General features: G+C 39.3%; 2 protein-coding genes and 1 long non-coding RNA gene across 6 annotated transcripts; 2 read left to right on the top strand and 1 right to left on the bottom strand.

Moving 5' to 3' along the window:
* Window positions 1–29,848: 29,848 nt before the first annotated feature.
* MIB1 (MIB E3 ubiquitin protein ligase 1) lies at window positions 29,849–107,830 on the bottom strand. 4 transcript variants are annotated; one of them, XM_059859127.1, is made up of 21 exons: window positions 107,324–107,830; window positions 97,730–97,901; window positions 94,926–95,055; window positions 93,023–93,127; window positions 85,746–85,812; window positions 84,750–84,954; window positions 83,130–83,313; window positions 82,640–82,784; window positions 81,373–81,506; window positions 80,277–80,384; window positions 76,337–76,534; window positions 73,735–73,886; window positions 55,523–55,655; window positions 55,057–55,143; window positions 52,402–52,563; window positions 47,497–47,678; window positions 46,087–46,279; window positions 43,812–43,890; window positions 42,079–42,192; window positions 40,861–40,961; window positions 29,849–36,222 (listed from the first exon to the last, which is right to left on the bottom strand). In XM_059859127.1, exons 1-21 carry the CDS (start codon window positions 107,550–107,552, stop codon window positions 36,082–36,084), a joined length of 3,021 nt encoding a protein of 1,006 aa, XP_059715110.1. In that variant the 5' UTR covers window positions 107,553–107,830; the 3' UTR covers window positions 29,849–36,081. The 4 variants fall into 4 exon arrangements, with proteins under 4 accessions (XP_059715110.1, XP_059715116.1, XP_059715123.1 ...); XM_059859133.1 differs by having other exon boundaries at window positions 42,106–42,192; XM_059859140.1 differs by having other exon boundaries at window positions 52,435–52,563.
* Window positions 63,120–69,370, top strand: LOC132333755 (uncharacterized). The gene is made up of 3 exons (XR_009488258.1): window positions 63,120–63,789; window positions 63,891–64,082; window positions 65,489–69,370. It is a non-coding gene; the product is annotated as an uncharacterized LOC132333755 (long non-coding RNA).
* Window positions 107,831–119,691: 11,861 nt separating the features above from the next.
* On the top strand, window positions 119,692–143,941 carry ABHD3 (abhydrolase domain containing 3, phospholipase). Its single transcript, XM_059859113.1, has 9 exons — window positions 119,692–119,963; window positions 121,510–121,673; window positions 124,310–124,492; window positions 126,182–126,227; window positions 129,040–129,152; window positions 132,574–132,747; window positions 133,392–133,440; window positions 133,525–133,690; window positions 141,861–143,941. The coding sequence occupies exons 1-9, from the start codon at window positions 119,817–119,819 to the stop codon at window positions 142,037–142,039; spliced, it is 1,221 nt and encodes a 406-aa protein (XP_059715096.1). The 5' UTR covers window positions 119,692–119,816; the 3' UTR covers window positions 142,040–143,941.
* Window positions 143,942–144,179: the final 238 nt, after the last annotated feature.

The raw sequence follows: 144,179 nt of genomic DNA, 5'->3' as shown, positions 1-144,179 counted from the left end.
GTGTAAATGAAGACCTTGCTACGAGAGCAGCATTAAGTTCACTTTGCATTGTCCATCTCTGTCTTGCATCGTGCCAGCGTGGGGGGTGAAGGGTGACACCTCCATGACAGTGTGTGTCCCCTGCCCCAGAAGTCAGCGTGGTGGTGCCAGCCAACGCAAAGTGAAGACATGACTCCTTGTGTGGCTCTCGTGAGCAGAAAAGAAGTGCAGGGGATGTGTTTTCATAAAGAGGTGATACAAGAGTAGGTGTGGACAGTCAGTCAGGAGAAGGATGAAGTGTGGGATGCAGGAGAGGGGAGTGCAGGCACTGGAAGGGTTGAGCACCAGCTTCCAGGGTGTGGGCAGCACAGAGCTGCGCAGAGAGGGAAGGACTGCTCTGGGAAAAGGGGCAATGCACAGCATGGTGCAAAACCAAAGGGTGTGGAGCCCAAAAGAGTTTTCCTGAAGCCAGGGCTCTCTTCCAGCCTACCTGCTGCAGGATCACCCCAGGGACCAAGCTGTGCAATTGCCAAATGCAAATTGCAGCAGGGAAATGTAGTTACATCTTTCGAAGAGAATAAAATCCTGCAGGGATGTCCCCTAGTCTCAAAACCTGCTAGACCAGTGCAGCTCACACACATGTGGCCCGTTAACATGCCTCTAAAAACAGACTTGTCACAATTAATGTGCTCGGTAGTCACAGCTGCTGCAAACACCTGAAACACTCAAACTGCAGAATCACAGAATTATTCGGGTTGGCCACACTCTTTCCAAAGCACCTCAGAATATCACTGGCCCTCCTGGGCACAAGCCACTGCCAGCTCATGGTCATCTTGTCATCCACTGAGATTCCCAGGTCCCTCTCTTCAGATCTGCTCTCCAGCAGGTCAGTTCCCAGCCTGTGTTGGTACTTGGGGTTATTCTTCCCCAGGTGCAGGATCCTGCCCTTGCCCTTGTTGAACCCCATCAAGTTTATTTCCACCCAACCCTCCAGCCTCTCAAAGTTCCTCTGAGTGGCAGCAGAACCTTAAGGTGTATCAGCCACTGCCCCCAGTTTTGTGTCATCAGCAACCTTGCTGAGGGTACAATCCAGTCCATAATTATTTTCTTTCATCCAGGTAAATAATTATAAACCAGTAATTAACAAGTTGAATAAGACTGAGTCTTGATCCCTGGGGAATGGCACTGACTACAGGCCTCCAGCTTCAGCTCCACTGATCACAGCCCTCTGGGCTCTGCCATTCACCCAGTTCTTGATCCACCTCACTGTGCACCCATCTAACCCGCATTTCCTGAGCTTACCTACAAGGATGTTCTGGGAGACATGTCAAAAGCCTTGCTGAAGTTGAGGTAGACAACATTTACTGCTCTCATCTTATTGTCCCACCCTGACACACCATCATAGTTGGGATGATGAATCCTCAGATTGATCAAGCATGATTTCCCCTTCATAATTCCATGCTGATTACTCCTGATTGACTTTACTTCTACATGCTTGGTGATGACCTCCAGAATGATCTGTTCTGTCACCTTTCCAGGGAAGGATGAGAAGCTGACTGTCCAGTAGTTTCATGCATCCTCCTTCTTGCCCTCTTTGAAGATGGGAGTAACACTGGCTTTTCTCTAATCACTGCGCACCTCCCATGATTTTTCAAGGATGATGGAGAGTGGCTTAGCAACCAAATCTCAGGGTGGCAGTAACTGGCATGGGCCAAGCTCATGCAGGTACTTGTGCTAACAATTCAGTGATACAGAACAGCTACATCCTGGCCTAATTTAATTTATTGACATAGGTGTGGCCCATGACATGGAATCCTCTTTCCCTTATGATTCTTTGTGTGTGGGCAGCAGCCCAGACTGGAGGTGCCCTGAGCTGCCCTGTACTGATGCTTTCTATGTCCAGAGTCACCAGCCAAAGCACACAGACCTTCACTCCCACTCACACAGGCTCTGCTGCCCTGATCCCTCATTGCAGCAGCCATAGGAGACAAGGTGCTGGAAAGATCAGCTTAGTCTGGCAAACTGCTTTGGAGCAAGGCAGAGGGTCAGAGTCCCTCCCATCATCTGGGCATTGGGACCATGCTGTGGGAGGAATTGGGCTCGGAGCAAGCAGAGGGGCAGCACACACCCTTGAAGAATGGCAACCCCCTGGTTACAGGGCTGGCGCTGACACTTGGCAGGAAGGTGTTACGAGGCAGCAGTATTTTACCTGGGCTCACATGAAGCCTCAGCAGGCTGTGCCCTGTGGCTAAGCTGTGCTGCTGGAACAAATGGCAGACCCCTGAGCACCCCAGGGGACTTATGAGGTGTCCCTGGGGACATCTGTTATCCCAGAATGGAGAATTTCTTCTCCCCACCCCACCTGGTGAGCAAACCTGCTCTGCATGGAGACTGGGGCTGCACAACAGCACCCATGAAGAGGAAGACAAAGATATCTCTGGCTCCCTTACACCAGTACTCTGATTGCTCACTGAAAGTCTGGCTTTGGTGTGGGTCTGCGGATGGCAGAGCAAAGAGTGTGGTGGGAGAAATTAATTAAACCAGGGGTTGAGGGTTTTGGTGGCTAGTCCTTACTTTGCATGAGGTCCAATTCACTTCTTGCCTCCACAAGAAGCCCAGCAGCTCCTGTTACTGCTGGTATGGAGCTACAAACGGTGGGATGGTACATTCCTCTCACAGCAAGCCCAGCTGATGTGCCCTCCAGCTGGGATGCACTGAAGACTTTCACTTTTAGACTGTATTTTCTTTACTGCATTCACACCAGCTTGGGAGAAGAGCACTAATACCATCAGCTACCACTGTCTGCCTCTAGTAATCAAATATCATGCTCCCTGTGAAACTCAGACACCAGGCACCCGACCCTGCTGCTCCCATGAGGCTGCAAAGCAGGAAGATCCCCCGTCTCCTGAGCAAATTCAAGTGAGAAAATAATCTGAATAACACGTCCTACTCACCTCAGTCTACAGCTGTGACTCCTCACACTCACAGATTACCCAGCCCTGGTAATCAGACCAGATCCCATTTAACACAAACGTTAATTTATCAGGTGTTTCATCTCTCTTAAATGTTCATTTCTCTGTTGTTGGATCAGACAACATCCACATCTTTCATTAGGTTCACTGTTTTCCCACCCTCTGGAATGTTCTCATTCCTCCCTTCCACTTTGTCAGCCACAGAGCTCTCCTAATCCAGGCACAGCCATTCTCTCTGAGTCATGTCTGTACCCCTCGTGGGGACAGATTTCTGTGCCCAAGGATGTTGCTGCACACAGGGCAGCAAGGGTGGTGGCAGAGGCTGGAAAAGGCCTTGGGAAAAGGATGTGGAAAACACACCCAAGGTGGAGCTGCACTTAGTGAGGTGTGTGATGCTAATGGCACAGTGAGTCAGACCTCGGAGACTTCTCTTACTCCTCTTACCTGTCCCCTGTGCCATGCCAGAGGCCAAGCTGGGGCATTCCCAAGGCCCTTCCATCAGCCAGAGGGATTCATTGAGTGCTCTGCTTGGAGGAAAGACCCTTTGATCCCCAGCTTGAAGGCAATTTTTTTGGTGTTAACACACCAGTAAAGCAATGCCCTTCCCCAAGCCACATTTGAACTGGAGTTCCAGCTCCACAAGAGCTCAGCAAGCTCCTCTGACCAGCCAGCTGTGCTGGCCTGCACACCAACCGCAGAAGGTACAAACCAACCCACAACAGGCAAAACATGGAGGACTGGGAATGTACGGGCTGGGACTGGAGCAGATCCACTGGCTGTGTGTGGTTTGGCTGGGCTGTGCCAGTACCTGGGAGCACAGCCTCGGATTCCATCCCTCTGGAAGGAGCGGAGTGTGGGTACAATGAGCTGGACCCAGGGTGACATGTCAATCAAGGCCAAGCACTCTATCCATCTCGCTGTGCAAGTCACTGCCCGCAAATTTTCTCGCTGTGAATATTCCACCCGGCTCCCTCAGCTCACCCGGATAATGGCATTTCTGTTCCAGTTGTTTAAACTAACAGCAGCACAATTCGCAGCCAGCGGCTTCAGCGCTTTGTGCTCATTTGCTCAATCAACATTCGCCCCCTGGTAAGTGACTTTCAGAGAAAAGTGTCACCGGCAGACAATGGGCTGGCAGTCAGCAGCAGCAGCTCTGTGTCTAAATGTTTGCAGACGCTCGGGTAAAATGTCTCAACCCAAATTTATGAGGACAGTCACCTCCCCGCGGTGCGTGGGGCGGGAGAGGCAGCGGGGAGACGAGGGTGGCTTTCCTTCATGCCTGCCTTGTGCTGGGAGGGCCGGGGAAGGCGTCTCCAGGCGGGGAAGCTCGGCGCTCCTGCTGATGCTCGGCCTCCCGCCTTCCCCGCGACCTGCGCCGACGGGGAGCTCTTTCTCCGAAGGACGTGGCTGCGCTCCGCAATTCTGCTCGACAGCCCCCTGCCACCAGCAGCTCCCTGGCAGCGCCCCCAAACCTCAGAACTTCGTGAGAAGAACTTGCCTCCCTTTCTGCGGCTCACGTAAAACATTTATTTCGACAATGAAAGCGATTTAATTCCACCCAGTGATTTATTTTTCCTAAAAGCCCATTGTTACCCCCTAAATGGGCATGATAACTTGCCATTTGAGATACCAGCAAATGGCTTATAGACTTGTCTACCAGGAAAAGCCATGTCAGTTTATAAACAGGCTGGTTAAGTGGCTCCCTTGTGGCAGTGTCCTTATTTTGCTTTGACAGTCGAGCTTGATAGGGTTTGAACTGCAGACAAACCATTACTTATGTAAATTGATATGATTTTCTGGTGCAACCGAGACACCCCCTGGTTTTGATAATGCCATAGAAATCCTATGTAGCAGCAGGTCATCTAGAAGCTACTGTTAGATGACAGGTTCCTTCCCATCCCTCTGACAAGGAAAAGGTCCTGAATTGTGAACTTCCCTGAAACTTAACAGAGTCTTTTAAACAAATATCACTCCTTTCTTGCCTTGGAAAAAAAGAAAAAAAAAGAAAAAGAAAAAAGGCATTTCTAGCTTTCCTGGCTGCACCGCAAACCTTGACAGACAGGTCTTCCAAAGATTCAAGCCAGAAAGAGAAAAATGAAGAGTGTCTTGGGTTTTTCTCTGTCTCTTCAGGCTTACAAGAGTCTCCAGCTCCTTAAGCCAGAGCTGATTGCTGCATGTGTGAGTCTCTGGCAGTGCAATCTGCCAGCCTGTCAGGTGATGAAGATCCAGGTTTTACACAGCTTGACAAAACAGTGTCTGGTTTTTACCACCAATGATTCCCACACAGCATATGTTCAAATGAAAGCCAAGAGGCTGTGCAATAAATCACCCCGTGCACCTTCTGCCTGCTCATAGAGACTTTTCCTACCCCAAGCCCCGTGGCCCTCCAGAGGCCCTCTCTCCATCACTCCACCAGGCCCCTGCTCATCCCGGGGATGTCCCCTCGCGGGAACAACTGGCAGATTGATCCCAGCTCCAGGGCCCGGTGCGGCAGCCTTCCAGCACACATGCATTTTGGGAAGGTAAATACACAACCAAAATATCCAAGCTGCAGGGCGGCGTGACCCTCGGGCGACCCTTAGCCTGACCTAACGCTGGTCACTCTCACCAGAAGATTTGTTTATCTTGGGACCTCGAACCTCCCAACCTGAAAGCACCGGGCTGACTCCCAGCTCCAAGGCCCGCCAGTGCTGGCTGCCAGCCCCCATTAGGATGGCCCGGTGAGAGGCAGATTTTATTTTTAGTCCCATCCCCCCAGCCTCAGGCCAGGCAAGTGGCCGCGATCGTGCTAGAAAAGCCCTGGTAAGTCAAACGGGAGTGTGAGCCCCTTCCCCGGCCTGTGGAGCAGCTGTGGGCATTCACTCAGGAAACAGCTCCAAGAGGGGCTCTTCCTTTCATCAAAACTTGGAGGAAATTTTGCCCAAGGGTTTCCTCTCTTTTGGCTAGAGAACTGCAGTGCGGACCGGGAAGCAGATAGGGCAGCAGATGCAAAGGCAGGGGGAGATTTTCTCTTCCCATAAGAGAGCAGAATGCAGGGGGCAGGGGCGGCAGCGGCACGCATCATTTCGGGAATGTCTGCTATCCCAGAACTGAGTGGAAACAACCCATCTGAAATATGCAGAGCCATTATCAGGCCGGGGCTTAAATAAACTTTACTGTCCATTCAGTGATCAACCTCCCTGGGAGCCACCGGCTCCATTCATCACTGTCACCTTTTCAAAGTGACTGCGATGACAGTTCATGATCATTAACTAGTAATGGTGTGCTTTGCATTAACAGGAGGGCACATCAAACGGGCAGGCTCGCAGCTCGAAAGTTAACTAAATTATATAATAAACATTCTCCAGCTAACCATGTGCAGATGGTGACAAAAGGTGGGACAAAGTGGCAGGCGGGAGAAAGCGGGGAGTGGGGGGATGCGTCGGGAGAAGGAGCGCTTTGGTACCTACCGAGTGACTCGCCCCTCGACTTGCTATTAATTAGAAAGAGCAAACGTGGCTCTCCAGCCAGAGGGACCAGAGCCACTTGCCGAAGTTGCAGAAGTTTTGCAGTCAGAAAACTTGCCTTAAGATTTCACAGATCTGCCATGGCCATGGGATTTTTTTTTTCTGCATTTTGTCTTTTTTTTTTTCCTTCTCAAGTGGTATTCATTGCGGACAAAGCTGAGGCACTCCAGGCACAATTCAGACGGGAAACTGGAAACTGAAAAGAAGAGGATGTGAGGAGGGAGATTTCAACTTGTCCATCATCTCAGAGGGCTGGGGTGGCTCAGTACCACTTCCTGCTGGCACAGAGCACCAGGCTCCTGCGCAGCCCTGGTGCATGCTCAGAGCCAGAAGTGCCCATGCTTGAGTGGGCCCATCAGCTCAGCCAGTTGAGGCAAAACAGCCTTGTTTAGAGAATAGCTTGGGAGCCAATAACTCCTAGCACAATTCCCAGTACAATCCCTACTGACTGAGAAACCTTAAAAAAAAAAAAAATCTGATTTTTTCCATCTATTCACTAGCAAAAAAAGGGGAAAAAAGCCATAAATCTATTTTATTACAATTTATTATATTATACTTGTAACCAGATCATTCACACAGAGAAAAATGGTGCCTAGAGTTGGGGTTTTAAGTCAATAATTCAGCACTTTAAGGAAATGGAAATATATTTTATATGGGACTTCAGCAGTAGCTGCTGGATGTTCAGAGCTTTTGCGAAAGTCCAGCAAAATTCCACTAAATGCACTGCAGCAAAGGGCTCTTCTGCCACAGAATCCAGAAACCTCTCTACTTAAATGCTTAAGTATGGATTTGAAGTGGTTTAGTTTCAGGCACCAATTTTTCAACCATTCATTTTAATGTTTTCAATTAGTGCAGTCACAATCAGGAAAACCTTTGTGTTCCCTGTGACTTAGAAATTACAAAAAATTCATCAGTCAGTGACAGTTTGTCTTCCTTCACATCCCCACACTTCAGCCCCTTCAGCAATCTCTCAGATGATGTACTTTTCAATCATTTACCCCTCTCTCATATCTGTGTCTTCACAGAAAAATGTCCCAGAAAAGGTAATGTGGACTCTGCTTTTATCCTAACCTAAACAGATGCTGGAGGGGAGGAGGGGGAAGGAAGATGGCCTGAGTTTTGTAGTTCCTCTCCCAACAGTTCTTCAATCTGCACTCAAAGAGCTGGCATCCCTTAATGAAATATTTTTTGACACGTATTTTCAAAAACAGTCAATTTTTCAATGCTTAAGTTATCGTGGATTGAAGGAATTGACTTTTCCTCTGCTCATGCAACCACCTGAGCAGGGTGACTGTCCCAACAGTTCACTGTAACTGTGGGGAGTGTTGTTAGAATTGAGATTTTTGAAAAGAGGCTTTCAAACCTGGGTCGTTCGCCATTTGGGAACATAATTTTGAAAGCGTGTGGCTTCAGCTGTCTGAGGTGCCCAGAGCTCCCACTTGTGTCAGGTCTGTGGGAATTCCACGGGCATTAGGTCACGAGTGCTCCCAAGGATCTAAGAGACCTGCAGACAGAAGGTCCCGTCCGAGTATCTGAGCAGATAAATTGCATTTCAGAGCACAATCATCTGTTGCTGCCACCTCCCCTGTCCCAGAGGTTGCTGGGTTCCTGCAGCAGGAGAGCAGCAGCAGAACAGGAGCTCTCCCAACCCAGAACATCGCCGATGGCTCCAGCTGCTGACAAAAGGAGGCTGCTCCGATACAAGCAGCTGTGAACTGCTTTGACTGAGATACAGCCCTGTCTCTGCCCCTGGATGAGATGGGTGGGGCAGACACCACGGGCCATCTCTGCCATCTCTGCTGCTTGCCAACAATTTAAATGGGCAGGGGCAGCTACGGCAACACATCCCTTCAAGGCTAAGGACGTGAGAGAGAACCTTAACTTCTCCTACAGCTGCTCTTTTCTCTTTTAAGCTGCAGGAAAAGAAGTGACAGTGTCCAAACTCTAGAAAGCCAGCTAGGACACCCACTGTTCTTCACCCCCCCTCTCATGCTCTGCCAGAATCCCAGCTGGGCTCCGCTGCCTGCCCAGCACAGCATTTCTCCTCGGGAATATGCTGGGACACCAAGCGTATAGTGCCCTACAAGGGAAGAAAGCCTTTCAGAAATCAGATAGAATGAAGAAGCTGCATTATTTTCTCAGGAGATTTATATTTCTTGTGGGACGTTGCTTAACAAATCTTTCTGTCTCTCTTCCTTGGTTCTAAAACAATGTTTCTGACAGAAAAGAAAAGCAGAGAACTACAACTGGTTTGTGATTTGTTCTTTTATGCATGCAGATGTTTCACAAACATCTGTAAAATAACAATCTGCCCTGGGAACATAGGGGGTGAGAGAGGCAACACAGCTGAGGACTTTTGGGTCCTGTTCCTGGTCTCATCTGTTGTCAGCTGTGTCATGTCACGCGAATCACCTCGGGATTGCTTCGTGCCTCTCTATGACTGTCTTGCAAATGAGATGCTTTGTATTTTAGCATTGATGTAGTCTTTCAAGCAGCGCTAGAGGTGATATTGAATGGGAGCTGATGGACTCAGATGTACTCAAAGCAAAAACCAACAAACAAACAAACAAGAGCTAAGCCATTCCCTAATGTTACCCATAAGCCCCATACAGGAATGCCAGAGGTTTTGCACTTACTCCCGAAGGTCTGTGCTGGGCTAAAGGTTACCATATGCCATAGGAATGCTCTGCAAACACCAACGAGTGGCCATCAAAGCTGAAAATGTGAAGTTACTGGACAGTCAGAGGTGGTTAATTGCAGCTTCTGCAGCCTGCTTGTATACAGAGCATTCAACTGCTGGGTTACCAGGGATGTCAGCTTTTCTGCTCACACATGACTGACCAATTTTCTACATACCATTCAAAAGAAAATGCAAATAAAAGTGGTTTTCAAACAGAACACGATTTCTTCTCCAGAGTGGCCTCTACAAACCTTTATGAGTTCTACAGTGACTGGTCAGGAAGGGAAGATCAAGAGCCATGGCCAAGTGGCTTAGGAAGGAAAGGGAATGGAGTTCTAAGCAGGAAAATCAAACTCTGATTTCCAATAACTAGTTTTTGCTTATGCTGGCAGGTCTCCACGTATTTTGCAAGCAGTTAACTCCTTTCACACATCTCATGCATCAAGCCTCTGATGTGGGTAAGGGCATACAATAAAGCACATTTTATTCTAAATAAAGAGCAAGAACACAGATGGACATCAAGGAACATGGATCCACAGGGGCTACATTTACAGTGACAAATGGTGACTGCCATTCTTCAGGGATTGTGAAGTTAGGGACTAGCAAAGTGGGGCAGGCAAGCACATCAGAAGCATGAATGAGATTGGGATCATCATAGCGTGGGATCCAGCTATGATCAATGGAAAGAAAATAGCTGTGTTGGTCTGCCAACATCACCTGAATGGGGCTGTGTTCAAACTGAGTGATGGGTGATGGGTGTCTATCTCGCAGGCATGGCTCAATCTGCAGAGGAAGATGTTCCTCTGCAATAATGTGTCTCCTCATACACAGAAACTAGATGAAAGAGCATGCTGAGATAAGGAATGACAAGCTAAGACACAACAGGAAAGTGTCCCTGAGGCACATATCAGTCTTCCTCTGTCACTGCAAGGTGCAAACTCACAAACACAAATTATAGAACCTATGTAGGTGCAAAAATCACCAGAAGTCAGTCTGAGATGGAGGTGAAGGCAGAGTGGGAATTAGGACTTCCAACAATATAATTCAGCCATTCTCCTACAGTCTTCATTCAAAAGTAGGTGGTGATTCAGGTTCTTAATTTCACCAGAGCCCATTGAAGCACCTCTGCCCCCACCATGTATGCACCTGAATAATCTGTTGCAAAATGCCTGCCCTGGTCACTCAGTCCACTCCACTGGCTTCTTTGGAAACATATGCCCACACACACAATTCCTTCTTTGAAAACAAAAAAAAATCCTAAAAAGCCAAGAAAACTAAAAGTGACAAAGCCATTCTCATCTGGCAGAAGATACGAGAGACATCACTAGTAAAGTGACTTGAGCATGAAAGCCTGTCAAAAGTAATTTTATTAATCCAGACAGATTAGCAAAGACAGGGTGCAGGATTCTGATGCTGAGCTTTGCTCTGAAGGTATGACAAGTATAGGCAGCAAATGAGCAAAAGGGAAAACTGAACAAACCTTATGTATTGAAGAGTGAAAAGAAAGTGTTTCCTGACCTGCTCCATTGCAAATTAGACCCATGCAGCTGGATTCCCACTTCCCACTTTCAGGAAAAACACTCCAAACAGAGAAAATGGCAAGCTCAGCTCTAACTAGGAAGCAGGTCTGGTTAAAATTATGAAAGGAACTGAATTTCCCTTCCCCCAGCCTCTTCAAGGGGCAGAGATTTGTGTGGAAAATAAGTTGAGTTTTTCCCCATGGTCAAAGACTGGTGTTTTATTTATTTGCGGTCAGGAATGCTGGACTTCTGTCATATTTTGCTGTGGTACTCCATTATTTAATAAAGTCCCAAAGAAATTGGCCAATGTTTTTGCTTGACAGGGACTGCTTTCTGACACTGCACCTGGCCAAGAAGGTCACTTTTTATTGAGAGAGAAGAGGAATTAAAAGTACAATAAGAAATTGGTTTATAGCCTGAAGGAAGGGGAACTGTCAACTCTACAGTGGTTTGTTATTTTTTTTAACACATTAGACCAGTACTGCTGCTTATGCCACAGAGCACTTGTGTGTTTAGATCGAGCTGCTTTTAAACCCTTCTAAGCACCACAGGCCTTGGCAATTTCCCCCGTGACCAAAATCTTAGTCTGCCCAGGCACTGCTTAAGAAAAGCCTTGGATTTTATCCATTCTGAAAGCCAGGAGTGAGACCCCTCAAACAGCTCCTTATTCCCATGTCCCAGGAAAGGCAGCCAGGCTCCTGCAGTCCCTTGTGCTGATAGCCACCCACCATAGCCAGATTTGAAAGCCTTTCCTCAAGGCAAGGAACATTACTACTGCTCACCACCAGCCCAGAGCCTTTGTTACTAGCCTGCAGATCTGAATCCTGAACATTATGAGGCTTTTGGGATGGAGGCTAAATGCAGCAGCACTGTAATACCAAGCCCTGCAACTGTAGGGACGAAGACAGTGTGAGAACAGGGACCTCTCTGCCTCCTTAGTGAGAACATTTCGAGACAGCAGCTACTAGGCCTGGGAAAATAAACCAGGGGAACTAGACAAGAGAAAATTATAAACTGTTGAAGTCCTGGAGTACTTCCAGGTATTCAAGCAGGTAATAGATTTGTTTAAATAAGTGGAAATAGTTTCAAAACGTCAACTTTGCCACATTGTCTAGCTTCTCCTTTCTGGTTCAGCTCCAGTCTGGGAGGTTTGCTCATGCATGAGCTCAGAGAAAAAGTACCTACTGCAGAAATATAGCAAAACCTACAGTGTTTCAGCAAGGGGATTTTCAGCTGGCACATGTCTAATGCTTTCATGGCTTCCTGTTGGACAGATAGCTCTGGGGAAACAGTTATATGACCTACTGCCCAAATAGCTCAAAAAAACTATGCAAAGAAATAAATAAGCAAGGTTAGATAAATGTGACGCCTGATCCTCTCTTCCCTGCCAGAGTTCTAAAGGCTGTTGGATTCTTGATAATCCAAACACCTATTTTGGCCAAAACTTTATAGCTAATATCAGTTAGGTAGGTGACACAATAGATCAGGGCCTAGTGACTTGCAAAGTCCATTAATATACAACCATATATATATATAAAATATACACTTACACACCATATATATACACACACGCACACGCACACACAATACCAATCAACAGGTTAATTAGAAAAAAAGAAGTATAATGATATTTCATTCAGGATGCAGCACAAAAGTCTATTTGCTTCTCACAGGAATGATGGCATTTCAAACCTATGAGGATAGCCCATTAATCTCCACAAGGGCTACTTTAAGACTTTTTACCTTTTCAATAGCCAGCATTAATTTGTGACAAACACCACTGTCTGTAACTTTCCAAAATTGTTCTTTTTCTCTGCAGCCCTGGTTTGGACAATAATAACATACTCATGAAGAATAAGTTCTGCCTGAAGGTATTTTATAATACAGCTTGCAGTTTCTGTAGATGCTCCCTTTGATTCAGAGTTATGGGAAAACAAGGCAGACAATGATTATTGAATACTCACAAGAACTGTTGCTGGTGAGAAGATGACACAGATGTCCCAATTTTCATCGGTGTTCACACACTTCAAGGCAATTCCCTTCATTTGTCTAAGTGATCACAAATTGGCCGTCAGATTTAAACCAGTTTGCATTTAGCTCAGCATCCTATGGAACCAAACCTTGGGCAAACCAAATTTCACAAACTGAACTTCAACAAAGCCTGAGAAAAATAGACAACTGCATAAAAGGGAAGAACAAGTGGGAGGGAAGGGGAGAGAGAGCGAGACCCAGAGAAAACAGCATGGTTCACAGCCGGAGCTCAGAGAATCTGCTCCAGTGAAAGCTGATGAAAATCTGATTCAGTTCACTCCCTTAATCAGGGAGAGACTTGTTCTTCCATATGCTCTGTAAAAAAAGCACTCCTCATGTCAGTAACATGTGGAGACAGCAAATATTTCTCAATTGTGAATGATTCATTGACTTAATAAGCATCTGGCCTAAACATCTGATATATATTTGAAATTCCATCTATTTCCTAAAAAATAGTCCTTTTTTGTTTTGAGTGATCAAAACCAAACGATGATAGTAAAAAAAGGCAATAGGGAGTCTTTTTTGGATGCCATTTGTGATCAGGGGAAAAGCTGTTTACCATTGGTGTGGACCAGATTGGGAGCAACTCCTTGCTAAAACCCTTCAGCTGCTCCTTTCTCAAGTGGAAGAGACTGAACATGAATCTGCACCTGAATCTGGGCAGTGAGGGACCAGTGATGCTACTGGGCTCTGCTTCGGCAGGGGAGGTGATGGTAACATTCCTGTGCAGAGGGCGGTTCCCAAAGGCAGTTGGTGACTCAGCCTGCCAGGTGCACACCCACTCCAGGAGGACACAGCTCCTGGCTCCAGCTCCAAGTCACACCCTTCACCACTGGTCCCTATCAGATGACTTTTGCCACGCACGGAAACTGACATCAATTACAGATCAATTTGTCACTTCGGAGCTGGATCAAGCACCAGCCCTCCAGGTCACTGTGGCTCCAGCCACACATGAATCAACATTTAATATGGCATTAAAATTCTCTTGTGATTGCTTTGAACTGTTGCGCAGCGTGTGCTTAGGGCCGCAGAGTGGGTGTTCTTCTGTGCAGCGTTTTGTAGGCTGGTTTGAGCTGCGTGTCCAGAGTGACATTGTCATGTTCTGGATCATCCAGAAGAGGAGGACTCTCCCCCTGCACCCATTTCCCCTCTCTCTTCTATCTAGTAACAAAGCAGCATGAGCAGAGGGATGCACAAAACATCCCTCTGTGGTCTGCAGTACAGCAGAAGGATCATGACACAAGGGCAACTTGTTACCATTCACTTCTCCAGCATTTTAATTTCTTTTCCTTCCCTGTTTCTGCTGGACTAAGTTTTTCTAACATAACTGGGTCGACTCTGGGTGTCTGGGCTAGATTTAAAGTTCAGCGAGGTTCTTTATTTTCCAGGGAAAATTCTTCCTTCCTCTCCTTCCGTGATTATTCCCACAGGTTTTAGTTTCTTGTTTTGGGGATTTTTTTTCTCCCTTTCTGGGTTTGACCTTTGTCCAGTTGCTTTTTAAACAAGAGTCTTTAGGGTCTCCCAGCAGGTTTCAACACAGTTGTGCTTCCAGTCTGAAAGGGGACCTAGCTGGGCAGATTGGAAGTCTCAGAGCTGGAAGCTCAGGCTCAAACACTGCTTGCTCACCTTACTCCACACAGAGATTTACACCTCCCAACAGACTGTTCAGGGGCTGCTGCTCTCATTAACTCCAAAAGCCCATTCCTGCCCCTACCTACCACAAGCAAGGATGGCTGCAAGAAATTTAAGGCAGCATACTGAAGCAGGAATACCTTCCTTCAAGGCTTTTCATGAAAACTACATATATATCTGTGCACATGTGTGTGTATAAAATAATACAGAAACAATATAGAAAGAAAATCCATTGTCCTCCTTCATCCCTTCCCACATCCACCAGAATGAGTCTCTGCTCCACTATCAGGTTAAGCAGTTATCATCTACCAAAATCAAATACATTTATTCTGAGATGCCTAATACCATTGTATTGGCAGAGAAGACAAGACCTAGGACAGTGTCATTTGATATAAAGCCTCTGCAACTTTTCTGTCTTTCCAGCACGGTGTGCTTGGCTGAGGTCTGTCCCTGCCCTTCTCTCCTACAGATCCTGCACACTAGGCCAGAATTATTATGAATGTTGCCCTCCCTGCTGCTGGCTTGATCATCTGTCTTTGCCAATCTAATAACGCACATACTGAACACTTACACACTCACCAGGTTTTCTTAACTGCTTATCTTGGAAGGCTTGTCCAGAATCTCATAGCTCAAACTGTGGGAATTGCTTCTTAAACATGCAGCCTATATTCTTAAATCTACATTTCACTGTTCTCTCTACTATTTTTCACTCATGTATATTCTTTATAGTCACTGTCCTTCAGTTCCAGTTCCTCTTCTTTGCACGTCTCCCATTCTGTAGCTTGTGAGTGAAGCTGGTTTGCCCTCCCACAAGACAAAGGTTTCCAGCCTCCTGGTTGTTCTGCTGGCCCAATACTTCTAGCATGGTCTGTTTATTTTTGCCAGTTCTTCCTACAAAGGCAGCTGCCCAAAGCCATAGACAGCATTTCACGTGAGGTCTCTCCTCAGCACCCAGCTCAGCAGTACAGCTACAATGCTCCCCTTTTCCCTGGAAAGACTTGCACTGACACTGCATCCAACTTACACTTCCTGTGACTCACTACAGCACCCTGGTTTTCACTTTCTCTGAACCCTCCAGCTCCAGTTCATTGCCAAAATATTTATTATTTTTCCCTAAATACTATGAGATCTTATCTCCTGCAGCATTAAATTTCACACTTCTTCTGCTATGTGATTATTCCGTTCTCCTTGTGGACATCTAAATCCCACTCTTTATGTAAAATGCTTCCCAACTCCAGGTCATCAGAATACTCCTACACTGACACTTGGTGAAAATATTATTGCAACTTAGTAGTCAAATTTAATTTTATGAAATTCTGCCAAGAAAACTCCCTCAAATCTATTATATCTTTTTAACAGGTAAATCACTTAAATTTGTTGTCTGTTAACCACACATTGAATTCTTAATGCCAACAGTTTGAGTCAGAGTTCAAATAAAAACATGACCAATAATTTAACAGGAGAATTTTTCTCTTTTCTTTGTGAGACCAAAGTGGAGATGAAAAAGTTTTTTCCTGTAACTCTTCCATTGGTGTTACTTGGGCTAGCTCTGCTTTTGTTAACCAAAGCAAAAAGAATGAGCACTCTTAATTTAAGCTAAGTGTGGTAAAAATTCATAGTAAAAAAATAATGAAAATTTTAGGTCTTTACGAGCTAGTGGGTTTCAAGTTCTAATTAGCCATTTCCCACAGTCTTTAATCTGCTGCAGCATCCCTTACTTGGCTAGATTCTCCTCAGAGCTGATGTTGCATTAACACTCCTCTCCTGGCAGTAGGAAGACTTCAGGCCAGCAAAGTCAAACCATGATTCTCCAAGTCTTCCACAGAACTTTTCTGGCATGTTTGGTCCATGACTGCTTCTGCCTCCCTCTTTAAAGAATCCCCTAAATACAAGTGACATGTATTGCTTTGCCAGATGTCTGATACGATTTCTCTCAGGAAAAATGCACGTTGATGTTAATCTCACATGACATTGGGAGATTATATTTCCTCCAGGGATAAAAAAATAGAAATCTTCCTGATTTTCCTCTTCTGTGCCTATATAAATCTAGGTACATGGAAGATAGAACACCATAGGTCTCATATACCAAAATACTTCATTCGATACTCATTCTGAATCAAATTGCCCTGAATTTGTGACTCTACAGCTATGAAATATCCATGTTTCCTTCATTCCCAAAAGGCTCATGGGTTTGTAGACACCTTAGTGAACAAATACAGCAAGAAAAATCTTATTTCCATCTCTTTGGATCAGATCTTATGCTGGAGACTAATATAGAATAAAAGGGAGAAAAAACCAAACAAAAACCCAAGTGGTAGGAGAGGACAAGAAGCTGCAGCAGCTGAGGACAAAAGTCCAAGGCAGGACTTACCCAACACGACCACAAGCAATTCTGTCAAACTTACAAAATCTGCATCAATGCCAGGCAAGGCAAAGACACACAAAACTTCTCAGTCAACTCATTGGCACCACTCCCCTTCCCTGGTAACCCACCACACCTGTTTCAAGCTCCCAGTCCCCTATCACAGCAATGTGAGGGACCAGGGTGTTCAGATCCTTCTCTCTTCCCACTGGTTTTCCATGATGGCCTCATCAGCCAGGAACAGGCCACTGAAGACAGGCACACGCACTCCCTGCTGCCAATATCCATTAACAAGGACTCAACATGCTTGAAAAGTGAGGAAAACTGGGGTCACTGAACGTCAGCAAGCTCAGCATCCTTTCTTGGGGGTGCCCAGTGCCTTTGAAGATCAGGCCCTCGGGTACTCGCTATGAGAAGACATGAATAAACCTTTCTCTCTGCCCTCACTGGAGACACTGGCAGCATTGTTAGAGCATAAGCACAACCAAGTCTAAACTGGCTGAAAATTTGGCTGGCCTTTTTGCTTCAGCGTGATCAAATGGCAGTATTGCTCACCAAGTGTGAAGGGCATGAAAGGATTAGCCGCCCTCCCCCAGCAAGCAGGTGAGCTGAAACCCTTTCCAATTCACTACATGTCAGTTTACAAGTAAAACATAAGGTATAAATGCAGCTATTGTTAAGGTGAAGCAGCCATCCTGGCTGGGGAGTTAGATTAGCAATTTACCCTTTGTAAAAGGATTAGTACAGCCCTATTGTTTCAGTGTTTATTTATCAATTTGCATTTTTAAAAGGGGGCACATATCTGATGAGGGCCCAAGTTCTCCATGTACCCCGGGCCACACCATTTCCTCCCAACTCCCCATTACAGAACTTACCAGAGCATTTTGTAGACCAGAAATCAAGAAGAAACCAAAACTTTGGCAGTGCTGCTGCTCACACAGCATTTTGTCGGGCCAGCAGGCATTCCTCCATCTTTCATCTGAGAGCAACTGCTGGGTGCTGCCAGCCATGCAGATCAAACACCAGAACTGGCTTCCCACTTTTCCTCAGAGACCTGAGCTGAATGCAAAGATATTTACAGCCCATTCACCGCATTTTCTAAGGACATGGAAACCTAGGCCAGGTTCTTCCCTCACAAGGATTGCAGGCACCAAAGCAATGAAGCACCTCTGTAGTTAGCACTGATTCCACACTTGAGGTCTTCAAAGCTCCTCCAATAATTCCTATAGCTTCCACTGGGCTCACAAAAGCCTGGTTTTCCACTGGCAAGGGCAGTGAAGAAATTACTCGGTCCATTAAGTACAGAGGTTAGCATCAAACATCATTTCTTGGCATCCCAACATCTCCAGTGGGCCCTCGACTTCAGCGGTCTGGGGCGCTTACAGAGTCTTTGGGAGCCTTTATTGCTGCAAGGGCTGCTTCAGTCTCCACGTGCCGCAGGGACTCCTCGCTGGAGTTCAAGCTGAGGGAAGAGGTTTCGCACAGAGCAGGAACGCTGCTCACTCAGCCAGCTCCGCCAGGAGCACGGGCTGGCCGTTCGGCAGGCAGCAGCTGCTCACTCGGATTAGATAAAAATTCCTTGGTCAGAGGGAACAGGGGTGCTCTGGAAGGTAAGCGAGAGAGCAGATTTTTTAATTAAAATGACACCAGCGCCTTTGTGCTCTGGTGCAGCCTCACACTCTGCTTTTCCATGAGATGGCGATTTAGGAAGCTGTTCTTTCAGACCATAAAAACAGTTTGGAAGAAGAACAAGCATCCAGCTGTGCTAAATTATTTTCCTGCTCCCGCAGGACCCCAGCAGCAAACTACAGCATGTATTTCACAGGCATATGATTTATTTATATGGACTAACACACAGGTATTGATTTTGACCCATAAACCCCTTCTGTGGCTGGGGGCCTACAGATCCCAAAGCCTTCTCCCAGCCCGGGCTCCACCACCACAGCTGTGCAGGAGCAGGATCTCCATCTGTGAGAGAGGGAGAAGAAACCACAGGGTGTTCTCTGGCTTTTTGTAACTCCTTCCTCACATCCATTTCTTTTTTTCCCAAACAATTCTAGTTCATTGATCAAGCATCTCACACAGGCAATTCATTTTTCCTGGTCATGGGTAAAGTGAGGAGGCTCCAGTGGGAGCTGTTAAGATCTTAAAATACGCTCTGTGCTGCTGGCTTATTGCAGATACTCTGATTCATGGTGGAAAAGAGAGGCCATGAGCGGACTCGATTAAAGACATGAATTTAGGAATCACCAAGGAGCACGTAAGGCAAGCAACACCTACTCTACCCAGAGGATCATGTGCAAACATAAAATAAAAGTAAATTAAATTAAATACATAGAAAAGGAAGGGAGAGAATGTAAGGGACCCTGTCCCACAGGGCTTACAATTTACATTTAGATTAGCACAAGAAGAAGCAACATTGCAGGGAAGGTGGGTGAGGGTTACAACAACAAAACTTTGTGGCTGGCCTGCATTATAATTTCACTAATTAGAAAAAAAATGAAGTTTCTAGTTAATAAATCAGTCCTATTGACTGATTTGAGGGAGATACACAAATACCTGTGGGATACACTCTTTGATTGGATTTAGCCATTCTACTCTCTAGAGAAATGGTTTTAAATCATTAGCCTTTGAGGTCTGCTTTGAAGATAAATGAAATGTACCTCAAGAAGAAACAAGCCTATTTCCTAAACTTACATCCACTCTATATCCCCAGGTAATGCTGGTGGGCACAACAGAGCAAATCAGGTGATATCGTAAGCAATTGCTCCAGGATGACACATGGAGAGGATTTCTTGCTCTTTTTACTCAACTGAGAAAATCAATTACCACATCCTCATGGACAGGGGCTGGCAATCTCCCAGTACATGGAACTACTGACCTCTCCATAGGAGCTGGATTAACCAGGCTGACTGCTTGTGAGCACTCAGGTGTCTGTAAACACTGACCGACACACAGATGCCTCACCTTGAGAGCAAGTCTTCTCAACAGACCTGCAGAGGCCTCAAGTCATCTCTTAGACTAGACTAGCGTGGCTGTTAGCAATAAATATCTAATCATACCTCAGCAGAGCACCAGCCCACAGACATTCATCACTCACCAGGTGCCATGGCTACGGCACAAGACACTGCAGCAAAGCCATGGCACCACTGGCACCATCGCCGCCCTTTATCGGCGCTGCACGCTCTGCCTCCCTTCACAAGGCAGCAGCGTGCTCTGGGAAAGGGTGGCACTGGCAAACACAATTATTCATGGCTCTTCCCATAGCAGGGCCCTCTCCTGCTCCTGATTTACCATGATTCCCCTCTCAATATGGAAGCAGATAATTCTCTGATATTTCTTGACACTACTCCAAAGGCTGATGATAGCAGCCTAAGATCTGTGAAGAAAACTGCTGATACCAAGAACTGTATTGAAGTGCAGTTTTTGTTCAGCTCAATGTCTAAGGTTGGAGAGCACAGGTGAGCTACCACGAGGCATGGCTGAAATGACCTCTGTGTGGATACAACTGAATATATGGCCTCATCCAAACAAGAATCAAAGGGAAAAGCCCATTACTCTGCACTGAGAGCACTTTCCCATTCGGCTGGCTAGAAACAGGCCAGGGATCTCTCGGTATTGTTAATATTTGAACCACTTCATTTTTCTGTACCAAATTATCCCCAGATTTTCAGCCTAATATTCAGTTGTCATGAGCTTTCTGGATTTAAATGAGGAAACAGAAATCAATATACATTTGAAGCCAGACAAGCTTTTTGATGGCAACTATGTTCTGGCAATGTAGCATGTTAGCACACATGTCTGGGGTGAGACTTCAGCTTCCAAAGGTACCTTTCATTGCCATGCTTCAGATTCCCCTTCCTCACCCTGCCAAAAGTGCTCACTGAGTGAAGGTGGTTTCCTGAACCTAGTGACTGGCTGCAAGCACAGCACTTTCTGTCTTAGCTCCAGGAACACCAGAAGGCAAATCAGTTATGATTTTAGACTGCCCACAGTCAACTGCTTGAAGTCTAACAAAGGTTTAACAACACATTCTAGTTTTAATGCAAGCTTCAAAAAATACGGTACTACTGGATGACCACAGAGTATTCCACGGTCAAGGCTAAATGGACACCACTGTACCAGGCAAATATTCTAGAGAATACTGTGACTACTGTTTAAAGGCAAACAGATAGAGTGAATTGATAAGGCAGAGGTCAACAAGTGGTTCTGATATAAAACATTTTTTAAAAAAGCAGACTCAGATCATGGTACAGTAACTTTTATTGCAGAGATCAGTAGGCCAGCACAGCTATTCATAAGTACTGTACATACACGAGTGCCTCATGCTTATGCCAGCCTGCACAGGGCTAAAATGGAAGCATATAACCAATTAGTGTTAATAGGCAAACAATCATTAGAAGTGTTAACAAGTGATGCTGGAGAGGCTGTTTTTCATTTTATTACTGATCTCTTGTAAGTGTTATTATCCTCATAGAATAACATTCTATTATGAAATGCACATGCACAGCATTAAAGCCTTTGATAGTCAATGCTTGCCAGCAGCAGCAAAACTGTAAACAAAGTGAAAGAATCATTTCTGAAATGCCAACAGCCATTAGTATTCACAAAGTTTGGTAGATGCAGAGAGCCAATATGCTAAAGTGTAAATAATAGGAATTTACTATGACCTGGGGATCTATGGAATAAATTGAGTATTCAGTTTCTTCCCATTTTTTAAAAGAGCCTGAACACACATGCTTCATCTCAATTGATTTGTGCCTGAACTAAGGTCTTGAGTCTGTTACATATTTTCAAATCTTTTTAGCCAATAGACTCCCCTAACATTTTTCTCTTTTATAACACAGCAAGCAGCTGCAACTAATCATATTTCATTATGGTTTTGTATATGTTTTGTTTTAAAACAAATTTTACTTCACCAACAAAAATGCAACTGAGCAACTTCTTACTGTAGAAATTTTTCTGAAGACTGGTAGAATTGGATATGACATCAGATACAATTAAGACAATGTATTTGTTTTAAATTTTAGCAAGGAGGACATGGGTTGAGGGAAAAAAAACCACCTTGAAATGAAGAAGCTTACAGGACAAGACAGACTTAATCTTTGCCTCCTTTCTATTACTGTTCACAGACAGATGACTTGAAAATTATGGATGAATTTTATCTGACTACCTATTTATCGCAACCATTTCTTCAGCTTAGACACACAACCAGAACAGTAAGTGAACAAGGCTTACATTTCTGTGTTGGAAATATGCAGTCTCCATCCACCAGGAAAAGTCTCAATGGGAACTCAACCTACAACATCCTGCATCATAACTGAGTAACACCAAGCCCCTCCCAAGCAACCTCCAGCACCAACACAACAGAGCAGGGAAGTGCACACAAGTCACTTTACTGCCCTACATAGGCTACATTTAGGAAACTTTACTGAACTATTAAATAAGCAATTATGACAATATAAGATATTAAATACAGATAGAGTAGTGTCAACCAAGTTACTAAATTTGGGCTTTGGTCTTTCCCACAGAAATATTAGGGGTATTCAAGTAAGCATTATGCCTTTCCTTCCAACACGCACCTCTATTCTGAAGACACCTAAAATTCAGTGAAGAGAGAAAAAAAGAAAAACATAACACAGCAAAGTCCTACTGGGGAATAGGGTTTTAATGAACACACAAAGCAACTAGGTGACATCTTTATCAGCCCTCATAAACCTTGATTGAATACACAGTGATAAGGCCTGTTTAAACTGTCATCCTCACGATAACACAGGCAGAGACAACGCGGGCCTTAGCAACGACCTGTGCTGGGGAGGCCCCTCCCCAAGGGCCCCTTCCCACTGCTGGGCAATGTCTGTGCTGTGAGCAGCCCCCAGCCTGCACGGCTGCCTGGCCTGTGCCACGCTGGGGGCAGAGGACTGGGGGCTGCCTGGCATGGTACAACCATGTCTTCTCCCAGCAGTGGCTTGGAAGAGCATCTGAGTCAGCTCGTCTGGCTCTGGGGATGGCCAGTTCTCCAAGGAAGATGGGGCTTTGAGTAGAGCGACCTTTAGCACTCCGATCTGCAAACAGCAAGAATTCCATAAAAGTGGCTTTAAAGAATTCAAGGAAAGGCTTTTGGGGGGTTCTTTGGTGTTTGTTTTTGGCTGTTTTGCTGTTGGGATTTTTTTAAACCACCATCATCTCTGTGGCGCACAGCATTCAGCACTAGGAAGCAAGTCTGCATTAGGGGCCAGAATGGCTATGGAAGTGGCTGGTGACATGACTTCTATCAGAAGATTGGCCTTGGCCATCTAGGATTCTTAATTTTTTTTCTTTTTTAATAAGTATTTCGAACCTTTAAGCATCTCCAAGAAACATCTATTCAAATTGCTAGGTTAGTAACTTAGGATTTAATTGTTCTTCTGCAATTATTTCTAACTAAAAAAAATACAGCATCCACTTGAACTTTTATTCTTTCTCCCCAAAAATCGTTCTTCCCTCACTGCAATGCTTGCAGTGACACCCACTGGCTGCGGGAGGTGGAGTTCCAGAGAGCACTTATTAAAATGCTTCAGTGCACTGACAAGATCTCAGAGACAGAACCTCAGAGAAATGCTGCCACCCAAAAGCTGGCATTTTGTCAGGTCACTTAGTTATAACTCAGTACCTGTACTGAATACAGCTCTTTCTCATTAACAGATTTAATAAGGAAATAATGATCAACAGTTACTTGTTAAGTATAATAAAATACACATTGGTATATAATTACTAGTTAATTAATAACTTCCACGGCTTGGGTGGTGGAAGGTATTAGTTCATTTTATGCCTATTTGCTCTGTGGCAAGATTGAAGTAGCACTAGTACCTGGTTTCAGTTCTTCATCAGGAAAACACCGAACTGAGCTGGTACAGCACAGTGTGACTGGCTGGAAGGGAAGGCATCTTATCTACTCAGGAACTCATTATGGCTGTTGCAGGACTCCCTGCATACACCAGCAGATTTCTTTTCATACCCCCAAGCAGTAATTTCTCATTTCACACTTAAGAAAGAGAGGAAACACAAAACTAAGTGACTCGTGTAAAGACTCACAGGAAAACCATGGAAACCAAACCTAACAAATCACAATCTAATGGCCTCAGTTAGAGGATAACTTGTTTCTTCAACTGTATTAGAGAAACTTCTCTATATTATATACACATAGGCTCTTAATGTTTAAACAAAATTATCCAAGTTTAAGCTGAAACACAAACAAATCACTCCTGTTACACAAGGTATTTACCAGAAGAAAAGGCTGAGTTTTAATTTAACTACAACATGATGGCTTAGAACGGATCAAGGGAAATTTCAGAAATACTTAGAATAAAAAATTAGAAAAAAAAGAGACCTACTTTTTGCCTGCTCCACGGCATAAGCCAAGAGCAAATGGCTCCTGGCTGTGAGCACACAAGGTATGTTTGCTGACTTACTCAGATTAAAAATATTTTAGTCACCCTAGTGTTATTTCCCACATACACGGCACTAATGCTCTCTCCAGAGAGTCAGAAGCAGAACTAATACATTCATGGAAAACACATCTATACAGGACTTCCCTCAGAGCTGAAAAAAAAAATAAAGTTATCCAATGCCTTCCCAGCCAAACTTCCTCCTGAAGTGAAAAATCCTTCCCTTTGATAAGAAAGCTGTATCCGACCACATTTCTGTCCCTGACAAAAGAACCGCGCTCCCTTGGCTTGCTCCAATTTTGGCAGCTGTGCTCAGCAGAACCAGGCTGCTCTTCCCAGCCAGTCACCACGCTTAGCAGAGACACCACTTTATCTTCCCTGAACAATAAAACAAAAATGAACTATGCACAAGCAAGCAGTAACTGTGGGTTACACTGCCCACAGCTCCCAGGCAGGCAGTTCTCTGGGTTAGAAATTCCATCAATAATGTAGCACATCATTAAAGACCTCTCTGTCCTCCCCCCTCTCCCTTTTTTTCCTTTGCCTGTTCACATTCAAAGCTATCTAAGGAGATGTTCAATGCTGCATATACACAGTTTGCAGCAAAACAAGCTAGGCTTGTTAGTTTCCTGCATTCTTTCCATACCAGGAGGAAGCAAATTAATAAAGCACAGGGAAGGACACTTTTCATGCAAACATGGAAAGCTGGTGCCTTATAGATTCTCTTGTTTCTAATTCACTGACAGCCAATCCACAGATACATGAGCAAACTTATTCTAGAGTTTTGGGCTACAACTACCAAGCACCACTCAATGCTCTATCTCCAGGTTCCCTAGGGTACCTAGTGACCTCATCTCAGGCTACCTACCCTTCCAGAAAAGCCAGATGTATCAACCCATGAAAAATACTATGTTATCATGGACACAGGGCACTACCCTTCAGACACTGCAGGTCACACAGCATTTAGCATTCAGCTGTAACAGGGAGGAGCTTAACCTAGGATGTGCTAAGCCCTTCCTTATCCTCCCTAGAAAAACCTGCCAGCTCCAGGCCATCTATATTAACATTTCTATGAGCAGTGCTAGTGTTAATGTTTAAATACCTGTACCTCATAAAACAACCAATCTTGGGCAAACAGGCCTAATTTTTGTAGGAAGGAACAGGCCAAACCCAAGAACTCCAGGCACAGCAATGATGCCCCCATTGACTTCCTCTCAAAATGCCACGTGAAAAAAAAAGGGCATCTCAACATTTGATAATTGAAGATAGTCAGAAAGAAAAAGATCAGACCAAATCAACATGAAATTATTTTCCCTGTCCTGGAAAGTCACAGAGGATAACACTAGCTCTCCTATAACCCCACAAGCACATACTCATACCCTTGGAAGGATGTTCTGGGGAGAGATAGTATGATGATCAGGAATAGCTGGAACAGACATATAGGATATATGTTTGATTTTGGCAAATCCAGATGTCAAGCAGCAGTTATGGCACCATTTTTGGCTAAATGAAAACTGGCAAGAGAAATGAAATACCAGGCACAGTTGCACAGTATATATCCAGTAGAGGGTGAGAACAAAAAAACCAAAACAAACCAAAAGCCAACCAACCAAAAAAACCCCAAAACTTTCTTCTGAAACACTCTTCCTAGCAAGTTGTTTTTTTTTCTTTCCTGAGGACTATTTGACTACGTCCTCAAAGTTGAGAAACTCCTACAAAAGGCCCATGACTAACCTTTCCTGGAGTGCTCAACAACTGCTTGCCAAATCTTGGTGTCACCTTTTGATTCAGCTCAGCAGATAAAGCCTAAAATTAAATGTCTGGTATCCCAATCTTGTTAATGAAGATATACTTTTCAAATCTATTTCATTTCCATGCCACTTACCAATAAAGTAATGTCAGCTCAGGATAAGTAGATGCCCAGAGGGCTTGGCCCACTCAACCCTACTTGGCTGCAGCACTTTAAAAGCTTAAGTGCTCCCAATTTCTGCTTACTGCAGGGCAAGCACCTCACACAGCTCATTACTGAGCAGTTGATTTGCAGCAGCTCCTTTATGCTGCTGCCTGGGTGCACAGAGCACAGAGAAAATCCAAGTCAAGATCACTTCTTTACATCCTCAGTGTGTGCCATGGGAAGAAAGTTGTGTTAAATAAAACAGCAAATCCACAACTTTTGCACCAGGGACTGGCTTGTAACTCTCATGCCTTCCTTCTCCATGGGTGGAATAGTTTCAGTATAATTGTAAGACATACTCCTCCAGGGAGATTTAGGGTGGAGGCACCTATCCAGGGTGGTGGGACATGCAGGACATGGCAGGGTTCCAGCAGGACTCAATGTATCCATGTTACAGGCTCTCCGGAGAGGGTACAGAGGAATTTAAAATCCAGTTTTAGCAGACCACTCTTCTCTCTGTCAAATTTGCCATCTGAGATTCTCACCTCATAAACACCAGAAGAACTAGGTCTATGACTGTATTTTAGCTTTAAGTTTCCCCATACCCTTACTCTAGCCCACTTTTCTATCTCAATGAAAAAGAATGGTGCTTTCAGACTCTATGTCCTCTGCATGAAATGGTGGGAGAATGCAGGTTCAGAGGACGACAACAATATCAAGACTTCCTCAGCCTTACACAGAATCAGTATCACCTGACCAAAACCCAGTATCAATACAAATTAAGTGCTTTAAGTGCCATGTGCTATAAATCAGAAAAACAGACAAAAAACTTAGATATGTTGTATGGCTGTACCACAAACAGCTTGAGTAGGGCTCTGTGTTAGGAAAAGCCACCTTATCTGGATAGACCTGAAGTAATCTTTATTTTACAGGTCTCATCACAGAACTAAAAAAGAGGAAGAATAATAGCATTGTATTTCAAAATCAACAATCTATAGCCATTGGGAAATGAATGCTATATAATTGCTATTTAGTTTATATAGCTTTCATACAGAACATCATGATACCCTACAACTGTAGAGTATATACATAGCAGGGGTTATAAAGACTTACTTTATTCAAAGAGATGGAATTCTTTCCCTAACTCTTTATGGAGGCAGCAAGAAGTCCAAAACCAGACCACTTCTCTTTGCAAGCAATCCTACTGAACTTCCTCCAGGCAACATAAGTGGACAAGACACTCTAGATGGAAACTTCTCTCTTCTAGTTGCTTGTGAGTTTCTCTGAAAGATAACAGGCTGCCACCAAAAACCAAATCCAGGATACAGTAAGAATGAAAATTACGGGGGGCCTATAGGACAAAAAGACATCACCCAAGCCAAACAACCTTGAAACATTTACTTGTTTCTGAATTTCCTCATATGGTTGAGATCAGAAGTGGCCCTATCCTTTCCTCAGGTGGTAGACAAAATCTTTTTCATATGCCAGCAATGGAGAGAAATAAGGGATGTCAATAAATTAATGCGAAATTATGCCAAGACCAAATTCAGGAATTTCTCCTGTCAGTGAATTCACAGAAATTCACAGTGGAGTTAGGGACACAAGGACAAGGCTCCACTATGCATATGCCAACCTCAAGTGTAAAAGAAAACAGTGTAAAATTCAGAAGGGACATACCAAGAAGGAAGGGACACGGTTCTGGTATCAAAAATACAGACAAAGAAAAAATTGAAATGGAGGATTTCGGTAGAGGGTACAGAAGCACTGAGGACATGAAATACAAGCCCCACAACAGATGTGACAGAGAGAATAACAAGAGTTGCAAACACAAAGGTAAGGAAGGCCCCTTGTTAAATTCAACGCATGCAAGAACCTGTGCCTGAATGACATTGAGCATCTCAAGATTCCTATTTGGGAAACATGACTTTGCTACAGGGGATGGAAATTTTTGGTGAAGGAACAGCTCTCTGGTCTGTTCAGCCTCTTGAGAGAAAGATTATGAGTTACTTCAACTTCAAACTTCTGGCCTTCAAGCAACTTGCATACTCAGAGAAGCCTTGAGAAGCTGGACATTCCTTCCACTGAGTAGCCTGATAGGGTTCAAAGCATATTTAACTGTAAGTTGTGTTACTATAGAGTGGAAAATATTAATCAGCTCTAGCCATCTAGGGAGACTGTGGTTATCATTAAGAATATGTGGGACACTCTTACAAGAATTCTTTTCCCCTGCCTGCTGGACAAGCTCTTTCATATAGTTTATCTGCTCCAACTGCATGCTTTTGAAAAAAAGCTTGACTAAATGAATACTTTCAACTAGAGCTAAAGGCAAACACTCCACTGGAACTTTGCCCTAATCAATAGTAGCAATGTTCATGTCACATGAGAGTCAGAGGATAGAATATGGTGCTTACTGAAGTCAGCAAATAACCTAATTATACTTAGCCTGCTTGAAGAAGGAGACAAGTTAGGTCTGGTCCACCCACGTATTAATGCAATCATCATTATCCTTATCCCTTGTTTGCTTTCTGCTTATATTGTAATAAAAAGTGTTGCCAAATGGAGGGTGCTACTGACCCCTTGTGGGAGAAATACACACTTTAGGATGCAGACACATCAATGGGGAAATCGGCTCAGAATTAAGTTTGTCTCCTTACCTCCCACAGATTTATTTCTAAGGAAAATTCAGTGAAACTGTGTTATTTTTGCAAGAGGTCACTATAGTCTCACAAGTGTATTTAAAAAAATTAGAAATTAGGTTTATTAGCTTCTCTAGGGCAGTCACATAAATGTCAATAAATCCTAATTGTAGTAGATACTGCAATGACTTTTCCATAACTTAAAGTCTTGCATTGTTGACTAAAATTCATACATTGCCAGTTAGCACAGTTCTCAGTTTCTAATAGAAGTTATTTTAACCCATCATAGCATCACTTCTAAAGACTGCAAAAAGCCCCTACCTTACTATCTCCTGGAAAGCAAGGACATACTACTGTGCTGAAAAGGGAACAAAACCATTTAAAACTCTGAAGTGTTTTTCAGCCAAAACCTTCTTTTAAGTATCAAGAAAAGTTGGTATGATTCATTCTTGAAAGCAAAAGTTTTCCAATGCATGTCACCATTATGAGCAGGGCTGCACAAAGCACAAGAACTTCAACAATTTTATGTCTAACAACTTGTATTTCCTTTCCTTATGGTGGAAAACCAAGTCTGAAAAGGAAGGCTAATGATTTTTTAATCCAATACTACCACTAATGATTTTTTAATCCAATACTATCACTAAATGAAACAGAGTACACCAATGAAGAAATCTGCATTTGATTCATGCCATATCCAAAGGAAATGTCCATGCACTTTCACCACTCCCATCAAAAACAGACGACTGTATATGGATGTAGCTGGAATGACTTAGAACAGCCAAATGCACTATACAGAAATTAACTCTATTACACAGTACTTATAATATAAAATTATTATAGTTATTTATATTGAACAATAGGAAACAGCCTTCTCAAAATCTAAACCCATCAATACCAAACACTAGCAAACCCTGCAGCTTACACTGCCATCAACAGCAGGGGCTGAAACCCTTGGGACCACAGAGATGAAGTCTTCAACCAATGCCAGCACTGCTCCCATCATGTTCAATGAACATGTAAGGAGAAATATGTGAACAGCTCGTAAAACCCAAAGCAAAGAACAAGAGGCTACTTCAAATGTATTTTAACAATCTGCATAAATTATTTTAAAATAAAGATTTTTCAAAAGTATTTGAAAACACTGTTTTCATACAAACCTGTCATATAAACCAAAGCTGAAGAAACTTGAAAAATGAAAAGAAACTGAGAAAGAGAGCAACAAACTTTTTATTCTGTCAGTTCCTTTTTTCACCTGTACACTAGGACAAATAAAAACACTAAGCCATATAAGTCTGGTTGGTTTTGTTGCCTTTGATTACATAGGCTTTTTTTTTTTTTTTTTTTTTTACAAATGCATCCATTAAATTGAATCCTAAAAGTACAAACCATGATGCAGCATCTGTTGTCTCAGAATATGGAAGTTACTGTATCTGGCAGGAGATGTTTAAACGACCACATTCACGCAGCCAGATCTGTAAAGGCCATTCAATTACAAGTAAACACAGAGTCTAACAAACACTTAACAGCAACTCGGGTCAGTAGAACAGTACTATGAACCGCATATTTACAGAAAAATTTGCACATAATCCAGAGATAATTTTAATTCAACCTTTCTGTTGTTACAATATAATCCACCCTTCGAACTTCTACTGTGCTGCTTTAACAATGTTTGAGTACCTTGGAGATTCAAAGGCACATAGCACTTCTGATGCTTCCACAAACTCATTCTTCAGGAACAGATTATAAAAGAACCAGTTTTTTTAAGAACTTTAGACTGCAAAATTTCTCAGTAAAGTCTGGTGCTCTTTTAAACATTGTATGCCAACAAGTAACCAAGTTTGCAAATACTTTCTCAGGTATCAAATTTTCAAATTCCATGGTGACATCTAACATCATTACAACTCAGAAGGAGGAAGACAAATGAGCCACCACCCTTTTTCCAATGTTGTGTGCAAAAAATCAGTATTAATTCAGTCCAACTATACTTTTAAATCAGAGCTCTTCAAAAAGTCAGTATACATCTTATATGACGAGTTTTACTAACCATACAGTTCATCAGCATTTCCTTTGAAAAGCTTAGACCTTGCTAAGCAGTTTTAAAGTAAGCAATTATATAATGCTATTTGCATACAGAAATACACTACATTCACACAGGCAACCTTAAATTTCTCCAATAAACAGTCATGTCAAAATCTACAGTTTACAGAAAATACGAATTAGTTTTAACAAAAGCAAAAATGTTTGTTGTGATTCAGTAAAACCTGTTTTCTAACATGAATAGTTTGCATTCATAAAGACACTAAAGCTGGGAAAAATAAAGTACTTCCTAGAAGCTCAAAATGACACAAAGTTTTCTAACTATGAAATGGCATGCAAACATACTGATTTGTTGTTGGTTATTTCTCTCTCACTTACAGAAGATTTACCAGATCAGAGTAAAGCAGGTACTTTTACATGTTATACAATGACCTCTTTCTCACACTAAAAATGTCACATACAGAAAATTTTCTAAGCTATCTTTGACGCAAAAGCTGCTTCATTAAATTTGAATATTATGCCCTTCAGATCCTCATGACCAGTGCAACAATTAAACAGCTTTCAGAAAGCTTAACAATATCTAAATTTGCCTATTTTCCTTCACAGAAAATATATACAAGTTTATAAATCCATGGCAAGGGCATTACAACTATATTAACATCAACTCACAAACTGGATTGAAAAGATACTTGCATTCTTGTGAAGACCCTATGGCTGCTGCCCATTCAATAGTTCTATCAAGGCACTGTACAGTCATTAAATCTCTGTATTCTCCAAGATGTGCTGAAGAATATTGTGAATGTGTTTAAGTTGTTAAAAAGCCCTGAGTCAGAACTTGCGTATTTACCACAGGCTTAGCTATAAAAATGGCACACACTAAAGCTTCTGCAGACAACAGTTTAGCTTTGTCAACACAAACAAAGTATGAAATGCACAGAAAGACAACAGTATGAATTCCAGCAACCTATGCACAGGTATACAATGTACTTTGTGGCAAATCACACGCCGCTATGGTACGCCATTTACACAGTAATTTTCTAAAGTGAAAAAACCTCTGCAATGTATTCAGACATCAAAACTGATGAAGCAAAAGAAAACTGATGTGTTCCCCACCCCTTCCCTAAGACAACGAACAGCTAGAGAAGAATTCAGCACTTTGACAGAAAGGAGGTAGCACTGCTAAAGGTTAGACTGTAGTGTTGTTGGGGTTTGGTTTTTTAAGTGAAAACTTGACCCATGCAGCACAAAGAACAGGATAGGCTCTTCGGTTCACCAGCTGCTACTGGAAGAGTAAAATTAAATTTCTGACAATTAGTTTTGTAGAGGAAGCTCAGATCACTAGCTGAAAGCAGCTTCTTCAAACAATTTAGTGTTTACACTAACCGCAATTAGTACTGCTAAAGATAATTACAGGTACATAAACCTTCATCTCTAGAAAATATCTACACAATAAGTACTTAATTATTTTTAAAAGACCATTTCACGTCTTTAAAAGAAGCTAAAATACCAATTATAAGATTATGCTAACAAGGCACAAGTACTTGTGCAAATCTGCTATATTCTCACCCAGTCCAAGTTAGGAACACCACCTTCTAATCAAACTTTCACATTTCCAAAGCAACTTGTTTGCTATCTCACCAGTCTAGTTTTTATAATCCACTTCAGGAAAAAGGGATTTCTCCAACCCCAATGTACAAATACACAGTAATCCAACAAATGGAGAGTAGGCAGTAGCAGCCCAGATTTTGAGAAGTGCCATATAAGCTTGGGCCACAATAAGTAATGATACAAGTTTTGAGGGGGAAAAAAGTCAAAGGTAGTTATACAAAAGTTAACAATCTATAACTATTAAGTTTATTCTCTTAACCTCTTAGGTTGTCTTTACACTTTAAATCACTGCATAGTGATATGACTGTTATGTCCCTTAATGAATGGAAAAGAAAGTATTTTACTTAAACATCTGAGCATACCTCACACTGAACAATACATATTTTTAGGTGTCTTGTTACTTGTTTCAAGAAACAAATGGAGATATTTCATTCCATTTAATTTCAAAATTGCTATTAAATGCTGGGGAATAGACATAACAAACCCTACAACCCTTACATTCTACAACTTTACAATAAATTAAGAGATAAATGCTAACTGATTTTTCTAATTTTCACTTTGCTCAGGTGAAATTTAGACTTTAATGTTTTGCTGAAGACAGATGCACAGTGATATTTCCTTAACCCTACCACTTGTTATGATCCCCTTTGGCTTTCAAGTGAACTTCTCATCCTTCAAATATGCGCTATCCAATTAAACATTCACACTCTGTGCACAGGTAACCACAAAATAAAGTGAATGAGCTTACTGGGATCCTCAACAACACTAGCTCACCCTCTGTACCTGAATGAAAAGAGAGGGTCTGAATATAAATATTTATTTCCATAAATGATACCGGATTTGCAAGCATTTTTCCTCATTAGGCTTTTTGAAAGGCAAACTGTATCACCATCTCCAGACAAGATACAGCTCTTCCTCCTGTCAATAAGAGACCTACGTAAATAATTAAAGCATCTTGGTTAGATTTCCTAGTTTTTCTAATTCTGTTGTTTTTCTTGGCACAAAAATAGTTGTTTTTCTGTGTCACCATCATGCTGACACAGCTCATTCTCCACTGGCACACAACACTGCTGAACGAGTCCAACCACAAACTCCTATGCAGTTGCATACATCTGCTGTGAGTGCAGTATAGAACACTAAAGCTGCTCCTACAGCAATACCTTCAGTCATTGTCTCCATTTCCATAGGACTGTGATGGTATTCAAGCACTGATGGTGTTAAACAGTAACTTACATCTCACATCCAGTTTCCTGCCCAGGAGGCTTCAGATCTGTTCTAACTCAGCTGAATTATTCAGCTGATGCTAAGCTGGAATACTTTCAAGTAATTCTGGCTTGTTCCAGCAACAAAGAATCAGGAAAATGTGAACTGCTATACTGAGGTTTCAGTTTTGAGTTGTGTTATCAAAAAGAGATCCACCCTGCATCTGCACAGCCAAGTTTGCAGGGGTTCCCTTAAAGAATTAAGAGGACAAAATATGTCTGCCAGAGACAGAGGAAATCAAGGTACAAATCTGATGCACGACAGGCTAAAACTCAGAATGGATCATGAAATGGCACATCCTACTATAGAAGTATTTCCAGGGGAAGCCTGACAAGAAACTGAAGCCTACTATACAAAGTTCAGCTGTAAAACATGCCACTAAAAAAAAAAAAAAAAAAACCAAACCCAAACCAAAAACCTTTGTAACATGCATATTGTCCAAATGAAAATTGCAATGAACACTCAGATGCACACATAGTTCAAGTGGAGATACCCAAAATGCTGAACTGAAAAAAGGCCTTACATCAAAAACTTTCCAAAACTCCTTGAAATTTTGGTATTTTTGAATAGGAATCAAGAAGCTAAAAAAGGGAAGCCTGCTTCATTTGGTCAAGAATGCAGATTATCTGAGAACAGATGAGTACTGGTATACAAAATAAATCAGACTACTACAGTGACTCCAGACTGTGATTGTGTCCAATGAAAGAACACTGAAAATAATTAGGAACACCTGGAATGCTGGATGAGGATTAAAGATGGCTGTTGTAAGGCTGTGTATTACACCACTTCATGGTGTTAAAAGCCCCTCTACATACACTTTTCCAATACATCACCGTACTTGTTTCCTGGAAAACTTGATTCAGTGTTTAAATCTTATTGCTTAAAGGTTTGTCTATCTTTACATTTTATTACTGACAGTCTTCTGAGACATTTGCCAACATTTGCACAGTTCAGGCATATCAACATGAGTTTCAGAAGACAGATTGATTTATCTGCAAAGACCACAATTACAACATTACCCTTACTTGGATCTTTCCCTGAACTATCCTTTTATCCATGTTTTAGACATATGAAATGAGAATTCAATGATAAATTCACCTTAGCTGCAAGTAAGGCACCTAAGTGACTCCAGCATGGATTTCTTTAATGTTCTGCAAGAGCACATACAAATGAAGTCTGCACAATGGCAATGGGCTACATGAACTATGCACTCAGAAAATGGTCAAATAACTTAGAAGCAAGCACAGATTCCTTTTAGCTACAAGAGATCCTTAAATCAGTGCATTTTCTACCACCAAAAAGGATACACTTGTTTTAAAAATGTTAATAGTATGCAGTCCCTAACAGTAGCATTTTGGGGGTCAGGAGGAACAGCTCTTTATCACATCAGGGACAACAAACTCCTTCAGCAAAATTCAGCTCAACTAGGCACAACTCACAAAATTCACTGTTCTGTCAGCAATATCTTCATTTGCAGTATTATTCAGTAATGCTCACAGATAAGTTCTGGTGTTAACACCCCACTTAGATGAATAATCAATATTAAATATTCACTTTTGCTGTTGACACTGTTTGCCTGGAGACAATAAAACTCACTTAAAAAGAAAGGAAATTTTGCAAAATCTCTTTTTTCCAAATTCACAGACCCACAATTTCATAACTGCTCTGCATGTATGTGTTTCTACACAACGGATCAAATTCATTAATCTAAAAGGGATAACTGACCCACTGCTCAAATGTTCTCCTTTCCACTCAAGCTAAAAGCAATTCAATACAAAGTCAAGTAATTAGCAGAATTATGAAGCTCACTATTTAAGTTACATAGCTTGAACCTGTTAGTTCAAAGTGTGGTTTTGGAAACATAATGCTTCTAAAACAGATTTTTCTTTTTATTGTTTCCTACACAACCCATCCTCAGGAACAAAGGGCATGATGAAGTCAGAATTACCCTACCATTGCATTCTGAGGCATGACCTCATGGGAATAGTATATCTATTATTACCGTGTATATATTTTGTATTGATTTTTCATGACTGTGTATTTCAAGACAGAAATTAATTGTGAATCAGAACTGTCACAGGAAATGTCGACACTCTCTAGAAAAGTGCAAAGCAAAAAGAAAAAATCCTAAATATTTATGTTTGGTAGTAACCGACAATATTAAAAAAAAACTCCCTTACATCACTTGACATGTGATACATACATGACACACATGAACAAAATCAAAATAAGATTGTCCCTTTAAACTTTAAGGGGAAGAAGAAGACAGAAACAAAATGGAAAAAAGACCGCTTTAAATTAGCATTAGGCTTAGATGTTTTTAAGAGTAAAGCTACAAGCTGACTTTTCAAATACTGTTGCTTTTATTTGGTGTGTTCACAGTCTTTAAACAATTACTATGTAACAAACCTGTGCTACAGTATTAGAAATGTTTTCACCAGAACCCTTTACTGCCTTTCAAACTAACAGAGGTTTAAAACCATCAACATGTCCTTACTCTTTTACAAGCTAGTAAAAAAGACCCTGGCCCCTGTTTAGTACAAAAGGATCCTCCGTTCAATGGCCTTGCGGCATATGGGGCACTCGCTCATTCGGTCTCCGCAGAGCTGGCACGTCCCGTGGCCACACAGAAAGATCATGTTCTTCAGGCGGTCCAAACACACAGGACACATCGTCTGCAAAAAGATTTGGACAGGTCACGTAGTCAGTGGTAGAAGTTATACAGTACTGAATGTGCAACATCTCAATTGCTGAAATTCAACAACAAATATGTCACCCTAAGCATAGCAGATAATTGCCATAGCCACTAAACTAAATTGTGGGGGTTTTTTTAAATCCCATTTTTATTCCATATGGACTTAAAATATTTGGGCTTTTTCTACTCTATCACGACACAAACAACTATGTAGATTTTTTTCTAAACATGATTTCTTTAATTAAGGCAAAAGTAGTAGGCTGAAATAATATTTTCAATATAATGTTGCAGTTTTGCAGCACTAAAACACTCTTCAGAAAGATTCTCCTTTATACCATGAAATCTTCCAGGGAACAAAACATAAACAGCTTGATGTATGCAATGCTTGGGTAATGATTCACAAATTTCTTCTCAAGCCAGCCAGCCATTCATAAACTTACCTGTAAACACCAAGCATTCAACACTCGCAGAAGGAATAAAAATGTTGCATAATCTATATGATATGTAAAATTTAGTATTTTATGAAAGTTATTTGGATTTTAAACCAAAAGAACACCTCAAGATTCAAATGAAGAACAGTTTAGTAAATCTGTAACCTTCACTCATAACAGCAGCACAGCAAACTTTTAAAAACAGTTTTAATTGCTGAACATGAAGTGATGGTCAATGCCCAAAGTTCTTCAACAGCAAAATTCATTTTGCACCAAGCCACTAAGGAACAATGTCCTTCACCTTGTGTCACGTGCAGAAGTGTTTTCATAAGGCATGTTCCTTCACCATAAATATATTGCAGCCATATTAGGATTTCATTTAAAACAGTTTATCAAATGTTAGTAAATGAATAGATGTTACAACAGATGAAAATTGTTAAGACCATTCTATAGAACAAATCAAATCTAAGATGTCCTCTTATCTTAGACATACTACAAATATCTAACAATCATAAATACTGATCTCATACATAACATGAAATACTAACAAGGCTCGTATTTCAAATACAAATTCATTTTATCACCATCTTGCACCTGTGACATGCTTCTGTATTCATCATTGGGGCTTCACTTCAATTTGTTCATTGCATGAGAGAGAATCCATACCAAGGTACCCTATTCAGAAAAACCCTAAAGAACATTTTCTATGAAATCGATAGGTATTACTTCCTAGGCTAGAAAGCTTAACTGAAGACCAAAAAAATTCACCAAAATTCTGCTTAAGAGTTTAAATTTGCATGGAATCTGGCCAAATCACTATTTAATCTTCAGGATACTAGTATAATGGGCTAGCAGGAAAATAAAACTTTCAGGTGAAACCTTAAGCTATTTTATACTTAAAAAAAGCACTGAAGGGGAATGCGCTCCAGCTTTGCCAGAATTTCTACGGTACTGTGACAAAACATTCTCAAACTAAAAATTTACAGAAGACTGTCTGTCAATCAGTCCTGCTCATTTTTCCATTCACAAAAAGTCATCACCTTTGCATCCTACAAATCAATGGGACCTTTAGAGCATTCCTCTTTCAGTAACTCAGACCTAAGGAAAGTGAAACAGCTTTTTATCAGTGAAACAGCTTTTTCCAATGCAATGAATACACAGCTGTGTGACAACCATCTGTAACTTGGCAGAGCTAGTGTGATGATCTTTCACAAAGGACTGACAAAGCAAACACTCATCTTATCTTTGGGAAAATCCCCAGTGTACAGCCTTTATTGTATGTTTTGGCTAATTATTTGCTTTTTTGTCTAAATATAATATCAGAATTACTGAAGTTACAAGGGTCTGTTTCTCTGCAAATGCTACACCTTCATTTAAAAATGAAAACATCCATTAAGGGACACAGAAATAATAAAAAAATCAGATCTGTTGAAATAACATTACTTTGAACTGTTTCATTCAGTAAAGAACAGAAATCCCAACATTTTCATTTTATAGATATGCAGTATTAGAAGATTGCCCTATTTCTCCTGCTTAGAACAGAAGCCCAGTATATAAAATATGTTTAATTTCTTAACATGATACTATCTTTACACTTAAGTTACTTCACAGAGTTAAGACTCAGCTAGCAGAATAATAAGCTTCCTGTTTGCTACACAATTCTCTTCTGACAGGCTTTTCTTAATTAGTTCAGCAGTTTCCCAGTGGGATATAAGCCCAGAAAACTGAGTCTTATTCGATTCTGAAGGAGAACTCCTTATTTAACCACCATCTTACACATACTTGTACAGTGAAAGTTCACTGCAAGCCTTATGCCCCTTTTGGGCAGCAAAAAAATAAGGAGTGAAAAATAAGTACCCGTAACTATTGTACTATTTGTTAGAACACCCTCTGCATTAAATCCCATTTTTTATCTGCCTGCAACATTTGACTCCCATCTTTTGAAGGAAAACAAATAGTATAAAAAGGCACAATGCCTGTTTTATATGAGAATTACTTCTTCAGGTAAGTACTCTGGGAAAGTGCCCAGTACACCTTAAGTATAACTGGGTTTGCAACTCAAATAATTTTTCTTTCACTAACAAGGTGTTTTAAACCGCTTGAAGTATAAATTCCTCACTACTAAAAACAGTTTTTACAACAATATACAGGTGCACAGTGACAAAATAAATTTATTTTTTAAGGAAGAAAAAAGTGATGTAAGTATGGTGAAGGAACATACATAAGATATTAGATGGATGATGATGATTATGTATGAAATGGAGTGAAGGTATTGAAATTACAGTCAAAAGGGTTCACATTCAGGGAATCCCTGAAGAATGGTGTGGTCATCAGATGTGGGAGATTCTGTTGACATCAGCATCACTTCTGCTCGGCACCAGAAATTGTTTTAAAAGCTTGCTGCACTAACATATTAGATTATCATTGAAGGTATGACTTGAAACAAAGGCTTATACCTGCTGAAAGAGAACAAATTAATTTTAAGTAGAAAAATATCAATTGAACACGAAGACTGAACTATTACAGCACAAATCAAAAGAATACACAATTACACTGGAATGCTGTGCATAACTTCAAGCACAAATTTTAAGATGAGATGATCCATTTCAATCAAATCCAACTCCCTACTCACAAGTATGACAAAACTTGCCCTTTCAAAAGTAAGCACAAAAGACACTGAAGAAAACACAAGAGTCTCAAGCCAAGAGACACAGAAGGAATAACCAGAACCATCTCCTTCTAGTCAGAGGCACTGAACAATTCTGGCTGCTGGCTAGCAAAATCCCAAAGGTTAGATAAAATCAGAGAATAAAATACCACCTAAGGAAAACTAACAAAAAAAACCCCTGAGATCACACCTAATCAAGAAGAAAAACTGTAACAAAGTAGTTTTCTTTTCACATGCCTATACATAAGAATATCAGCATACCCAAACAGAACTCTGATCTTCTACAACTCCTAAAGTACCCTGAAAAAATGTATCAGAAGAAAACACATTACTTGCATTTAAGCATGCATCTGGCATCTTGTGCATGTATTATTTCAAATGTCAAAAGAATAACCTTATTCTTTCCATTCAAAGCTAAGAAGTAAAGCAGAAGCTATATAGTGGATGCAAGCCATCAGAGATGACAGTAACATCTGGAGTTTCCAGGTAAGACAGACATGCATTTTCAAATTACAATTTTCAATCTTGAATGTTCTTTACAGATAAAAACTACTCTTTTGAACTTCTATTACTGGAGTGCTGGCCCAGTCACCATATGACAGGAAAAGCTCCTCAAAGACATTCAGTTGAGCATATCAGCTCTCAAATTTAAGGCATTTTGAAACACAGGCCCTAAAACTGGCAATCTAAATGTTCTAGCCCAGGCTTTCATGCACATGAACAGCTGACCAACAACTACCAGGACTAGATGTGATGCTGCCATCACTGAAGTATTACAGAATGCTGTAAGCCTACTATAGGAAAAGGCAAACTAGAACACCTCAGTTTCCTGTATCCATGGAAAGTTTCTTCCAATTGTGTTGTACACACGGAAACAAAAAGTCACATTATCAGGGTTCTAAGAGAGTAACCTCATTCAGTAGTCAGATGCTCCAGATCCCTTACTGCTGAAAGATCTGCAAACACTATACCTAATTACAAAGATAAACCTTAACATTTGAATTACATGTATAATATTTTCAAAGTTTCAACCTTGCAGCCACACAGTTTTTTGAAGAGTGTGTTCACTATACCCTTCATAAGACAGATAACTGTCAGCTATTGTTTCAAGGCAGTTATTGAACAGACAAGTCAAGAGTAAGGTAGATACGGAATGATGAACATGATCTATTCTTATCACTGTTCTGTGAAAACAGTTTCTGCTGTACCTACACATTCAGGTCAGCTTAACAGTCAGAGAACATACTGACTGGGAAGAGCATCCTTTTTCAGTCACATCAACACACATGCTCTAATAGATGGATTATCAAACATGGCCACTCAATTTTTTCTTTTAACCCCATACAAGGAGGACATACAAGTCACAGCCCACAAAAAATATTGGTCTTCCAACTACAGTTTAAGACCTGAGGCACTTCAATATGTCATTTTGCTTTAAATAATAAAGGATGCATTGCCTTTTTCAATCAAGTGGTTTTTGCACTTAATGGTTCTTACAACTTTTATCCAGCACTTTTACCTGTTCCTTGATGTCTTGCAACTGTTGCTGCAGCTTCTGTACATCTGCATTGACATTAGTGTTGTCTTTGTCCTTCTGCAAAACTGGAATGTTTCCACTTGCTGTAACATTAAAAGAAAATAAAGATACGTGATTACGCAGCAATCTAACGAACCAGGAATAATTATTTCCAGTGTCACATAATTTTTCAATTATCTGAAAAAAATGTTAGTAAACAATCTTTGATAATCTAATTAAATTCACTACACCCTCACTGCAGCTCAACAAAGAATTTCTTTGAGCTTAGCAGCAACACTCCTTTGACAAGTATTTCCATAATAATGATGCTTATAGTCCCTCAATGTTCTCAGATTTCTTATTTGTCAGCGAAGTTCCTGACATAAATATTTTTTGCATATGTTTAAGAAAAAAAAAGCCAAATTCCTTCACACTGAAATGACACTTTTATCTACAGAGATGATTCTATTTGGTGTTCAAAATTTCCCAAGTATCTTAGAAGCAGTTTGTTCAAAATTTGAATAAGCTCAGATTAATACTCTCCTATTTGACTGATCTGGGAGGCAATATTACTATATCAAAGAAAAATCGTCAAGTCTTGAATTTCCAGTGTGAGTATTGAAAACCTGATTTTAATGACTATTCTTATATTTATATATTTCAAAACATTATGACAAGAATGAACTAATATTCTAATTCTCATAAACTCAACTGAAATACTGTGTACCAAATATACACACACAGAGCAAATACAAATAACTCATAGAAATTACTCAAATAAGTCACAAGAAGTTTAAAAACTAGTCAAAGGAGGAGACGTAAAACTAGACATTCTCTCAGGAAAGTTGCTTGTACCTAGATACAAAATACTTACCATTACTTCAGAGCACCAGAGGTAAAAAAAAAATTATTTGCTCACTTGCACAATCACAGTAAATCTTCAGCTTTTACTTTTTAGGGCATTAGTAAGTGGCCAAGTCATCTCATGTTTTGGATTCTACTCTGAATGCCAGAAGCAACTCTCCAGTGTAATGACTGGTGTTGTTACCACACTTGCTGCTACCAATGCAGAAAGTAGTGCAAACAGCAAAGGGATACCTAGGTTAGCACTGTTTTCATTAAACTTTTCTTCAGAAAGGAGAGAAATATTTAGATCATTTAAGAGAATGAGAATAGGTTGATGGAGGAACTTGAAAGAGTATGGGCTCTGGAGTCACTCACAAATATCATCACTGGTATCTTCTGTACCTTTCCCTCCGCAGCACATTATGAAAGGCACTCTTCGCTCAACCACTGCCCGACACTGTACACATTTCTTCATCAAGCTTGCACAATCTGAGGGAACAGAGAAATAAATCAACTCTGAATCTTCCCACTTAGTTTTTCTTTTTTCCTATCCATGAGTTTGTTTATTCAGAGTACCTATACAGCAATGACTTAACAGATGTTATAATACAAAGAACTACTTGAGTCTATCTTCACATAATTTTCTGCAAATCACACCTAAATAATGTCCTGTTTGGTGCTCAAAGGGAATCTATTCTCTATCTCCTTTTAAGATATTTCAAGTGAACAGGTTCTTCTTTCTCCAGATGGATGTCTAGTCCACAAGAATTTCAGAAGTTAAAAGGTAAATCACACATTTGAGACCAGAACTTCCAAGAATGTCCTGGCTAGCTGGCTCTCTTTTTCTTTAGAACAAAGGATCTCACTAACTGTCCTAATGCTCCAGGGGCAAAGAGATGCAGCTCTTTCTCCTTGAGAGTAAAACCTACATCTTTTGATATAATCCTAGGAAGGGGGCTGTAATTTTTCTACTAAAGGCAAGTTATTGTCTCATAAATGCTAAGATGTTACTATGAATCAAGAAAGTGGGTCCTACAAAATACGCAAAATTGAAGACTCACTCATCCTGCTTGAACAAAATGGCCAGAAAAAAATCTGGAAAGAAATAATCTACAACTGTTAAACCTTCTGCTGTCCTTGTTACAGCTTAGACTTGATGACGTGTACTGTGCTGCTGAAATCCTTCACCACAGCAATCAATCTTTTTGTTGTCTTCTTTACTGGGAAGCGATTCAAAAAAACTTCTCTCATCATCTTTCAACTGCAGACAGTGAAAGAAGCCAGATCAGGCCAACTATAGTCAGTGGTGTGATGTCAGCTGCCTCAGCCAGAACAGAGGAAGAAACCAGACTTCTTTAGCAAGTCCAAGTAAGCAGTTACTCATGGGAACGATTACCTTCCCTCTTGTGTAGATCCTCATCAATAAGGACTGCTCTTCTCTAGGGAAATAACCCTTCAACAAAACCCTGAAATGTCTGGAGACAAGGTGATAGCTGCATTCTCATACACTTCTACTCAAAACCAAAAAATTTCTGGAGCATACCTACCTATTTAACCATTACACAAGATAAATCAAAATGAACCATAACTGGTGCTCTTTGCAAAGATAAATGATGTGACTTCTGGGGTAAAATACAGCCCTTGTGAAAATCTGTAGATTAGTAATGAAGCATACTAAGTATTAATTGACAATATTTTTTTAAAACACCTTTTGCATATCTGCATGCCTTCAAAAACTGCAAAAAACCAACAAAATTAATTCTAATTACTACCAAAGTGTTAATGATATACAGTAGCTTCTATAATGTGAGAAAGCCTACTCACAGTTAAATACTTCAGATGCAAGAACACACACTTTCTAAATATTTGAAAATCTCCCCTTTGTCCTCCAATTATTAACAGCATGACAAATAATGTCAAAATTCTGATGATCACACCAGACTACCAAGTAAATTGAACCTGAAATCAGATTACTAATTATCACTGTTGAGACAGACACACGACATACACACACAAACACTCACACACTTGCTAATGCTTTTAGCACTCTGATTAAAAATATTCTGTTTCACAATTACTTCCAAAAGAGGTTTTGTAAAGTTACTTACTCTCACAGGCACACATATGACCACAAGGCTGGAAGAGCACTGCTGCCTTTTTGTCTGAACATACTACGCATTCTTCAATCTGTAAAGAACAACACCCACACAGGTGAGCAAAGTGCACCTCCTGCTCTCTACATTAATTTGCAAGGCACATGGGCCTCAAGAATCTCCATCTAGTAGGGTTTTTAACTCATTCAGCATCTCAAAATGCAATTTAAATGAGTTATCACACTAACTTCTAAGAACAGGTATTTGCTGGCAATTTTTACACATTCAGTACAATGACAGGCACAGAGAAGGATTTAGAACACCATGTATTTCTTTTTCTTTTCTCCTTCTCTATTCCATCAAGGATACTTAAATCAGGGTTGATCAGGCTGGAGAAGAATGTGTCCAGGAAGATGTTATTACAGTCTTTCTGTACTCAAAGGGGGCTTATAAGAAAGATGGGAACAAACTTTTTTGCTGGGCCTGTTGCAGTAGTAGAGGGGGTAATAGTTTTATACTAAAAGAAAGCCAATTTGACATAAGAAAGAAATTTTTTATGACGAGGGTCATGAAACACTGGAACAGGCTACCCAGAGTGGTAGATGATCCACCCCTGGAAACATTCAAGGTCAAGCTGGACAGGGCTCTGAGCAACCTGATCTTGTTGAAGATGTCCCGACTCATTGCACAGTATCAGATGTCAGTCACATTACTGATTTTAAAGGACCATTGAAACATTCTATGATCCTATGAAATTTAACTTGAGAGGTACTTTTACAGAAATATTTTAATATTCTGGGTTAGGGTTTCTCAAGTCCTTTTATGTGAGAGCTGGATATGTCATGGAATCATCAAATGGTTTGGGTTGGAAAGGACCTTAGAGATCCTGCAGTTCCAACCCCTGCCGTGGGCAGGGACACCTTCCACTAGATGAGGTTACTCAGGGCCCCATCCAACCTGGCCTTGGACACTGCCAGGGATGGGGCATATACAGTATGGTCATAGACATCACATACAATTCCATTCATACTGGCCTGGACCATCTGTTCCAGTTGATAGAACTGTTGTCCTGATTCATTCATTTCCTAGCCTTACGGATACTACTGTAAGTTTTTATACAGAAAGTATAAGAGAAGTAATGACCAGATATTCCAATCTCTCAAACTAATTCAGCAAAAGAAATCAAAGGAAGGCTATCCATAAAGCTTAGCTTTCACCTGGGAAAGCTGATTTCCAGAGAGTACCTTCTTTAGATGGATGAGTAGGGGCAGAACCCTCACTTTGCTACTCCATATCACCCAGTGGCAGACCCTTTCACTGACTGCAAAATCTAGAGAAAAGGAACTCCCACTATCTTAACATTTGGCTTTTGAACATACACAATGCAGAAACAGCAAATAGTATAAGAAGAATAAGAGAGTGAGTAGTAAAAACAGTGCAACTTTGTATTTACAATTCTTATACTTACTCTGAGATGGAGGAAAAAAACATACTACAGAAGCAGACTAATCAAATATATTTGGAAAAAGTAAAAGAGAAAAACAAAAAAAACTAACAGTTGGGTTTCCAAAAAGAAACCAATCAAACAAAAAAGACCCTAAATCCAAGTGCAGAACATTATTTCTTTTTTTAACAACTAAAAAAAACCAGGACAACACTTGGTGATTACAAGGAATAAAATAATACTCAAACAGAAAAGCAATGAGGAGATACCCATAGAGTCAAAACTACTTGTGAGTAACCATTTGAGAAACCTTGGTCTCCAAAACAGGGCATGACTGGTTGATTCTCTGAAGGAAAAAGTGTAATGAAACTCATGCTTCCAAAGAAAAAGAAGGTGAAAGCTGAAAGTAATTATTAACTACAGAAACAAGCACATATTAACTCAGTTTACAGGCAAATCATCTTTCAAGCAGCCTAAGGAATAGAAGAACCCAATATTACTGAGGGAAATTATACTTCAGAAAAAGCAGCAATTTATCTTAACATGAAGAAAAGATAGCCTAACAGGGAGGAAATAGTCTATTTCAATAAAGCATTCTCAGGTGACTTTATTAGCACCTGAACAATGAAGACATTGCAAGGCAGGGAGAGGTAGGTATGACAGGCAAACAGAAAAGAGCAAGATATCATTTTGATGCAAAATTAATTCCATCCAGTGAGGCACGGTTAAGGCATAATACCACATAAAAGAAGATGTATATTTCTTTGACCTCTTTTTTACTTTTTTTTTTTTTTTTACTTTTCCATTATAAAAGAAAGAGAACCAGTAAATTTCAGAGGTTTTTACCTTTGTCCTAGACTGAACTTGTTCTTTACAGATGAGGCATTTTTTCACCCGCGGTGAGCACAAAGAACACGTGGCAATGTGGCCACACGGGCCAAACAGAGTGTCTCTCTTCATGTCTGAACACACCATGCATTCCTCTAAGGTTTCAGAATCATTGTTGATCATAGACGGACTTCGGGAACCAACCTGGCCACTACAAAGAAACCTTGCAGTCAAACTTTTAATAATTAAAAAACCCCCCTCAATTTAAAATGTACATCAACTGGCTGCTTATATAGGCCTATGCACTCAGGCATCAATGCACGACCATACAGTGATCTGAACTGCCTTTTCCAAGAAGTACAGCTGACACTGCAGTGCAAGGTTACACACTCGGATAAGTCATTGTACAGAAACAGGACACACAAGTGAGGATATCGTGTTGTGAACGTAAATGTCCCTTCCTCTCGTCCTAAGAGCTTGCTTTACTAACAGAGACGTGTCCTGTGGTGGGCAGACGCAGCCCCTGGGCCTCGCCCATCCATCCCCACGCCCGGCAGGGCCGCACTCGGGGCCGGAGCTCCGCGCCGCGCTGGCCCGCAGAGGGCGCGCGTGCCCAACTCCCGCCACGGGATGGGGCCGGGACGCACGGAAGGACACACACAGACTCCGAAAGGAAATAAGCGCCTTACTCTTTACCAGGGCAACATCAATAAAAACAACCTCTCTTTGACACATTTTAAGAGTACAGTTCTGATTTCCATACAGGAACTAAAGATAAGAATCATTTGCGGCAACGGGTGGAACGTAACTAGGACAAGGTGAATCCTCTGATACCGCATGGACCTGATAACCTGGTATTTCACTGAAACTGCGATTCCTAAAGACATCAGACCTACTGCCTCGTTCTCTTTTCACAGAATCATACAGTTGTTCAGATTAACAGGTACTCAGCAGGTGACCTTCTCAAAGCAGCAACAACAGTGAATTCGTATCAGTTTATACCAGGCTTTGCCCATTTCAGTCATTAAAAGTCGTATGGACAGAGATTTCACTTTCCAGGCTAATCTGTTTGCAATGCTTAGTTATTCTTCCAGGGAATTCCCCCCGACTGCCTTGTGAAGTTCTACCAATTCCCCTCCTGAAGATTGTCACCTTCCCATTCTCCCCTTTCCCATAGTAATATGCATGAAAGTCCTCTAAGACTCGGATAAGTTTCAAATAATGTATTTGTGAATAGCATTCAGTGTACCATAAAAACCTAAAGAAGTAAAAAAAAAAAAAAAAAAAAAAAAAAAAAAACCACACACAAAAACCCCCACCAAACCCCTAAATTTGTATGTTTTAATTAAAGGTTCAACATCTCAAAAAAGTCAGTGAATCTGTGGAAAGCAGACATTTGGAAACTGTGTATTTTATGAATATACAAACCTGACTTTTTCTTTGTGACATTTAGCCAGTGCTTTGCAGAGACTTGGATCAGGGCAGAGATCGAGAGGGGACTGACCCTTCTTGTTACGAATGCCGAGGTCAGCCCCGTTGGCTGCCAGGAAGCAGGCAATAGATGCAGCACTCTTCTTCTCCGCTCCTTGAGTGCCAAGTCCCATTATTAACTGAAAGAAAACAAATATGTAAGCAAGAAAGACTCTCTAAACAGTTAAGAATCGTCTGGCTAAAGGAAAGCAACTTGACATGCACACATGCACATATATACGTAAATGTGCAAGCCAAAGGAAACGGCTCTAGAACTAAAATCAAAACAATTGCTTCATTCTGAGTCAGCTATATTCAGCTTTCCTTTAAGGAACTAAAATTCAGCAAGAAATAGTTCTACTGAAGCACTCAATCTCCTGTACACCTATACTCACGTGTGAAGTGGCTGTCCTTCTATGTAAGCACTGTAAAGGGCAAAGTTCCAGTGGGTATACTCAGAACACACTTCAGTATATACTCAAATTGCTCAGTTCAGACAAAATGCTACCACTGCGCTTGGACTGAAATCACAGTTGAGCAGAGAAATGAATGCACATCTACTTTTAGACCAGTAAGAAAAGTATCTGCCCAAGAAAGTAATTGAATTTCAGTCTTTCTCAGCCTGGATGGATTAAAACCCACACACTCTCCCTATCTAATCACATAATGCTACTCTGCCCTTTTACAGCTGTTACTGTATCCTTGTGCAACTGCTTCACAGGATCAGCTAGAAACACTACGAAGGCTCACTACCACAGCCCAGCAAGGAGTGGATTCCCCAAATCATTCTGGGCTCCCAACATGTTTTTCTTTTAAAGCTCAATCAGATGAAATCCTTTAAGTATAACATAGACTACAGAACTGCTGGCATCACTAAGAATCCCTCAGCAAACTACACTACACTGTATTCAAAGGAAGAGCTTCGGCAAAGCCAGGGCAGCTCCAACTCAAGGAAACCCAGTGGTTTAGGGAAGCATTTTTTTTAAACCTCAGTCTGTATGGTTTTTTTTAATTAGAAGTTCTTATATCAATATATGTCACTGCGGCTACAAGACTCTTGAAGGTTGCTTTATGAATTCAGATACTCCTCCTGCATTCTTTCTCATGATTAGGTAAGAACAGTACAGCTCCAAAGGCTTTATACCAGGAAAATCAGTAAGTTAATGGAAACAAATTGTTTTGTGGTGTTCAGATAACAGAAAATTTTCATTTATCAATTGAGACCATTTTTCTGCACTTCAATTGCAGCACTAGCTGAAGCAAAGCAGAGATGTGATCCAGCTTCAGTGCTGGTACTTTGGACCATATTACTAATCCAGCCAAGGCAGCACAACACCCAGTGAAACTGATTTGCTCTAAGGTTGGCAGAGTCACTGTGGAACAGTCATCTACATTAGTCACAAAAATCCCAGGTCCTAAAATGCCTCTGCATGCTGTACAAGTTGAAAACACCAGAACAATGTTGCATGCTATGACATTTCTCAGGAAGCCTGCAATTTTTCAGACACAAAGAATGAGAACACCACAAAACAACCCATGCACAAAATACTCTCCATTGTTTCTCAGTGCCCAGAAAGGCTGCAGCATACCTCTGGAGGGGGCTAGCCCTGAAATGCATCAACACAGGCAAACCCAGCCATTCACCAGTGAGGGAAAAGTCTCAGTGCAATCCACAAAAACTGTATAAATATCATCTAAGTAACTGTAACTTTGAAGCAGTAAACACTTTGCATTAGTTCCATTCTTTTAAGTTAGGATTTAGGCAGTGGCACCACTTAAAAGCATTTTAAGAGTCAGAAATACACCTTAAAGACACTTGTATATTAAAATAAATTACACAAAATGACCCTGGGAATAATACAGTTATTTAGGATAAAACGTACTCTAGGCCAGAACAGTGCATTTGTAATTAAGCAATTCAAATGACTTTTTTGTGGTGGTGGAGACTATACTTGAGAAAATTTCTCCTCCTCCCAGCTGCACAGTCACAATATGCTGGATGGAAAACTTAAAAATTATTTAAAGAAATGGGGTTTACTGCTCATAGCACTTGAGCACAGAAATGTTTTTCAGAAGGGTACCTAAAATAAGTAGGGCTTTGTGTACTCTATCAAGACTGTTCACTACATGCATTTTAAACAGTCTATCAAAAAATCAGCTGAAGAAATCTGACAAAAATTGTTTTATGTATAACACGAAATATCCTGAGTTGGAAGGAATTCACAAGGATCATCAAGCTCCTGCCTCTGCACAGGACAGCCCCAAGATTTGCACCAGGCCCCTGAGATCATTGTGTCCAAAAGCTTCTTGAACTCTGGCAGGCTTGGTGCTGTGACCACTTCCCTGGGGAGCCTGCTCTAACAGGCATAATACTGGCATTCAGAAGGAACTACTGAAAAAAAAAAAAGTCAAAAAATTCATTCAATTTAGTTCCATTTACGAATTAAGTGAATGACAATCAGTAAAAAGATTGTTTCATATTTTAAACAGTGGTCAAAGTAAAAAGTAAGAAATCATGTAATTTCAATGAGTTGCTGTCTAACCAACTTGATCAAGTATGAAAAACCCTAAAATCCTGCAAGTGAGATTTTTCTTTTCAGTTTGTTCAACTGAAACAAAAATAGAAATAATTATTTCTATTATGCATGTATGTGCTACAAAGAAGCACCCTACAGGCCTCAGTAGGTTGGAATCTCCAAGACAGCAGTCCAAAATTAATTAAAATTTAGCCAAGCAAAAGTAAGCTCTAAAAACTAAAATTTGCAGAGATATGTTGCTATCACATAGCATAATGAAATCTGACACGTTTTCCAACCTTTAAAGGAATTAATGAAGAAGAATAAAAAATCTCTCAAAACAAACCCTCAATTTAAGTCATCACATTTCCAAAAAGAAAACCCTACTGATTCCCAGGCAAAATTATTAATCCTATTTATCATCTATTGTCCACCACCTGTATTTGCAATTTGCAACAAGACAAATTACCAATGTGTCCTTGGATAGCTTTAAAGGTCCAGATGCCTGCTTCACAGCTTCAATTCTGTCTTTGTTGATACTCATTTTTGGGCCAAGGGCAGCTTAGTATTTAAAACTGTTTAATGGTAAATCTAGTTAATATAATTTTTACCTTACTATCATTTAAATAAAGGTAGATAGGTACAGGTATTGTTCTCATTTCCTGTTTTTCACAAAACGTTTTCAGATAATTTGATTTGCTGATCATCTTAAAGCGTTTTCAGATATATTTACTTCATCTTTTACATTTCACAAAAAATAAAAACAAGCAAGTTTTCATCTCTTCTCTGCCAGAACTTATCTTATCTTCTCCACACCACTGAAACCTCTCAAATTTGTTAGTTTGGCAAAAATTTTCTCTGCAGCTAAACAAAGTGCAAAGAAATGACCAGTACTTTGATCACGCTAATAAAGGAGAGGAGGTATTGGTTGATCATGATTTTTTTAAAACTTTAAAACATTTTTAGGTGATCAGAGACACAATGATGAGGGATTTTTTTTGTTTCTCATATCTTTTGCCTGCTCTTTGTCTTATTACTTCAAAAGAAACGTAAAAAAATTACACTTTTGTTTTAAACCAAGAATAATATAACCCCCCCACCCCCAAGAGAAGTTTAAAAGGTGATGGAAAAAAACCCCACTTTGTTAAAATGCTCAGAAGTCAATGCACAGCTCCAGTTTAATTGTGGAAGTCATTAATAAGACTGGGCAGAGAAACCAATTTATGAAATGCCAAATCTGATAAAAAAAAAATCCCTTTCATTCATATCACAGTTAAACACATGAACACAAAGTATTCTAGACAGCTCTCATAGAGTCCATTGCAGATCACAGAAACAACTGAGCTGTCACCACTCTTCTTGTCTCATTTAAAAGGACACACACATTTTCTTACACGTTAGTCATATTTCAAATCTCTTTCAAGGCTTATTCCAGTGTATTTCAGTGAGATTCAGTAACCAAATTGAAAAAAAAATTTGTACAGTGGAATTATTGTTTTGAACAAAGACTTTTCATAAAGTTGGTGTGTCTGTTTTTTCTTAAAGAAATGCACAAGCAACAATAAAAAAATTTCTAATTTTAACCCTTAGTTAAAATCAGAAAAAACATTTTACTAATAACTAATGGTTCAGCAGCTCTGATACACCATTATGTTTTGCATCTTTAACATCTGAAGAAAAAAACTGTCTCTTTTTCTCAATCGGAATTGCTCCATAATTTTATTTCTCCTTTGTCTCTCAGGTAAACTACAAACTTCACCTCTATATATGGGGTTCACACAGCTTTTTGGGTGTGAGAGCTTATATTTTCAGTAAAACATTTTGACTTTTATTACCTGGAGGCTTCTTGACTATTGCCTTACTACAGCACAATTTCTGAAGTGAACTCTGTCAAAAATATACATCACAATAAACATACAAAATTAGGATTGCCTTGTTCTAACAGCACATACTTTCAGAAAGTTAGAGAAGCAACTAAGCAACTGAAGTTATAAAGACATGCAAGACACTGCATCACAGAAAACTATTTCAGTCTTATTCTGTACTGTAATACTGTTGAATTCTCTTTCCAAAAAAGTTACTTTGATTTTTTGGCAGCCATACATGTTCACTACAGAAGATAAATTTGTAGAAATATTTTTGAGCTACACAACCCTCTTTCTTCAAAAAAGGTAATGACTTCATGTGAAAAGCCACACAGAACAATATGATTTCTGCCTACACCGCAGTTTAATGCAGAATATCTCCATAAACTTACGCTGCCAAAACCCAGCCCAACAGTACAGAAGCAGACAAAGAGACAAATATACAGGGGGAAAAAAAGAATAAATAAATGTGGTTTATTTACTGTGTTCTTTGATGGCTCCCAAGCAGTATCTACCTTGCCCACATCTTGCATGTCTTGGAGTTGGCGGAGCTGTGACAGGGTGTGGTGTCTCAGGGCTTCATGCAGGGGAGTGTCCCCATCTTTATCCTGAATATCCAATTTAGCACCTGCACGGACTAAGAGCTGAAAAGAGAGAGAACCCAAATTATTGAATTAATTTAAATTTATTTTCCTTTCCTGGAGCTCAGCCCTCAACCAAAGCATTTATCTGTCTCAAATATCAAGCTTATTTCAGCAGATGGCTACTGCTTGCCTGTGCTCTGAATGCTACAAAAGACATAATCTAAGAGGATCCTTTCTACTTCCTTAGACTTTAAATCTTATAAGACAGCCAACAAACAATGTAATTTATTACAGCAATATGTACAATACTTGAGATAGGTATATATTCTTTACTATTAGGTTTCAATGACCTCAAAAATCATCACTTTCACACCATACTAAACTTTACAACTTATTTTACAGAGTCCTCACATTAGCAAAATAGTTAAGCATGTACTTTGGTTAACCCTAATTCAGGAGAAGACATAAAAACCAATGACACTATTAAAAACTCTCTCAGAACACTTTGGAAAGCAATGAACTGTAAGACTTGTCTCTAAGGCTAATTTTAGACACCCGTTCCTATTCACATGACACAAAACAAGCACAAGGCTGCACAGGCCCTCCTATTCCTATGGCCTTTGCATACAGCCCTTCCATAATTCAACCCAACAGAACTTTCTTAAATACACTGTTGAACAAAACAAAGCAACACATCCTGACATAAAAATACAGCTACCCCTAAAAATTAAACCCATCACTGTTGCCATTCAGAAGCCTGTAGGCAGCAGCTGAGGTTTTAACTTCAGTTTTTGAGCTTCTGCTACTCTGCAAAATTTGGATTAGCAGTAGAGACAAAAGGCATAATCCAGCAGGAATATACAAAGAGGGATCTCCCTCTTTGGAACCCACATGCTTGCAAGAAGTTTCAGTTTCTCAGTACCAAAGAACCTCAAACTTCTGAACAGGCTAAAAGGAATTCAAAGCCTAATTTTCAAGGAAGTATCTGCCTGCAATTATTTGTAGCTTATCATTTTCCCCAACCTTCTCTTCCACAAGCGAAACCAAGAAAACCAGCTAATACTTGACACAGTCTAGTCTCAACTTCTTACACTCTCTAAATGGATTTACTCTGGACCAATTTCTTTTCTCATATTCATATCTTGTGTCTGCCACTAGCTCTTTACTCCTTTGAGTTTCTCCTGGAATCCTTGACTACCACAGAATTTCAGAGTCTTTGCAGAAGTTTAAAAAAAATAATTTAAAAACCCAAAACCAAACCACTGCCCTTTGTCATGTCAGTAGGACTTTTAAAAGAACCATGCTACCTTTGACCACTATTCCACAAATGCCTAAGGGTACAAACCCAGCCCTGGAAAGTATCCAATAGGAATTAGTTTTGGAATATGGAGCCAACATGTTCTTTGCATGGCTACATGAGCTATTTTAGGACTTCTTAAAGTTAATCCAGTTCTGAAAAACGGATACTCTACAGGGTCATTCACTTAAACATTCTCAGATATAAGCATGTCAGTGAAACACACATGCTAGTTCTTCCACATGCCTACCTTCCTGCTCATCTGCTACATTAATATTGTATTCTCAGGTAACTCTGTGAATTCCAGAAGGGCACAAGAGTTCACCAAACACAGCTGCCAAATAGCTTGCAGGATGCAAGTGGCACTGACTCTAGGAAACCATTCTTCTGGTAGCAAGCAGTTCCAGATATAGGGCCATATCACATGTTTCACTGTAACGGGATCACACCCATCAGCCCTCAGAGAGGGAGAAACCTTATGGTTAAATAACACTTAACAGAATGCAGGTCTGCATAGGGGGAACAATTCTGTGAAGGCCTGAATAAGAGACAGTTTTCCGTACAAGATGACTCTATAAAGAAAAAAATTACGTCAAAGGCCAAGGCCGGGTTGATGCATTCACTCTGAGAGCAGTGAGTGCTCTCTCTGAGCCTCAAAAGCCCCCAGCAGCAAGGCAAACAGTCAGAAAGGTGCTGTATGACAGTTTGCACGCAGGCCAGAAAACCAGGATAGCATCCTTTCACCAGTGAGGTACTACTGTTCACTGCTTATAGGTCTCTCAAGCTAAGAGCAGGGAATGTCAAGAGACTGAAAAGGAGTTTTGGTCATAAAAGATGTTTTGTGTTACAATTTGCAAAAGCTATGAGCAAGAACAATTACTCATACAGCAGGAGGCATCAGAAATGCTATTTGAAGATCCCATTACAGCACCACAAGATTCAGACAAGTAACAGCCGAACACATTCTTCCTTACTAAACAGGAAGGGATGCTGGAATTAGCAACCACACAGACGAAACCATAATGCACATGTACAAAAATTTAGCATGCTTCAAGTGGCGTTCATATTGCTGACTGACCTTCTGTGCAAGTTGGCAGGCTTCTGAATGAAACAAAATCCAATCAAACAAACACGCAGTGACTATATGTTGTCAAATAATTTTTTGAATGTTCATGAAGTATTCATATTTTAACAGCTACCATCAGCTTTAGTCAAATGCCATTAACCATATGGCTTACTGCAAATAAGATACTTACCCTAACAATTTGTGTATGCTGTCGTTCAACAGCAAGATGAAGAGCAGTTTGCTGGTTAACATTCTGGATATCCAGGTTAGCATTGCCCTGCAAGATATTCAAAACATTAGAGCATTATCACCCCAGCAACTCATCTAGAGGCAAGGCAGTCCATTAGGACACTGACTATGACCCTGAATACAATTCCTAGTTAGGGAATTTGAGAACAGAAATGATTAAATACTCCAATTATTCTCTGTACAGATGTTGATCTGTTGAATGAAACTAGGTATCCAATTTTTCAGTCCCCCTGCACCATTAGGCTATTGTAACAACCTCAAAGGCAAATTTGACCTTTAGAGCTCAACACGTCCTTCCCTCCTCCACTGTTTCTGCATTGCGACTGCAGGCGTAAAGCAGCCAACTATTTTCACATCAGATGGTTAACCAAAGCATGACATTTAAATCCTCCTGAGAAAAGTCCTACCTGATGCACCAAAAGTTCAGCCACTTCCACATGGTTATTAAGAGCTGCCAGATGTAAGGCTGTGTAACCATCATCTTTTTTCTCATCAACAATCCACGGTCGTGGTAACTTGGACAACAACACGCGCATTGCGCTGAAAAAAATAAGTGGAGATGGCATAAACACCCCTACAACATATGCTGAATGACAACAGTAGAACAACATTAATTCTCAGAACTAAGTAGTAGTGGCTAAAATAATTTTAATCTTTTTTCAAACAGAGAGAGTGGGTGAAAAGCTATACCAACAGTTCCAAAACAGAATAATTTCATGTTTACTTCCTTCTCATTAAAGCACACAAACAAACCATACAATGCCTGGAACAGTGTGAGGATCAGGTTTGTTTTTCAGAAGAATGCTATCTAGCAGTAAAAATTACATTAAAGAAGCATTTAAACAAACTCTGAAATGTAGACAAAAGAATTTTCTCCCTCAAAATCTTTATACTGTCCTTTACTTAAGTATTTAATGACCAAGTTCCACTACATTAGATGTCTTTAAAATCGTCACTTTATAAACTGATGCAATGTAACAGTTAAAACTCAGTTTCTGAGAAAGAAAATGGAGGAAGATCTCTTAAGCACAGACAAAATAAATGCTGAAAGTGTTAAATGAGAACTAATGGGATATTTTCTTAACATATAATGGTTGACTATAACATACCATGGCAGTGTCTGGTAGTCAGGGAGTAGGGTGGGGAAAAGCAACTTGATTACTACAAGTATTAAAACACACTAAAATCCATGAAGTCCAAAGTTAACCTTCAGTTAACGGTATTAACAACACAACACTAGATAAACAAATTGCTCAATCTTGTATTCTCGGAGAAACATGGTTTTCTTAAGCTTACATGTCTTCACTTAGCTTTTGGAATACATAAGTTACCAAACTTAAACCACTTATTGTCTTATCTTTATAAACAGCATATGTAGCTCCCTTATGACAGTTCCTTAAAGACAACACAAAACCAGAAACTGCTACAATCCTGTGCCAAGAAACCTCTTCTGTCATCTGATGTTTCCCTACTGTTTAAGGAACATGATATCTACAGGAGAAACAGGGCTTCTACACAAAATTCAAACTTTTAAAATCCAAGTAATCCTTGCTAATGCAAATGGAACCACTCAGTCACACAGTGCCTTGCAAGGCAGACAATGTATCTAAATTAAAGAGTTCTTCAAGAGTTCTGGTATCAAAAATGTGGGATCCCAATAATCCACAGGAAAAAGCCTCATAAATTGAATCTCTCAGCTTTTACTTAAAAATATCCTCATAAGTTATGAATGACTGCCCTGTCAAGTAATAACTGAGCTCCCAGTTCATTCCAATCATAGGTTGCCTTGAACATCCACACTAAGGTGAAGTGGTATTCACTCCTAAGCTCTCTTTTAGAACAAACCAATGAGTTTCCTATTAAAAACCCTAAAAGTTATGTCTGGGCACAGCTCACCGTAATAAGCCCTCCTTGAAAGCAGAGAAGTCTGTGAGGTAGACTAGTGTACCAGTAAGGAAGTGCACTCCTTCCTACACTCTGCTCAGATGCTCCCATAAAAGACTCTGCTTAAAGAGCATCTCCATGCTCTCCTACTACTGAGTGCACAACACAAACCTCTGGTTTCACACTCATGCTGCAGCTGCCAGAATGGCGTATTAAGGGGCACTTTTTTGTCCCCAGAATCAGAGTGTCTAAACTAACCAACAGCATTTTCAAGCCTCAAGGTCATACAAACCCACAGGAAACCAACTGCTATGTGGAGCATCCATAGCCAGGCTGCTCTGGATGTTTGTCCTCCTCAGAGTGGACAGAAGCCATTCTCAGCCTCTTAGGATTTTTTATTTTCCTGGCAGATTGCTTCTCACTTCCTCACAGTCCAAATCGCTTATAACACAGCAATATAAGACAACAACACTTAACAGACTGTACATTGCTCATTGTGAACCATTGCTCAGTTTCTATTCATAACACCTTCTACAGCTCTCTCACATGCTAGGAAGACTAGAATACTTCAGAAAAAAACCAAACAATGGCAACATTAATTCCTTAAGAGATTCACTTATGCACGATTTTTCAAAATTAATGATATAATTTAGTAAAACTCAAGTTACCAAAGCTTTATGAAATGAGGCAAAATTAACCAGTATCAGTTGCCCTGATAAACACAGTCTATTTTGTAATGCAATGATGCTGTATCTTCAAATCTTGGCACCATCAGAACTGTGTTTAGCTGCTTTAGGGGAACACATCTGGAGCACTATGGTTTGCTTGTTATCTGGGCACACCACTATACCAGCTCTTCAGAATGCTGGGCTGATACAAAGCACACAGTAGCAACAGCACAACAAGCCTTCTATGGTGGCTTCCCACAGGGCATCATGTCATGTAAGCTCTTTATCTTCACCTGCCAGGCTCAGTGCTTCTAAAGACCCCATAAAGCTCTTATCTACTGTGGATAGTCTAAAAAACACAACAAAAAATTCCTGAAAGTTCCCTATGACTGACAGAAGCAATATGACTGTGAGCAATCAGGAAAAGGTGGGGCAACAATAACCTAACAAAACAAACAAACAAAAAAAACCAACAAGAAATTTTTCTTAAAACTGAAACTACAATTTGAGGAACACTGCGGAAGAGCATCAACACTAATGACAGCATGTCCCCAAAGTAGCTCTAGTCACTAAACAAGAAACTAACCAACTCAATGATATTTTATAACCTTTTCTTCAGTAAGGAATAAGAAAATGGCCAATTCTACAGATAAATAAAATGTAAAGCACATTGACACGCTTCAGCAGATTCCTCAGTACGCAAACATACTTCAGAAATACGACTGACATTTCTTTAATACACCTCATCTTTGAAACAAAAATAAGAAACCGACTCAGCATTTTGTATGCTGTGAGGAAAAATCACTCATCTTAATACTTGTGTGAGTGTTATCCTTACCAGAACCTCTTTCAAATCTTTAGTTTGCAGTCTTGCAGTCTTACAGCAGAAAATTTTTTATCTGAAGTTTGAATGAAAAATATTTGGAGGTATCCTGCTTTCAGAGAAATGAAATGCCTGCTACATTTCTGAATGTGTTTAAAATGCATTGGTCTTGCTGGAAAAACAGGAGGACCACCAAAACCAATAAATGGCATCTGTATGGAATAGATTTTTATCTTACTGTTCACAGTAAATCATCAAAGGCTCAGGAACCACTACTCAGTAGTTTGTTTTTATTCAGCAAAAGACTATATCTCTCTTTCAGACCATCCTATATTATGGGACAGCAGCTAGAAGGACTGTTTCATGGAATGACACCCTAAAATTCTGCAAGATATTATTATGCTACAATGGTAAATTCAGCTCAGTGGCTGCATCCTCCTCCTCATTAGATGAGAGGTAGTTTCTTTCAATTTTTACAGGATTTTCTAGAGCTACTGCCAAAATTTTGACAGCTAAGTGGCTACCATTCAGAGCAGCACTCACTGGAACAGGCATACATCATAAAAAGTCACATTAGAGAAATAATGTTGCCAATTACACAGTAATTCATGATTCACTCTTCCCCATGAAGTATTACAGAAGAAGCTGGGTTGTATTGCTCTGTTTTGAAGACCACAACATAGATGTGAAAACTTGTTTTTATCTTGTATATATTAAACAAACCACAGACTGCTTTCACTGTAGTTGTACTGCATAGATCAAGAAATCAGCAAATCTATTAGTGACCCTGATAACAAAAACACCTAAAGAAAACTTTTCAAACTATCATCTTCAGGGTATTCAGCTGTAACAGATTATTACATGGCTGTCTGAGGAGCTGCAAAGATTACCGATGAAATGCTTAAAACTCTTAATTGAAACACTGAACTTATGCCATCACTATGCTATTTGTACATTATTAGTAAAGCATCACCAATAAAAAATTTTGTAACAGGCAAGCTTTGGTATTTGTTGGTCTGCAGTATTTTCAGCTTAGCAGGAAGCTCATAAAAAGATTTTGGGCTTTTTTTACCCAGATGCCCATTTGCAACTTCTCAAAATTTCTAATGAAACAAGAAGATAAAAACTCCAGTGAGAATTGTTGAGGGAATTATCTGTAAAGCTTTAATAGGGATAAGTAAACTATTGCTTCTTTTTAAGGAGCTAAACAGGTGCTCAGTCAAAAAGGACTGAGAAAGCTCACGTGTGCATAGGGGGTTGAGATGGAGGTGTCTGCTGCTTCCCCAGACACAGCTGCTGGGGGTACATTGCCTTATACTGCCCAGCGTAACTCATCCCCATAAAATGACAGCCCAGACTGTAATAGTTACAAGTGATTTGGTCAAAGGAACATCCATTAATATGGTGCTACATTTAATTTGAGATGTAGAAGAGTAACAGCAAATGCTGCTGTTGCATGCATCTTTATTTGATCTTGCCACATAAGTAATACCTTCTTTTTTTTTCTTTTTAATTCAGGTTTTTAGAGAGTCTGAAACCACAGCTTAACACATACAGGACCACAGAATCATTTGGGTTAGAAGAGACCTTACAGATCATCTCATTCCAACCTTGCCATGGAAATTCAGCAGCATGAACTGTGTATTTGCAACATAAGATATGTCACAGATCTGAACAATACACTAATTTACTTTTAGCCACATAGAACACTTGTTTCAACACCAGTTGCCAACATTAGACATACAAAATAAAATTATTCTTACGATGAAAAGTTAGCATATGGTGTATTATTCATTACCAACCTACATATAAAATGTTGGGTTTTACGCAGTACTTTGCTCACAGAATTTTTACAGATGCTCATCAGTACTATCTGAGAATGCAACATACAATAACAGATTTATTTGAAAAATCTACAAGATAAAAGTACTTGTAAACAAGATGAAGCCAACACCTCATTGTATAAAAACAATTCCAGATTTAGCAGTCTTAACTGCAAAAACATTCCCTCACCCTGTTTTAAAAAAACATGAACAAAAACTAGAGAAGATTCTCTGCCACCAACTGCAATTTGACTGCAAAATGAGGTAAATGAAGAAGGTTCAGGGTCTGTGGGATAGTGGTGGGGTGGGTTTGTTTGTTTGGCCTTTCAGGGTTTGTTTGTTAAGGTTTTATAGAAACAAATACTTAGGCAGAAAAAATTAGAAAGGCTACTTCACAATCTGCATAAGCAGATTTAACTTAAATTGCTACTGAAAGACACAATTCCACTTTTTTCCCTTCACTTCAGTTCCTGCATTATGTTGGCTGTACAGACACATCATTTTCTAGCAAGTGAAACAACCTGCCAGACTCCTGATTTGGCAAGTTTGCTTCCAGAAAGATCAATGAGATAATCCAACCTACCCCGCAACTTCATGAACACTAGAAGCAATAGGAGTAAGGGAATGACAAAGCCAGAGCTGCAGGGAGGGCAGACCGCCCTTTCCAGAAGCAAAGTCTTAGATCAGCATAAACTTCTCAGCAATCCTATCACCAGAGGTTGTAATGATTCATTGCACTTTCTATTACAGGTTTTTCTACTTTCGTGCCATTCTCCTCCCTCAACTCAGGTTTCCACTGTCTCAGTGTGACATGGTTTCATAATGTATTTTACAGTAATCCTGGCTTGAAGTATTCTCCACACGCCACCTCCACCTCCTCATACTCCTCTCCAGACTCCTAACCCTGGCTCAGCTAAACCCATTCACCTGCCTCCTGTTAGAGCCTCAAATAGTTGAAGGAACAATTCAGATTTAAAGACAGCTTCCATGGCAAAGTTTTCTTTCAAGACTGCGTAGTCTGACATGCATTTTACAATGTAACAGAAGAAAAACCACATTTTACTAAATCCCTTTCTTGTCCCGTTGACTACCACCTCTTCTCAAAAAAAGCTCCCACAAAAAGTGGTCCCAACACAGCATCTGAAAGGTCATCCCCTTCTGCTGGATTATTTCTCATATGGAATAGTACTCCAAGCCGGCTCACTGTGAAGCCAAAGAAACATTTGTACCAACATAGTGCAAGAAGTAACACAGGAGCAGGACAGCGCTATTTTTGGCAACCATAAGATCGTAAGTGCACGTCAGCACACAACTTCAAGCCAAATCAGCTCCCTGATCTGATTCACAGCATACTCACTGTGCAGTACAGAGAGAACCACTGGAAGAATGAAGAAGGAAGTCTATCTCTCAGGAACAAGCAACAGGAAGAGATTATTACTTTAGACTGGTACTACTGAGCACACTGTACACTTGAATTTAGAGTTGCAGATAGAATTTGTATCTGACCAATGGTCTAGTCAGTAAAAGTTTAAGTAGGCAGTCTGTTTCCTTCTTTTTGCTTCTCAGATCTTCAACCATCTCTTGCTTTTGAAAAATAAATTTCATTATACATGTAACCAAAGAAACAATGAGGTACACACATTTACATGGAATTCACAAGAATGTATTGCACAACACTTTGTCTTCAGTGAATAATTATGAAAACAAAGAGAAAAGCAAAAATATGACTTCAGCCAGAAAGCAACAGAAGTTACAGGGTAAGCAGTTACCAAGCACAGGATAAAATCAACATAAAAGGAAGCAGCAAGGGAAGTATAAATCCAAAATACTGGTCTGCTCAGGACTTTACAATTCACTCTCTACCCTACCATACTGAACTTTGTAACTACTAATTACATCTATATAAATTGAATGGTATTTTGATTTAGCAAGTTTGTTTCATTTTAGATTGAGGTATTTTCACCTTTTTCATCCTTCTTGCTCCCAAGCAAAGATTTTGTCTGCAAAATACAGAGAAAGTCTTGAAGTATTTGGGCTCCTGACTGTTGTATTTAAATACTAAATTTCAGTTATTCTTTTTTAAAGAAAAAAAATTGCATATACTCCCCATGAATATGAAAATCCCTCTTCATATTTTGAATGTGCAGTTATTAGTCTTACCATGAGCCAATTTTGTAAACATGAAAGATTAATGCAATGAGCTGTTCCCTTGATTTCTTTTTTCTTTTCTTCTGAAACAATTCAGTTTTTTTAAAGAACAGTAGCACCTAATTACATGTGCATTTATTTTCTTTAGATGCAATTCTATGGATAAGCATTAGAAACAAAATACTATGGCATTATTAAACATAATGGTATGGAATTATATGAATTTACTAATTAAAGTTTTTTCAAAAAATTTCTAACTTGATTTGAATATGGAAATGCAGGGCTACAAACGGGCACTGACTTCTTATTTATGAAATAACTGTATGATTTGCAATTGAAAACTTCGACTGAGGCTGCTCAGACCTTGGGTTAATCGACATGCTAGTCACGGCATTTTTCAGTGATCAAGAAACCAGGTTACACAACCTGCCATGGCAGCGCAGGATATTTATTGTTCTATATCTGCGTGAAGTCCCTGCCTTGTTACTAGCAGGGCTGCCTTTTTTTTTCCCCTCTCCCACTCCTCCCCCCACCCCCACCCCCCCCCGCCCCAAAGGTTTCTAAGTATAGTGACAACCTCATCAGGGTTTACTAGTAGCAGCGCAAGCTCAGTGAAAACCTGGGAAATCTAACTGGAAACATGAGAGAGAGCTTTATTTGGCAGTGCTAAAAAAACCTGGGGACAAATGGCTAAGCGGCGGTGGAAGTGCAGGCTGCACAATCAATAGGCAGAGAGCTGGATAGAGGCTCCCTTCGCTGCCGGATCGACAATCGACAGCTGAGAGACTATTTTTTGCAATGGTTGACTAAATATGGTCAGGGAAGAGAGAGGCACAAGAGAGCCTGTTTGCCTGGGAGTGCATGTTTCAAATGCTTAGCTGCCTATAAAGCCGTAACAGTTTTGCTCGTGCCCTCTAAGTGGGAAATACGGTTGGTGACTTCTGTAGTGTGTGTGCGGGAGCCCTGACCTCGCAAGCAGACTTGACCTCTGAAGATGGAAAGTAGCTTCAACACAGACCTGCCTACAGTTAAGCCTGGAAACATAACCTCAAGCAAGAAAAGATGCAGTGCAATATCTAAGGAACTAGAAGAAACCAATATTTGCCGGGGGAGGGGGGAGACGATCGCTATTTTTTTGGTGCTTTTTTCTAATTTTTTTTTTTTGGAAGCAACTCCAACTTTTGGGGGCTTGGTTTTGGTCTTTTGTTGGGTTTTTATTTTCCTTTGTGCCTGTGATTATCTTCATCTGACAGTGGGCTAAGTTCACCTTCCCTTGGCTTCCTAGCATCTATCCTTGGAGTCTTAACTCTCAGTCCAGCAGACATAAGGTATAATTTCTATACAACATCATCCATATTTTAGCATTCAAAGGAAAGAAAGAAGGTGCCAATTAGGCACCCATCTTCATGTCTTTTTTTTTTCTTTTAAGTTTTATCTATTTAAGGTGGTGAGGTACTGTATGCACCGACATTCGCCCCCCCTTGCCTCCCCCTCCCATGTAACGAAGAGCTGATTCAGCGAATAGAGTGAGAGCACTCAGGATGAGATGGCTGCTGCTGATGTGTCTCTAGGTCATTACCTCTCTTCCAACTGCAAATGCTGCATGATACTAAGCTTACAGGTAACAGAACATCAGGAGACCTGCACGTTTAAAGGATGCCTATGACTTTCTGCATGTATATCTTATTTACTAGACTGTTTTTATAATTGTTGTATTAATCCCTCTACTCTGGGAACAGCTTAATTTTGAGTGTGCTAAAGTACCAAGCATTTGTAGTGTAAAGAGCAGGTTGAAAGAAAACAACTGTTAGTCCAAATTTCATAGCAAAAAAAAAGGGAAGAAAACAAAAAAAACCAAATCCCAACTTGCTTAGTAGGCAGAATTCTTTTTAAAGAAGATAAACTAGTAAATTGCAATGCCATTAACTGGTTGTTCATTTCAGTGAAATATATTCTTATCTTCCTATGCACAACTAAAAATGCACAAACTTGAAAAGGAAAATCTAATAAACGGTGTGGTAGTGTAATGCTGAGTTCTCAAATAGGTCTCAGCAAAATTTTCAAGGTGCTTTATATCAGACGTACATGAAAACAGCCTACTTAAAAACTAGAATGTGACTGCTGTGATTCTAATGCTGCATTGCTGATTCTCCTTGTACTACTGTGCTAGCTACTGCTACACTCTGATTTGCTCTCTATCAGCTGCACTAGGTTTTTGTCATGAGCTGCAGAAATTCTTACTTCCTCTGCTCTCAGCTTTCCTTACAACTATTACAGTTACTAATTGTTCAGCTTATTTCAAATTTACCTTTTAATGCTATACAGACAAAGCTTACTCTTTACTGTAACCCAAACCAACTCCTGAAATACATAATAAGCAACGATAAGCTATATCTGACAGTCCTTCAGAAGTCAAAGCTGTACTGCACATCAAATATTTAACCACTGTTCCAAACCAAGTCGCACAAAAATCTTACAAAACAGGGTTAAACTTGGGCTTTGATTCTATGAGGTTTTTTATTTGGTTTAGATTAATTTTTTTAGTTAATTATTTTAGCTGTCATAAATGTTTCAAGGGTGGACAAGACTTTGACTGAAGCAGGTGAGTGCCAGTTTTAAAAAACAAGAAAAGCTGCTTGCAGAAGTGTTGAATAGGTATTAGCTTTCACATGTGACCTTCGGCCTAACAATCCAAATCCTGTCACAGCAGTTAGAGGTTGTTTTCTTAATTCAATGTCATCATCTTTAGGATAAGCAGGATCACTGGTGACATGTGCTTTTGTGTTTGGGTTGGGCTTTTTTTGGTTTTTTTTGTTTGTTTTGCTTTATTTTTTGTTTTGTTTTTTAAATCACTTTGAAATACAGTGTAAATAAGTATAAACCTGCAAAGAGTTTGCAGAATAACGGATGGGATGCAAAAAGTGGGATTTGGGGTGAGAAAATAATGGATGGGATGCAAAAGTGGGATTTGGGGTGAGAAAATAAGTTTATAACTGCTATTTTATATCAGTCTATGCTTCCCTTCAGGACACTAGATGCAAACTGTACCCCAGCATGAAAATCTGCTAGAAGACCTGGGAGGAAGCTGAAGTTTTTACAGTGGACTACAACTACAAATTCTAAGAAAAGACATTACAAACCTACCAGCAATTCAACTCTCTACTTAAACATGGTCACTTAGAAGAGCAAGAGGCGGCAAAAATATGGAAAAGCACTTCTAACATCAGTGCCATCCCAAACCAATGAACTATGCCCAGCTTTAAGACACTGTGCAGGTAAATTGCATTGCAAAGTTTAGTTAGCATAGTAAGTTTATTTTCTACCATCAGTTTATCAGAACTGTTGACCTTCCAGAGAACTGTCAGCCAGTTTTACCTAATGACAGCAAGAAAAAGCAGCAAAATACTTTTTAGGTTCATCTGACAGGCAGTCAAGCAACTCTGTGTGTACCTGCTCAGAGCACATACTTCTTTATGTACCCATATGAACATACAATGCTATGGAATGTAAAGAAGTATGTATTTTTGGCAGGCAAGGAACGACCAGTAAGAGGAAACTAAACAGCTGCTGGAAGAAACAGGTTTCCCTCTTGTTTGAATGACATTCATGTGACAAATTGGCTTGCTAAGGGTCAGCTGGTATTGCCAAAATAACTCATACTTGTTAGCAGCAAATCAGAAAACATTAAATTAAGTGACTATAAAAGTGGCTAGGAAGAATTGTTAACAGCTGATAAGCAGAAAATTAGCTGCAAACAGAATTCAAAGCAAGGCTGGAAATGAAACCTTGAAATGCACCAATTAAGACTGCAGCATAGCTGCAAAATTCATCATTACCCCTACTCCTCACTTCACAGATCTTAAACTAAACTTAAAAGCCTAGTTATCAAAATGCATCTCATAAAAACAAGCCACTGTTCTAGTAATCACAGCAGCCTGTTCTGTGTAGTTCAGATGGTAGTACTTAAATCTGCATCTACCATAGAACATTTAATCCACAGGTTGCAACTGAGACGAGTATTAACAGCTAAGAAATTATAGTGTGATCTACAAAAAATGACAGCCAAAATAATTGAGTATAACTTCTGCAATTTAATAAGACTTAAGTTAGAGTTTTCTCCAAATCAGCACTTATTATGCTCACTGAGCTCTTCGATACAAAGTGCAGTGTCAGGTTTATGCACAGAAAGTAACAATACAGAGATTTCTAGGCCATAGTCGCTAGTCAGCGGATTAAAGCTATTGACAGATTCCTAAATGAAAACACAAATTACAACTACAGCCTAAAAGGTACATTATCTTAAATAGTATTTTCAAATTAGCTGAACTTATTTTAAATCCAAATTTAAGAAAATAGGCCATAAAAAAATTTTTTAAGAACTACATGAGAAATAGTCCCGCAATAGTTTCAAGTCCTAAAATTGATATTAATAAAAATACATTGATGCATACCATCCCTAAGTAAAGATATTCAACATCAAATCCAGGAACAAGGGAAAAACGTGAGGAAAGAACTCCCCACTCATCAATCCAGCCATTTCTATTCATGACAGCAGCCTTCTAAAAGCAGTTATTAAATAGGATATATCCACGATAAATAGGCACATTTGTCCTAGAATAAAGATTCTAACTGTAGCCCTTTGCTTACTAAAATGTCTGTGAGGAAAAAAATGCCAACCAAAACAAACAAGAAAAAAAAACAAAGGCAATATCCGATTTTTAGATGGAGAACTTATTTTTAAATACTCACATAATTCTCAAACAGCTAATAATATACACAGCCTGATATTTTTAACACCTGAGACTACATATTAATATATATATATATATACAAGCAGAAATATTACCTTACCTGCTTAAGAAAGCAAAGTTTCAATACTTTTGTTAAAGCTCTCTTACAAGCAGATATTTTGACACTAAGGCTACAGTATCTTAACATCTAAATTAAAACGTGGGAAACAAATCAAATTGCAGTAGCTTTTCTGAATAAAGCAAGGCTACTAAACTCAATCATGCTCTCAGAAGCAATTTGGCATAACTAGCAGTTTCACTGAGGGGTTAATTGCTAAGCATTTTCTTCTTTTCCTGATGAGTTCCTGTGCTCAGTACCAATTGATTTAGCTTCTTCTATAAAATGGGACAGATTTTTTTAACAGCTTTAATTTATCCGAGAGGTTTTTGGTAACAATTTATCATACTGCGTTCTCCCTTGTATAACATTGCAATATTTTTCTGACACAAAATGACAGTTCAGAGTGATACAAAAGTTAAAATTATATGTTGACATAGCTTCCTGCTAGTTCATGTTAGCATATCTCTAAGAATACATACCCAGTCACTCTAAAATGTCACATCCATCACTTAGATCAGCTGTTCAATTTTAACCGAGCACACGTTGAACTTTGGGCATCTGCTGACACAGTTGTAACTCAAACATTTCAACTGTGTGACTGACAGGGATAACAGATGCTGACATTATCAAATGCTACACGGCTTTTTTTCCACAGCCGTTTTTTGTCCCGATATGGCCAGTACATGAAACTGTATTGCCATCCAAAAGCGCACTTGAGCAGCTGTATCTGTAAAACAGTTCCTCTATAACTGGTAAAAATAGAAACTCATTTTATAGCCGTCTTGATGCTTAAGTCCAAGTGACACACCTGCTACGTTTCTATTAGGATACATAGTGTTGGGGAATATATTTACATAAATCTTCTCACCATCATCAGACTATGCAATAAACACACATCAACTATCCTTGACATACTCATTTCTAGAGAATAGTTTGAACTAAGGTTGTTCCCTAATTTCCACTGCAGTCAAAGCTCAGAAAGAATTCAGTATGACATAAAAAAAAGCTTTGTGAGCTTGCACAATTTTGTATTAAGGACTTTAGTTGAGAAGAAATCAGATGCAAGCCCAGATAAATCTTTAAAAGCTGTTTTTTTCTGGCATTAAATGTTTTTACATATGCTATCAAGGTAAAAAATTAAATTTATTCTGCTATATTATATAATCATTCCTAAAAAGTTACTACTAACAAGAGATATAGCAATGGAATTGAAAGCACTTGGCATTTATATTTGTGCTAACCAACTACAGCATAAAAGCAGCTGCAAAAGGGAACCTGCCAGAAAATGAATGAGGGGAAGGGGGGGAGGAGGGTGACAAGAAACTGAAATGTTCTTCCCCAGTAAAGTTTAACATAAAGGAGTAAGGGAGCTCTATCTATTTCTGATGGAAGCTTTAAGACTACAGTTTCTAACCTATTCTAAAATTTGATTACACTAGACAGGAAAAAGTTTAAACTGTAACTATGATTTGATTTGCAACTCATCCAAAGATCCTCAAGGAAATACTCAAGGACAGAACAAATCTGTACAGGCCTTTCTGTTATACAGCTTTTAATTGTGCCATCTCCAAATTAGGAAAGAGTTAAAAATTTGCATTGACGAGAAACAAATTGTGTAACACAGAAGAAAGCCTCGTGTTCTTTGTGCACTGCTCACGTGCTTTAAAATGTGTTACTGAATTATAAGCTTCCTGCACTCCAATGCTTTGCTAAAGCTGGTAAAATGGAACCAAATCACCTCTTCAATGGATTTGGTCCCCTTCAACCAGCTGTAGCTATGCATTGATCACTACAGGATTTCTCAAGCTGTTAAAACTGGACATGAAACCTGCTCAGAGCAATTATGTACTCCTCTCTTCAGTCCAGCTCAACTTCTAGGCAGCCTGAAGATAGAAGGTAACCAGGAGTGTAACAAATTCTGTATTCCAAAATTTCAAGTGTGTATTTGTAAATAAATAGCTGCTGGTGTTTAACATTTTGTCCACATGCAGTAAAAATCATCTCTTACAGCATTTATAAAGAAGATAGGTAAGCAGTGAAATAAACACTTCCCAATGATTTATTGTCTCTTGTATTCTTCCTCAAGGCTGGTGCAATTTCTAGCAGAACTTGCCAAAAAAACCCAAAACCCAAAAAGAAACAATCATGAATAGTACTGGCAGGGCAGGTTTACTTTCTGGGCACCTCTCTCCCCTTTTTTATGTTGTAGAAGGAAGGAAACTCTACAGGGCAGGAACTGTATTTGCCATTTTGTATCTGTCGGGCACATTATTTACTACCTAAAGATAATAAATTTGTTACCGACCTCAACAGCTACAGGTTAATCTGCCACCTAATAATAGGTCTGCTCGTGGAGATTATACTCATCCTCCAAACCAACTTGAACAAAAGTATTCTTCCAAAGCATTTTCTGACATAATACTTTAATAAGAGGTTTTAAAAACAGACTCTCTTTGCACTCAGCTTCAACTAAGCTTAACCTACATTTACTGTCAGAACTGCAAATATAAAAGCAAAAAACCACTTTGACTGGTTTAGAAAATAATTGTACCACTCTAATTTCCTCAGAACTTGTCTCTCTGAGACCACCATGACAACACAGCCGGTGAGTCCTGCAGACACTTCCTGAAGACACTCATTAGCACTACTAGAAGTGAGAAACCCCACCTTTCAATTAAATTGCTACAGTTAGAAATTTCACTGCCAACCCGTTCAAACCATCTGCAAATCTAAAAAAAAAAAATGAGATCTCCTAAATAATAAGAAAACCATGGGGAAAAATTACAATTCTATTTTAAACCACAATCTCCTGCTTGCCAGTTTAGGAACATAAAGATGACATACTTCTTGCTATTGGAAAGCAATACCTAAAAATCTGTTTCTTACTCCAGGACTTTAATTTTTTGATTTAAAGTCCAGCAGAATTTATTGCTCCAAAGAACTAATCATACACATGTGCGAAGTCAGGTCAGCTCCAAGAGCAGCCTCTATTTAAGATGCTAGCTGCAGAGTGAATAAAGCTCTCTTCACAAGATACAATGCAAATCTAAAACTAACTGGGGCAACGGATATAAAATACGCCTACACTTCACAGTCATGTCTTCAGCTCAAAATCTGAAGTCACAGGTATGCGAATAGATCAAACATAAGCAAGAGATGATAACATGACAAAAATAACCAATCTGTACAGTATTTTCAAATTTTACTCTCCTTTTTTCTGTCTGAAAAAAATCTCATTAACACTGGAAGAGGCCAAGTCTGCCAAGCTTTGAGGCACACAGTACTTTGAAAAAAGTCCAAAATAAATGCACTTTTAATATGACTGACTCAGTTAAAAATCACGAACAAGAAACCATGTATTAAATAAAAGTTTAACTTCCCCATACTTAATTTAAAATTTCTTTTTAGCTCTATCTTCACGCACAAGTTTAAAGCTACCTACAGCATAAACTAACATTCATTCTACATTTCAGTATTATACGTCAGCACAAAATCCGAAAGTTCCTTCTGTATCAATTCACAAGGTACAAAGAGAAGCAAAACATGAAAAGGAGAAATATTCTACTAAGAATAGGATGCTCTCTAAAACACACTGTACCTTGTCTTGTGTAAAACACAGCCAAACTGCCATGGAAGATAAAGTGCTGAGAAAATCTCAGCAGTATTTGACATAAATCGCTATCTTTCTTATATTATTTATCCAATATTAAAACATTTAAAATAGAATGTATTTCATTTCATATAAAAAATGAAAAACTTTGGAATGCTCTTCTCAGAATAATTTGTAGGTTTCTTCTTGGTCATTTATCTCCCTATTATTTATAAAGGTCAGAGCTCATGAAACAAGAAGTTTTGCTCTGAAAATGAAACTGGTTCCAAATACCTATTTGACATCAACTAGAAAAAATACTACAGAAATCCACCTCCATTTATTGTGGTACTCATGCACTTAACACATGCATTTATTTTTTTATCCTCAATAAGGACAGTGCATGTGAACTTCATTAATTCTCGCATACATAGCACATTTTTAATTTTTAGAATTATAGCTATGCACACAAATGCATACACATTTATATACACATATGAATACATGTTTAGCTTTAATAAAATAATATAGAAATTACATAATATATAGATATATTTGAATATAAGGAGGATTTGATGCATTGTATTAATATAAGGCACCACCTCCTGAAGCCACAAAAACTCCAGTTTAGGTGGAGCGGGGAAGCTTAGATGAGGAAAGATAGGTCTTCAAGTAAGGTTTCAAGCAGAACCTATTACATACTGTCTGTGACCCACAGTAGTAACAAGCTAAAGATGAGGGGGTTATTTTTAACAGTGTTTTAAATAGCTTGTGCTTAGTGCATTTAACAAGTCAGTAATAGCCGTTGTTCTGTATCAGATTAGAAAAAGAAAGTGGTAAATACAAAAACTTTGGTTTCATTCAGAAACAGGCAAGTAGCAGAACTACAAGATCGTCTATGAAACAAAGGAGTATCACTGAAGTCTTGAGGAATATAAAACTCAACTCCTAGATGAATGAAACTATTAAGACAATTTTTGGCCAGGGGGAGAAATCAAAATAGATTTATTTTGGCTTCATTTTCAATTATTTCTTCCCAGGCTGATGGGTAAAATATCTAATGCTGTGAGCATTAGATATTTTAGATGAAACTACTCTTCCTGTGATAGGAGACAAAATTCCTTTTCCGCATGCTTGAGCAGTGCTCAGATGGAACTGCAACCAAAAAAGAATATTAAATATCTGTTTTAGATACTAGTGAAACCCCTTGTATGGAAGGAACCCACACAGCATTCAAATCACTAATCACTAACATTTTCCAATACTTCCAATAAAAACTTCTGTAAGGGAAGAAGGATTCTGGTTAAAACTGCACTACACTTCACATTCTACCAACCTATCAAACTGATCCAGTCTGAACTACAACTTGGATCCATCCATCAAATGAATGGTCTGTCACTTCTAAAATATTCACTCACAGAAAAATCTCCAGCACATGCCTATGAAAAACATTTTTTTCCCCCATATACTTTCCTTACATCTCATCTTGAAGATAATTGGTCACCCAAACCAGCAACCACAAGAGCTGAGGAAAAGCATTGCAGAAAAAAAAAAAAAAAAAAAAAAAAAAAAAAAAAAAAAAAACACCCCACCAGGGTAACTGAGACAGGAAAGAGTGCTCCAGGCTAATGCTGTGATATAAGTAGCAAGAATTCACTTTAGAGGAAGAAGTTATCAAATAGGACTTGGAAGAATTGCCTTCTGAATGCCAAAAATAAGCTGCCTTCACTTGGTCCTTGACATGTTCTCATAAAGACCTTTTATGAGTACTGTAGAAAATGGTAAACATTTATTTGTCCTATCAACACTTGCAGCCACTACTTTTACCTCATGAAATTATTTGATTCCACAAACATAGATAATGAATTATGTTTACTTTTTAACCATCAATCTTGATAGCTATGTTCTAAGAAACTAACCTAGATTTTAATCCCATATATTAATAATGGGTGGAATTCATACAAATTTACAGCCTTACTTCTCCAACTTCTCTCAACTGAAAAGCTGAATTTAGTAGTAAACAAGGAAACACGCACATTTCTTCTTTTGTGTAAACTATACTAAATACACTACCTGAGGATAAAGTATTATTGAAGTTTTGCTGGCATGACAGCTTCAAAAAATACCATTTATCCACAATGTAATGAAAATCAGCAACACAACTTTTCTTTAAAGTTCTATCTATGAAGGATTTTTCAAGACCTACCTTAACTGAAAATTGAATGAACACATATAGAATGCAGTTAGTATAAAACAAACTATGTTTTAAAATGAATTTTTTCAGTTGAGATGCTATATAAAAGCTGAAACATAAAATTCCTTCTTGATATACTTCTATGAAAATATAATTAACTGTTTCAAATACTGACAAATATAATCTAATGCAATAATCCTGAGTGCTTTAGAACTCTATGGCTTACTTAATAATTATCCACAAATAAATATTTCTAAAAACCTCAAATTCCTTTAACAATTCCAATACTCAAGAAGGGAAACATAGCAGTATTTACTATTTTTATCCTATGTCACGATTTCATCTTCAAGATCTTACTAGCTTATTTGTCAATACTTTTATTGGCAAAATTTTATAGCCATGACAGGAAATTTCTCAGGAATTTGGAGTTATCTGGATACTGGCATTAAACTGAGCAGACCCCTAGGTAAGGGCTTCCAAACATTAGAAAGATGCATAGCTAAGCAACATCAACATTTAAGAAATACAACTACATGCAGATTTAAGGATCTTCTGAAAGAATACCATAGTTCTACCTTCACGTGTACTTGCTTTCCTTTTACATACAATAAAAAACGATCTTTAAAAAGAAATCTGTACCTAGGGTTTCCTCTTAGTGCAGCATGATGAAGAGCATTAAACCCATTGTTGTTGGTGATAGTAACATCTGCTCCAGCTTCTAAGAGTACAGCAAGGATATCATCACGCTTTTTACTTATTGCGTCGTGAAGTGGAGTGTCTCCTTCAGAATCCTAAAACCAGAAACAGTTTACATCAATTTTTGCATGCATCCACATTAAAAAAGATGTTAAAATATCACTAGGAAAACTGACTGCATAAACACAAAACAGCTCTTCCAGACCTGAGTGCTGCTTTATTGCAGAGTTCAGAGCAAGCTACTTCTCATCTTGCTCCAGTTTTGCACATGCTTCAGTGGGAAGCCCCACCCTGAGCTCCACCACTGTACAGACACACTACTGCCAGAATTATGCTTTGTACCCCCATAGTACTGAAGACATTGGGGTAGATAATGACTTCTCTATGCTGCCCATCCAGAGGGAGTTGGATGCCCAAATTGCAATTTATGAATAACAGGACAGCAACAAAAACTAATGTGACAGAGGGAAGACTAGACAGGCGGAAGGAGGCATGGAATTTTGAGTAATAAATGCTAAGTTTAGCCAGCAATTAACCATGTAGAAGACAATACCAAGATGACAGTGTGAAATTAAAGCATAGTCAAATCAAAATAAAAGGCAGTCCAGGTACTAAAAGTAGGCATATCTGTTCTTTTAACTGAAGCATATAATTTTCCATGAAGCAAAAGCCAATGCCATAAAGCTTTTAACTTGTTATGGCTAATACAAGATTATATTACACAAGGTACATGATAATTGTACTTGATTATCATTACACAAGGTAATGATAATTGTACTTGACAGCACAATTGAACAGGCAAAAAAATTATACTTTTAGCTTAATGTTTTATTTTTCAAGTATCCCAAATAAGGAAAAAATACTTTTTACTCCTAGAAGCATTTTATACATTACTTATTCAAGGACTCAAATGGCTGGATTGAAGAGAAATGCCCTAGACTAACAGCGAGAAAACACACACCCATTTAAGCTTATTTGCAGCTACCTCGGCAAAATCTCCAGATTTATGCTTCCAGTAAAATTCTTGCACCATCTAAGTCAGGAAGTCTCTTGTCACCAACACTGACTCAACTGCAAGCTAACACAGAATCCGAACATTTTAGCAATACACTAGTAGGGAAACAGATCTCTACAGTGAGAATCAAAACCTGCAAAACAAAAAGTGCCAGAATATGGCACTTGAACCAGAATGAACCAATTTGCCAGAACTAAATAATGTAGCTTTTATTTGGTTTAAATGATCATATTTCCCATTTACAAACTAAGTTTCTGTTTACAGAGTGAAGTGGCCACAGTAGTAGAGTGCTGGTCAGTTAAATTCCAGTCATGCCTCAGTCTAACTCCCCTGCACTTTCATTGACAAAATCAATCACCTACTTGCATTTGCACATCACAGTTCCTCAGCACATATACTGAATCTGAAACTAAATTTTTTTCAATAGCCAATTGTATTTCCCAGATGGAGCATCCTTGCACCATTCTACTGACTCTTTCAACTGAAACAAAACTCTGTTATTTAGACTCAGGCAAATCCACTTTGGCTACTCATAGTTCCTATGTGATTCACAATCACCATTCACTGGTCTCAGCACATCAGACCCTTATTATACCTACTGTTCAACAAACACTAAACAGGATCTGGATGGATATAACAGCTCAACCTCAGCAAGATCAAGACAGTACCTTAAGAGTCACGTAGAAGGAGATAAACAATCACAATGCTCATTAATTTCAAAAAAGTTTTTGCCCATCTTCTTTTATGTGGATATACAGCCCCAAAAAAATCTGATCATTGACATGACAAAGCAAGGAAGCAACGTCTTGTTACTGCATATCTTGATTTGCCCAGGCCACTACAGCTTTTTCTGATGCCAATCTCTTCAAACTTACCCATTCTCATTTGTTTTACTAATGCAGTTCATGCAGCTGCATTCAGCAGTGGGATACCTGCTTATGTGATAGCACATTTCCACTCTACCTCCTAAACAGGACACTGCACTCATGCTACTGCTTCCACCACCTTCATTACAGATGAAATTCCCTATGAAATTATGGTACTTGACATCCTACACATGAGCACTTTCTAGATGAAAAGCTGAATATTTGAAAGTGAATCAGAATAAATAGTTCTATCAATGATAAATCTATTTTGGGGAAAAAATAAAAGGCTTCTTTTAACAAAACATTGGACAGTCTCGTCGGCCTGTTAAACTGTAGCTTGCAGAAGGAGCAGAGTTGTGGGTTCAATACAGGAGTAATTAATCAGGAAGGAAAGTTAACAATTAGAAATAACTACAGACTGTGAAAATACCAATTAGCATCAACTATAGAATAAACCAGGTGTCAATCTTGCTGTCAAGAAAGCAAACAGACTGAACAACATTTTTGTTACAGTTGATCACATGGTGGGGTAAAGGTTGAGACAGAGAACTTTACAATCTCTGTTCCTTTCAATCCCATTTACCATAATTTTTCTATCAGCTACATGCAGCAAATCATACAATTCAGTAGCTGAAAAGCGACTCTCCATTAAAATTTACTTAACCTGGAGACTGGGGTGGCAGCCAAAGTCCAGTAAAGTCTTGACAACTTGCAGATGACCTTTGTTGACAGCAATATGGAGTGGAGTCTGCCTGCGCTTGTTGCGAGCATTCAAATCCGCGCTGCCTCGGTGCAAAACCTCAATCACAGCACCCTCGTCACCGAAGGCTGCATGATGGACAGCCCTGTCTCCATCCTTGTCCTGAAGTGGAAACATTCATTTAACCTGGTATGTTTCACATTTCCTTTGCATTTAAACAAGAACATTACTGCAAGTAACAACTGTCCATATTTGATGTAATGAGAAAAATGAGACTACCATGACACCTTAAAAATACCCAATTAAATAATTGCTCAAACTGCAGCAACAGAGGATGAAGAATCACTTAATATATAAACACACATGCTCTAAAACACATATTCTACGGCATATATAACTATTGCCCTGAATCTTTGTGTGGTTTGTTCATCAAACTCAAATGGCTTATTTGGGTTCCTACTACAAAACAATCACTGTCAAGAAAACAACCAAAACAAAAAAACCAAAAACCCCACAGATGAAATCCAATGCCCAAACAGTATTACACTTAATATCCCAAGGTAGCTCCTCCTGTAACCTGGGAAGTGTTATGGATTCCAAACCATAGTGCAGGACATGAGTATTTTCTTGTTCAGGTAATTAAGTTAGTATTTATTAAGATTTATTATCTGTCTTGGTTTTCACTTAATAAACCTTTTCCAAAAGAAATTTGTGACTGATGCTGACATTAACTAGAAGTTCTGATTCTGTGTTGATGACTCACAGCATTAAAACTCTAATTCAGTTTGTTTCAGTTTCACACAAATCGAGAATTAAAATGTGAAAGTCAAATTTGTCAGTTTAGGCTATTTTAACATTCATACAAGTTGACTGTACAACATGAAACATTTTAAAATATCAATCAAGTGATTTCAGCATTAATGAGAGTATACAAAAGATAGAAGTAAAATGGAAGTTTACAGGATGAAATAACTTCCATAAGCTAGTTTCTAGCTGGGTATTTCTGCATAGTTGAACGTAACCATACTTTTGTAGGTTTCAATTTTGAAAACAGAGAAACACTGAAAATTGTAAAATAAAATCATGACTGATCAAGGGCTCACTGCCTCTCCTGAGTGGGCTTAGGTTTCTCATCAATTTGCTTCTTCAGCAACATCTTCTAAGTATTTTTTATTATATATTGCACATTTCTAAAATATTTTAAACCTATGCAAAAATTAATAGCTCTTAGCACAAACTGTATTTGCACAATGAGACTAGTTACAGCTTTTTAAATGGTGGAAGAAGACTTATCCCCTAATTATCAAATGTATATTTTTGAAAATATGGATACGGTTTTTAAAATATTCAGGGCACTACATAGCAGCTTCAACAGCTTTTTGAAAAGATACTTTTATTCCTTCCAAATCAACTCACATTACCAAATTGCCTTCTCAGATTCCAGGATTCCTTCTCAGGCTCATCTAACATGAACCAACAGCCAAAACAAGCCAAAGTTTGCCAGTTTGGAAGGGGAACGGATCAGAAAGGGGACCTTCTCTATTTTTTTCATCTGGTTATAAGGATGATTATGAGGCAAACTTTAGCAAGGGTGTGCCAGTAGTCCTAAACCGCTCAAGACTTGTATTTACAGAGCACTTGGTTTCACAGAGGCATGGTAATTTGTCTTTTCATATTAGCAGTCTGAAAAGTACACCAAGATATTTATGGATGAAACCCCATCTAATTACTGAATGTTTTAGTTTTACCATATTTCAATTCTGAGACACAACCGCCTGATTTTATTAAGTCTTAACGTACAGAATTCCTACTTCAATGAGCAGAGGTCCAGTATCATGCAGGCCTTTTTTTAGCTCAGCATCAAAACAAATCATCTCAGAAAATAAATCCTACGCAATAGCAATAATTCATCTAAAAAAAAGCTAGCAGCTAGTAAATCATCTGTCCTTAAGACTTACATTTAGATATAAATCTAAATATATAAAGCACTACATTTCTATACACGCCAACACTATAATATAATACTGTTAATATAATAACTGACAACCATTAATGCCTTCAGCCTAGAAGGTTACAGATTCTTACTATGCAATATCTACATCAGGGTTTATGAACTATGCCAATAACCAACTGTTCTCTGACTAAACAGAGGCCACTTTATCTACATTAAGACATCAGAGAAAAACAAAGGAGACAACAATGAGGATATTCCCAGAAAATGTCATCATGAAAGTATATAGCCTGAAGTAATGACTTTAAGTGTAAAAATACCCAACTTAGCTATAAAGCAAGGAAAGTAAGGATTTTTATCCATTGCTTCCATGCCTCAGACCACAACAGTGAAGTCAATGGACTACTACTATTTTTGCTCTCTGCTTAATGGGATGGCTCTGCTGACCTTTGCATTTTATAAAGAATTATGTTTATAAACATCATATATATATATATATATATATATATATATATAAAAACAAAGTACTTTTAAAAGTTTGAATATATAACTACAATCTAATAACATTATGAAAATTATTAATATTATAATAACCAATTATAATCAAGTGGGAAAACCATCTTTACTTCAGCAACAAAGTTATGTGAAGATGGCTTTAAAAGTCAAGTAAAATCCGTGACAATTTTTTTATGCTAGTGTAATGGTGCTTCTGTACCCTGAGCAAACATGAAACTCTTCACAGTTCTTGTGCTAGCAGATTACCAGGTGTATTGTCTTCAAACTGTTTAAATAGTGCTTCTACCTACCTCTTCAATGCTTCTAACCCTCGCTTCAGTCCACCACTTGATTAACACGGCAGCTCTGAACACCACAGTACAGGTGAAAAGCAGCGTAGCTTAATTTGCACCAGTATTTACTTTGAAAGCACTACTTCTAACATGAAGTTATTTCACAGAAATCAGACTACAGCAAGTATGTATTGCATCAATCTAAACCAGCATGAAAGCTTTATAAATTAATGGTGTGTCTGTAAATATAAAATAATTTTAATTCCAAGAACTACACTGAGCCATTAATGTTTTAATATTCTTTAATTTCTGTATATCAAACACAATATAATGCTAGATGCCCAAGCATGTGAAGTTATTTTTCTGTTATGCAAACAACAACCGGGTGCACAATTAATTTCTCAGCATTTCACTAGTCTTCAGTTTTTATTCTTAATAAATCAAATTTGACAGATCCTTCTTGTGCCTCTTGCCTTGTGTAAAACAAGGAATGGCTGCAATATCAGAGTGCATTCTGTGCAAATAATTGAGTAAAAATCAATTTAAAATGCAAATATCACAGTATGCTGACAGATATTTCTCATGATCAATTATTCTAAAAAACCTAAACAAGAAGGTTTAAAACTAAACTTCCGTTTTTAGTGAGGTTTAAAAAAAGGCACTGAAAAACTGGACACAGAGCTGGCAGTTTCTACCCAAAGATACTGCTATTACTTTCTGCTTAAACTTGTTTTAGTTAAGAATTGAAAGATTTCTCCTAACTGAACTTTGTATATATAAGAAGCATGGCAAGCATCTGAAGTTGGAGATGCAGTATCTATAAACATCTTTTTCCCCTCAGTGCCACAGGCAGAGTTCCCATTGCATTCTACTGTTGAAATGAAACCAAAGGAAAGAAAGAAGGGGCTTCATCACATGCTGGCTTACATAGCTCTATCATGTTAGTTGTTATATTTCATTTAATAAGAAGTGTTAAAGAATTAGATATTGACCCTTTATAATACTGTTAGTAGGAGTCTAACTTAGTAGGAGTAGGAGTCACAGTCACAGTAATAAAAGCAGTATTACATTCTAGCATTTAAAAAGAAGGCAAGTCAAGTAGAATTGTTATGCATGTAACAAAGTCTAAGGACACACAAAGCATATTTTGAAATGTTTAGGTTACCTCTGCTTCTACATCCACGTTCTGTTTCAGAAGCAACTTCAAAATGTCGACATGGCCGTTCTGGCTTGCAGCTTGCATAGCTGTGTGTCCAGCACATTGCCCATTCACCTGAAATGCCAACACTTGCAGGTGAGTTTCAAGACACACATACACACCTGTGAAGCTGTTAAGCGGTAGAAAACTTAAAGCAACAGCACACATAACACTGAATCAAATGAACAATTTTAAGATGCCTTTTTAGCATATATAGACTGCCTAGGGCTTCTCTATTTCATTTCTATATTAGCTAGACTGAAGGAAAGAGGAATAAATGGATTTACAACAAACATTATTGATATTTGAATTAAAAATATTCATCTTTGGGTGACTCCTGTAAAGGCAAGATTTTTGAGAAGTCTCAGATTTATACCTGTCTTCTGCTCTACAATACAACTTCCTTGCCAAATTTATGGCAACAACAGGAGAGAGTCTGAACAAAAACCCATGTTTTGTAAAATCTTATGTTAAAAACCAGTGCTCAGAACTGAAGAAGTTCAGACTCTTATCTGCAAGCATTACTACTGCTGTAGCGAGAAAGACTGTAACTTTAAAATATGTTCTATAAATGGAATCCTATAATTACTAAGCATTTTCTTTTAGACTTTTCAGTATTAGACAAGTTGGTAAAAGAAATCTGACAGAGAACAGATTAGATGTGAGTTTGAATAAAACAAAACAAACTCACAACAACAGCAAAAACATCCTGAAAAATCTACCCTCCTTCTTTCTATCCCCCTTGAAAAAAGAATTTGAAGACCCTTCAGTAATTGTGAACATTTGGTTCTCTGCACCAACCCTGGCAGCCAGAGGCTGAAAAGTATCTTAATTTATGGCAGACAAAAGACTACAAAATCTGTCCAGCAAGAAAGTATGTACAGCTCTGTGTTTACACAGCCCACACACATTTCACAGGACAACAAATGGGAGAAGAGATACTGGAACTAGCTGTATTACTAAGAAGACACACTACCTACTGGCAAGGAGTATTCAGAAGAGCTGCACTTCCTTTAGTACTAGAGGCCCCCCAAAAGAGATGCCCCCAAAACAGAACACTCACATCTACGTCTGGTCTCTTTAGCAAGTCCTCCACTTTAGCAACGTCTCCATTGGCAGCAGCTTTAACCAATTCTTCATTGAGATCTCCAGACTCTTGGGTTTCAAATAATTTTTTCAATAGCTGGGACAATCTCTCTGTAATTGTTAACCAAAGGGCAACTAAGATTACAATTCTAATTGCACAAGAACAGAAAAAAAACCCAGCTACATTTGTTTTGTTTCTAAGGCCATGTACATAGTAATACACAAACTACCATAAAATAGCAGCTGTAAAATGACTGGGTTTGAAATAAGAGCTGCACCCGAGTCCCTTTAGACAGTGGAGACTATTACATTAGACACTTCAAAACAAAGATGGTTGAACCATAAATAGCTTTTCTTCTGTAAAATACAAAAGAGTGGGACAAGGTAAAAACATGAACTTATGTATTGCTATTACAGACTTTCTAACATCAGGTATAGCCTGTCTTCTGAGATTTGAAACACTAAGTTGTATTACTCTTCTAGATAGTTTTGTGGCCACTGTACTCAGTTCTTTATTGAGAAAACTCATGGCATCTATGCCTCCTTAGGAAAAAATCTAGAAAACTATGTAGAAAGCTTTCTTGGCATTAAAGCAAATATGCGAAGAGGAAAGAGTAACTAGCTGTGACTAAAAAAAGGAAAAATTCTAGTTTCAATTGAAAAGTGCCAACAGAACACAAAACATGCTGGACAGTCTTTCTGCCTTGTTATTATATAAATGACAGCATGTTCAACAAAACTGAAGTGTGATTACACAGACACCAAAAAATCCCACTGTAATTAGTCACAGGATATCTGACTAAATTTTAAGACAGAAATTTTAAAGAAATAAATATCGTGAGTTATAATAAATAACCACCTGCAACAAATCCCTTGCCTATGCCTGCTATCTTAAACCACCTATTGAACAAGAAGGCTGCTTATTACTGCCAGTGACACTCTCTGCATGCCTCAGTCACCATTTCAAACTGATGTCCCTTCCAACCATTTTGAAGTCTTTAGAGTGGATCTCCAAAGACACAACTACACTGTGACCAAACAGAAGCACCTGATCAATATAACATCTCCATATTGACTGCAAGCTTTTTTCCTATCTTTCTCACATAAAACTTCAATTACCCAAACTCCAAGGCTATTATTAACCTTGCATACAAGCAATGTATTAATACCTAATAACAATTTTTTAATTAACACAATTACTTGCCATACATATGGCAATATTACTAGTTATTCTTCAAACTTACCACCAGATGCATTACTTATGGCCGATCCTGCTGATGCCACCTTCGAGACAGCTGCTGGATTATAGGTCCAAGATGTCCCACAAACCTCTACCTTTAAGTCACTGTCTGAATAGATCTGCTGAACCCGACCAACTTTACCTAAAGTCTGAATTAAGGAAAACATCAAATGCAAATAAAACATTCCGATTTCTGAACATTTTATTTTTGATATTATATAAATTTTATGAAGTCCACTGTTTAACAGCACAATCACTACTACTTTTATATAGGCTTCATGTGGTAAGCAGACTGCTGCACCTGACCAAGTATTATACTGAGTTTGACAGAAACTTAAAAGAAAATCCCTTTTAGACTGCTGCAGCCTCCAGGTACATTACCAATACTGTACAGGTACAATACAATAATACAGGTACATACCAATAATGCACAGGTAACTAGAAATACTGCACAAGCTTGACCATTCTGTGAATGCAAACACATGGCTACTCACTGGAAGCATTGCCTCGGCCCACTCTCCATGACCTCTCTGGAGAAGCTTGATTCGCTCCAGGTCGTAACATACTTGAACAAGGTCTCCCACTTGGAACTGAGAGGTTCCTCCTTCTGCACCTTGAGCAGCATCTCCACTTCGTACAACGTTGGCCTTGGTGAGAACAGCTGGATTAAATGTCCACCTAAACAATGAATCATTTTAAGAAGATATTAAACACACAAAGAGAAACATATGTTTAAAAATTATCTGTTGGGTAATTTTCTGCTTGTATGCCTACAAATTTTCTGCAACTGGATACTATAGATACTATATTTGCTGTTATCCATTTTTTGTCCATAAACTTGCTTCATTAATTCATTAATTGTGGCTCATTAATTAATTTCAAGGATAAGCTTCAGAGATATACATTTGTAAAGGCAATTAAGAAATATCCTGCCTAAGGGAAGCAAGCTGACAGCAATACAGAAGTCCTGAAATAGCTATACTGTTACTTTATCTTTACGGGGATAGGAAATAACTGAAAAGCAGCAGATCCAAGTAGTCTCATAGAGACTGAAATGTCAGGAAACAACATAAGAAGAACACAGAATTTTGGCCCTTCCCCCCCAGGTCAAAAGATGCAACATTAAGTTATAACAATACTTTTCAATTAACCCAGATATACCTCAATTTTCAATCAAACTATCCTATTAGTAGTTTAAATTTTACTGATTTAGAGGCACTACACTGTTTCATCAGGAAGGAGACCACAAGACAGAGAAGCTCCTGTCACTGACTCTGCTGACATGCCTGCCAGAAGAAAAGCCACATGCATCCCTTTAGTTGGGAAAACAGCTTTGTTCTGCATTACTTTGCAATATTAGCAAACAGTATCTTGAAGGATATCCCGAATGAACAGTACACTTAATTCTTTCTGGACAAACTGAACAGGTCAAACTCCATATACAACTGAAATGATATTCCACTCACCTGCTACTTTTTAAAGATAAGCCCAATACTTGAGAGCAAGAGAACACAAAACCATGTGGCCACATTAGATTCACTCCCCACTGTACAGCTGGGTTTGAGTCTTGTTAACATGGATGGAGCTAAGCAAAGTTCAAACCTAAACTGCTTGCAGGGAGTAGTTTTGGCTTCCCCAATACATCCTATTCTTGGTCTGTATTTACATAAACTAACATTCCTTTGAATAATAAAAGGCTAGATATGGATCATGCCAAGGTGTCTCTAGTTAAGACAAGATCCCCCCCGAAGTTTGTCACCTGTCCTCTTAAACTACTTTCCTGAAAACCCACAATGAATTGCTACTACCTTGCCTCTTGAAACCATGGGATAGACAGTTTTTAATTAAAAAGGAAGCTACTGCTTAAAACACTGCATTTTGCAAATAAGATAGTCTAGAATGTAATTTCTTATTTTGAACATAAATTTTCACAAGTGAGAGGCACAGTGAAATTCCTTTTCCCACTAAAGCATCCTCAAAGTGAAGTCCTCATTACTCAGCTAGAAGGAAATCTGAACAGGCACAAAAGGAGAAGAGAAAGCTTCTGGCACCAAGTAATCACAATCACTGAAGGCAAGGGAAGAAGAAGCAGTGATGAAGGCTATAGAACAAACCTGTTGCCACTTGGATATTGTACTACAATGTCATGGTCCTCATCGATGCCACAAACCGTTCCGGTTGTTGTTAAAGTTTCAAACATGCCATCAGTCCATCCTCCATGACCATGCTGCAAAGACTGCACAATTTCCAAGTCAAGGTCAATGTTTACAAGATCACCTATTTGCAGCCCACCAGGGTTTCTGTTACCATTTTGCTCACCTGAAAGGGAGTAAGAAAAAAAAAGTTTACATCAGCATACTAATTTTCCAAGCAATTTAAAGAACAGCAGTTAATTTCTGAGACTTGTAGAATTGTTAAGGTTGGAAAAAACCTTTGAGATTTTCAAGTCCAGCCACCAACCAAGCACCACCAATATGTTCACCACTGAACGCTGTTCCAAGTACCCTATCAACATGTTTTCCACACTTCCAGGGATGGTGACTCCACACCAATGTCTCTGCAACCATAGTGGCCAACAGCTAAAAAAAAGCTTTGGAACCTCTGGCAACAGAACTGTGTGTTTCTTGTTGAATTTTCAAGGTAAATAGCAGTGACACTGGCAAATGCTAAATACTTGTGACAAGTTCCACTATGGGGTCTAACTAGGATCTTACAAGCTATCATATGGTGTTAGACATCTGGACACATAAAAGCTCTGGTGTCAATAAAACAACAGTGCTTTTGTGCAAGGAGTTAGATTTATTACATCTCTTAGTATTTAAGCCAGTTCTGTAAGAATGAACAGCTATGTTTGGCTTTTTAGAAATACAGTGCACAAGATACACAACACAATTTATAACTTAACACTTAAAAGCTCCCTTGCCAGCCTCCCGGCACACTGATACCAAATACAATTTAGAAAAGCATGACAATTTATCATTAGTACATAGAAATGTTACTATTTACATTTCACTAGTAAGGACAGTACTTATGGATGACATTTAGAAAGGAAAGGGAAATCCAGAGTGAGTATAACTAATATAAATCAACGTGAATTTACTTCAGCTTACCTAACACAGGACAATGGTCTCTGTAGAAAGAGCCTCCTTTTGCATCTTGAACACATTTCAGGTCAGACTACGGAGAGAGATTGAGAAAACTTTAGTCCTCAGTGACCAAGTCTCCAGGGCAGTGAAACTAGAACTGAAATATTTAATTGAGAAAGACTGAAAATTATGCATACAAAAAACATGTCCCATGATGCACATAATGTCAAATACTTTCCAATCTTGACATTGTTAAGGCTGATATATTATCAAGACTTTGATAACCTTTATAAATACAAGAGGCTATAAAGGATGAGAAATTTTTAGTTCAAAGACAGGAATAAACACAAAGCACCTTTGCATTGTTCTATTTAGTTATTTTTCCTTTTAAAAAATAATTCTGTGAACACAAGCAAGGAAACATCATTTAATGCCTGCCAGTGCTGCCCACTCTTCCCAACACTTTTTGACAGATCCATGTTTAACTTGGAAGAAAACTTGCCATTCAGATTCTATAAAATGAAAACTTCTTAATTAAGAATATGCAGAAGGGTACTACTTCAAAAAAGCCTACAAAATACTACACTGAGCTAACCATGTTCTTTTTAAAGAGAAAAGTTTTAAAGCTCATCCTTCATAAAACTGTTTTATATTAGGAGAAAGAGAAGCTTCAAGTGTGGTAACCAACTCCTACTCATAAAGCCATGGGATTTTCTATAATTCTCCTTTCTTTATGTGTAATACTTAATTCCAAACAGCTATCATCTGCCATTGTTCCTTATGAAACAATTCTCGCTAAACAAAGGGCATTTTTGTGTGAAAATAAGTTGGGAAGGAGATCAGAAACTGCAAAATGTGTCAGAATATTCTGTGGCATGGGGGAGGAAGTAGGAGACAGGTGGTGGTAACGATACAATTAACCATAACTAAACATACTTGAACAATTCTTTTACCCCTACCCGAGATTTACTGACAGACTGTCCTCCTGCAAAGGGATTAAAACAAAAACTCTGAACTCTTCCAAATCATCAAGGCTCTGATGAGCACAATACCACCCTTGGCAACTGGTAAGCAGAAACAATACAAAATTCAATGTCCTGATCTATGAAGAATGTACCATCACTTTGGAAAAATGATGCAGACAGCCAGAGGAAACAATGAGATTTTAGCCACTCTTCAAATCCCCAGAGAAAGCAGAGAAAGCTTGCTCAGCACAGCAGCAGCAGGCCTGCGGCAGGATGCTGCCACCCGGTGGGCAGGTGCTGGGTTAAGCTCGGCCGCAGACAAAGGGGCTCCGCGGCCCATCCCAGATGGCAAACTCATTCATTCCCCGGACCGAGGGAGACTGAATCGCCCGGGAGCACTGCGTCTCTCCCACTGAATACAAGCCCTCCGTGTCAGGCAACAACCAGCTGTCTGTGAAGGAGACAAGGAGGGGTGCACATGCAAGAGCTGCTGTCACATTCTTCAGAACACTAAGAATAGAGCACAGGAGAGTCCAAAGGCTCTCCTCCCCGCCAGGCAAAATCAGGGTGAAAGACTGCTTGTGTTACAGCAAGTAAAAATGCACTGAGCAGACTGACGGCTAAAACCTAGCAGAAGAAACAAAACGTTCATTAAAAGGCTAATTACTATTTTGCAGCTGACATTACTAGAAGCCTGTTACAGTGCCCTAAATTTTATAGAAAAAAAAACCCAAAACTCAGAAACCTGCACTTGCATTTTACCCTGCCTGCACTGTGACCTGCACAGTTTATTCATGGAATATAATCATATGCTTGGTTGAAAGACTAAGTGGTAGATTGGTGTCCAACCTCAGCTTCACAACTGTCTTCCTTTCTCTTACATGATGTAGTCAATGTTATATTGCTAAAGAATAAAACAAGAGTCTGATCTAACTATAGCAGAAAAGCAAGGGAATGTGGCTTTTTTTTTCCTTCTTTCCCAGAAGCCTTCAACAAAATAATGGAGGACCCAAAACACACAGAAAGATAAGACACTGACAGATATTAAGGTAGTACAAAACAAACTTATATACTGTATATAAGCAGAGTGCCTTTGGCAATGTGGCAAACAGCACTACTAAGAAAAGTATTTTATCAACATGATAAAGGCATGCAAATGACTTAAAATATAACCAAGCCCAAACAAGATTCTGGAGTTTTAAGGCAGAAAACCTTAGTTAGTTGTATTTCAGTGCCACAAAAGCTGGGTAAGCAACTACAATTTTCCTTCTAGCACTTGGCTGTTACACTTCTCAGAGAAGGAAAATAAGCTTTCTCCTGCTCAAGTAACTTAAGTAAAAAATCAGGAATGATGGTAAGCTCCTGATCACGCTACTCTGAGGACTGCATGGCAAGAGGCCCCCCTAGTGCACATGGAGCAAAAACACACATGGATGGAGCCTGGATGCACCAAGCTTTGGACTACAGAGAACCCCACTGGGACTTCTAAAAGTTACGAGTCACCCTGAGACTTCAAAATCAATCAAAATAGCAGATTGTTTGGAGATATGTGCAAGTGTAAAATGGAAAGTACCAAAACAAGGGATGTTAGAATACAAGTTTTAGACTCACTGTGACATCACCAGAAAAAGAAGTAACAACTGTGAGGCTGGGTGTAATGTCAATACATGGTGGAGATGAACAAATCAGCTTTTCAACAATGACTTGATGGAGAAATCATTTGATAAACCCCAAGTAGGATTCTTTCAGGAAATAGAAAAACAAGCTAAAGATCCTGTAGAACTTGTACACAGTTAGAGACAGAAAGCCCAGTTAAGCAGGCAATCAATCAGAACTCAAGGAAAAGCATGCAAATCAGACATTGCATTGCACAACTTGCAAGTCAGTTGATGCACATGAGCAATGGGTAATAATGGTCTTTGTCTACAATGGAGAACTTCGGTCTTCAAACGCCCACATTTTAACTTCCTAAAAATCTGCATTCCAGCAGTATGTGATTCCATTACACAGAGATCACGACTTGCCCAGTCAAATAGAAAATATAGTAAATGTACTTTGACATACCATCCAATTATACCAATGGAAATAAAAAACAGCAGCAATTTCATCTTCATAAAACTTCAGAGAAGGAGAAAATGTAGAGCAAAGTCAGCAGTGCTGCCAGATGGTAAAAGCACCATTATCCCCGACCTTGAGGAGGAAAACAAAGCTGAAGGAGCAGCTGACTACAGAAATAACTTTTGAATTATTCCAATCAATATGGAATGCCATCCATCAATACCAGGAAGGAAGGATCTACAGACTTGGTAAGAAAACAAGCTGTGCTGTTGAGAAAGAGAGGAATGTTTGATCCAGATGCACTGATGCAGCATCTAACATCAGCAGCAAATATCAGGGGAGAAATTAATACTGATCTTACAGATACACCAGCAGGAATAGTGCCATAGCTGCAGTTGCTCAAGGTAGCACTGAATACACACAGTAAAGGTCACTTTAAGTCTTTAAACTCACAACAGCTTTTGACAACGAAATCAGCCCTTTGGAGGCAAATGTAAAAGTTCAGTGCATGCTGCTTTGTCACCAGATTAAGGGAACAAGACAATGGATAAATCCGTATGTTTTAGCTAAAGGTTTATAAGAAATGCTGTGTTTCAAATTTCATGAACTCAAATCCTTCTCAGTTTCAAGAAGCTGGGGAAAGTGAAGCAATAAATGGAGAAGGTAGAGGATGGTAAAGAAAGTGACTGAAATGACAAAAAGGTGTGAAGCACAGAAACAATAATAACAGTTTCCTAAAGAGGAAACCAGACCTCAGGCAAATACTGGGTGAATAGTTTGCAACCTTACTATTTATTATAGGCACTTATAAAAGCTTTGCATGTGTAACTTTTTTTTTTTTAAAGGAAGACACAGTCTTCCTTGTCAGTTAATACTATAAATAAAATTGGAAAATGATCAGTAAATACATTTCTCCTTAATGGAAATATTTTTCCTTGCAACACAGAAAGATGAAAAACTTGACTTGGTTGAGACTACAGGAGAAATGTGACTACATCAAAGAGAAGCAAAACAAAGTCTGCTGACAAATGCGAATAAATGCACAAGATAAATGACCAGAGAACTGGAGATTTGACTGACATTACAGATCTGACAGTTTTAACTACAGTGCAAGGTATATGTTTTATAATGCCTCACATAAAATGCCTAGAATACCAAGATATTTACCTTGCTTTTATTTAAAAAAAGGAAGTGGTAACAAGAAATTCTTAAAATCCTCTAAAGCATTTTCAAATAGTAACTTCATGGGTAATCCAAATAAAAGTTGATGAACAGACATTAATTATCAATCACCTAGAGGCAGGCAATCTCAACTTCCCTTGCGCACTCACTATTTGGAATTTGTGGAAAAAAATACACCAAGAGAGATGGCTTACATATCACTGTGACAATGCTGGATGATAACTACAGATAATTCTTTCAGAGGCTACGTAGATGAAAGCACAATCCTCCAAAATGAGAAACTAGGAGGGGCTAACTGCAGCAAAAAAAGGCAAGTGGTACAGAGAAAAGAAATTCTGAAAGAAACAGATTCCTAAATGATGAAATTGATGTTGGACACTCCTGTAGCTGGAACTATTTTCCACTGAAAACCAAGGGAAGTCACCAGCTTTACATCCTCAGCTCATGTGAGATGAAGAAATAAAATCCAGCCACAAGTCCCAGAAGCAAAATCACAATCTTCCCATTAACTTTTTAATTCCATGATGTCTCTTTCTTGCAAAAGGATGTGTTCACACATTTTTTAGAAATTAAAAACTGCCCAAAGCAGGTTATCTGGCTGACAGCTCAGTTTGGCTCAGGACTTTGAATACATATAGGCAAGATATGTGAGTAGCATAACGAACCATATAAGCCAACAGTAGTTCATTCTTACTGAGGATGTAGCAAACATTTTAAACATTTTATCTGACCTAACGGCATCATAAATACAGATTTCAATTTGGGAATTTGTGACCCACGGAAACAGAAACTCCCAGACTCAAATGTCAGACTTTACAAAAAAAAAAAAAAAAAAAAAACACACACAAAAAAAAAAAAAAACACACCCACAAAAAAAAAAACACCAGAGGCAAGATGCACTTCTCAGCCACTTCATATTTAAACACAGCAAACACAAATAAAACCTCCAAGTATCTGACCAGAAATAAATGCATGTTTTCAGTCAGCACCTGCTGCCCCACCAGCCAAACCTCATCTCTCCAAAGCTGGCAGGCCAGATAGATTAATTTTGGAGGACCAGATGCAGCCTATAAGCTATCAAACAAGAACACTGACTTACAATAATGAGCTGTGTTTCTTTAATCAGCTCCATTAGCATGAGTCAAGTGATACCCATTTGCAAGTCAGGGTCTCTTCCCAGCTGTATTTACATGGCTACACACTCTTGAGTACTGTTGATTCCACATTCTCTGGACGTTTTAAACCAATTTCCAAGTACCAAAACAAGTTTGCCCCAACTTTATGTGAACTTTCTGACAGTCTCAGCTTTACATAACAGCACATAAATAGTAGTAAACAATAATAATGAATTGTACACTTAACAAATTATTTATCAGTTATAAAATTAAGCATTACATTCAAATGACTCTCATAGATATTAAAGAATCCATTCTGTCTGAAGTGAAAATTGCATTTTTTGAAAACACCAAAGATAAAATTAGTGGATTACAATCAGGTAAGCACTACTTACACAGCCTCACATTATCCTTTCTGTACATCCACAAGTACGTATTTTTTTCTCTATTATCCTAAAAACAACATCTACATACATAGTCTCACACACAGTTTAACAGGCTTTTTTTTTTTTAATTAACCAAATAATTCTATTTCTACAAAACTTGTGTGAAGGGCCACTGTCACCCCTTCAAATTTACAGCTGCAGTACTTAATGGAGTTTTCTAGAAATAGTTAACATTTTCAAAGGTGGCAAAAGCTGGGAAACACAGTGTAGTTGATTTTAAAAAAATAACTTTTTTTTTATTAAGGGAATAACTATTTCAAAGCAGAATGTAACTTATCTCAAATGTACTTTTTTCATGAGACCAGAAGGAATCTTCAATGATTCCACAGCACTTTTATTATGTAGCCCAAAAATTTTAACACAGCAACTGAAGTCATAACAACTATAACAACAAAAAAATCAGTTGATCTGTATCTCATTCCATCTAGATTTTGTAACCATTACCTTTCCATGTATCACAAGAGAGAAGACACCAAACAGTGATTTAATGTCATACTACAAAATACAACATACATTCATTTTTGCCATCCATTTTTGTCTGGGGGACACCATGAAGCACGTAATTTAAAATTGACTCATATTTTACCCTTAATGCATCAGAAAAGCTGACCTACACTAAATTACTTTACTCTTTTTAAATGTAACACTAAAATATGCATTTACCGCAAAAGTGGTATTTATTTTCATTTTAAGTATAAAAATTAGCTGTAATTGAGGTTGTAAGGTCAAATAGTTTACATTTAAAAAAGTAACTGGTAATTGTTTAACATTTTATTACTGTTACACATCTGACAAGATGACACTTCAATGTTAAATTAACATGGTTTTCCCCTTCACAATCAAACAAAAATCATGCAGAGAAAATGCTAATTAAGATGTTTTAAGCAGCTGATAATCAAAGTAACCTTTCCTTGACCCACATTAGGATAAGAAAACCCAGCAACAGAAGGCACTTAGGCTAGAGTCTGACCCATTTTCTCTCTAAAGCTGAAAACATGGCTGGAGAAGCTTCAAAAGGAAACGGAAAAATTTAGCGCTAAAGCAAATTAAGGTTGTAATTTAATTCAACACCTTTCCATTTGCAAAAATAAAATTGCTCGCAAAAGCATTCGAAGTACTGACAGTAACTTAAAAACTGCAAATCTTGCAGTAATCACACCAAAGTTTGAAGTCAACTGAAGAGTTCAGGAGTTGAAAAACAGGCTTTTTAAAAAAGTTTTTAACTATGCTTGCCATTCTTTTCTGAATTTTAATCTAAACACAACAGTAGCACAGAAAGTCAAATGTGTGTGATGCAAATATTTACTGTGGCAGAAAGCAGCTCTTAACTTGTAGTTATCCACATTTAATAAATTCCCAGAACAGACTTCCTTACTAATACATATGCATGACCCTTACAGCTGGATTCACAATGACCTGACTACCAGCATGCAAACTGACAAAGCATATTACAAAAGCAGGACCATAAAGCACAAGTTATTCTTACTGCCCTTCCCCCACCATGCATTTTACCCTTTGTGTTCCTTTATACTTACCATGCCTTCAAATCCAACTCTGTAAAGGTTTTTAGCACCATTGTCCCAAAGAACATATGCTGCGCTATGTGGACTCGACGCGCTCCAATCTTGGATTTCAGTCACCTATTCAGTTGTGAAAATAAGAAAATGGTTTCTAGAGCAAAGACTCAGAAGCACAATTTGAACTTGAAAATTTACTCATCTCTTCAAAATAATTACTGATATTGTAGTTTTACCAAATCTGATAAAATTTGTTCTGAAGCTGTTTTCTGCTTGATGCAAGTGTTCCCTGGGTGTGTTAAGATAGCAGTGTGAATGTATATTTTGTAGGCCTATTTTTCTTTTGTATATTTGGAGGTTATCTAACTACACAAGCAGAGAACAAAATCTGAACTGCCCTGATATGTTCTTACCAGAAGCAGCATTTAAGAGAAACAGGATGAGAACTATTCTAATTGCTTCAATATGTCTGGTTTAACTTGCATTAGCCTGGTGGCTGTGCACTATGTTAAGAGACAGAGTTTTATTTCCAGTGCCAGTATGTTTAACAACAGTACAAAAGGAGAGTGAAAATGTCTTTCCCTGACATTTCTGAAACCAGGAGGCCATGCACCAAATTCTGAAAACACTTATTTAAAAAACGGAAAAAAAAAATCAGTTTAAAGATTTTGCTTTCACTCTTACTTATATTTATTTAAACAATGTTTCTGCTAGCTACGACCTACCCTTCCACATTTAAAAACGTTTATAGGCATTTATATATATTTTCATACGTACAGGTAAACAATCTAATACAAATTTAGTACACAAAGCAGACTGTGCAGGGTAAGACTCTTACTTTGCAAAGTTTCAGAGATTTCAATGTATTTTGACATGGGAAGGCGTAAATAATTTACATGAAAAAAGCTGCACTTAAATATCTCTTGTTTTAAGAGATTTAGACTTACTATTTCCTATCAGTAAAATTCAACATTAAATCCCCAAAAGTCCTAAGGCTTCAATAAATGCCTAGGATATAAAATAAGCTAAACAAAAATATAAAATAGGCTAAATATCATAGTCAGGAACTTTTCACTTTCCTTTAAATGCTGTTGAAGTGTATTAAAAATAAATTCAATAAAAACCACCAGGTCGCCAAGATACAAGGGCATCCAATTCTCAAATTTGGTGATAAAAGTCATAGTGTATTTTACACTGCCTGTTGTAAGTTCATACTTATAACAAACCTTCATCAGTTCTCAAGGTAAATGGAAGTTGTAAAAGTAAAATATACAAATGTTATGATTAGTAACTTATCATTCCATACAATTTTCAATAAATACAAATATTTTTACTATAGCACTGCATAAAAAGCACTCCTAAACTGTCCTAAGCCAGTAACATAATAGCCACACCCAAAACTTGCTAAGCTTTTTAATTTTAAAGTGGAGAAATCCCCATAATCATTATGTGAAAAACAAAACCCTAGGGTGCCAGCACTGAAAACCAAGAGCAAGAGATACACAAACATGCTTGCCCACCAGCAGTAAGATTACAGAATGCAGTGATGACTAGAAAGGGCTACTCTTGATAGCTCTGTTTTTATACCAGCTCTCTAGTAATGCTGATTTATGCTCAAGATCTTAATATTGCTACAAATCAATCTTAAACAGACAACAATGACAAAAAATTAAGAATTAAAAAAAATTCTGTGCTGATATTGTAAAAACTGCAAATTAAAATGTAAAAGAACTGGCTATGGTGTACACACCCTCCTCTTTCAAAATGCTTAAGTATTACAAAACAAGATTAAAAAGTGCCCAGACAAGTAAAATACAAGCTTTCATGATTATATTTTTGCTCTACAATTAAAAAGACCACTGAGGCCATTACATGAGCAAAAAGAGGTGCAGCTTCTTATTTAAACCAGTTTTATTTTTACCTTTCCTCTACGCCCATTGCCACCATCTTGATCTTCCCATTGCCAGTCAACTCCTCGCACCACCCTGGCACCTGCAAAGATTCCTCTTGCTGTAATTTTCTTTGATTTACGTCGAGACTCCAACAATACCCTGAAGTTATTAAAAGAAGAACCCACAAATGTCAACATAATAAACGAAGTCCAAAACAAATCTTTGGGGATGGGAAGGAGAGCATCTGAAAACAAAAATAACCCAGAAGTGCAGATTTCAGTGCATGAATCACAAAAACCCATAAACTTCCAAAATCTGACTTATTGAATGTTTATAATCAGTTTTTTTAATTCTAACAATTTTTCTCCAGACTTCCTACTACCAGCATTCATCTTGTAAATGCTTGCATATAGATCTGTACTTATAGTATTAAAATTATTAAAGGACAAGCAGAGCCATATAAACCCATTTTTGTTTCTCTTAGATGCACTCTAAGCCAATACTTCTGTCCCACAACTGCTCGGTCACTTTTATTCAGATTTATGTTATTAAGAGCATCTTTTTTCCCTCATCTCTCAGTTTTTCTACATTTTTTTAATAGCGTCTCTTAGCAAATTTAAGTCAATATAGTAGCATCCATTTTTTGAGTCATATTATGTGGTTTTTTAAAGCAAGCTTCTTCTTTTCCTTCTGACTTCAACAGGACTGAAGTAGATAAGCCTAAATAGAAAGGTTCACGATTATTTAACTAGAAATAATAGAAATAATAATCTCAAAAGCTACCAATTTTCATGTAACAAGGCTTCTTACTTCATGCCAGGGACATGTTGCCCGACAAAAGAATTTTTCAGCTGACATTTGGAATGTTTCCTGACCACTTCAGGAAATTTCTCAGCATCCTGCTAACTTTTAACATCCAGCAGATGGCACACAAGGAAAAAGTTCAACTGTTACAACCAATGCAAAGACCACATGAAAATATTGGCCTTTTTTTTCCCTAAGAAAAATAAAAGTTATCAAAAACACAAAGTAAACTTGTTTAGAGAAGCTTCTCAAGAAGTTCTGAACCCTAAAAAACTGAGACAAAAACCTACATACTTTACTTTATTATGCCACCCATACAATATCCCAGACCTGAAAATAAAATAGTAAGAGCTTATGCTTCCCTTCATCAAAACGTTCTTACATGTCTCTTGCCATTTTTCCAGTGAGACATCCCTCAAATTCAACAGCACTCTTCTGCCCTTTTCTCCTCCCTAAAATAGTTAACTTCCATCATTTTTTCTCAGCTAAGCTTGATCCAATAGCAACATCTCCTTGGCAGAAGACGCTGCTTTCTAGATAAGAGCTCAGTGAGAGTAAACTAAGAAAGGAAGAAAGTGACAAGATGCAAAAAAAATCCAGCAATATTTTACACAGTGTACAATCTATCTTCAAAACTATAACTAAAACTTGTACTGTATTCACCATAACCAACCTCTTAAAACTACAAAGGAAACCTCAGCTTAAGAAAAAGTCTGGCAAGCATTCTCAAAAGCAACAAGACTTCAAAAAATAACAAACTTATGTATTTTGTCACCTATTCCCCTTTAACTACATTAAGACAGCATCTCAAAGTCCAACTTTTAAGTCTTGTTCTGCACTCAACATTGCAATTGAGAGTAAGTTTATGACACCCGTTTGGTACCTAAAACTAATGGTGTGAGTCTCCAAAAGCAAACAAACAAAAAAGCAACCAACAAAAAGTTCTTATGTTTTGATTAAGCCACTGACTTGGGTATCTGAGCCACAGTGAAAACCTTTAAGCAAGCACTTGAGAATGTAAACACAGACCCTGTAAGACATAATTTGAGACCTCAGGCTATGTGCTCCAGCCACTTCCCTTAACTGTAAAATAACTGATTAAAGCACACCACTAATTTGCAGCATACTTGTAAATCTAACTTCTCCAAGAAGAAGATATAAATGTGGTCTTACACATCACATGTCACATTCAAATGAGTACTAGATCTAAAAAAAAAAAAAAGATTTTAATGATTTAATGAAAGACCATTCAGGAAATATCACAGAAGTGACATCACAGTGTGTAGCCTTTACACGGTGTTTTTCTGTAGCTCTCCAAGTATTTAGCAGCAGGCAAAATTCACTGTTCTCACTTAATAGTAGATAATGGTAGATAAATCATGACAAAGATGGGCTTTGGACTGAGACAAGTTATTTAAAGTCAAGAACACCTATACAAGGACACACTAAATGCAATTTTGTTCCGAGTTCTCCACTGAGAGATGACAATAGATGCTTAAGAACATGAAAACCGAGGCAAGAGTAGAACAACCCTTCATAGCATCTTTTCTCTGCTTCCTGTAGTGAGAAGTTTAAGTAACTGGAGTCCAAAGTTTTATTCCCAGATCATTCTGTTTTCCATAACCTTCAAGGAGGGTATTTTCCCCTCAGTCTGTCCGCACCATTACTGAACCTAAATAAACCTTCACATTCAGAATTCATTGACAAATCTTTTTGTGATTACACACAGTATAATGGTAATTGCCTTTGTTTTAAAGCTGCTATATGAGAACACAAAAGCTAGGAAAGCCTCACTGAGATTAAGCAAAACTGAATAATCATATTCTTTTTTCTGTACTCTGTTCTTCCTAAAATTTCCATGTTTTCCAAGATCAAAGACTTATCCTAGCAATCTGTCTCCCAGAAACAGAATCGAACCTCAAGCCACTCTCTTACCTAATCCAAATTTCAGTAAGCAAATGTTCAGTTTCAAAGTTAACCACAAATACCTGTTTCTACTTGATTTCACAAGGAAAAAGTTAAGTTTTACCTTTCACTTCCCGGTGTGGTAATTCTGTAAAAACGATGCCTCAAGTGATGCTTGTCCCCATGATAGCAAACTGTGCACAAGTCATAATTTGTGCATTCAGCACATTTCCATCGGATGCCAATGATAGGCTGCTGTCGACAAGTATCACACATAGTCCCATCATGTTTGATACCTGTGGCAGGAAAACAAAAGAAAAAAAACTAAAAACTTTGCTCCATCACTACACAGACTTCTGTTGCACATCATTATAACTTGAAACCATATACTAGAAATTTAACAATAAAGAAAGGCTGCTGCTTGTACCCTATCAGCCCGTATCACTGAGGGGAAAAGATAGTGGACTTTGCCTCGTATCTCCGGTTGGCAGTCTGTTCCTGAAATATTATATCTTCTCTCAGCTTAAAAAGCGGAGAAAGCTATGTCTGCTTCCTTCCATCTATACAAAGGAGAAAAAGAGAATGAGAAATCTTTTAACTACAAGTTAAAGGGTCAGAAATGGGTTTATCAAAATACACAGGGCAATCTAGAATTTTATCTCTGGAGTACAGCTATCAACACACGTCATATCACAAAGGCTACTGTGTGTGGCAGCCTAAAAATTATTGCTTTGACTTACACACTTTGTACACTGGAAAGTTTAAGCACTTGTCTCTATTCTTTTTTATACAGGAAAAAAATTGAACTTGCTTGGATAGATGCCATTAGCTTCATGAAAATCTGTTACCATTTTTGAAGCATTTTACTGTTATTCTGGTTTTGTTTCTTAAAAGAATGTGCCAGAGACAGACCAGATATAACCCACCAGCATGAGCTCTGCCAAGCCTTCCACAAAAACTGATCCCAAGACTTTAGCCTTTACAGCTCTGCCAAGCTACAGCAGCGTGAAAATGGTCCGTCACAGAGTTTCCATCCACCCATTCTAAATACAGTGAACAGCCACAAGTTTATTAAAAAAATAAAAATTCTGCCGTTTGGAAAAAATTGAGCAATAGAAGAGAGAAGCACCAGCATTCAATCTGTAGCACTAGACAGAAATGAGCACTAAGAAGCTAGAGTAACACAGAATTTTCCCAATCACTTCCCCTTAAAAAAATCCCAGATCAACTTGAAATTAAGTGAGGAAAAAGAATGGATTTTTGTCCCCTCCAGAAGAGATGCTTTCAGAAATGAATGCCAAATTCACTATAAAGCTATTAGTCACTTACACCCAACAGCTGAGCCATCTGTAGCAAAGAAAAATCAACAGTTGGAAAGGCAAAGCTGAAGGAAATGCCTTCTTGTTTGATCATTTCACAGAAACATTAAATAGCTGAGGTTGGAAGTAACATTTGGAAATTGTCTCTTCCAACAACCACTGCTCAAAGCAAGGCAAACTAGAGCTGGCTGCCCGGGACCATATCCAGTCAAGGTTTTGAGCACCACCAAGAACAGACTCCACAACACAGCATATGCAATGATCCCTAGAAAAAACCTGTTTCTTCTGTTTCAGTGGAAATTCCTGTATTTCAATTTGTGCCCATTTCTCCCGCCTTTTCAAGTGACACCACTGCAAAGAGCCTGGCTCCATCCTCTTTAGAACATTCATCAGGTATTTATATACACTCTTAAGATCTCCCTGAGCCTTCTCTTCTCCGGACTAATCATCACCAGATCCCTCATTCTCGCCCTGTACCAGACACCCTTAAGACTCTTTGAAACACATTTGCAGCCCTTCACTTCAATGTCTCTCTTGCTCTAGGGATTGTACTGAAGCATTTCACTATTCTTTTGGTTTCAAAGCTGAAGTCTTCCAGAGTGGATGCACTAAAAGCACTGAGATACCTTGTTCGTGTTTTTATCACCTTGTTTAAAAAGACTAACTAGTTACAGTGCTTGGGGTTGAGAGGTAGATTTGTTTTGCTGTTATTTCTAACTGATTGTTACATTTGTATTTCACAAAGAAACAGAAGTTACACATCTCTTGATTATATTCTTTTTTAATGCCTGCTGAACTTTTGGGAAGGCATTTGGCCAAGAAATACATTTATTCTGGATGTGAAAGGATTAAGGAATTGGGTGCTGTAGGATTCTTCCACATGACCAAACAGCAGGGAAAATGGCAAAAGACAGGTATAATCAGGAATCATGTGATACAGAATAGGTCATCTAACTGTAAACTTAAATAAAAACTAAACACTTCTTGACAGTGAGGCAAAAATAGCTATGCAAAACTCAGCAAAACTTCTTTAGGAAAGATCAAGAAAAAAACTGTACAAAGATATTTGACTCAAGTAATTTTACTGACCACAGTGTCTGGGACTTAAAATAAGAACAGTGCATGTCTGTACTTGAAGTGTCTGATCTAAAGGGACGTTTCTGTATCTCAAAGATCCTTTAACACCATAGATAGATATTGCCTTTCTTCATCCATTCCCTGACACATGATTCCAGCAGCAACACTCACTTTGGTGCATTCCTCACCTGACCATGCTGCTCCATTCTTTCCATTATGCGAGCAAAAGGTTTTTGCAGAGCTGGGATGCAAACTGCATCAAGAAACATACCAGGCTGGAAAACAGCCAGGAGGAAAAATATTCAGCTGAACTGGTTTCCCAATCCCATTCTTTGAGGCGCTGCACAACACTACTGCCATGAGAAACAAAGAACTGCAGGGCAGGAGAAGGCAAGTAATCCTGTTACAGAATGTCTAACCACTGCACCAGAGATCTGGAGGAAGAAGCAGATTTATATGCTTCTGGTGACAGTGGACTAAGAGACCTTGAACTTCATCTGCTAAAAAAAAGGGTAAAACAAGGAACTACTACTGATCCTACTGATCACATAATGTGATACTAAACTCTTATTCATGGTCATTATACAAACAAAATTATTTAGATCAATAATATGTGTTAAAGAAGATTTAAAGAATTTAAGTTCAGCTAGGTATTACAGGTACACAAGGGTAGTAGGCTGATTTTGCCTGGCTGTCAGGAGTCCACGCAACCAGTCTTTCACTCTACCTCCTCAGCAGGACAAAGAGTGAAAACAAAATGAAACAGCTTAGATGAAGCTAAAAGTGAAATTATCATCACAGGCAAAAGAGAGATTTGACTTGGGGAAAATTTATAGCTAACTTAAAAAAAAAAAGAGGATGGTGAGGAAAATAAAAACTAAAACACCTTCTCCCTATACTTCACTGTCTTTGCAGAGACAACTGCATTCCTTCATTCCAAACTCCTCTATCTCCCGGCTTCTTCCCAGGGTAGATTAAACTCACATTATCATTTTGGTTGTAAAAAGCCCTGAAGACCATCAAGTCCAGCCATTAATACCACCAAGATCACCACTAAACCACATCCCTAAGCACCATGCCTACACATCTTCTACATACTTGCAGGGATGGTTATTCAACCACTCCTCTGGGCAGCCTGTTCCAGTGCTTCACAACCCTTTTGGAACAGATGGGGAACACAGGGTCAGTCCATAATAACTTTTCTCTTGCTCCATCATGGGTCCTCTCCACAAGCTTTATTCCTTCAGGAAAGCACTCTTTGAGCATGTGCTGCAGTGAGGGACCCTACTCCACTGTGGCCCTCCATGGGTGGCACGAGGACAACCTGCATCACTGAGGTGTCCATCTGCTGGTTAACCATCCACACACCAAAACTCAGCACTGAGGATCTGATGGTGGCACTACAGATACTCAGGGGGCAGGAAGGAGACATTATGTCCAGAGTTTCAGACCAGCCTGGTTCTACCCCAGTGGACTGAAGGCTCATCAGCACTGGGATAACGTATTTCAAAAAGCAAAAGCAGTTCATGCACTCCCAAGCCATGAATGATGTAAATCAAAGCACACTAAGTAAGAACAACCAGGAGACTGCAACAAGCGTAGGCTCTGGAGCAAAAATAAAATCCTGACTAAAATCCAAAAGCAAAATCTGCCACATAAACTCTTCCCCTCTTCAAGGCTGTTTAAGAAAGCTTGAGAAACACAAATGTTACAAAGTTTATATTAGGAAAGAAAACCTTCATTAAACTACTGGAATAAAATGAAGTGCCATAAAAACTTCAAAATTCAAACAGCAGCCTACAGCTGACCAGCTGTGCACCAAAAGAGCACTCTGGCTCTCTAAAAAGAGACAATTAAAAAATTAAATTTCTAAATATTCTTCAAAATTTTCTAGAACAAGGTTATTTCAAAATGAAACAGGTTTTGTGTCGTATACACTTTAAAAACCAAAACAAACCAGGAAATGAGAAGGGTACTTTTACCATACCTAGTTACTTTCAAATAACTGCCTTTCCCTACCTCCCTTCACCTTTAGTACACCATAAAATCCAATATTCCTGATGTCCACTTGTCATTAATGCTTTTTACTATTCGACTTTCATATTAGTTTTCTACCTTAATGCCATACCTTATTTTCACTTCTCTCATCTCTTCCCAAATCCTCCCTGGATTACCTAGCCCTCCATTCTTCTGTCACCACTCATTTATACATCAATTTTACAGCCCTTCACAAGTTTTTGAAACCCATGCTCACTCTTACAGCTGTGAAAGGAAACAAAAGTGGTGTTGCTCAAATTGCTATTTGAATTTGTTACAAATTGGTTTTTTTGTACTAAAATAATTAGATGCAATATACAGCCATCTAATAAAAGGATTTTAACAGTAAAATCAGATGTACAAGGGGCATCCACATTCACTCACTGTTAAACAGAAGACACCAGTAGTGATTCCACTTCTCAGAACAAAAAAAATCTGGTTTCAAATGGAGTCCTTACTCTTTACAGAACTGTAATGAACTAAAATCCCTTCATACCATAATGACAACACTACCATCAGGTAAGGGATACCATAAACAACTTAAAAATTTGATTTATATACACCCCAATTTAAAAAGCAGTAACAATGTTTTGTTTTTCCTATTCCTTCACCCCAGACCATTTTTACATTACAGCCAGATTTCAGGTAAATTGAAAACAAAAAATTCTTAGAGATAACCAGTTAGATTCTGAAAAACTGCATGAAAACTCCAATGAGTGTTCCCACAAAAATAACTCTTCTACTAAATACACCATCTGGATGTAGCCAGCTGACCAATATTATTACAGATACAAAATGCCAGACTTGCTAAAGCATGTGTCCTATCTGGTAAGGGAATCACAAGATACACAGGAAGGGAGAGGATTATAGTGTAGGAGACATGGGGGAAGGGCAGGGAGAACAAAGAACACGTTTATTTAAAAAAACAGGCCTCCCAAGTACCACTACTCAGGAAGCTATTATTTTTTTTAATTTGTGAGGGCTCCTGTAGATATTTACAAGTAGTCACTAAAAAAATCTTGACAAAGACAACTTGCTGAAAATTACATTTCATGTCCTAAAAGCAAAAACAAATAAACAAATACGCAGGATAAATCATGGGTGCTCTGCCTTTTAAAATGTTTTGACATGTTTGACTTCGTGATCAATTATGCCCCTTTTCAGGTACAAAAACCCCACTCATCTCCTGCAGATAGCACCCAGATTTTCAATATTACCAGAAGACAGCATATTCTGCTTTTCACACTGCATTGATGCACACTCCAGCTGGGGGATAATTCTGTATCAAGATTTCCATTTCCTGACTCCAGCCCCTCTGCCACCTCCCCTTATTCAAAAACAATTTGGTAAATTCTTTCAGCAGGAAAATAATATTGTTACTTTGAACCAACTTTATAAAAAAGGAAATGAATGACAAATGAATTCTACTCTATTGAAAGCAAATCCTCAGAAAGAGAACAAACAGAAAAAGTTTCTGTATTGCTCATGGCTATTATGTGAACATAGCCAGATGTGCTTTCTACAAACGTGCTACTTGTCTGGCCTTTAGCTCAGGTAAAAGACTGCCTTTCTTTCTAAATAAAAAGCTTGGATTTATAACTTTCTTGCGTCTCTTCAGCAACTCAGAAAACAACTCCAGATTCTTTTCCAGACCAGTAACAAAAAAGAGGGACACTCAAGACTCGTAGATCCTGGCAAAAGTCTACTTCATAGAAAAAACAGGATTTATCTGCAAGTAACTGAACAACCAGACTGCACTGCTGACGTATCACATCTGACCACCTTCTCCATTGAGGAGCCAGCAGCAGGACCTATCTGAAGCTTTACTTCCATGTGAAATTTTGATTCTTTCCAAATCCTTGGTTTACCAATCCCTCTCAAGTGCTCTGTCTCACTTAAAGCAATGTGGGCAATGTAAATATGACCACAGCAGCAGCTAATATGGCAAGCCTGGTAGACATAACCAGAACAACCCCAAACTTTTTATCACAAGTCCCTCATGACCCAGATGACTACATCTAGAGCAAAGAATTTATAAGACATTCTTCACGTAAATTAGTTATTTTAAAAAGACTATCCTAGTATCTTAGCACTAAGGCTATGAAAGTTTTCTAAGATGTTAACATAATGTCACAATGCTGGTAAATAGCCTACAACCACTGAAAGACAAGAACAGTTTATCTTTTAAGTCTATGAGGCACAGTTCTGGCATACACATATATATGCACATACATTAATCAAACTCAACTTGCCTTTTTTAGAATGACCTCCAAACATTACTTTTATAACACTCTAAGTTCCTGATGCACCACTACTGTTTCTGGCCACACAGGCCTCAAACCTAAAGCAGCAACTCCGGCTGCAAGCACCACTTCTAAGAACTTACAACCAAGACTAGTTTTGAATACATAATAGAAAGAACTCCCAGCAATAACCAATTTTTATTTTTACTATTTTACTTTTATATTTATTTTCCCTATAGACTTACATTGTGACAGTAAAATCATGAAACAGAGATTTTTTTTTTCATTTTAAACTATAAGAGCCATGACACACACTCCTCTTAAGTATCACCAAACAAAAAGCCACCCCGTGCTTTGTAACATTTCCTTGTTCAACATCATCATCAATACTACCACAAGAAATTCCTGATACCTAATCCCACTTACATTACTGTCCCTAGAGAAGTATCAAACTATCATCCAAAGTCAGTCACTTACACTAAACAATGGACAGTCACCACCATGGAGAAAAAAACAAATCATTACCAAAAGGTGAAGAAGGAAAGTGACTTAGACGAGACTACAAAGTGAATCAGCAGTAAACGGAGGACTTCAGTCCAAACTGACAGCACTTTATTAACTTTGCCCTTTCGTTACAACTACTTGACAAAATTCTACTCTTCCTAGCTCCAGGGAATAAAGACCACAAAAGTAACTCCCTCTAGCAAAAAGCAACCCTGGGTACTTCCACACAATAGTTCCATGAGGATGAGGATGATGTTCGCCAGAAACCTCAGGAAGAAAAATACTTTTTTGCTAAGCCTGACAACAGCAATGTGTGTGACACAACATACACAGTTTTATCTGAAACAACTTAAAATTCTAATACAAAAGTATAAACAGAAATCAAAATCAGAAGGAATAAAACAAGTAACAGAAATAAAAATATGACAGTTTTAAAATTGAATATTGAGTCTAGGCTTCCAGATACAGTTAAGAGGACACCATCTGCTTGCAAATATGTCAGGCAGGGCTTGAACAATGAGCATTCAAGGCTCATATGCAACATTTATGCATATGCTTCACTTCTAAGCAGAAGCAGTCCTACTGGTTTCTACAGGACATCAAACACAGGTAAAAGTTTCTAAGCATAAACATCTGCAAGACAAGGACTGGCAACTTGAAAGACTACTCTTTCTTGTTTCAAAGTCCATTGCAAAAGGATTTTCAAAGAAACCATCATCATCATGCCATCAGAGAGGAAGATACCAAGTCACTGAAAAATTAAATCCATCTCAAAGGGTAACCATGCAATATTTGGGGTTCTTTCCTTAGCAAAGTTTTTTGTAATTAGTTAGAGTGAATTCCATGATTCTGTCACCTCAAAAGTCTTTTAGCTTTAAGTACTGCTATAATTTTCCTTGCTGTAACACTACACATAGCTGGCACAAAGATGGTCTCTCCATCACATTCTAAATGAAAGACATATTACAAAAGAATACAGCTCAAGTGCCTCAAAAAATCAGTGCAAACACCTCATTACTGAGGCAATCCTGACTGGCCCAAAAGTCACCTCACAATATTTCTGATCAAACTTAACAATATCTATATTTTTCTCTGTGAGTTTTCACTGTAAAAACAGGTGCTAAAACGAACATTTCCCTGCAGTGTTTGCAACATTAACACTGCCGCATAATGTCAGTGCAGATCAAATTCCATTGTCCAAAATGACAGGATTTAAAGCATAAATATCAAGCGGCTAAGTAATTAAAAGAATGAACTCATGCACTTCTTTTCCTCCCACTACCTTTACTATTTTACAGCAGCTCTGGCAATACAGATAAAAGGCAATGTGTAGATTACAGGCACAAAAACCAGTATTTCAACCACTTAGTATAACATTTACAAATAAGGTAGTACACATCTCTTCTGCAATTATCCCTATGCTTGATTCAAGGATGACTGCCAGTATTTTACAAAACTGCTCAGAAATATAAATTCAAGAAGTGGGATCGGGGCGTGAAAGCAAACCTATACCTTGATGTATCACCCTCTCGGCTGCCTCTCTCCACCTCCTCCCCAGCACAACAGGAGCCTGTTGTCTGTGGCAGATCACTTTTGCTTTGTCTACCCCAATTTAGCGGTCCCGGGATGCGAAAAACGCTAATCACTTGTTCTTAAAATTTAAAAAATTTAATAGTAATAAAATGGTTATAAAAATAGTAATAGAATTAGATAATTTCCTATACATAATTTGGACAATTAGAATTAGGACAATATGAGACAATAGAAACAAAGACTTACGGACGTCCGGGTACCCTTTTCTGGGCAGCACAAGCCCGAAAAAGGACACCCCTCCACAAAGGATTAACCCTTAAAAACAATAGCCCGTTGCATATTCATACATTCCAAACATGATGCATAAACTTCATTCAAATACAGGATTCTGTCTGGTCATCGTCAACTTCTTCTGAATCCTAAAGCGCCTTCGAGGGGGGAATAAGTTCGTTTTTTCTGATAAGAGGGCAATAAATTCTTTTTCTCTGAAAGATTTAAGTGTCCTGTGGCTGCTATCTCGCTGCAAGTCCTTTCCTTAAAAAAAAAGTATCCTACATAGCATAGTTCCTATTTTAACTTTTTTTTATAGCCTAAAACTATATTTAACACACTACTTAAGAGAATGAATACAGCATTACTTTCTAACTCAACACATATAATATTCGTTTTAATATTTGCGAAAAGCCAATCATAAAATATGCATTTTTCACACGGGACAACAAATCTACAGCGCGGCCCCGCGCTGTAGATTTGTCCCAAGTTTGCGTGTACGTACACACACACACTCAGACACACGGACGCGCAGAGACAGACACCCACGCCCAGGGAGTGGGAGGAGGAGGGTGCCCGGCTCCCCCCGCCCAAATCCAAGGCAAAGGCGCACCTCTAAAAGGGGAAGGACGGGCGCAATCCGCTCCCCAGGACGGGACACCCCAGCACCCCGGGGTGCTGCCCCCGGACCCAGCGCCGTGGGGGTGGAGGCGCCTCCATTCCCTCCCCGCTCACCGGTGGGCGCGCTGTCGAGGATGCGGAGGTCGTAGGCCCCGGAGCAGCGGTAGTTGGCGGCGGTGCCGTTGTCCCACACCACGACCACCTCCTCGGGGCTCTCGAAGCTGCGCACGGTGCCCACATGGCCCTCGCCGCCATCCTGCTTCCCCCACTTCCAGTCAGGGCCGCGGACCACCCTGGCCCCGACTCCTTCCACCATCACCCGGTTGTTCCGCGAGCTGCTCATCCTGGCGGCGGAGCCCTGGGGCGGATGGAAGGGGCGCGCAGCCCGCAGGCGGTGGAGGGGGACCCCGATGGGGGCGACTACCTCGGGCGCCGGGCGGGAATCTCCGTCCGGCTCTTCTCCTTGCTTGCTTGCTTGCTTGCTTGCTTGCTGGCTCCCTTCCTCCCTTCCTTCCTCGCTCCCTACGCGCCCATTCCCCGGCCCCAACGGCGTCCCCCACCCGCTCCCACGGCCAGCCCCGCTCCCGCCGCTACATCCGGGCCTACAGCCGCGACTGCGCCGGCTCCAGGGAGACCGGCGAGCCGACCCCCGCCTCGCTGCGGTGCGCATGCGCGGCCGCGGAGGCGGGCGCGTCGCTCGAGCGCCCCCTGCGGAGCCGCGGCGGGCACTGCCGCGCTCGCCCTGCCCTGCCCCGGCCCGGCCCCGGGGCTGTGCCCGACGGAAGAGCCGGGAGCAGAGGAGCCAACCGGAGCTATTCTTCCCTAGCTTCGCCAGATCCGCAGCCCGGCCATTCCTTCTGGAATCGCTGCGTCCTGCCGCCGAGGGCTGTGGCGCTGCCCCGCCCGGCCCTGAGGTGATGATGCAGTGGCCGAACCGCCCGCCTCCTTCTTCATCCACAAGGTGCTCCTATCGCCTATGCTTCAGTGGCAGAGGCATAACAATTCAATTGTATCAACTAAGTCATGAGCAATCTACCTTAGGTAAACCATAGAATTATTGAATGGTTTGGGTTGGAAAGGTCTTTGATGATCATCTGGTTCCAACCCCCTGCCATGGGCAGGGACACCTTCCAATAGACCAGGTTGTTTAAGTCCCCATCCAACAGAACCTTGAAACCTTCCAAGGATGGGGCATTTTATGAATCTACAATTCTATGATTCTAAACCTGTGTACTGGTTTTCTCATTTTAGATTTAGTTTTGTGTCCTCACATCCCGTTTTCTTTTCAAACTGTGGATGTGAGTCTTGTGTACTACCGAGGTGAGGTTGGTGGGGCCATACTTTTGTACCCAGGAGCATTTTAAGCTAGTGTTCAGGTGCTCCAGTCTGCCAAAGGGAGGAATCAGTACCTCCACCTTTCCACCTCAGAGGATCCTTCACAGGGGATGTACCTGCTCAAACTTTGAGCCAATACCTGCAACGCAATTCTTCATAAACTACCCTCTTTGTTAGCACTCTCATGACACTCAAGGATTTCCTTTAACTCCACACAACCTTGCTAATCTTTTATAGAATATGATTCTTCATTTCAAAAATGGTCCTCCATTGCTTTTGTCTCTCCTTTTTTTTATGTCGTCTTTTTAAAAGCATCTATCCTAAAGGACAGACAAGTCTGAAACAGACAAAAGAAAACTATTTCTTAGTCAACAGGAATATGGCTGAAAAAAGGCAGCCCAGCTCCCTTATGTTGTGGGTATTTTTACTGTCTCTGTTCTTTTTCCACCTTTGTGGTTATTAATACAGCTAGAAGAGTCTATGAGATCATCTCTTGACTTCTTTTGTGTAGTTTTTTACAAACAGTGTAACACAGCAGAATAATATGAACATCTAACCACCAGGCCACCACATTCCTCACACAATTTGTTCCTTCTCAACCCCTGCTAAGGCTAAAGAATGTTACCTCAAACATGATGATGTGTCCTGACAATAGGTAATCCCAAGCAGATTTCTGCTCCTGCAGTGGAAAACTTGAAGCCCAACAGATACCACACAGTTGCCAGGCAGTGTGGGTTTTATGGCAGATGCTTCTCCTTGAACAATAGCTACCCACAGCTTGTACTAGCTTATTACATTGGTACATGGCAGGATTTCCCAGAAATTCTGGAGGTTTCTTGATGTATCAAAGGATCTAGCTGGGCTCTTTTGCGAAAAATTTGCCCATCTGCCTCATTCTACTTTTTCGTGCTTTGATAGTTGTGGAGAAATATAAATATATTTGTAAGTATAAATTTCACATATGCCTAAGGATAACTCAGAGCATGTTTTTCTATTACTCTCTGGTAGAGTTAGATTAAAAAGGCTTTTTGTAATCAGGAAAGGTATGCCAGAAATAACTAATAAAGTCTGAGATCAGAATTAGTTCTCCTGGAGAGAATCTGAGAAGCTCACCCCTTACATTATTTTTTCCACAAAGGCTATATCCTAAATTACAGACCTTAAGAGAATCTGCTGCTGCTGTAGTTCAGCAGCAATGCATGTGGGTAGATATTATCCAGGAGCTTCTTCTCTCCCAATCATCCTTCTGACGACTCATCCTCTGTCTATCACAATAACCCGTGCCTTTCCTCCTACTCACCTGCTTTTTCTACCAGATTATTTACTTGCAAAAACCAGAATCCCTAAGGATGCCTGGATCATTTCAGAGGTGTCTTAGACACACAAGAACATAAGTAATAACTGGAACCCAGTATCTATTGGACTGAATGAGACTGCTCCCTCAATAGCTGACAGGGAGTTCTTTCCCAGCTCAAAATGCAGAGCCTTGTACTACTTTTATTTGAGTGGTAGAAAAAAAAGGCTGGATAGACTGGCTGATGCATTCATGTGCCACTGAGTACATGACTAATTTTTGTACTCTAATCTCCTGTCATTTCTATTCCTATATGGCCACAAAGTTGTGGAAGGTACAAAATTGTCATTGGCTACATGATTCTGTTCTCCAGAATCCCAAATATTTTATTGTATTATCTCTTTGAATCAAACTTTATATTCCATATTCTGTGCACCTGTTTCAGCCACTAGTAAAGAAAAAAAAAATATGTTTAGCTCTTAAATACTTCATTTGAATTAGCCTCCAAAATAAGCAGTAAATACTGTTTTCAGATGGAGATTTAAAAAGTGACATCAGGGCATAGAAAAAGGATATAGCTTTGGGTAAATATTTTCAAGTTGAGTTGGACAGTTAGTGGTCCTATCTTGATATTTTTCTGGTATCAGCCACAAGAATATACAACAGCATTAGTGCTAGAATAAGAAACAAGAGAATCTAATTCTGAGTAAGGACCAGAAGACTATTGGAGACTCGCAGAAGGGTGTAGATAGAAGAATCAGAATGTAATAGCAAGAGGAAGAAGAGAGCTTCGAGTTTTGAAAAGAAGCTAAACTAAGATAAGAAATAAAACAGGCAAAAGTATACACAAGATAGAAATTCCCTAGGAAGTTGGATCCAATTAACATATTGTGACAAGAAAAGTGACAGACACCGCATTTTCAGATATGTGTCAGCATTTTCTTTAGAAACTGGGAAACTAGCCACCGTAACACCTTAAGGAAAGAAATCATATTCATTTTTCAGCTGGAAAAAACCCTTGTAGGCTTAAGGCCTCTTGTGAGGCAGGAGTTAGCTCCTTGGCTGGCTGGTTGTACACAGAATAAATGCACGCGGATTTGCAGTTGTCTCTAACAAGTCTCTGGTCCTTCAATAGGACCCTTTTCTTCTCCTGATGTATGCTGAGAGCTTCTCTTATCTCCTAAACTTGCATTTGCCCCTAATTGCACAGAACAGCCATTTTACAGGAAAGAAGAGAAGGGAGAAGGAAAGGGAAAGAGAAGGGAGAAGGGAAGAGAGAGAAAAGAGAGAGAGAAGGGGTGTAAGTTTCTTCCGTTTTCAAATTGCTCTCCATATTCAAGAAGAGAAGAGAGGAGAGAAAGAGAAGAGGTGCAAGTTTCTTACCTTCAATTTTCAAATTGCTCTCCATATTTGAGGAGAGGAGAGAGGAGACGAGAAGAGAAAAGAGAGGAGGAGAGGAGAGGAGAGGAGAGGAGAGGAGAGGAGAGGAGAGGAGAGGAGAGGAGAGGAGAGGAGAGGAGAGGAGAGGAGAGGAGAGGAGAGGAGAGGAGAGGAGAGGAGAGGAGAGGAGAGGAGAGGAGAGGAGAGGAGAGGAGAGGAGAGGAGAGGAGAGGAGAGGAGAGGAGAGGAGAGGAGAGGAGAGGAGAGGAGAGGAGAGGAGAGGAGAGGAGAGGAGAGAAGAGAAGAGAAGAGAAGAGAAGAGAAGAGAAGAGAAGAGAAGAGAAGAGAAGAGAAGAGAAGAGAAGAGAAGAGAAGAGAAGAGAAGAGAAGAGAAGAGAAGAGAAGAGAAGAGAAGAGAAGAGAAGAGAAGAGAAGAGAAGAGAAGAGAAGAGAAGAGAAGAGAAGAGAAGAGAAGAGAAGAGAAGAGGATTGAGCCCTGAGGAACACTGCTGCTGACCAGTAACCAGCCAGATGTGATCCCATTCACTACAACTGCATGAGCCCTGTCCTTCAGCCAGTTCTTCACCCAGTGCATTGTGAACCAGCTCAACCCATGTTTGGATAACTTATCCAAAATGATGATGTGAGGGACAATATCAAAAGCCTTAATAAAATCCAGAAAAACTGCATTCACTGTCTTCCCTTCAGCCAATAGATGTGTGACTGTATCATAATCAAATTGGTTAAACAGGACTGTCCCTTGTGAATCCATGTGGTCACACTGCAGGTAGTTTAATCTATCAGTCCTCAGATTGTGGGAGAAAATGCAATCTAAACCATCAGTACTAGAGCTGACAGATAATTTATTTATTTACTTTTCAGGTCTACAATCTAAAAACTATACTTATAACCCCCCTCCAACCTAGGACCAGTAGAAGAATGGGACTATGGGGTTTTTTCCATTATTCAGACTGGCAGAGCAGTAATGCCTAAACTACTGCATCATGAGCAAGCAAGGCTTATCTGTGAAAGGCTTATTTACAGAGTTGCTGGCCCTGTGAGACAGTGCTTGCTTTGAACACCTCAGGTAGTCATGGCAGAGCAGTTGAATCAAAGGCTGGAGGAAGGGAATCCACAGTGCTTTAGGCAAACTCTCTCTAATTGCAAAGACTCATTCATATTCATCCAGTGCAGGAGTTTGGATGTGCAATATGAGCTAGTGAACAAGTTCTCTTCTGGCTACCCAAAATTATGTACATTGCTGAGTCAATCCCCCAGCTGGTGATTATGGTCTTCCTCACCACCTTCTGCCATATTGGAGCAATCCAGTAAGGGGCCAAGAGAGAAGACCTCTGGTTTGTGCAGAATTCAATGCTGTGCATACCCTATAGACTCCTTGGTTTTGTTGGAAAGCAAACACTTTTGTAAGAGTGACTTTCTGTAAGAGCAGCTGCCACCCTTCTGAAGGGTAGGGCAACTTTCAAGGCAACTCTCATAGAGTCACAGGAAACAGGACCTTGGAGAACATCCAGCCCATGCTCCTGTCCATCAAAGCCACAGAGAAAGCTGCTTGTCCAAACTCTGCCTGGCTGCCTTTCAGATCTGCAAAATGTCATGCTCCAGCAGGAAATTCTGATATATGTATTTGCCTGGATTGAAGAGAGGCTTTGATGGAGGTTTTTCTGGACTGTCTTCTTTGATTAAAGCTGAACTTGCAGTGTAGTATCTGGAACACATAATGGAAGCAGACCACAGAACGGGAACTGTGGTATCTGGAACACAGAAAGGGGACTGTGCCTTTTGCAGGAAAGAATTCTATACAAAAGTCTTGCTTTTATACATTTCAGAAGAAAAAAAATCTCAACTTCTTGGAAAGATACTTTTTAACTTGTAGAGTTGCGAGGTTTTGTTTACTATCTTGCACAAATCCTGAGTTCTTAGAACTTGTCATATGAAGGATATATATATAAAAATAGCTGCCTATGAATTGAGAAAGAACATCTAGTTTAGATACAATGAGCAGACTGCAGTTTTCTTATTAAATTACAGAGGTAGAGCTTATTAATTTATTCTGATCTGAGTCAAAAAAATTCTGTTTCCTTAGTTCAAGACTATATTTTGGAACGAGCATGGTTTTTTTAGTCCTCCTCCTGAAAACTGAAAGCATTCTAGATTTTAATTTTCTGGTTTTGCCCAAAAAGGATTTTATACCACAGTTCTTTCCTGTGGACAAAAGTAATAGGAAAAAAAAATGAGGAAAACGGAAGCAACTGTCTTTCTTTTATTGAAATTATCTATTCTTTGTCTAACTAAATCGAGTAACTGAGGAAGACAGACAGAAATATTGGCAAATGAGATAAAAAATACTGTCTTACTGGAAAAAAAGTTGCCCCAAACATGTTTTTTTTGTGATGAAAAGTATGTAGCCACAGTCCACAGAAACTCCTGGTCTGATAAACATGCCACTTCTTTAAGTGAAAAGGTACATAATGTATATTTTCTGGAACCCGAAGTACCAGTTAGGAACTACAGGGCATATCCTGTTTATCCGTGGTTTAGTGTTAAAAACAACCCTCATTCCGCAGCCTCTGCTGCCATCGCGTGGCCGTGAACCATTTCTTTAATGCTAAAACTCACCCGTCCTCTTCACTTGTCGCACTCTTTATTTCCTCTGCTTTGTTTACCAGTATCATTACCCCGTCACAACCCAATTTTCTTCCTCGATTTTCAGAAATGTCATGAATAATTTGCATTGATTTTTTTTTCCTAGTTTCTGCAGATTAAAATATTTTTAATGTCAGGTAGTGAGCAAGTTGTCATGCACCAGAGCAAATTGCTTTGGTGGGTTTGGTTTTCACTATGCTAGTGGCATCCTCTATGAAACTGTTAATTAGAACAGATGTATTAACCCACAAAGTCTATGACACTGGATTTTTTTCCTAAGGAGTTTTATCTCCTTTTCTAGAAAAGAAAAACACCTTAGCAAAGAACAGAATAAAAAAACATAATTTCATTTTCCTGCTCTGAGACAGAAGCACTCCTATGAAGAAGTGCTAAAAAAGATTTTTTTTTTTTTTTTTTTTTTTTTGTATGTAGTGAAAAACCTCAACATGTTGAAAAAAGTGTTTTAGGATAATAATAATAATGAGCATCCTGGAATCTTCTTTCCTGGCTAAGGTTTTAAGTTTTACTGTGCTGAACTCTTTTGAGTGGGGAGAAAACAAGAAATCTGTGAAGTTAATCCTGAAGTTTTAAATATTCAAAAATAAAATAAAATAACTAAAAATTATGTAGCAATCTAGGGCATACACACTACAATACCACATACTGATGTTTGCACAAATTCTCCTACTTTAGCACACCTTAGAGGATTCAAAAATGTATACTTACTTGATATTTCCAAGGGTTTAGCCAAATATTGTTGTTTAATTTATAGATGATTTTTAAATTAGGTGATGCATTGCAAGGAGGGATTAATTTCTTCCTGGTATTACATTTCCTGATTGCAAAGATTGTAAAGAAAGTACTTACTTGAAATTCTAAGATGTAATCAGAACCAGCTAGGTCATATTTTTAGACTGATAGGAAAATAAACCATCTCCACAAGTCATCAAGATATTTTAAGAATGTTCCTACTTTATGTGCATGATAATTTTTGTTGCAATCAATGGGGCCAATCGTGTGCATATAGTGTCCTGTGTCAAGTGCAGGTTTGTCTTGAACTACAAAGGCATTCAATATGCACTAAGTAATGCCTGAAAGATGACTTCAGTACCAAAAAATACTTCTGTTTAATTTTAACAATCCTCCAAAATAATAACAAACATTGAGCAACTCAAGCAGAATCTAAATTTTCTATGTCATAAGAAATTTTCTGTCATATTTTTTGTCATAAGAAAATTGTTCCAGTCACAACATTATGTAATCCTAAATTCTAAGATGTAATATTTGCAGTACACTGTGACAGACTTGTTGAAATCTGCATTTATCTAAAACATGGCTAGAAATTTTTTAAAAATTAAAAATTATATTTGTATACAATTCTTATAAATAATCTTCACTCTTAACATGCTAAAGAAAACCTAAGAAATCGCCTAAAGGAAGAAGATTCATTGAGCTTATTTCTGACTCCACTGAATTCAGCTGGTGCCATAGTGCTGATGTACATAGAAAAAGTTTACCAAATGTATACAGAAGTTGTTTCATTTTGGAGGGAAGTGTTACATGATTTTAAAGCATTCTAAGATATTTTGGTCTTTTGTGTGAAATACAACTATTTATCCTTTTGTGATAATCACTTCTTTGAAGTGATTATGAAGGAATGAAAACAGGCAAATAAAAATGAGAATGCTTTACTGCAATAAATCTCTCTTGAAGGCCAGAAGAAATTTAACGTGGATTCAACATCCAGTTCTACTGTGCTCTTTCAAAAATTCTCTAAGTTCTGTAGCAGCTTCTTTTAGTATTTTTAATGAAATAAATTGATAAGACAAATGTCCTCAATATAGCTGCTCATTTTCAACAGTCCTGTATTAACCATGATTTTGTATTTAGCAGTTTGCTAGCTGCAGTCAAAGGCAGGGAGCTGATTTCATGTAAATCAGATCCTGCAAGAATCATCCCAAGGGAGACAAATATTGAGCAGTCTTCCTATTGCAACAGCTGTTAAAGGTATCTTCAGTCACCCAAACAGAGAGTAAAACAATACCTGCTACACCTGATGAATTGACATACATTTAATTGAAGGAAACATAGTTAAGGGAAGAAGATAAACTATCATAGAATCATAGAATGGTCTGGGTTGGAAGGGACCGTAAATATCATCTAGTTCCAACCCCCCTGCCATAGGCTGGGACACCTTCCACTAGACCAGGTTGCTCGAAGCCTCACCCACTCTGCTCTTGAATACCTCCAGAGATGGCATATCTACAACTTCTCTGAAATCTCTGAATCTACCCTCATCCAGTTTAAAGCCATTCCCCCTTGTCCTACCACTACAAGCTCTTGTAGAAGAGCTGAAGAGCTCTGTTGCAGAAGTCTGTTCTCTCAGTTTGTCTTCAAAGGTCCTCCATGCCTCTGATCATTTTTGTGGCCCTCCAACAGGTCCACATCTCTGTGCTGAAGACTCCAGAGCTGGATGCAACACTCCAGATGGGTTCTCACAAGGAAAAATTAGAGAGGGAGAACCACCTCCCTTCCCTGCTGGCTACACTCCTTTTGACACTGTCCAGGATGCTGTTGGCCTTCTGGGCTGCAAGCAATTGCCAGGTCATGCTGAGTTTCTCATCCACCAACATGTCCCAGATAAGTTCTTTTTGAATCCTTTGTTCCTTCCAATTTTACCATCATCAAGGGCGGAGAAATACTCCTTGATGGAGTGAAGAGAAGCACCATGGAAGAAAAATATATGGATGCATGGAAATATGAAGATAATAGTAAGAGTAGCAAAGCTTAAGAAAGGGACAACAGAAGCAGCCCTTCCTAATGCCACAATTATTGATTTTTTCACGAGCACCGAGAGTACAAATGCAAACACAGGCTGGCTTTTTCCATCTGAAATTTGAAGAGCCTCCAACACAGAGCATTTTCATTGACTTCATTCATATTTTAAGGAAAGACAAATAATATGCATGAGGAAGTCTTGAGAAATGCTGGATTGAATTTTTCAAATGCACTTTTTTTCTCCCATTCCCTTGCTGATAATAAATATCACAAACACTGGATGCCTTTTCCTTAATGGAAAACTTTTCAGATATTTTATGCATGGACTTTGCACTTTTTAAGTATCCCAAGATAGTTTATGCTGACACAAAGATATTTTCCCTATTTTGTTAGATGAATACTAAAGTTAAACAAACATTAAAAGAATATAATCAAACAGAACCTTGAATTTAGAGCTCTAAGGTTACCCTCCTCAGAGGTACTGCACTGAAATCCATTCTAGAGAACTGCAGTGGGGTCAACTTGCAACTGCCCATTGGAATGTCAGTAAGAACATAATGATTCTGTCCCAAACCCCAGATGATCATAGAACCACCTCCCTAAACAAAAGATAACATAAACATAGTGCAGACTTCTAGTGATAAAAGCAAGTCAGACTGTGACTCTTCAATTGCTTCTGTCAATTATTATCTATTGCTCAAGCAAGATAAATTGGGAGACAATATGAAAGAACAGTCCTGTGCCCTTTCGCTTCTGCTTAATCTATAATCCATTAGTAGTGGGTTGAGGCAATCGTTTTATGAAGCACTTCGAGAGAAGAGAGCATATTGCAAACAGGAACTCTCTCTGGGAATGTGGACTCTTTTTTTCTCTGAAAAAAAATGCAGTAAGTGTTCAAAACACCATAAAGACTACCTCAGTTTTTTCACGGAAAGTTTTTTACACATACACACATGCACAATTTGCAATGACTCAATCACTTGGAAGTGGTTGTAATATGAGCACAATACAGCCTTTTCTTTATCAGCTCTGCAAAATGCATTGTAGGCAAAAGCACAACCTTTTAAAGACCTAAAAAGCCCAACACCAGAACTGGAAGATCTGATGGTAATTGCTTGAAGCAGAAGGAAGTTATTAACATTTCTGCTGTTGTCAATGTAGCAACATGTTTACCTAATAAAAACCCAAACCCCTCAACCCTTCTCAGTACATGTCATTTGTTTCAGTTTGCCAGCAGCATGTCACATGTGCCTGACCTTGTTGATATTCCTATGAGTAACCAACACAGGGTAGGTGGAAGTCCAAGACCAGATAAACCTCATCAACCTTTGTGTCCGGATGTTTTTTCAGGCTTTCCAACTCTCTTGATTGTTGATCAAGTCATTAAACTACTAGATTTGTATGACTCAAAGGCCCTCTCTAAACATCAAGTCACACCTTCCACTTTTCAGTAAAATGAGTGGATATGCATTTAGAAGCCTTCTAGACCCAAGGACACAGGCTGTGTCCTCTTCTTTCTCAGATATTTGGGATTTTTCTTTTCTCTAGATTTTGGGTGACTCAAGGATTCTTCAGCTTAATGAGGAGATACAGAACAGTCTGCTGCAAGCAAAACTAGTTCCCCCTTCAGATGCAGCAGGTTCCTCTGCATCCTAAAATCTAGTTGTCAGTTCAGCCAAATTATTGTCTCTGAAGATTCCTAACTTCACACTGCAGATGAAGCCTACATGTTCTCAACTGAGCTATCTACTCCAGCTCTCCCAGTGGAGTGTCCCTCCATGATAAATCCTTTTATCTGGGGTGCACAGCATACACTCCCAGCAAGTCAGGACCAAAACCTGGGTATGGTTATTCTCCATCAGCAGTGGAAGTGCAGTGTTGATGACAGTAGGTTTCCATCCATTACCAATTCCCATACTCTTTTCAGCTTTGAACCGCTGACTGTATAGGAAGAATAGGTATTTTAAAATTTCTTCAGATCTCTGCAATAGACTCTTATTAGTCTTTCCATGGTGAACAAGAACATTTTGGACCAAGATGTTTTATGTCAAAGCAGAATCTCTCTGGTAAACTCTGTCTTAATTAGGAGGAGTAAATGAAAAAGGCCACATCTCCTTTTCTGTGGTTACGTATTTTTCTTCTTTTTTTATTTTGTAAATTTTGAAATTTGGATATAGTAAGAAAACACAGATAAGGTAAGAAGTGAAGAGCCTCACTGAGCAATCTTCTGTCTTCTCTCAGCAGTTCATGGAGCTGGGCCATAAAATAAGGAGAGGGAAAGTACTTCTGTGTACTGTGGTGCATGGATGCATCTCAAATAGCAGATGCTCAGCTCCAGGATCTTCGTGTTATCAGTTGTGCTCCTAGGATTTTGCCAAGGAAAAGACGCAGATACTGTGCATCTTTTTATGAAGCTGAAGGGGGGAGCATCTGAGTTAGCAAGCACCAGGGCCTCCAATCCATACAGCTGAAAAGGGAGCTGGCCGAAATTCTCTTGGAAATTGGAGATACCTCTACTCCTCTAATTGGAGATACCTCTATTCCTCTCTGGTCTTCACTAATGCCTTGTAACAGCAGTGATAAATGGAAGAGCGGATATGTGGAAGCACTTCTGTCTCACGTGAAATATTTAGAGAGAGATTGCTTATTAACCACTGCTGCATTTGGAAGCCCATGTTCCCTCTTCCCTGCCCGACAGTGACTGAGTCCCACACGCCTGCACCAGCTGCTCCTTATGGTTTTGGACGGGTCCCTTTCCTATCTCACACCCACCCCCCCCCCCACGCCCTCCCTGCCCTCCCGGCAAAGCGACGGGGCAAGGAGACACCGAAGGAGCACCGAGATGTCACCTGCCGTGGGGCGGCCGATGCCGGCAGCACTGCCGCGGAGGAGCCGGACTCAGGACTGCGTCCGCTGCGGGGCAGGCTACGAGCCAGCCCGGCCCCGGCCCCTCCAAGCCGGCCGCAGGCCCCGGTGGCCGCGGCGGGGGCGGTCCCGGGGCGGCGCTGCAGCGCGGAGCGGGCCGCGGGCAGCGGCGGCGGGAGGCGGGCGCCAGCTCCTCCTTCTCGCTTTCCTCCTCCTCCTCCCTCGGCGCCGGGGTGGGCTCGCCCGCGGCAGCCGGGGTGTGGTGTCCTGCCGTGCCGTCCCCCGTGTGCGATGGACTGGCAGGTGCTGACCAGGGAGCTCTCCCTCTACCTGGAGAGCCAAGTCCGCGTGGGGTTCTTCGGCTCCGGCGTGGGCTTGTCCCTGGTACTTGGTTTCGGTGTCGCCTACGCCTGCTACTACCTCAACAGCATCGCCAAGGTGAGCGGGAGGGCGGCGGGGCGGGCGGGCTCCGCAGGTGTCCCGCTGATGGGGACAGTCCCGAAGGTCACCGCGACCCACCGCCCGTAGGCGAGGGGATCGCACCTGAAATGGCTGGGGGGGCAGGGCTCTACGGCCGCCTTGTCCTCAAATCCCTCGTCCATCCCCTGGAGGTGCCGCCCCGGGGTACCGGCCGGCCGAAACCCCGCTCGAAGCCCACACGGGCCCGGCAGCGCAGCCTCCCCGGCCGCCGGGGCTGCGTCTTCCGCAGGGGCCGCCGGTGACCCCCGGAGGCCGCCGGACTGCGGTGGCGGAGGGCTCCCCTGGTCCTGCTTACTCTGGGACGGGAAGGGACTCCGGTCTCGGCAGTCCCCAAAATGCATTTGTACTAGTTGGAGAGCTTGGCCGGGTGCCATGCTTTGGAAAGGAAGGTTAGGAGACTGCTCTCCACAACACAAACCCGACCTACTTGGTTCACTAGCAGTGCAAGCGATAAAGTAGTTTTGCTGCCCTTGTGTTCCCGTCCGTACCATCCTAAGTACCTCTGGGGGCACCATGGCAGCGTTTTGGAGGCTGGAGCACTCTTGGGCATCTCATCAGCAGTAGTTTTACCGATGAATTAGGCAATTGCAAATTACTTGGATACAGTGAGCCTGACGAGATCTGAAGTGGCCCCCTGGTGAGAGCGCCTCGTTGAATGCGTAATCAATTGAAAATACGCATATCAAAAGGGTTTTGACCGTCGAGGACCCGAGTGTTGCCACAGTCCTTCAGAGAACCGCTGGGAACATAGCCTTCCTCTTCATAGAGAAGAGAGTACTTGATTTTGGTCAGGGGAGAAAAACGAAGGGAGGATGTGCCATTACAGCTCTTTATGTGGAATGGTTTTCCTCAAAGCATGTGTTATTGTCCTATTAATGCTTGTATGTTGAGGAGTCATTGTGACAGAGAGGTATAAGAAATATAGTTGGTAAAAGCTGAGATAAGTCCCTGGAATACAGGGACTTTTCCATGTTAATTGGTAAACAAATGGAAACTGTAAGCAAATTGTCTGCGTGCAGAACATTATTGGAGAGGAGGAACCAATGCACTTGTGTACTGTAGAATGAGATGGGAGGAGAAGCGTCCTACCAGGTTAAAAAAGGTACTGCGGTCAAAGTGCATGCATGAATTAAATGTCATTTTTGTGTGGTCCAAGTAAACAGATTTGGTAAAACCTTCTTGTTTACTAAGAAACAATGTGATTTTAATTTGTCAGTGAAGATACAATGCTGGTAAAATTAGAGATAGATTAGTATGTTATTAGAAATGGATAAGGAATCCATTATGCTTAATGGGTTTCACTTTTCACTTGGGCATTTTGGCATTTTGTTTGGTTTTCATTTACTTCTCTCTGTACCATTAAAGGTAAGAGCATTGCAAATGATTATATGAAATAAATTAGTTCATTGAGAGAGGATTTGAATAAACTTTATTGCTTTATTTCTTTGATTTTTTAATTTGTTTTAGAAGAATGCCCATGTCTGACTGTAGTCTCTTTTCCTAGAAACCCCAGCTGGTGGCAAGCAATGACCGTTTCTGCCGCTTTCTTGAGGAATATTGCCCTGTTGTGACAGAAACTTACTATCCCACGATTTGGTGCTGGGAAGGTCGGGTACAGACACTCCTGCGCCCCTTTATCACATCTAGACCCCAAGTACAGTACAGGAAGTAAGTGCCTTTATTCTGGAAAGTGATTGATTTGATATCCAGCTGTTCTCTTACTCTGTGTCACACCACTGTCAATTGCTCCAGTTTGTGCCTGTTTTTTGGGTTTTTTTTGCTTTATGCCCACCTTTACAACTTTGTCATAGACTTGGAACTACCTTTATCATGGAATCAATATGAAGTAGGTTTGAAAGGTCAGTGTTCCCAAATGGCCCTATTTTAGCTCAGAGTTTTGTAGCACTGAAATATGGGTGATGATATAGAAACTGATGTGGTTATATGTTCACAGGATTACACAGAGGATGAGGTCTTAAAAGACCTCTGGAGGTCACCTAGTCCAACTGCCCTACTCAAGCAGGGTCACACAGAGCCAGTTGCCCCAGATCATGTCAAAATAGCTTTTGGATTTCCATAAGGATAGTGACTGCACAATACCCCTGGGCAAATCGTGCCAATGCTTGGTGGCACACTCTCACATTGAAAATTTGTTTCCTGATATTGAGGGAGCCTCCCATGCTTCAGGTTGGGCCCATTGCCTCTTGTTCTGTCAATAGGCAACACTGAAAGAAGCCTGGCTTCATCCTCTTTGTATCCTCCCTTCAGGTATATAAACACATTGCTAAGTTCCCCCTGAGCCTTTTCTTTATGTTGAGCAGTCCCAGTTGTCCCAGCCTTTCCTCATAGGAGATAGGCTCCAGTTTGTTCATCCTCTTTGTGGTCCTTTGTTGGATTATCTCCAGTATGTTCATGTCTGCCTTGGAGTGAGGAGCCCAGAGCTGGACTCAGAGGCCAGATGTGGCTTCACCAGTGCTCCACAGTGGGGCAAGATCATATCCCTCAATCTGCTGGTTATAGTTCTCCTAAGCCTCGAGACTTTTGGCCATCTTTGCTGCAAAGGCACATTACTGGCTCATGTTCAACATGGTGTCCACCATGAGCACCCTCAGGTCCTTTTCTGCCAAGCTGTTTTCCAGATGGGCAGCCTCTCCTGGTACATTGGGTTGTTCCTTCCCAGGCCCAGGACTTTGCACTTCCCCTCACTGAACTTTGTGAAGTTTCTGTCAACACATTTCTGCAGCCTGTAGAGGCTCCTCTGAATGGCAGCACAGTTACTTGGCTTATCAAATATTCTGGTGTTCAAATGCCATAATTTTGCAAAGATCATGCAGTCACTGTATCTGTCCATTGAACAAACACGTTGTACCTTAACCATAGCATGGCCACATTCAGCCTTGTTTTGTATATACAGAACTTCTGGGATTTTCAGAGTAACTTTTACCTGTGGAGTTTTTGTTGTGTTCTTTCATGCCTAAGAGGCATGCCTAAAGAGGCAACATTTCCCTCATTCTAAGAGGGGAAAAAATCCCTTATATTTATTTTTTGTCCTCAGCTGATCTCTTTCACACAGAAATGAGACTTAGTCTGGCAAATGAGGCATTTGGCACAAGACCTAAGGAGAAGGACTTTTATGCGCCGGAACCTGGATGCAACACAAGTTGTTTCAGCTCTGCTTGCACGGTAGAATAGATTTAGCATTTAGCAGCTTCCCTTAGTTTTAGTAACTAGGAAACATTTCAGTGGTATGGCCATGTCCACTTCTTCTAGTCCTTCTTGTACACTTTTATTTCAAGGGTTTTGAGAAAAGAAACATAGTTCCATGGAGCAGTGCTTATTTTTCACCATTTTAGATTGTGTTGGCAGTACTCACTAGAAGTGCATCTACTTCCCATTACTGAAAAAGGGCAAATCTGAGCTAATGAGTCCGACAAGGCTGGTCACCCTTAAAATCTGCAGTAGTCACTACCAAGAATTTCAAAAGAAAAATCAAATGCCAGGTAGGCTTACATTTCAGCAGTTTCCACACCAACTCCCTCAAACCATTCCAATATGAATATATTAGCTTTTATCTACATCTTTGGCTATCTCTTCTCTATTTCAATAACTACTTTTCTAAATTATGAAGGTAAAGTAGCACTTTAACTGTTCAAATTTCGAGGAAGTGGGAAGATTTGTATGTTTCTAAAAAAAAGATTGAAACTTTTTTGACATTGTTTAATGCATGCATATCTTCCTGAGATATGACAGTATTTGTTGCATTATTAAGATATATGCTATAGCAGTGCATTCTAGCACAGTTTGTAGCGATACAGGGTGAAAGATGCAGTAGTGTGTGTCTGTGTTCTGCATGTTTAAAACAATCCATTATACATTCTACTTCTTTGGATGAAGAGGGGAAAAAAAAATGTGATAAATGCTTATCACATTACCCAGTGTGCTATCAAAAGATTCTTAGATGATTCAAAGGAAACCTGCAGTACACAAAAACTCAAGGCAGTGCCAAAAATCACATCAGCTACAAGCTTCCAGTACATCAGCAGCAATTTATGAAAAGCCATGTCTTCATTTACTGTCTTCATTTACTGAACGGGAATTACCCTGCAATTGACTGTTCTAACTCTTGTCAGCTGTAGGGGTAACTCTTTCTGAATGCAGACATACCTAGTCAGGTGGCACTTTGAGTATTAAAACATAATGAAAAATGCAGAATTCATACCTCTTAATTTGTAAACTGCGAGCACTCTGTGAGCATGTATGTATTTTTCAATTTAATCAGTGTTGTCTTAAAATGTACCTTTCAGTGAGCTCATTAAAACAGCAGATGGAGGACAGATTTCGTTGGATTGGTTTGATAATAATGACAGCTCATACTATCCGGATGCCAGCACAAGACCCACTGTCCTGTTATTGCCTGGCCTGACAGGAACAAGCAAGGAATCCTACATTCTTCATATGATCCATCAAAGCGAAACACTGGGATATAGGTACTGTTGTTTTTCATTGCTGTTCATTTTGCTGCCTCTGGTAGGATCCAATATCAGTATGTATATGTATCAGATGCGTTCCTAAGGCAAATGAGATCTGAATACAGTAGTTTATGTAAGAAAGTATTATTAGTAATAATAATCATAGTGGAATTATGTAACAGGCAGTACATTTGGAAGGGCTGTTTTAATATCTACAGATGTGCCCCAGAGATTGCAGTGAACGCCAGTTAAGTCTCCACAGGGCTTTGCTGCTGCTTCTTAAGTTATTATATTACATTAAGTGGTAACCTTTACATTTTCTAGAGAAAGGGTTTTTATTCAGCTCCAAGAAGACTTGTGTGGACAGGTTGCTGGCAGTAGGCCTTGGAGGAGGTCAGCTTCTGAATGCCAAAATTGCTTGATTCAGCAGCCTCAAATTCCTGGGTGCAGAAAGGAGAGCTAGCCTACTGTTACAGATGGTGTTTGAGGGGGTCTGTCACCTCTTCATTGTCACTGTGTAATTTGGTTTCATTCTTAAGGCTTCTGGTCAGATTTGGGTAAAATAAGTGGATTAGTCGATGAGTAGACTCCTTTATGTAACCATATTGCTGCTGCTGTGCATTAAAATAAGTTGTCATTGTTCCAGGATCTGTATTTGGAATATTAGATTTTGTCTTTGCAGATTGGCTTCTGGTGCTGACTCCAGTAAGTTCTTCGAATATGTATATATTAGTTTTTATCTACATGTTTGGCTGTCTCTTCTCTATTTGGAAAACTACTTTACTAAGTTAGGAAACCATTTAATTGTTCAAAGTACTGTTTAAATCACCTTAAAACTTAGCAGTAAAAAATATCAGAGAAAAGCCTTGAAATCAACAACTTGTTACTATTAATTTTTAAACTGGAAGTTTTATCTGCATTTCATCCCCTAAGGGAAGAAGGTAGAATATTAAAAAGTGGAGCTTTAGGTCAGATTTCAAGAGAATGCTATAATTTCAAGTAGTAACATTTGATAAAAACATAAAAATAAATATTCTTTCATGCCTTTAACCCATCTAACTATATTATTGAATAAAATTATTTCAGTGAGATGTTAGAAGAGCAATAGAAATGTAATATTATGGAGAAAGTATGGATTCTTAAATCATGGTAATACTGCTAGAAGATTCAGAGACTCCCACCAACAGAGAGACCAGAAACTTCTGCAGTACCAGATTAAAAAAAACCATTCTCAAGAGCCTGTAACTTAGATCCAGCTGTCATTATCATTTTGACTTGGCTCATTTCTTCCAATTTAATAGAATTATGTAGCTTTGGGGGATGTCTATGCACGGATCTCCGACGTTCTTTTTTCAGAGCACAGCTTTAGGCTGGGCCCTGCACTGTCAGAGCTCATTGCAGAGTGCAGGCAGGACATGTCTGTACCCCTTTCAGCTAAGCCTTGGGGTTCTCACCCTGCGATCTGACCTCAACAAATCACAGAGCTCTGATAGTCCCACTGACCTCAGCGAACTCCATTTTGGTATAAAGCTTGTTCCACACAGGTCAGCCTCTAGGATCTGTAAGTATGTAAATATTTATGTGCTGAACTTATTCATAGAAGTGGCTTATTTTTCTTAATGCATTTTCATTTTTTTTGTGTGCTTAAGTTATCTCTTTTGGTGAAATTACAATGTGCACAATTGCATTTACTGTCTCAATTTTTAGATGCGTGGTTTTTAACAATCGGGGAATTGCTGGCGAGGAGCTTTTGGTAAGGATGACTTCTAAGATAAACATCTCTCACTTATAAGTGGTAATTATGAAATAATTTGTGCCTATTTGTACAGTTGGATTTAAATGAGAGAAACTCAGAGCATGGGTGGAAAATGCAGAGAAGATAATTCAGCCATCTGGTAGATCAATCATGTGCCAATATTAATTTTTTATCTTGAAACCCTAGAGGGTCAGCTGGTCAGCACACAATTTTTTCTGAACATTTCATTTTAGGAAATTATTCAATTAATAATATCTCTAACACTAAAATGAACAATCCTTACATTTTCTTTCCAAAAATAGTTAAGTATCTAAAATGTGCACATCTCTGCTCAGTAATTGCAATTTTCTCCCATTGATTTAACTTACATACCCAAATATAATCCACTTTAATTTCTTTCCCAGTTTAAACTATATTTTTGATATGGTTAAAAAGGTGTGCCATTAAAATTGATCCATACTACATGTATAGTAAATTAATGAACCAGCTTTACATGGATATATGTATCCTGAAAGTTAAATGTGTTCTTGTATTTTTCTCAGCAATCGTGACACAAACCCAGCTACAGAGGACATTTTTTTTTGGGACAGACATATCACGTTTGTTTAGAAATAACTGGCCATTCCTCAGATGAAAAAATCTTGAAGCTAAACGTTTTCTACAGCTAGGGACAAGGCATGATGAAATATTGCTGAATAAGCTTTGTTTTTTCATATGCGTTCTGTTGACAATTCTGCAGCTGGAATGAATGTGCATAATACTCAGTATTGTTTAGCATTTTTTTAATCCCCTGGTTTCAAACTTTAAAAAGCTCAGAATTATTTTCCCTAATCAGATAAAGCATTTCAATGCAAATATTGCCATGTTAAGAGTAGTTTTCTGCATACTTTTGGAGATGGATCTACAAAGCAGTTTTGTCACACACAAAGTCCTTATTGATGAATTTCTGAATCATTTAGAGAAAAGATCCCTTGTCTGGATACATTGTGTGTATTTTACTGTAATCGGATTTACATCTTTAAGCTTTATAAGTTCTTGTGGTGCAGCAAACCAGTTAAAATTATCACATTTTCTGCAAAGAAGTTTCAGCACTTTAGTATAAAATCCCTACTTAATGAGTCTGAAGCATAGTTAAGCACCACAGTAGAAATTAGTTATGTAAGCAGTTCTTTTCTAGTCACTTTAAAGATAGATTCAAATTTGTGACAAATAATAGTTACTTAAAGAATACTGTACTCATTGATTATTGAAAGCTAATGTGAATTATTGCTCTGGAATAATCAAATATCATATTGACCACAGCCACTGTGAGCTAAGACGGTGTTTTAAAATATCTTCATACAAAGTGTAAATAGCTAAACATTAAACTGTCTGGAATTACCTGAATTTAAAATGGATGATATATCTTTGGATGATATATCTTTAGGTTTATAAATTTTAATCAAATACACTTTCACTTAGAATGCATTAGATGCTAGTTACCAAAAATAATTTATTTTTCCTTGTAAGGTTGGCAATTTAATTAAAATAAAACACATTCACACTATTTATAATTAATAGGATGTTAAACAGTGAAGAATGATTAATGTGGATGAGAAATGGAAATGCAACATAAATGGAAATTAAAAATGTCTTCAGTTTTAATTATCTAGATTTAGCTTTTCTTTCCATTTCCTCATCTTTGACGTCAACATATCAATATTCTTGTTAAATGTGTTCTAAGTAATTAGTTTGGTGTTGTTAAAATCACCCACAAATAGCCAGGCAGTTTAACTGAAGACAATTTAAAAAAACACCCTTGAAATCCATTGTTCCTTCAGGCAACAGAAAAGTCCCATTCACTCATAGTGATGTATTTTTATATTTAGTTTTAATGTCTCACTGATTTTTGGCAGTTCAGTAAGTACCTATAGTTAAGTCCAGGTCACTAACATGTTCCTAGCAGCTCTAAAGTTAAAAACTTTATTTCTCCATAGATGAGGTCTGGACAACACCGTTAGAAAAAAACCCATGTCACTGATTCTTATGGTGCCAAAATGGACTTATCTCCCTCATGCAGCCCCAGGTAGTCCCTCAGGTTGGACTGTTCCTGGTATCTATGCAGGGGAGGCTCAAATGTTGTGCTTCTTCAACAGCAGGGAAGTGGTTAACCAAATCTTACCCAAGGGGTTACCCAACCTGATGCCAGCAGAAGTCATTCCAAGTCTTGATTCAGGATTTAAAGAGACACTAATGATGGATAAAGAACAGATAATATATGTTTCATTGCTTTGATTAATAGAATACTTTGCTAAATTAGGTAAACCACACTGGGGAATTTATTTATCGGTTTATTTGGTTGTGTTGTACGTAAAATCTAAATATGGGTTAGTTTTCAATGCTTTCTTTTGCATTTGAATGTGGGTGAGTATAGTAAAATTGTTGTTATAACTTCCTTTTCTGTACACTACAGCCTTTATAATGTTTCCATTTCCTTGGGGTATTTTAAAAATATCAGTGTCTATCTAGTTCTGATCTAGTTTTGTCTAGTTTAGCACATTGTTCTCTCTTCAGATGTTGTCTAATGACCTGGAGGTTGCAGATACTGTAGATACCTGTCACTGCTTTTACTTTGTAATGATAACAAGTATAACTCCTTCCTTCACCTTCTTGTGAAACATTCTGGATTTCTATTTGCCATTTAGTGAAGTTTCACAATAAATGCTAAATTTATCTTCTTATATAATGATCCACTGTTCAGTTTGCTTTGTCCTTAAAGGATAATACAAAAGCTTACTATGGCATTTTTTTCCCTCTTGACTCCTTACAGACACCAAGGACTTACTGTGCAGCTAACACAGAGGACTTAGAAACTGTTATTCATCATGTGCACAGCTTGCACCCCTCAGCTCCATTTATGGCAGCAGGTGTTTCTATGGGAGGGTAAGGTTGTGTAACACAAGCTTCAGCGTAACTGTGATCATAAGACTCGTGTAGCCTGATTGTAAGTTATTACTCTGGAATACTTGCATTGCTTATTGACCTGCAAGCAAGTTGGGTTTCTCTCCAACAGTTAATATGCAGAAGACTTTTAGAAACTTTGTATCATTGAGGCTTTTGCCTCTGTGTCAGTGAAGGTTGAAATTGGCTAACATTTAAAAACTGGGTGGAGGGGGGTGGAGAAAGACAGGAAACAATGACAGGCAGATTAACAGCCAAACAGACCGGCAATACAGTCTTCCGAAACTAGGGAGGCTGTCTTCAGAACAGAGGGATATAAAATAGGATCTTGAGCTAATACACCATGTTTCATAGCAACCTCTGGCAATAAGATTTGTCTTCACTCTGTGTTCTGCAGTGTGTGGGTAGGTTAGGCTGGAAGAGGTGTGGATATCTCCTCTGTCTGGCTCAGAAGGAAGAAGTAGTATTGTTGTTCAAACTGATATGGATTGGTGGAGCATGTGGTATTAAGACTTGCTGTGTCCTGGCTTCTCTCCAGAAAGCACAGTGAGAACAGACAATGATAGCACAGTTTCTTAGGAAAAAAACCCACTGCTAGAAGCTAGCAGAAATATTCCAGCAGCCTCTTCAACAAAAATCCTAGCAGAGGAGAATTTTCTTTAGGAATGCTGCAGACACAGTGGTAACTTCCTGAGACTTCCCTTTTTTCTGATAAATTTTGTGGGGGATGGGCAGATACAGCCCATATATATTGATATTAATATATATTACTATATATTGATATTAATCTATCAATGACTTGTAGGAGCTTTTAGATAAATACATATTTGTTCAAGACTGGTATTTTTTGCTTTTTCGCAAATCTTTAGTCACTAGGTTCCCTGTTCTGTTGAACAGTGGTTCCAGGAGGGAAAAAGGCTGGTCAACCTAACTTCACTTCTTTGGGGATAACCTCTGGGAGCCATTTCCAAGCATATGGGGAATAATGGTGACTGTTTTCATCAAGGACAAAACATGGCCAGGTGATCTGATTGCATTCTATGAAGAGATGACTGGCTTCACTGATGAGGGGAAGGAAGAGAATGTTGTTTGTTCTGAGTCTTCTTTTGTACCAAAAGACTTACAGAAGCTGTTCTTGCTGCAGAAACCTTTCCCTTGTTGTCCTCCACATCCCTTGCTTGTTCCAGCTCCAGCTGAACTTCAGGTTTTCTAAGTGCATCCCTGCATGCTTGGGCAATGACTGTTTTCCCAGGTAGACAACCTGTCTTTCACCTTAAGGATACTTCCTCCTTGAAATTGGTCAGAAGGGTTTTTTTCATCCATGTGGTCTTCTGCTACTCTTGCTCAACTTCCTGCATATCAGAATGTATCACACTTCTGCTTTATGTTTGGTTATCCTTAAAGTCCCCTTCGCTCATCAGGGCCATCTAATGTAAGATCTTGCCAACCAGATCCCAGATCCCTGGGTAAATGAAAGCCATCTCTCTCCAGTATTATAATTCTGCTGCTTACCTTACCCACTTACTTCTCATCGTAAAAATCCACCATCAAATAATCTCAGTGGCCAAGACTGTTCTGCATCTTCTCTACCTGACCAGTTCTTCCTTACATATGAATAGCAGATCCATAGAATATTTTTCCTATTTAGGTCCTTGATTGTATATCAAAATATTGTCCTCAACACTCTCCAGAAATCTGGTCTGCTTGTGCCTTGCTGTGGCAGTTGATGCTGAGATGGCTACAATTCCCTGGGCCTGGAAATTATGAAGGGCTGAAAGTGTGGTAGAAGCTGGCAGTTCTATGACTGGTACAAAATTTCTGTCCTTGGCTTATCCAAAATACTGGCAAAGTCTGTTACAATGGCACAGGGAATCTGTGTTGTATACCTGGTTTACATGTAACCAGCACCACTGGGCAATTTCAGGCAAGGTGTTCCACCTCCCCGCTCCAATATGTTTTTAAAATCCTGAACCAAAACCAGAAAGCATATGCTTAATTGTACAGAACACTGGAATAGTCTATAATCATCTACATGAGAACTGTTTCCTTGCTTCAAAATTAATTGAAACATTGCACATTTAAAATTAAGCAGGAGCAAAGATCTCAACAGGGATGTACTGCAAAAATCATCCACTTGTCTTAAGCTTACAGGAATTTTTTATCATCTCTTGCTTTTCAGAATTTTCTGAATAGTCAGGTAATCTATATAAGACATATTTGCCCCAGTTAAGAATTAAAATAGATGCTCACTTCACAGACATATATAAATGTAAATGAAAGACCACCTGTTCTACTATCTTCTATAGGTATTATTGTGGAAAGGGACTTCATTTTGTAACATAAAGATTTCTATGCCTTCTCTCTACCACATATTCTCTGTGAATTCTGTTAGAGAAGTGCTGCTTCTGCTACTGCAACTTTTTTTTTGTTGGTTTATTGGGCTGCCATCCTATGATGTGGAAGGTAGTGCAGAGGGATAAAGTCTCTGTGGTGGAAGGCTGGTTCATAATGTCTTTGCTAAAGGTTGCTGTCTCCTGAAGTACAGTAAAGCCAAGGTACAGAGTGTGGCAATCTAGGGAGCTGTCTTAATGTTACTAATCAACTGCAGTTGTTTGTGTTGAAGATTTGGAGTTAAAATGCTTGTTGTGAACTTTATGGTCTCAGGCAGTAAAGAAAGACTTTGAGCTTTTCTGCCAGTATTTTTGTTTTATTCTCTTCAAGCTGTTTTATTTTTCTACATTGGAAGGGTAGATACTTGTGAACTTCCCCTATTTTCAACTCTACATTAGCAGTAGAGACTGTAAGCTGCAACTGATCAGAAAGACAAGACCTGAGCCATTTATTTGGGTCATAACTTTGTTTCTCTAGTTTTTTTCATTATCCAAGACCACATATTTTGTGTTAAAGAAGAGTTGTGTTCTTTCTCATGTGTGAGGTGAGGTAATGGCACTACCTTAACCTCAGAAGACTTCTTCATAGGGAGGTAGGTGTGCCAGGGGCAGCTTGCATTTGTCAGGCACGCTGATCAGATTTATCACATCTGGAAGACCAGGAGCTTGTAAGATGATAAAACTTACTAACACTTGGGAATACTTGTTCCATGAGTAAGAATCATTTGACTTTTCCCTCCCTTTAGTGATTTAAATAAGACTAGTACATTTCTGTTTCTAAATGCACTCCTACTCACACCCTACACAGTGCACCCTGTTCCTCTCTGATAGTGGAGAAAGTAAACTTCATGAGTCATATGTTGATTAGGTGACTACCTTCTAGGTGTACTAGGCTCAACTGTAGGACTCAGACAAGAAACTACTGAAAAACAGACAAAAACATGGCTGTTACACTTACTCTAAATTGAAGCAAATAGTTTGATAGTATGTATGTTTCTGTTTTTCCTTTGTAGCATGCTTCTTTTAAATTACCTGGGAAAAACTGGCAGAGACACTCCTTTAATGGCAGCTGCAATTTTCTCTGCGGGTTGGAATGTTTTTGAATCTATAGAATCTCTGGAGAAGCCACTAAACTGGCTTCTTTTCAACTATTACTTGACCACTTGTCTACAATCCTCTATCAGCAGGTGAGTTGCCTTCTGAACTATTTAGCAAGGTGGAAAGATTTTAACATGAGATGGACAGCAGGTATAAAAATATTGGCAAAATTAATGCTGTAAGAACTCTAGTTGTTATTCGTGCATTATTTGGTAAGTTTTGAAATCAAGAAGATCTTTTCAGGAAAGTTTGTCATCAATGTGACTAAATTTATGTGAGACTCAAGGGACTCACAACAAACCTAATTTAATTCTGTATCTATAGATGAAGTAAATGGATTTGAAAAATTTTTAGACTTGCACATATTCACTTTAGTAGATTTGCATATATAATATTTTTTTTAAGTTGGTGTTCTGTGCAAAAGCACAGAAAGACCTAGTTCATCATTGGCTTTATAAAACCACAGTGTACTTTTTATTCCCAAATATTAAGTTCTCTTATGTTTGTCATCTTTATCATGGCTTATTCAGATTTTTACTATGTTGCTGGATGTACCTACATATGGATGAACAATTATTCTGCTCTTGGATTCCAGGTTATTCATATGAGAGAAAATTAAAAACAAGCATGTTAGACAGTTGCTTCTATAAATGTATCTGTAAAGCAGAGAACTTCTACATTTGTTTATATAACAAGAATACAAGCCCTCCAATTTTTATATTCTTCTTTTTAGGCATCGACAAATGTTGGAGAAATTATTTGATATGGATCTTGTGATGAAGGTATGTGAAAATGTTACTTCTGCTTGAGCTGAATGCTGTTTTCCAAATGCTGACATAGTTCCTTATTTGAATTCTGTACTTCAGGCTAGAACTATTAGAGAATTTGATAAGCAGTTCACTTCAGTCATGTTTGGCTACCGTTCAATTGATGATTACTATGAAGATGCTAGCCCATGTCGCAAGCTGAAGTCAGTAGGAATTCCAGTGTTATGTCTAAACTCTGTGGATGATGTTTTCTCACCAGGTCATGGTAAGTTTAGGTTTTTTAAAATATATTTATCTGTATATGCAGTCATTAAGACAAACCACATAAGTCTGAGAATAAATTCAGACCTATGTGTAGAAGTGTATTTAAATGTTACTTGCACGTAGGATCAAAACGTCCATGGAGGGCTCAGTCTTGCAGTTAAGACACATATAAAACAGATGATGATGGAGACACTTGATTAGTACAGCATGCAGAAGTATGTGGGGTGGCCTCATTAGTCATTAGTGGTGTTTTTACAGTCAAAAGAAAGAAACAGGCACATTTAGGGTGTGAGTTTTCTCACTGTAAGGAAGATACCAGATGTAGTGCCCTCTCAGAAGCACCTGTTTCTGTTCACCAAGTATGAAGAGAACCCATAAAAAAGGAACTTGGATTCTGATGTCATTCTGTCTGGATGTAGACATTCAGAATTCAAACTGTAAACAAGTGGGGGGTTTTTATTGCCATTCTTTCAGTCCCTACAAAGAATGTGTGGGAGTTGCTTTTGTTTGAGATGATATGAAATCCTCATCTGTTGATCTCAGTGTCATCTCTTGTGCCTGTAAATAAAAAGTAAAAAACCCAGCTAAGTTAGATTAGTTACATCTAATCATGTAGGCCAAAATCTAGGATAAGGAAAAAGATACACACAAGATGAGCTCCTAGATGGAGGCAGGTTGAAATGAATAAGAACCATCAATATCAGCTAAGTAACAGGCTGAAAACTCCATTTTCCATTTTCTTTCTGTTTCATGCCAAACATGTGATCATTATGAACATTTTTCTTCTCCTCTGAAAATCAAAACCCTGTTGCTAACTATTCTGAAAATATATGCTTGTTCCTGTGGTCTGTGTATTGGTTATAGCTTCTGAGAAGAGAAGGAGAACAAAAGCTAATGTAGAAGAAAACCACTAAAATGAACAACTGTTTGAGGCAACAGTCTTCAGCAATGAGCACCTGACACCTTTAAAAATGTAGTTTATATAGCTGATTTATTTCAGGGAAGTTTTCTTCTGCCACCACAAGTGAAGTAAGATTGTTGCAGAATGAGTCATGAAACCAAAATGAGCAGGCAAACAGATCAGAACAACAAGCAGAAATGGAAGAACTGGAAGAGACTCTTTGTGTGTACTGTTTATCTATGTGCAGATGTACAACACATGCAAAAACATGCACACGTTACTATTTATAGTTTGAAGACCAGTTAGAGACAAATGTTAGAGACATGAAAAGGGCACTAGGAAAAGTCTGATTTCTTCTTCTCTAGAACAAAAAGCATCCATGCTTTGCATGAACAATGTAAAGAGGTGACAGACACCTAATATGAGGGGGGAAAATAGTGACTCTAGATTAGCCAAACTACCTATCCCTTACATTGGCCAAAAGAGAGGCTTAAAAAAATAATAAGGTCTGGGTAAGCTTAGCAATATTATGGTAGAATACTGTATGCACCTTTAAAAATTTTCAGTTCAAAGGCTTTCTGAAACAGTTAGTCCCTTTGTATTTATTTTCTCTGTGAGTTTTTTTCCTTGAAATCAGACAGTTGCTTGTTCTCTTATAAGCTTATAATGGCCTGAAAATGAGGATGAATGGACTGTGACCCTAAAATCGATGTCCAAATATAAAATCTGGCTAGTGATTTTGAAGATCATTTTTATAGGTCTTAGGACCCTGGAGATGACTTTTCCCATAGTACTGCGGGGAGTTCATCTGCTGTGCCTTGTTTCTTTCACAGAGTATCTGAGAGAGGGAACAATGGCTTCATCACTTTGTTTAGCATTAGCTTAGTTTGTGGTTTCTGTCTAAAGTTAAGTAATAACTGTGGCAGAGTCTACCTAGTTAGCATAGTGACAGCAGCAGTAAACCGATCAGCGTGCCTCAGTTCCTGAAAAAAATTTGTTAACCTTTCCCAGCCCATTATGACTGGGACTGGGACATTTGTTACCTAGATGAAAATTAGTGCAGATACTCCATCCCCTTTTTGTCTCCAGCTCTCAAGAGCCAGCTATTGATCTGACCCTATGACATTCAATCTGAACACCAGAAAACACTTTTTTTATTGTGAGAGTGGTCAAATGCTGGCATAGTATGTGTGGTCTCCATCTTTTGAGATACTCACAACCTTACTGGACACAGCCATAGAAAACCTGCTGTTGGTAACCCTGCTTGAGCAGGGGGTTACACTAGATGATCTCAAGAGGTCTCTTACAGCCTCAGCTGTCCTGTGATGTGTAGTTTGAGTACTCAAAGATTGAGTCCCCTTAGAGTACAGCTGTAGTAGATCTCTCAGTCCTTGAAGCTCTTTTGTAAAACTAACACAAGTCTTGGTGAACAGTGGGATGGTTGTTTGTATAAAATTAGGTATCTAAACTATTGTGAGGATGCCTTAGAAGTCTTGAAGTGTATAGGGGGGTGAGGTAGAACACCAGTACTTCTGAAACAAGAAGTTGTATGAGTCTATTGTAATGACTGTCCATCTTCTCTTAAAACTCTGACAGTAACCAGCCTTTCTCCATGAAGATATTTGGGTGGTTAGGCATTTGTTTATTCCTTGTTCACAGAATTAATGCTGTTAGCTGTAAACCCTTGTACTTGTGGAGACAAGCTTGCTTCAGAAAGGGCCACCAGGACAATGCTGGTTTCTTGCTAATAGCAGTACTGTTATTTCTGTCTATACTTGGCTCTTTTCATTTGTGCTGTGTACCCTCAGTGGGAATCGTTATGCTGGCACAAGACACAGAGCACCTCGATTAGCAGCCTGGGATTTATGTCTGCTGCCATTAGTTACTGGAGTTCTCTCATCTTTACATCTTGACATCTTCTGTGAGCTGTTTTATGTTGGCAAACATAAAGGGCTGGTGTTACTCTTTGAGGTGACTTTATTCTGGCAACTGGCTTTTTTTTTCTAACTTAAAAACTTATATGTGTGGACACACAGAAGCCTGTGGCAACCAAAGGCAGTTTCCACTCACAACTGTATCATGGATTCAAAGCCACAAAATTCATACTCATCCAAACCCCAGCCTTTTGTTGACTTTGGGGACTGTTTATTTCATGCCTCATTTCTCCCAGTAATACCTACCAGCTTTTAAGCTACCTTCCAGTTCTGTTGTAGATAGCTGTAGTTTCCGAGAGCTGGGAAACCGGCCTAGAAAAGTCACCAGGGAGAAAGCTGTGCCAGAATTCCTTTGTATTTAAATAGTTTCCATAAAGCCAGGCACATCTATCTTCCAGTAACAGAGCTTGAGGGATACAACCCCAAGTCTGCTTCGTTACTACATAATGTGGACCTAAAGAGACACTTCCCTTAAAAAGTGCAGAGGCTGCCTCAGTTGCTTGTTACTACCTGATCATTTCTTATCATGTGCTTTTTGATAACTTTGTACTTCCCAGCAGTTATTTTTAAATATATTGTGAAAATGTGCCATTGGACCTCAATTCAGTATTAGGAAGAAGCAATCAATTTGCAGTCCTTCCTTAATGTTGCTGCTTCAAGTTCACAGAGCTTGACAGCTGATGTATCTGTAGTTTAATTCTGGAATGCAATTCTCATATTGCATAATACTGACTAATGAAAACAAATGCTTTCTTCATTGCGTGACACTTCTCTCACCATAACTAATTTAAACAAACCACTGCTTCAGGAAAAATGTAATAAAGCCAAGTCAAGCCCTGGTATTTTGTAAATGTGAAAAATAAATCAGGAAGATGGTGTAATAGCATTCATTATCATTGTCACATTTAACTTTTCATCTGAAATGGCATTTTCTCTGAAGAGACTTTAGGCAGTGTATTAGGCATCTGACTTGAATTTCACTATACTAATGCTTAGCTAATGCTAAGCTAATACTAATTGCTGCTGATGAGCATTGTACGCGAGCTGGAAGCCTGCCCTTGGAGCTAGGTACCATGCCAGCTCCCTCCTGATCCACTGTGACAAATAAGTGCATGTCTGAAGCTCAGTTATATATATGTTATTGAACTCTCTGAAGCTTTTGTGTCCCCCTGAATTTGAATTGTTTTAGGTGTTAGTGTACATCCTGTTACGTAAAAGAGCACAGTTGAATGCAGTTGTCAGAAGAGACCAAATTATCTGCCAGATGGCCAGACAGATAATAATTTGGTTAAAAGTTTAAGGAACAGAGAGAAATCAAGCAAAATGGAATGTCTGACAGTAGTGACTTATGTGTGTTTTCTTTTGTTCTTTAAGAAAATAATTATTTCTTTTTGGCAAAGAATGTACAACAAATTGGTTTTGAATGAAGTAATTCTGCATATAAGTATTCACACTGTGGTTCTGTGATCACAAATCAGGTCTGTGCTTGCTGGATTAAACAGCCATACAGATTTTGGCCAAAAGAAACTTAAGTACAAGGTTATGTGTGGACAAAAATGAACAGTGGTATCTTTTGGCATGCAATCCTATCTCCTAGAACGCATACATCCAGTGCTCCATTCATCTGCCTTTTGCATTGCAAAATTTACTCTGTTGCATTGTGGTTTTACTTACTGGATGGCTAACAGTCCCTAGGAACAGCTTTGAGAAAAGTACCACGCCACTGCCAAGCGTCATTTGCATTTTGGCACTGAGCAGCAACACAATATACTCAATTCTCTTCTGAGAGCCTCCAGAGCAAGAAACTCTGCTGGGGCAGAGTTACATGGACAAATAGAGAGAATTTCAGGATGGGGAGGATGACATTTGTAAAGACCTGCATGTGGCTTGTACCTTACCAGGCATGGAAAATAATCAGAATCCTAGTGCAGGACTGGTAGGCTTCCAGTAAAAAGCCACTGTAGCTGTGTGGAGGCAGGCAGCACATGGCACCCACTGCAGTAATGCCAACCAGTTTGGGAATGAATGACCACCAGCAAACTGATTTGGGAGCTATGATTAAATTGGCAACCTCTGAATGACAGGCACACAAAGGTCATGGTGAGATTGGTGGCCTGTAAGGGCTTCCCCAGCTGGGTTGGTGCAGTAGAGGAGACATTTATTATGATCTTCCTTTTAATCCCCTAGCAAAACAGTTTCTTATCAGAAAGCGACATTCTCCCTACACATTGCCACTAGTCTGCCAAACTGAATGACTGTCATGTTTTTGCCCATTTTAGTGAGTGAAGAGGTGCGTTCAGGCCAGTTAGCAGCTGATCCTCAATCTGTTAGGACTGATGAGGTTCTCATGCCTATCTCTGATACTTGGAGGTGAAATCTGTCTCTCCTCACATATTCCTTCTCATACCCTTGCACAGAAGCCTATTTATTAGTCCCCTCAGTGACCAGGCAGACAGCTGCAGAATGGGTGAGGAAAGTGTGATTCATTGCCTGAAGCAGGCACGGGGTTTGTGTCTGATCCCCAATTCTCTCTTGGGATTCTGTTTAACATGGACCACAGGCTACTGGAGTGAAGAAGAGCAGATGGCTTGGTACAGATAAGTGGGCAAATTCCTATGCAGTCAGCAGGTGACATGAATTGCAGCCACTGTCTTTGTACATGGCAATGTGTTCCTCCACAGAATCCAAGAGAGGCAGATCAGAGATTGCTGAGCAGATTAACTCAGGGGAAACTCCAGACAAGCACGTGCTGAGTGAAAATGATGCATGTGTTGGATTGCAAGAAATAACACATTGTTTTGTGCATCTCATGTTCTCAACATGTGCTATTCCCCAGTCTAGGCTTTTACGTCACTGACTTTTTAGTCTGGCCACTGTACTGCTTTAAAAGGGCCAGATCCTGCATACAGTATTTTCAGTTTTTCAACTGAACAAAGGAAAAGCCAAGGATTTCTTGTAGAAACAGTAAGAAGCACAGTTTCTTCCTCCTAGTAAGGAATCAAAATCACTTAGTAAATGCTGGAGTCTACAAACTGCTTAGATGCCTGCAATTTTGAAAGGAGGGAAAGAGTGAAAGAAATGGATAGCCCTGAATAGCAAAGGACCTCACATATTTGCCAAGAGAGCCCCCACTGCTCTCTGGAGCTCAGTCCGTGCTCCCCCAGGGCATGGTCAGCTACCTTATGTTATGGGCAGGGAGCTTGCAACACACCTTCACAACAGACACTAACCCAGCTCTGCAGGCAGTTGGTTTTGCATCTGTGCTGTGGCCCTGGAGTGGAACAGAGCGTGTCGTTCCAGGCACTGCTGGTAAGGCCCTCTGAGGCACTGATTGCTCCTCTGGCTCCACAGGTCCAGTGCTTCTGCCCTGATCTATTTTAAGTTGAACAGCTGTTCACCACAGTCATTGCACTCAAGTTCTCCTGTGACTTAATCTGGCTAGGGCTCCTTTTTTGGCTAAGCAAAGGGTTACTCTGTGCTCTTATTCCAGTTGCTGAAAATTAAGGCAAACTGTCATCTCAAGCACACAGCTATGAGTTTGCCAGCATCCAAATGAGAGTAAGGAGCACATCTATGAAGAAGGTGGTAATATGCAGAGATAGAGACTATTCAAGGATAATGACCTTTGAGATAGCAAATGTATAAAGGGGTAAAGGAACAGACTCCTAGAAACAGGAGTGAGTGGAAGGTGTCTCTGAAGGAAGTGCAGTCAGAAAGGGATGTGAATCACTGAACACACCCAAAATCGAATCTTTATTCAAATAGCAAAAAAAAGCAAAAATACTTTAAAGTAAATGAAGAAGTAATATAAGTCTCATGAATGACTTGCTGCTTAGTGTTGTAGTGACAAGGCATTTTTAGTTGAGCAGTATGAGTTAAAACCATTATTTTCTCATAATAACCTTTTTTAGTCAACACAGTGAAACTGCTACTACTCCCTTCTTTGGACAAAGCATTTTTGTTTTGCTGTTGCTTTTTCTGTCAATTCTGAATAATCAAAAATCTGCATGATTTTAATTTTCTTCTGTTTCATGAAGTTTCTTACTTGAAAACTGGAAGTTTGAAATCCATTCTTTACTGAAATGTGCTGAGATTTCTGCTCATTCAGATGTCTACTTAGCATACCTAAAACTCCAGAGGAATTTGCTTAAATAACTTAATTTTTATAGATCAGTGGTGTTTGCAGTCTTCATATAAAGCTCCACTGCTGTGTCAACCAGTTCAAATGACACCAGGGTGATCCCATCACACCAAGTATCCTTTGTAAAGTCATATGCTTCCTCTGGTGTCAGTCTGTGCTAAGTGACCTCTATTTTCCTTCAGAAAGGGAACTGCCCAGGTGGTGAAATTGATTAAGCCACGCATCTATGCAGAGTCAAAATAGGAGGCACTGAAGCCTCCCTCCTACACATTTCCAGATCAGTGCATATCTCAGGTGTCATTCACTGATGACTTTAGGCTAATTGTAGGCCTTTGCCACCTCACTGAAGGCTCCATCTGACTGTGGCTGCCACTATTCAGATGCTGGCAATAATATGGGGAACTAGATTAGGGTGCTGATCAGATCAGGAGAACTAACCCAGCAAAAGAAAAATCCTTGTACTATCCAGTCTAATAATCTACATTCTAAAATAATTTCTAGCAGTCACTATTCAATAGAGAGCCGCTAATCTCCTGGGTGGCATGGATCAGTTTTCTGTGTCCCCCCCCAGAAGGTTGTTTGCCCCTTCTTTCTCTGTTTACCTTGTGTCTTAGATTATGGGTTCCTCAGGGCAAGAACCAACCAACCATGCTCTAAACATGCAGGTGTAAACATATGGCAGATCAGATATAATGTAATCTTTTATATTAGCTGATAGGATATCTTACAGACTAAATCTTACCCTAACATTAAACGTTCTGTGCTTGGAGTCTCATACAATTGCAATTGAGGTCCCAGTTGCACAGCTTTTCTAAAGCTGAATATTGAAATTAAGAGGGCTGATTGTCCTTTTACTTACACTATTTATAGCAAATCTTAAGTATGCATTAACATGGGTGCTCTTCCATCAGTGTGAGAGAAAGACACATGAAGCTGGAATTTTTACAGCAGCCAGGGAAAAAAAAAAAAATCACACAGGTAAAGTGAGTTAATGATGAAGTGAAAAATGGCTTTTTAATACAGCTGTGGTTCTAAACCCTGACATTTAAGTGAATTTTAAGTAAGACATTTAAGTGTATATTAATGTTGTGCCTATTTATTCATACATAATATGAGAAATTTTTAAGAGAAATTTTTCAATGGCTGGCATTTCATAGAAGTTAAAGGACTTCAACTGTTTTTCCCCCCCTTTTAGCTATACCAGTAGAAGTTGCCAAACAAAACGCAAACGTTGCTTTGGTTCTGACTTCATGCGGAGGCCATATCGGTTTTCTGGAAGGAATATGGCCAAGGAAGTGCACTTACATGGACAGAGTCTTCAAGCAGTTTGTGCAAGCTGTGTTTGAGCATGGAAATAAAATCTTAAGCATGTAGCTTTGGACCACTGTAATAGCACAGTGGCACATTCTGACAAGGGCAGTAAAGCTTAGTGCACAAATTTTAACTCCTGTAAGCCAGCAAATGGATTAAGTCTATTACTACATGCAAAAATATTTTTGCCTAAGATTTTGTAGCAAGAAACTAAATATTATGTTGTCACTTTTATATTTATTTTTAATATGCCTTACTAAGAATGACCTTAAATGAAACAGTGTTCTGCATACATCAAATTGCACTTAACCAAAACTATCAAGTAGAGAGATTATAATTCCTCAGGATTTTAATTTAAACCAGTATGTATTTAGGAGACTTTATTTAGATGGCTTTTACTATTAGAATGGCAATACTTAAAAGAGCTTATATTATCCTGTCACACATAGTACCCTTGGCCCGTTCCTTAGAGCACTAAGGGTAAAAAAGTTAAAATATTAAAACAAAAGGAGGGATCATGTGTAAGTACATATTCTTCAAATAAGTCGAAATTTCAGCATGTTATTCCACAGCATTAGACTGATACCTGCTTTTGCTGTTCTGCCCTGAAAGTATTCAGATTTAGGACTGTTTATTGTTTTTTAAACTATGTCGATGCCATACTTGTCTTACATGATTATTTTTTAAAGAGCTAATTTATAGTGTTTACATATAACCAAAAGATTCCTTTAAAACAGTACTGTAATAACTTATGTAATTACAAGACATTTTGCATTTCAGAATTTATGTAAAGCTGGGTGTTGTCACATAAGTAAGTAACACATACTTCATATAACTGGTGAACTTGGTGATTGAACCTGCTATGTTTATATTACCTTGCAAGAACATTTCAGTTTTAAAGAATAAATATTAGAGCATCAAGAAATTATTATATAATCTCTTTAGATTAAAAAGGAAAAACAAATTCAACCCTTTTGTCTCATATAATTTCTGACAAGAATGGAACAAACTGTTTAAAGAAAGTGGGATGGAGGTCATAGTCGTGCCTCTGGTTTGCTTATTTGGTCATTGGTCACCATTTTGGCAGCAGGTTGCCAAATCACTGGAGCCACTGCAAACCAACTTCTGCCCTAGCAGCTTACAAGTTGTGAGGGTGGCCAAGGTATCGCTGTTCTCCTGAGCCCTGACAGAGTGACAGGCAGCGTGGAGAAAGGACAGTTGGACAGAATGTATTTTGAAACTGTTGGGAAGCCCTAATGAAGGGCATACTGAAATTTAGAACAGGCCCTTAAGCAGCATCTGTGGATCTCCCATCTTTTGCTGATTGCTGATTTGGGCCCAGCCACGCACAAGAAGTCAGGAAAGATGCCTCTGCATTTTTATTTTTATCTTTTGAGCGGGGTCAGTACAAGAAGAAAATGCAGCTAAAAAAAGCAAGTCAGGTCTTTTGTCTCAAGCAGTACGTGAACACTCCTCTTGCAAGGCATGTTTCCTAGTAACAGCAAAGGAAGAACAAAAATACTTTTTGTCTTTAGAGAAAGAAATTAGGACATGCTATACAAGAGCTGTTTTGCAAGGTAGACTGTTGAATTAAGAAAATTAAAAAGTGCTTTCAAGTTTTGACTTTTCAAACAGGCACTTCCCCAAATAATGAACTCTTATTTTTTCTCTAATAAGAAAAATGAGGAAAGTGACTTGCAAAAGCAAAATGAAATTTTTTGCATGCTACTACAATACAGAAAAATTGCATATTAGTAGGGTGCCTTATTTATTCTTGTATTCATTTCCAGGTTTTATGTTCATGCAAAAAAAATAGCAATAAACAGTGTATTTAGTGTTATATTTGTAAAATTGTTTAGGTACAGTACTGTCCAAAATTCAGCATATAGTATTAACAAAAATAAAACCACTTATATTAAATCACACCTTACCGTTTAAATAAAAGTATTATGATTAATGCCAGAATTTCTGTCTCTCTGCACTGTCTTAATTTAGGGTCTGATCCCTACAGATCTCCATGAGACATTTATCTTTAAAGCTACATCAAGCAAAAATCTGTAAAGCTGGTTTTCCCCCCACCCCGATGTACAGTGTCCTTATACCCCATTAGGGAAAAAGCACAGTGTGCGAAGTGGTAACAATGAAATTTTAATATGGGTACATTCAAGCTTTCCCAGTCAGATTTTCTGAAACAAAAAATGCA

Source organism: Haemorhous mexicanus, chromosome 1 (genome assembly GCF_027477595.1).
Source record: "Haemorhous mexicanus isolate bHaeMex1 chromosome 1, bHaeMex1.pri, whole genome shotgun sequence".
Classification (NCBI taxonomy): domain Eukaryota; kingdom Metazoa; phylum Chordata; class Aves; order Passeriformes; family Fringillidae; genus Haemorhous; species Haemorhous mexicanus.
The sequence above is the reverse complement of the archived record's forward strand: the minus strand, read 5'-3'. Positions and strand labels throughout refer to the sequence as shown.

Coding starts and splice junctions, on each gene's coding strand:
- MIB1 (XM_059859127.1), bottom strand. CDS start 107,552: ATGAGCAGCTCGCGGAACAACCGGGTGATGGTGGAAGGAGTCGGGGCC. Junction 43,891..46,086: donor AAGTTCAGTCTAGGACAAAG/GTAAAAACCTCT, acceptor TGTTCTTTACAG/ATTGAAGAATGCGTAGTATG. Junction 42,193..43,811: donor TCATATGTGTGCCTGTGAGA/GTAAGTAACTTT, acceptor CTGTTCCCTCAG/ATTGTGCAAGCTTGATGAAG.
- ABHD3 (XM_059859113.1), top strand. CDS start 119,817: ATGGACTGGCAGGTGCTGACCAGGGAGCTCTCCCTCTACCTGGAGAGC. Junction 124,493..126,181: donor AGCGAAACACTGGGATATAG/GTACTGTTGTTT, acceptor CTCAATTTTTAG/ATGCGTGGTTTTTAACAATC. Junction 132,748..133,391: donor CTACAATCCTCTATCAGCAG/GTGAGTTGCCTT, acceptor TCTTCTTTTTAG/GCATCGACAAATGTTGGAGA.